The sequence below is a fragment of the Dicentrarchus labrax genome, unplaced genomic scaffold (genome assembly GCF_905237075.1).
Source record: "Dicentrarchus labrax unplaced genomic scaffold, dlabrax2021, whole genome shotgun sequence".
Classification (NCBI taxonomy): domain Eukaryota; kingdom Metazoa; phylum Chordata; class Actinopteri; family Moronidae; genus Dicentrarchus; species Dicentrarchus labrax.
In genome coordinates, this window is record NW_026136701.1 from 11785878 (window position 1) to 11927897 (window position 142020).

At 41.2% G+C, this 142020-nt stretch overlaps 9 protein-coding genes and 1 pseudogene across 26 annotated transcripts in view; 4 read left to right on the forward strand and 6 right to left on the reverse strand.

The window, feature by feature from the left end:
• Positions 1–14807: 14807 nt before the first annotated feature.
• Positions 14808–46712, reverse strand: LOC127365227 (potassium/sodium hyperpolarization-activated cyclic nucleotide-gated channel 2-like; annotated as a pseudogene).
• A 2754-nt stretch (positions 46713–49466) lies between these two features.
• Positions 49467–55509, reverse strand: LOC127368739 (E3 ubiquitin-protein ligase RNF126). The gene is made up of 9 exons (XM_051409865.1): positions 55316–55509; positions 54164–54222; positions 54012–54072; positions 53685–53923; positions 52947–53015; positions 52786–52855; positions 52335–52428; positions 51609–51724; positions 49467–50616 (listed from the first exon to the last, which is right to left on the reverse strand). The coding sequence occupies exons 1-9, from the start codon at positions 55388–55390 to the stop codon at positions 50464–50466; spliced, it is 936 nt and encodes a 311-aa protein (XP_051265825.1). The 5' UTR covers positions 55391–55509; the 3' UTR covers positions 49467–50463.
• Positions 55510–56253: 744 nt separating this feature from the next.
• Positions 56254–64606, forward strand: sugp1 (SURP and G patch domain containing 1). Of its 3 annotated transcripts, none has more exons than XM_051409791.1 (14): positions 56254–56404; positions 56983–57151; positions 57320–57426; positions 57866–58111; positions 58269–58392; positions 58486–58586; positions 59484–59607; positions 59701–60029; positions 60392–60498; positions 60686–60863; positions 60987–61093; positions 62233–62378; positions 63750–63879; positions 64053–64606. In XM_051409791.1, the coding sequence occupies exons 1-14, from the start codon at positions 56386–56388 to the stop codon at positions 64077–64079; spliced, it is 1914 nt and encodes a 637-aa protein (XP_051265751.1). In that variant the 5' UTR covers positions 56254–56385; the 3' UTR covers positions 64080–64606. The 3 variants fall into 3 exon arrangements, with proteins under 3 accessions (XP_051265751.1, XP_051265759.1, XP_051265767.1); XM_051409799.1 differs by having other exon boundaries at positions 57323–57426; XM_051409807.1 differs by lacking the exons at positions 63750–63879; positions 64053–64606 and adding an exon at positions 62589–62821.
• A 924-nt stretch (positions 64607–65530) lies between these two features.
• Positions 65531–81747, forward strand: stk11 (serine/threonine kinase 11). Of its 3 annotated transcripts, none has more exons than XM_051409833.1 (11): positions 65531–65717; positions 66532–67498; positions 73796–73879; positions 74080–74169; positions 74525–74681; positions 75319–75455; positions 75972–76099; positions 77402–77459; positions 77759–77952; positions 79899–80143; positions 81020–81747. In XM_051409833.1, the coding sequence occupies exons 2-10, from the start codon at positions 67215–67217 to the stop codon at positions 80105–80107; spliced, it is 1341 nt and encodes a 446-aa protein (XP_051265793.1). In that variant the 5' UTR covers positions 65531–65717; positions 66532–67214; the 3' UTR covers positions 80108–80143; positions 81020–81747. The 3 variants fall into 3 exon arrangements, with proteins under 3 accessions (XP_051265793.1, XP_051265803.1, XP_051265812.1); XM_051409843.1 differs by having other exon boundaries at positions 65531–65713; XM_051409852.1 differs by having other exon boundaries at positions 65532–65717; positions 74525–74657.
• A 1143-nt stretch (positions 81748–82890) lies between these two features.
• LOC127368676 (voltage-dependent calcium channel beta subunit-associated regulatory protein) lies at positions 82891–96041 on the reverse strand. Of its 4 annotated transcripts, none has more exons than XM_051409780.1 (11): positions 95606–96041; positions 95154–95341; positions 91848–91919; positions 88392–88537; positions 88130–88191; positions 87861–88023; positions 87591–87771; positions 87361–87504; positions 86626–86824; positions 86286–86487; positions 82891–86202 (listed from the first exon to the last, which is right to left on the reverse strand). In XM_051409780.1, the coding sequence occupies exons 3-11, from the start codon at positions 91893–91895 to the stop codon at positions 84309–84311; spliced, it is 3039 nt and encodes a 1012-aa protein (XP_051265740.1). In that variant the 5' UTR covers positions 91896–91919; positions 95154–95341; positions 95606–96041; the 3' UTR covers positions 82891–84308. The 4 variants fall into 4 exon arrangements, with proteins under 4 accessions (XP_051265740.1, XP_051265732.1, XP_051265714.1 ...); XM_051409772.1 differs by having other exon boundaries at positions 95053–95341; XM_051409754.1 differs by having other exon boundaries at positions 95000–95341.
• A 5234-nt stretch (positions 96042–101275) lies between these two features.
• On the forward strand, positions 101276–105769 carry LOC127368718 (midnolin). Its single transcript, XM_051409819.1, has 7 exons — positions 101276–101733; positions 101833–101920; positions 102021–102083; positions 103060–103608; positions 103794–103899; positions 104231–104470; positions 105109–105769. The coding sequence occupies exons 1-7, from the start codon at positions 101474–101476 to the stop codon at positions 105276–105278; spliced, it is 1476 nt and encodes a 491-aa protein (XP_051265779.1). The 5' UTR covers positions 101276–101473; the 3' UTR covers positions 105279–105769.
• Positions 105770–108028: 2259 nt separating this feature from the next.
• On the forward strand, positions 108029–113147 carry cirbpa (cold inducible RNA binding protein a). Of its 5 annotated transcripts, XR_007885871.1 has the most exons (8): positions 108029–108172; positions 108977–109088; positions 109220–109326; positions 109532–109664; positions 109762–109914; positions 110005–110074; positions 112572–112657; positions 112745–113147. XR_007885871.1 is itself a non-coding variant. In XM_051409878.1 (7 exons), exons 2-7 carry the CDS (start codon positions 108989–108991, stop codon positions 110624–110626), a joined length of 567 nt encoding a protein of 188 aa, XP_051265838.1. In that variant the 5' UTR covers positions 108029–108172; positions 108977–108988; the 3' UTR covers positions 110627–111537. The 5 variants fall into 5 exon arrangements, 3 of the variants coding, with proteins under 3 accessions (XP_051265838.1, XP_051265847.1, XP_051265857.1); XR_007885870.1 differs by lacking the exons at positions 112572–112657; positions 112745–113147 and adding an exon at positions 110613–111537; XM_051409878.1 differs by lacking the exons at positions 112572–112657; positions 112745–113147 and adding an exon at positions 110613–111537 and having other exon boundaries at positions 109762–109915; positions 110016–110074.
• A 707-nt stretch (positions 113148–113854) lies between these two features.
• On the reverse strand, positions 113855–117361 carry ndufa13 (NADH:ubiquinone oxidoreductase subunit A13). The gene is made up of 5 exons (XM_051409918.1): positions 117212–117361; positions 115526–115604; positions 115334–115405; positions 115145–115214; positions 113855–114094 (listed from the first exon to the last, which is right to left on the reverse strand). Exons 1-5 carry the CDS (start codon positions 117303–117305, stop codon positions 113975–113977), a joined length of 435 nt encoding a protein of 144 aa, XP_051265878.1. The 5' UTR covers positions 117306–117361; the 3' UTR covers positions 113855–113974.
• Positions 117362–118235: 874 nt separating this feature from the next.
• On the reverse strand, positions 118236–136375 carry LOC127364540 (transcriptional repressor p66 alpha). 6 transcript variants are annotated; one of them, XM_051402205.1, is made up of 11 exons: positions 136207–136375; positions 126171–126703; positions 124444–124576; positions 124041–124169; positions 123842–123919; positions 123625–123744; positions 123098–123301; positions 121190–121442; positions 120338–120747; positions 120119–120242; positions 118236–119477 (listed from the first exon to the last, which is right to left on the reverse strand). In XM_051402205.1, exons 2-11 carry the CDS (start codon positions 126698–126700, stop codon positions 119338–119340), a joined length of 2121 nt encoding a protein of 706 aa, XP_051258165.1. In that variant the 5' UTR covers positions 126701–126703; positions 136207–136375; the 3' UTR covers positions 118236–119337. The 6 variants fall into 6 exon arrangements, with proteins under 6 accessions (XP_051258165.1, XP_051258144.1, XP_051258160.1 ...); XM_051402184.1 differs by having other exon boundaries at positions 119984–120242; positions 124444–124573; positions 136207–136374; XM_051402200.1 differs by having other exon boundaries at positions 119984–120242; positions 123098–123277; positions 136207–136374.
• A 5402-nt stretch (positions 136376–141777) lies between these two features.
• The window catches only part of mau2 (MAU2 sister chromatid cohesion factor), an 8189-nt gene continuing 7946 nt past the window's right edge, over positions 141778–142020 (reverse strand). For both annotated transcript variants that reach the window (XR_007885339.1, XM_051405665.1), the window contains one exon: positions 141778–142020. This exon is cut by the window's right edge. The gene's annotated coding sequence lies outside the window, so the exon portion shown is untranslated.

Here is a 142020-nt window from a genome sequence, read left to right on the forward strand (position 1 = left end):
ACATTTTTAAATCTTTTAAATTGTTTGTGTTAATTTTGTGTTAGTCTGTCAAAATGGTCAGAAGAGTAAAGAAAAGCCCTTATTTATGAAACTTATGTATTTACATTGTTTCCAACTGTATGTGTTTCAGCAATGAGACTAAATATCTTCTTTAATTCCAGTATAAAGTGATTTTTTTATTTTAATGTGTTATTTGAATGTTTATTAACCAAATGAATATAAAATAGTTTACTATGCGCAATCATTTTACATATTTTAAAGCACACCATGAACAGTGCTTTGATAGATACAGGAAAGGTGGACTTGGAGCTGAAATGCAAATTTCCACCACAAGATGTCGTACTAAACACAAAATCTCTGCCACCGGCTCGTCTAACAGACTTCAGACGATGGACTGAGCAATGTGCAGGGTGAATGATGCAGTACCCTTGGGTGCCTGTCTGACAGCTTTTTCAGGGTGAAAGCTTTTGCTTTTATCTTGTGCCAAACCACCTGTATGTGTATGACTCACCTGTAATGTGAAGGTGAATAAAAACAGTGCGTAAATCTTAACCTCCTGTTTCGGGGTCTCCACAAAGCAATCAGCAGCGATCATACATATTATTAATTACTGTGGCCTTATTCCTGGAAAACACACAAAGACCAACTTACCATCCACAATAAGCATTTTATGACCAAACAGAAAAAACATAAGTGTCATAAATACAAATGGTAAGTCAATGAAACCTGTCCAAATGACCTGTGTTGATGGTTGCAATTAATTAATGTCATTTTGAGAGTAATGACCATTGAGGACACCGAGGTCGTGTCATCATATCCATGACAGTTTATACTTTACAATTAAAAACATACACATTGTGGTGTTTTAAAGGCTTATTACAGAACTTTTAATCTTTTAATAGGAAAACGTTTTAATGATTCAGTTCCCCAAATATTTATCCTGGCAGTGTGAAAGCTTTACAACAACATTTAGAACTTCATGAATTTACAGAAACTGAACACTTAACAATAAATCAAAGATGATAAATCCAAATAATTTGAAAACAATTAGAGACCTTATTAGTTTTGGGCCCAAATTGTAATTGTAATGTCTTACAAGTTGGGTGACCTTCTCAGCAGTAACAGGCAGGTAAATGTATTTTTGCTCAGTTTAACCTCACCTACACTTTTTGAACTTATCTTCATCCGGCCACTCTAAATTCCGCTGTGGCATTTTAGAAGCGGTTAGATCTCAACTAGATCTATTAATTAGATCATTTTACCACCACCAGAGAGATATTTGCTGTCAGCCATTAACAGCTATGGCGGTCTGAGTGGCTTCAAACAGGCTGAGTTCACTCTTTCTAATAATCAAATTATGATTCTGGATTTGAACAGTTCGACCACAGATATTTCAGATCCGTCCCCAGCAGACGGATTTGCTGCGAGTTGTGAGTCGGAGCTGTAAAGCTGACAGTCTTCGTGAGGAAGCCAGTGTTGTATCGACACAAAGCTGTCCGGCATCCAAGGTTGCCTCCTCTGTCCTTGTTGTTGTCACAGCAACCGAAAAGGCCTAGATGTTAGAGAAATGGGCTGGCTTCTTCTTCTTCTTCTGTTTTTTTTTGTGGTTTACATTTAGTCCCATGATGCTCTACAGCAGGCGTTTGTAAATCAGTGGCGGTCACTCAGTTTTCAGGGCAAAAGGAAGTATGGAGTGAGACAGCAACTCAGCACATTCCCAGAACCAGTTGTTTTCTGCCACTGATTTACACTGAATGTATTGCAGCTGCAAGGCCCCAAAATATGCATCCTTATGTTTACTCATCTGCGACTGACATCCTCTGCTGCTTGTCTCTTGCAGGTTTCTCCGCCGCTGCCATCTGAGGAGGGGAGCCCACAGCGGCCCTCTCCCCTGGGACTCCATGAGAATACCGTCTCCAAAAATAGAGGTCTCCTCCTCTCCTTCCCAACTCTTCCACTCTTCTAGGTATCTTTTGCTTCAATTTACTGGATGGAGGACACGCTCACAGATCATCCACACACTCCTGCACAAAGCCAGCACCCTGCAGAGGAGTGGTGTTGATGGTTTTTTGTCAAGAATTGCAGGCAGATTGCGTAGCAGACTCGTAAAGTCGACCCAAGGTTAGCGTGTGAGTGTGTGTCTTCATTGATTAGATATCTCTATTATCAGCAACATCTCCTATGCAGGCTGAACTGTGGTAGCTTTAAAGGGATGGCATATCATGGCTGTATCATGCATGTCTGGAGCGTGATGTGTGTGAAGCAGGGTGTTGGTGCTAAAAGGGAACTGTACTGCTGATGACTGTTTCCAGCTTTAATTAGCAGGGTTCTGTTTCTGTCTGGATCACAGCTAACCTTTCCTCTCTGTGGACAAAATGGGAAATATGAAATATGTTCACCAAAACCCTGCGAGACAGATTAAGACCAAACACGAAGGAACAGTATCTTGAGTATTACGAATACTGGATTATAAAGAGTTTCCAGAAACTGTGAGGTCACGGGATACAGAGCAACACATGATGTGTGTAATCAGCTGGCTGCCGGCTATTCCTGTGTTTTCTTTCATGTTTAGATGAAAGCTAATTTCCTTTCAGTGCTGAAACCGTTTCACGTGTTTGATTTTTGAAACAGAATCTTTGGCCACATCTCTCCCAGGAGACCTTACAGAGGGATGGAAATATAGTTTCTAGATTTTTCACAGAGACAGTCAATCATCAAATCCCAAAAGTCCAAATTCACAGTTTCTAGTGAGAGAATGAATCACCGATGGATTGAGTGTGTGTAATTTAATCTCTTGGTATGTGTGATGATGAAGTGCCGTATTGTTCGGCTGCCAGTTTTGGTCTCCCTGAGGTGCTTCTCTCATCTATTCTTCCAGTCATCCAGCGGCTCGACAGCTAACATGTGAACTTGCGAACCTACAGGATTTATTGGGCCTTGTACCTTGTGGACAGTGTGGTGCTTGGTGTTTCCCTCCTGTTCTTCCTTTTGATTACACATACTGGAGATTTATCTGCTCTGATGGGCAGCTGATGGTAAAGTCCTTACCAGCACTTTTGGATTTCCTGCAGGAGTCGATATCTGCAAAGACTGAAGCAAGAGTATATCTGTCTATCCATCTGTATAGTATACAGAGTGTTTCACACAAATTTCATGAGTTTATAATCACTTGAAAAATAAGAATTGTTGTGTTTTCGTTACCTTAGAATTACCTGTTTTATTTCTTGAGGGAGCTGGTCCTCCATCTTGAACCACATCTTTTTTGTGAGTTTCACACCACCGTAGTTTCTCCTACACACTTGGAACTAGAGGGTGAGGTGAGGGTGTTGTGACCTGCAACTTTACCACTAGATGCCACTAAATCCTACACACTGTAAATAACAAGGACTAATGCCGCAAAGTATGAATAAAGTACCACAGAAAAAACTTCATGATGAAGGGCTATAGGAAGTCGTAGCATCTGCCATCCAGCGCTTAACCATAACACTAAATGTTTCAATGTAATTATATCTAGTCGGTGTGATAATAAGTAAATCCTCTCATTAATTGGGTCTTAGGATTGTGTAGCTCTTGCTGTCACAGCTAATTGACCCCAAGAATGAGGTGGAGTACATCTGCCTTCATTTGTGCACAACTCTAATTAACACCACCACCAGAACCAGAAAGGGACGCATTTGTATGTGCATACGTGTGTGTGTGTGTGTGTGTGTGTGTGTGTGTGTGTGTGTGTGTGTGTGTGTGTGTATCATGGGATCTCTTGACCCCAATCAACTGAGCTAGACCATATGGAGAGACAGCCATTGTATACGTTAAGGCTTGGTCTCTTTTTTTATTTTCCACAGTAGGTTCAGTCACTTCTGGCAGAAGCTGGATGTATTGAGCACATTAAAAACACCACTGATCAAACTGCTTTACAAAGAGATCAAATCAAACAGAGGAATATAAAAATCAATAAAAACACAGAAATAATAAGGGGACATAAGTAGTCTAAGCACAAACAGAGTGTGGTCAGTGATGTCTTTATAGTGATTATAATTAAGAGGCTAATGAAAAGAGAGATGGGTGTTTAAAGGTATCAGTGGAGGGGGAAGATCTAATTGTCGGTGGCAAACAATTTAGGGCGAGCAGCCATTACTTTTAGTTAAATTTAGACTTTTTCAGCTCACTAGTTTTCGAGTACTTTCATTTGCATCATTTAGTGGGAAAGTGATGCAGCCGATTCAGGACCCAGTCGGTGCAGTCAGTCGTAAACCTGCACTAGCTATTAAATAAGGTTTTGGCGTCTTGGGGTGTTGCAGTAGAAACAAGCAAACCAAACACTTTATCACCTTTTAAGTTGATATGGCAAACTTGTTAGCAAACTGTTGCTTTTTCTTACTCATCTAGCAGTTACAGAGCAACATTATCATTCGTTTGGAGTCATCTTTCTGGACACCTGACGAATGTAAGTCTAATTTTCACTCTTGTTTAGCTTTTTTGGTCTCTGGCAACTCCTGGGTGAAATATCTAGCCCTTTAGTTTCTAAATGCTCACTCTGTTCACCACCTAGTCTCTAACTTATTGTAATTGTGTTCAGTCTCTGTCTTTGGTGCTGAGCAGGTAGTGGACAGAATTAACACATTCATCAGCAGCTCATTGCTCACAGAAATGGTGCTTTTACAAATTGATTTGAAGGTCAATTTACTTGCCGCTGCTATCCCAAGTGACTGAAGTAAATGGAAGGGGTTTAGCATCTTGCTCAAGGACACTTCGACAGGAGTCTGTGTTATTGATGGACAGAGTAGCTGTGGTGGAGATGTAATCTGACACTGTCTGCTTACGGGACACCCTCATTGACCACGGGTTGAGCCACCTAAGAAGACACAAGACAAATTACAAACTAATAATTATAAGAAATTATTTGAGCTTTATTCTCCTCCTGCTGAGATGATAAATGCTGCTGAATATATTGATCACTTCACCAGCCCAGTGTTGTTATTGTATCTAATGTTGATTACAGTTTGTTCGGATGAGTAACAGTAATGTGTTACTCTCTGTAGTCTCTCCAGCAGGCACCTGGACTTAAATGACTCTCTATCTGTCTGCCCACGCTTTCTCTCCCTTGTTCTTCAATCCTTTAATCTCTGCATAAACCTACTCTGACTTCATAGCCCTGAGTCATACTGTATCACATGAGACTCCTCTCCTGTCCTCTCCTCTTGATTTTCACAGCATATTTTTGTGTTTTCAGTCTTTCACAATGTGTGTGTTCTTCCTGTCACTGTTACACAAACAGCAGGGGGTGCTGTTCTGTCAATTGTTTGCTAATGCTGCTTGCTGGTAAGGTAAGAGCCAGTCTGATGGCCTCCTCTTGGTTTGTCTGCTCAGGGCTGTATATGTGTGTGTGTGTGTGTGTGTGTGTGTGTGTGTGTGTGTGTGTGTGTGTGTGTGTGTGTGTGTGTGTGTGTGTATGTGTGTGTCTGTGTCTGTGTCTGTGTTTTAGAGTGTTATTTTCCCATTGATAAACTAATGTGTGGATAATGACGACAAAGGAATGAATGCTTTTGTAAAATATGCAGTTAATTCGAGCATTCATTCATATCGTTAGCTAATTATTTCTAATTTAATGCGTATTAGTGTATTAAGTGTTTTAAGTCTGACTGAAAACAAATATTAACATCCACAAAGAGCACATTAAAGCTGCAGGAAGGAGGTTCAAAAAGTATTCTGATATTTTACTCTATAAAAAGTAGAAATACTGAAATAAGTTACAAGTAAAAGTCCTGAACAACAAAATGTAAATACATTGATCAAGTACAGTACTGAGGATATAAGTCATAGTTTGTTGGCTGCCATTTGAACTTCATCGCGACTTGTGGTATCTTTTCTTCCAAACATGCTGCTGTGTCACTGTTGGCATGTACTACTATAAATATCATCCATCCTGACCAATCAAATAAATGCTTTCTGCCCACTGAGCAGTGTAATAGATAGGATTATCAAGCTTTGCCAATCACTGATTTGCACACACTAATTTCTGCTCCAGAGGGCTGCGGCTTTCCAGTAAGTGGAGCATGTGAGTATGATTTATATACCCAGTCAGAGGTTTTATAGCACAACATATAGAAAAGATATGTCGATCAGGGCAAATTTCATAGCATCCTGCACACAAGATTGTGGTCAGATCCACAAAATGCCATCTACGACCAGAGGCTGTGACTATTAAAACAGCATTAAATCTCCAACCTTCTTTTCTTTTTTTTTTTTTGGTGAATACTGGAACCCACAACAATGTGAGGCCCATTTGTGATGTGTGATGTCAAACACACGTCATCTGACTGCAAGGCCTCCCATCTGATGCTGTAGTTTTAAATAAATAGATTTCTTCCCCCTGTTTTAGTGCAAGCTGGTTAGTTTTTTATGAGTCCGTATGACGAAAGCACAGTTGATAATGATACCACAGAATAGCTGCGGAGTAACAATATGCCTCATCCTTCTTTCTGCACCCATCGCTCTCTTGGGTTGTGTGAGTGTGTGTTTGGTGGTGACGGTGGCGGTGGGGTGGGGACAAGCTGTGTGTCTTGGTGTGGGGCTTGTGGGTGAGGAAGAGACAGAAGGAGAAAGAGAGCTGGTCTGCAGCTTTACTCTTCCAGTGACTCAGCAATTTTCAGAGACAAATTTTTGTAAATAATCCCCTCTTCTCATTTCTGCTCCCTTCACTCCTTATCCCCTTTGCCCTTTTTCGCACTCCATCACCGCCCCTTCCTTCCTCCCTCCCAATAATCATTTATGTCTCATTACTTAATTGCTTTTGTATGTAAAAATAACATCTCATCATTGTAATGACTCTCAATTAGAGAAAAGAGGGACAGCAAATTTGAAAACTCATCATCACACATCCATTGTCTTATTACCGCTCCTTTTCTAGAAAAGTGATTGAGGTGCGAAACATAATCTGTTGAAATGAAAAAAGGGAAAGGCATTATTTAAATTCAGATCTTCAGTTGAAAACCCATCACTGACAGCCCTCATCTGTTTAGTGCAGAGAGAGACGTCAGTGGCACTTTGCTCAAAGCAGAGAGACGCAGGGACAGAAATAGACTTTACTGGGATATCTGAGGAGAGGAGGAGAAGGGAGAGGCCCTGGGTATTCTGCCATCCTTGATAACACCGAATCTCCAGCATGGTGGGGTGGAGAATTAACGCCAGGAGAGACAATGAGGAGCATGAGCGTGCACTGGGTCATGCACTAAACCCGTGCGTGTCTGCGTTTCTGGTCACAGCGGCGGTGGTCTGATGGAAGACAGAGAGAGGAAGTGGAAAGGAAATGAGCTTCCATGTCAAGCCTATTAGATTAGAAAGAGAGACTGCAAGAGTCATGGGGACACTGGAGAATGTCTGTAACACAAGAGAGCACATGTGTCATTGTAAACTTGGCAGAAGATATTCATCGTTTGCCTTATTTGCATGAATTATCAGCACATTTCAGTTTGAGGACCGACTTGATGTTAGCTCGATTATCTGACTCAAATACTGTTTAGTTTTACATCATTATTCAGTCTGACATCCAGTTTAAGAGTTGTTATTTCTATAATTAGATCATTAATGCCGGATTCAGACTTATTTTTCTCTGTAAAGATGGTCAAAACTTATTGCCATGCTTTGGCCGAGAGACATGACAGACCACAAGTTGGGCCCTGACCGGATTTAGCTTGCTGTCTTTCACGACATGCATGATATCATCAGGAAAGATGTGCAAAGAACCGACCTTCAGGAACAAGAATGTAAATAAACAATGGCGTCCAAAGCAGTCTGTTTGAGAACTGGTGGTCTTGTGTTTCAAAAAAAGCCTTTGGCAAAAAGCTTGTTGGCAGTGTTTCTTCTATTTCACAGTTCCACCTCGCAGCACCAACAACATCATTCTTCTTTTGCTTTGCCATGTTTGCAATTTTGCAAGGAAGAGGGTTCTGTGTCCCTATTGGTCAACATTTGGAATACATTGTGGAATCTGTTGTCTTTTTATTGGGATGTCATGAGGCAACTGCAAACTACCATTTGCCTTCCCAGAGCCGTACGTATGTCGGTTTGCACTATTAGCAGTCTGATATCGTTCAAACTGAATCCTAGTCTGAATGCTAGTAGCTCTGTGACACTGTATTTGTAGGTATAGTGGTGCTAACTAACTACATTCTAACAGCAGCATGCTATCATGCCAACAATACCAAACAAACAGCTAACATGCTGATGTTGAGCAGGGTTTTACAATGTTCATCAGCATATAATTAGCAATAAACACAAAGGACATCTGAGGTTGATGAGAAAGCCAATCCATTTTGCAGGGATTTAGTCAAAACCGCTAGAGGAGTTATTAAGATTCATTCTCTAGGAACCACTGATGTCTCAAGCTTGTGCCATTTTTCTGCCGTTGTTTTCCTTGTTCTGACTCAAGAAGATGAGAAGTCCCCATTCTTAATCCTACTACAAAAGTTTGATTGTCTTAGTTGTTGTAGTTATTTTGGCGCTTTATAAATATGTCCTATTTTTGCAATGCAATTCTATTTATGCCCACACCTACACCCCTAAAAAAAACATGAGCTCCTCTGAAAGCCATGGTATGGTTCGTACACTGTGTGGACAGCAGCTCTGCAGTCTGGAACCAGAGTAACATTACTCAGGAACTGTTCATGACCACAGTTGTGACCTGTTAAAACCAGTAAACCGGGCTTACACCCCCACCTAGCATCCGCAGACAGGAAATTATGTCTCCCACCAATGTAAGTCCAAAGTCAGTGGGATCCTCACATCAGCCACGTCAGATTGAACAAAGGGTCACTATGACTGGTTTGACTTTTCCTCAAAGCTCACTGTGCCCAGACCGCACTCCCACTCACTCCCATTACTCACCACTTATTTATACTGGTTTGAATTATTATATGAAGGCCCGATAGAAGTAGAAGATCATGAATGCCACATTTGGTGTGTGTCCAGATATCATAGGTTTCAGAACACGATGAATCAAGTATAGATCCTGAAGACTAATTTAGTAAAGTAACTCTACCTCACGTTCAACGTTGGTTGCCATTCTCAAAAATATCTGCTTAGCATGAAGGCAAGCGAGCCATCACTGGCTTGTTAACTAGACAAGACTAAATTGTTCTTGTCTCATCAGCACAGTAACGTGCCTTTACTTTCTGTTCTTTTTGAAATAAATTTAGTTTTTCTCTTAGTAACATTGCAGCATCTTGTCATTTGTTTGCAGTGGATTTTTTAATGATGACTGACAGGTTGACAGGCCCTGTCATTGGCCAAGTGATCTAATATTTTCCTACTGAATTTTTAAGCCAATTTTTCAGTGGGGGAATTCAGAAGGTGAAAGGACAAAATCTTTTTAGTATATTTTCTTTTGCTCCTGACACTGTAGATAATTAGTTGGGATCATACCTTTTTTCCGTTGCAAGTGATTCAGCTCACCTTTCTGATGAAAGGTCACAGGTCACAGTTCCTCAGATAAACATGAATATTGTTATTCTCATAATTACACATTTAGTGTGCAGGAGAATATCTGGATCAACAGAAACTCCCGCACATTAATTCAAAGCACGCGATTATTAAACACATGTTCAGTTTTTTCTGTGAACAAGTATATTTTGTCTCATTAACACCTGGTAGAGAGGTGTGCGTAGAATTAGGTTATCCAAAAATTAAGGTAGTGAAACACTGTCAGCAAGTTATCTGAAAATGAAACTGTCATAGACCCTTATCAGGCATTAAAGCCACCATTTGAACATGAACGTCTTTATATTTTAACCTCAGACTGCAACAACCAATCAAAAAAGGATTTCAAATACCTGAGATAATAACCGTAGTCAGCAATTGGTTATATACAATTTTTAAAAAAGTTAGACATCTCCACATTCCCATAATACCTGTAAAAAAACTATATAGTATTTAAAATGATCACTTGAATGAATCACAATATTTGAATGTTGGTTGACATTTTCAAAAAATGTAAAAACATTTAAAAATCTGTAATTTAATTGAAATTAAAGTCCCTATCTGACGGACCTCATATGTAAGTTTGCACATGTGACTCAACTCTAACCCCCCCGTATTTTTAGACATCTAAACTGTGTGTGGCTGGAAGCTGATATCATACACTCATATGGAAAAAAAACAACACCTCCTTGAAACAAATAGAGATAAATATGCCACGTCATGGTGAGAAACAAACAGACGGCAATATGGCATACAGTGCTGGCTCATTAGACACTGAGCTAAGCACAGAGCCTTTCAGTACACGTTTACAGCCGTTTTCTTAGCAGAACTAAACCGAGGTCTGTTTGTTCCCAGGTGAGCGAGAGTGTTAGGGTGCTGTTAGGACCCAGGGGTGCTCTGCATGAAGGTGATGGATACCGTGGGGTTTCTTTATCCTCCTGACAATTAGACCGTCACTGTTGTTCTCCCCCTCACACCTAGAAACAATAACCTGCTTGAGATGCCTCAGCACACAGTCATCAATCTCTTCTATGGCCACTTAAAATCCCTACTAGAGATTATGTTTCTGCACAGAGAGCTGGATTCCACTAGAAAATGCAAGACCCCACAGCACAGTGTATTAGTGATTATGGTCACATAGCCAAACACAATGACAGAGCAGAACAGACTGGCCCCTGGGCTAATGCTCGACAGCAACCAAAAGCCCTACACAGCCGGAATTAAATAGCTCTGTTAAAGGGTCACAGCAACAAACAGTTTATCTCGTTTACAGTTTTTCTCTGTTTTCTGTCACTCCCATCATCTGAGCTGTTAGTTAGTTAATAGTTTTCACACACAATGAATCTGTACACGCTCAGAAACATGAAAAATGACAATTGTGTTGCTGTTATTTTCCTCTGTCAAAATCAAAGAGAAAAAAAGAGTTGCTCTACCCCAAGCATATGAGCATTTTCACCTCAAATATAACCTCCCACAGCCTGCATTTCAGAAATGCAAGCCTCCTAACACTTTCCAAATAAACTTCAATGTTACATAAATCATTCCGGTATCTAGTTTGGTTCGCCAGCAAGTTGGTCAAGATGTTGATCCCGGTGCAGATAGTTACAACAGCTAATCCAGAGGGGTAATTTCTGTTTACTTTCTGAATAAGAGACACGCCTGTATTGTTTACATCCATGTATGCTTGCAACCAGTCTTCCTCTTCGCTGCCTTTGTTGGCGTATTGCTACATTTCTTGGCACGTTGCTGCCACCTGTAGCTCAGTGGACTAATGTCACACATTTGGCAAGAACGTGTCACCGGCGTCCTCCTACAAACAACTCAAAAACATTGCTTTATAGAGCCACACAGGGTCAAAAGCTCCACATGGTGCCGGTGAATTCAATAGAAAGAGTGCAATGATATATTAACACACACACGAAGATGGTGTAGTTACTTTTGCATGTGTTGTTGCACTTTGAATGTCTGATTAGTTAATAGAAGCTTTGCAACGAGGGGCACACTCAGGGAATATTTCTTTCACTGCGTGTGCGTGAATGTGTGAGTGTGTCTGCTCTGATGAATAGCCACAGTGTCACTGAGTACAGACCTTGACAGAACAGAACAGAGTGAAATCACTGAGTGGGGGCCTTTGTTTTCTGTCACTGAACAATCACAGTTGAAAGAGCCTAAAGACCCGCAGAGATTAAATGTTTTGCTAACGAAACAAAGTGCTGTGAGGAGAAAAAAAAGGTCATATTATCTGCCTGGAGATTTTTTTCATGAATCACATTTCTTGCCTCTCCGTATTGCTAGCATTTCACAGCTTTGCTCTCTGCTTTTTTTTTTTCAACTTCATCCTCTCTATTTCTCTCCTGTTCTCTTGGCCAGCGGGTTCATGGACGTTTCTGGGTCGTCTGTAATGGGAAGTGTTTAGCGGAGCAGATGCATGGAGTGCTGCTCGAGCCAGCTGCTCACAGACAGCCCAGCGGCCACCCTTTCAGCTCCTCTCGCCTCTGCCTCGTTTCTCTTTTTTTAATCTTTATTCTTTCAAGAGAAGGAAAATGTAATAATGAAAGCCATTAAAAGCCATTAGATTAGTTGATAAGAAATAGATGCTGAAGTATTATTTTATTTTAAGAACAGTAGGGATTTTCTCAGAAATCCACATTTAAACAGTTCACAGTTTATATAAAAAATTGTACATATGAGCTGCATACTGCATGCAGGCTGTGACCTTGTTACTGCTACTGCCCTCTTCCTCCTCCTCCTCCTCCTCCACTTGTCCCCCAAGAGACCCACTGCTCATTACATAATCTGTGTCTGTAAGCAGATATTAGAGTATAGTAGTAAAGTATTTGATAAGAAATATTGTTACATTCTCAACTTAGCAACCAATTTGACTGTAAAGCTTTGAATCACAAGCCTAAATTCACATCTCACTATTGGTAAACACTACATGATGGATTGTGCAAATCTACATTTTATGAATTTCTGTATGATTGAAATGAAACAATGTAACTGTATAAATGCAATACTGATGAGAAAGTAGCCATAATCATATAAAACAGTTAATAACATTGGAACTTGGCCACATTTTAATAGTTGGCTTTGATTTGTGTTCACGATATGAAAAACAATATTCACAATACAAAATAATTATAATACAGTTGCAAATATATGTAAAGTGGTTTAAAAACTGTTATGTAATCCATTTCTAACAAATCAAATATTACAGCACAGGTAGTATTGTGTAAATTAAATTCTTAAATTCTTGGATTACTAGACAGCTGGAACAAGAAGGAAAAACCTTCGCCTTTTGATGTATGTCTGCAGTAAGTGTGCCATTGAAAGGCGGACTGAATTACAGTTTGGTTAAGGTCACGTGATTTATAGGCCAAGTGTCCTTGGATGAAGATACACTTAGTCAGATTAGTTTAGATTAGTCAGAGGAAAAAATCTCTTTTTGTCAACATGAGCAATGAAACAAAGCAAAACAAACCCCGTCAGGGACCAAAGATAACAGGACCAACAAATTCAGTTTAATTTATTCTTTTAATAAGATGACATAGCTTATAGAAGATCATGTGACCCTTCCATCTTGTCTCTTACTGTGTGTTTTTCTCTTGATCATTTCAGCTTGACGCACTTGTCACTTCCTCCCCAGCCCACTGTCCAGCAACTGTGATGTTACTGGAGGCTGCCTGTGGCTGCAAGATGATTTACTGTATCTTTCTCTGTCTCTCGCTCTCTCTCTGCCTTGCTCACTGACTCATTCATGGAGTCAGAGCTCGGACCAAATGCTAATCCTGGCATTCAGATTTGAGCTGTGTTGCTCCCCAGTGAAGAGAGACATGGCTGAAGCGGCTTCAGAAAAGAGGAAATGTGACGGCAGAAGCGTTTGTGTGCGTGTCTTCTTTCCATACACACACACACACACACACACACACACACACACACACACACACACACACACACACACAGAGTTTTCTTTGCACATTCAGAAGAACACATGCAAATGTTCCAACAGTAACAAACTGCACCTGCACTCATGAATCGCAGCTGCTGAAAATGCAGATTCTGCTGGGAAGACCCCTGAAATGTTTTAGCTTCTACAAGCGGACAACAGGGGACATTTTTCAAAGACCAGTCATGAAGCGGTGCGAGGGAACTGGAAGGAGATGGATGGCACGGGAGGGGAGGAGGATACCAGTAAGGAGCTAAATAAGCAAATTGCCCTCTGGAGGTAAACAGCCAGGGGGGTAGTGCAGGAGATGCTGATATGATTAATTGAAGTAGGACAACCAGGGACACAGTAGAGGACCGGCACTGCAGAGGAAACGAGGTAGAGGACAATCCTCGGCCGTATACAGGATGAAACTATATACTCAGACTACATAGGCCTATAGCTTCACAACTTGGTGTAGTATCTGCCTGCAGCCACTATCAGTACATTGCTTCCTCATTGAATTACAATGAAATGGATAGAGAGAGGAAGAGTGTGTGTCAATAGAGCTAAAGAGAGAGAGGACATTATGTCACGTCAAGGTAAAACTACGTACACGCACTGCGGATGGCCTCACCCACATTTGTACCAGCTGCATGTAGATGTGAGGAGGCAACATGAATGGTGTAAAGCTCTGTGTCGAAAGCTCACCTTGCATGTAATTTTAATCTTTCTATCTCAGTGTGCCATGCATAATCACTGAGGATCCAGACAGTGTGTGTGTGTGTGTGTGTGTGTGTGTGTGTGTGTGTGTGTGTGTGTGTGTGTGTGTGTGCGCGCGCGTAGGGAAAGGAAGGGAAATAGACGGAGAGGGAACGGGTGGGTGCTGCTCCCAGGCTGCCAGAGGAGTGTGTCCTTGGACTGCCCTCATCTCTGACGCACACACCCACCTACCCTTTCACACACATACACTCTTTCCACTGGTTCATTTACTCTCTCTCCATATCAGACAAATACAAAACTAGGGCTTGCATGTGCACGCACGCACTCCTAGGTACAGGAATAAATACACTTGCTGCTGTGTGCGTACACACACACACACACACACACACACACACTCAATGGAAAGCTCTTAGACTGAGCTCAGACATCTCATCAGGGATGCAGCAGAGCCCCTGTCTGCAGAGAGAGAGAGAGAGAGAGAGAGAGAGAGAGATCTCATCTAATGTGGGGGAGAACAAGGGTGGAGGGGTTGCTGACGGATTTACAAGGTTGAGGTGTGTTTGTGTGCATATGTTTGCTGCTACCAGTGTAACTTTAGGAGGTTCACATGTATTGTTCAAAATCATCAAGCGTATCATGCTGACCAACAAAGACACACAAATGAATAAAAGTCCACACACAGAGGTAAGTATGCCAATGCGCTCATCTTTTTATTGCACAACAATGTATCGTCTTTTTACGAACGCTTAAACGACATTGCCACTGACTGACAGACCAGCTTATTGAGAGAGACCAGGGTGTGGCTCTTTGTTCTCGGCCAGCAGAGGTGGTGGACAAGACAGCCTTTTGGACGCAGGCTCAAATCAGCCCCCACACCCTCGCCGCCAGCTGTGCATCTCAGTCTGAAAGGACTGGACGGCGACAAATATCACCAGAATCTCAAGTATCCCCCTGATCCTGTGAGATCGATTTGGAAGTGCTGCGGCTCGGGCTGGGAGCTGATTTGTCCCTGGACTGTAGACATCAACTTAGACAGAGCTGGCATTCTGAAATACTTGAACCTTTTTGTTAAGAGCAGAAGCCGAGCACAGCCTGAGATGGTTGCAGATTGGCCTCCAGAGAGAGAAAGAGAGAGGACACATGCTGTGTCAGATATCTGTGCTGTTGTCTACATGGTGCTGGTAAAGTGTGTCTGGATGCCCACACCGAGCTGCTCGTGCATGCTGTGGAATGCTACTAAGTCTAGGGATGTGCGAGAGTCATTTCTAGGAGCATTACAGTGTTGGGTTTTTTTATTTTTTAGAACAAGTTGTGACTGTATAACACTTTCCAGCTTGTGCTGGCGTCTCTCTCAGCTTTACGTGGGTTTCAAACCCCTAAATGGCATCATATTCTCCAGTGGGACCAACATTATAGAAGGAAAGGCACAGGAACACACACACGCACGCACAAACTCAAGCACACAATACACAGAGTCCTGAAGCAGAGAGAAGGCTTAGGTAAGCTAAGCAGGCTACAGTAGCTACGACACAAAGGTTTAACTGTTAGACTAAATAAAATCATTGTACAGTAGTTGGTACACGACAGTGTCTAGATTTGAAGGTCCCACTAAGAATCGCACATAAAACTCTGTTTAGATAAGAAAAATACAAGCATGCACTCTGTTATAATCTGTCAAGGTAACTCAACTAGGAGTCGAGCTTGTGACTGCTGAGGCTTGTGAGCCAAATTCAGCCTTGGAGAGATCTTTTTTTTTTAATGGTAAACACCAGATCAGTGTGCAGCCAGCATTAGAGTTTAAAGACCTGTGCAACAGTATGGTTTGAGGAAGATTTTCCAGCATGTGCACAGCCTTGGTTTGTTTCTGTATTGAAATTGTGCGGGCATCTCCACCTTGTTACTTATTTATTATTCACTCATTTTTGGCTCTGTGCAGCAAGCAGGTCATCTAAGCTAACGTCTAGACTGCCGATATCCACCAGAAGCCTGTCAGAGCTCACCCTCTCACTGTAGAAAATGTTTCTTATACAGCAGGTTGTGGTAAAACACAACAATGTGCCCCACATCTCTGTGTATACCATATGTACAGAACATGAAAGTACAGAGTACAGCGCGCATGGTGTTGGAAGGCTCAAACCAACAAAAATGTGCAATTTTGTGTTTCCCAAATCAGGGAAAATTATATATACTGACATTGTCATTTTAATTCAGCAATACTAGTCTTCATCTAATGTTTTTTTTTTTTTTTCTTTTTTTTTTTTTTTTTTTTTTTACATATATTGCAAGTTGAAAATAAAAACACATATTTGCATTTTTACAGGCACATACATACCACAAAAATAGACTATGTGGAAACTAGATATACTAGGCACAAGGTATATACAGTCCATGTGCATGGGGCACATTGCAAAAACAATAACCAAACAAAATATACCAATAAATCAAAGACACTTTTACAAACAAAAATAATACCCTGATTTGCTAACATATCAACACCAAGGCATTCAGTACCCTTAATATCTGGTACAGCAAGAATGAGAGGTTTGAAACTTGGATAGTCTCAATAATTGTCAGTCAGTGTCAAACATGTATGAGGGATTTAAATCCCACTTCACAGCAAGGTCCAGAAGAAGAACCATTAAACAATCGCACTTTGAACCCCCCGTCATCAGGCAAATACAGCACTATATCGCACACACATGCCGACAGTGGCTGGAAGCCAACTGACTGAACACACTTGTGACACAGACACAAAACAGATAACTGACAGAAGTATGTGCTTTGCCAGGGCTGTATCAGCCTCATGGCTGAGGGTTGAAACAGAGTGGTACTGATCAAAGTGTCTGGGATGCCATCCTTTGAGTGGGAGTGAATTACACACTACAGTATCTTACTGGATGGATGCAATGAAATAGAGACGGTGCCTGATATTGCCTGAAACATTAGCTCTTTAACTCTCCTTCCATCTTGCTCTCACTGACTGTGGACTCATTCAAATAATATCAGCACAGTCCTGATAGCAGCTTAATAGGGCAAACTCTGGTATTAGCACAAAGGAATAGGGAAGAGGACCAATTGATTGCACTGGAACAGTATTGAAGCACACAACAGCTATTGACTCAAATGGACTTCATTGACAATTGCATTGGTATTTTGGCATGTACCTTTCCCATAGGAAAAAAGCAATACAAAGTTCCTGTGTTGCTGATGAAGCAGGTTGCAGCACTTTGACCCAGGTATGACAAAGAACAAGGTTTAGTGCATGTTACTGATCAAACAGAAAGTGAAAAAAAGAAAGAAACAATGAGCCAGGGTTTACAAGCCATACAATGAAGCCCTTGGATAAAAACAATCACCTACACCTTGTTTCAAGAGTTTTCCAGCACTGAAGAAAACTGATCAACACAAAACGGCAGCGAGCTATGCGAATAACAATCTAAGGGTTAAAACTCCATTACATCCACCTTGTTTTTCTCAGCCAATCAAAATTCAAGGGGAATCTTTTCAGCTTGGTTAAATCAACAAGTTGATTGTGGGAGGATAGACAAGTTTACATAAATCAATGGAAAGCCACGCCGCGGCAATCAATACATCTCTCTGGAAAGGTAGCAAACCTGAGTGAAATGTCCATCGCATCGATTTTACAGTTTGGCTCTGGATCAATACTCAGAGCTGAAAAAGTTGGACGCCGTGTTTGTTTAACACACTGAATCAGCTGCCTATTTTTCCATACTAATTGGATTCACTTTTCGTCCTTACAGTTTAACCAGATAATGGGTCCAGGAGAAGTACTACAACCGCTTTAAGAGAATAGAGCATTGATTTTCATTTTGATTACAAGGTCGAAGTGCAACAGAAGGTGCTTAACTGAATGTCCTCAGTGCTCGCTTTGGACCGAGGAGTTCAAAGTGGTTACGACTTGCATCTCGTTCATGCCCTCTTCAATGAATTAGCTAAAAAAAATGTATCCTCTCATGTTGGATCTGGGGATAGGGTGTATGGGGGGGGTGTAGCATACAGGTTAAATACAGCAACGTTCTATCCAGAGAAGCATCATCGAACCAAAAAAGATTGCACAGACACTCAGCAACACATACAGCAATGCCCACAACCCCCTTGCATCGTAAAAGCCTCTTTAAACCTCTGTCCCTTTATTTACATGGCAGTTTATATCTGATTAGCTGTCTTCCTTCTCGTATGGCATACATTCAGCAAGAGAAGGCTTTTAGGTTCAGCAGGATCAGAATATTTAGAATAAATATAACCAAAGCCTCAACTTAATCCCAAAATTTGAACAATAGGATTGTTGTGGGTCTAAATGTTGAGACATTCATGGGAGTTTTGGGTGATAAGGGGCACATAGAGTTTTTACAAGTGAGGGGCATTCTTGCCCCTTGTTTCTCACCCCATACCTACCATTCGTCTTACAATTTAATATCTTCAAATGGGCTTTAAAGTGACGTTTTTGAGGATCTGATTTGCTGAACTCAAAGCGTGAATTCCTCCTGTGACTCTAAACCAGTTTTAAGCAGTTTGTCCCGTCTGTTTTTATGAAAATGACACTGCACGTCCACTCATTCCCTCAAACATTTTTGGTTAAGGTAACAACATGGTCACTGGATTACAATACCTCAAGTGAAGCCACAATAGCTGCTGGATTCTTTAAGATTTCACATTAAAAATAAAAACAAAAGGAAAAAGAAACAAGTTCACTTTCCTGTACAGCATATGTATAGATATTTATATTCATATATATTTATATATAGGCGGGGTAGAGTATTGCAGAATTATATTGCATGTGTTAATCAATAAACCTAGACAAAAACAAGCAAGTATACAGTATGGGTTGTTCACAAATGTTTCCTTTTGATAAAGCTCAGATTATTTAACCACCTTTGCCTTCAGGGTTACAATCAGTACGCTGGCCAAACAGCTGACCGCCTCCCAGATGTTTCATGAAAACAGGTCAGTGCCACCGTCAGCACATCAAACCAATCTCGCTTGACAAAGCAGTGTAGAGAGTGTGTGAGTCCAATCTCTGAAAATAGAACCAAAACGTACCAACAAACTCACGCACACAAACTTACACCCACATATATACATACACACAAACCAAATATATGGCTTCTAACGTTGAATCAAGGCAGTTAAATAAATGGCATTTTCTTCTATGTTTCTTTTTTAGTTGATACAGACACAACCAGACTTTGTGTTCAAGCTCAACTTTGGTTTGGGTAGATACAATGAATATAATATCCCTCCGTACTTTTTTCATCAACTATTTACACATCGATGTAAGATCGACCAGCGGTCTAAAACACTATTTTCACTACTATTTTAAACAATATGAAGAGCAATGTGTTCTTTTGCTACGACAGCTTATACGGAAAAATTACACTCAAAACACTTTTTGAACACTTAAAATGTCATTGTCATTTGACCTCAAGTCCCTGATTTTCATTTTTAAGTCCAGCTCCTGCTAGATTGCATTGCATGGATTCTACACAGTATGCAATAGTTACATTAATCATACTTTTCTTCATATCTTTACAGTAAAGACAGCGATATACAGTAGGTGTTTGGAAGCAGAGTGTAAGGGGTGATACTAAGACTAAAGGTGCTGGCACAGTAGATTAGACCAGTTCAACCTTACGTTATACTAGTTTAATTGTATAGACTCCTCCTAGCCAAAGTGTCTCAAGACTTTGAGTTGCTCTTTTCCTTCTGCTGACACCAGCACACAGTGCATCCAGGTTGAATGACTGGTGGTGCTGACGGTAGCTGATTGGTCATTTAGCAGGCTGACAGATCAGCTGGACTGACCTAAAACAAACAGATTCTCCTACAAAAAAGGCCTCTTTCCTGAACTCTACCAGGGTCACAAGTTGGAAGACAGCCGGGATCTGGCAGAGTCTAGCTCTGGAAGGCTGACAATTGAATCTTTCTTGGGAACTCCAGAGTCTGGAGGTCCTGATCCAGCAGCTGCTGCCCCCATTCCAGCAGGTCCACCGGGAGGAGGTGTGGAGGCAAAGGCCACCCTCTGTTGGGCTCCTGCCGATCTCCCCACCCCTGAAGGCCCTGGCAGGCTGGGGTGAGGGGGCTGAGGGGGACCGATGGAGTTGTTGGAGGTGCGGGTGGATTGGGGAGGGCTGGGGGCTGCAGAGGCAGCTTGTGGCGTTCCCTCCTGGGGGAGTGAAGGCTGGGAGGCAGACAGGGCCCGGGTATCCTGGCTCAAGCTACCTGTATGAAGGGAGTGGGTGCTCTTGTGTGAGGCAGGCCTCTGTTGGGTCTGTGTGGGGCTAGGTGCATGGTGCTGTACTAGGGACAACTGGGAACCAGAGGGTCCCGCGCTCGCCATGTACTGGAAAGTCCGTCCTGAAGCTGCGAGCGGGCTTTGGACAGGCGGGCTGGAGATTGCAGATCCAAACGCCCCTCCGAATGCCTGAGGGGGTTGAGACTGCAGAGGAGACATGGAGACTGGGCTGGCCAGGTTCTGCAATACCTGGAACCTTCTTACCATACGAGGAGACTGCAGAGTCCCTGGACCCACCAGGGGACTCGCCATTTGAGGACAAAAGCTCATGGCCACAGCCTGCTGAAGAGTGGCAATAGCAGAGCCTGTCTGCGGCTGGCCGGGAGGAGCAAAGATACCGCCAATGGAAGGGGTCATAGACATGGCCCGCGGCCGCTGCAGGTCCACCAGCTTCACCATTTCACGGTCGTACTTGACAATCTCCTGGATCATCTCATTCTCCTGGTTGTTGAAGACACCAGAGTTGAGATCATGCTGAACCTTGTGCATCAGGATGGAGTTCTTTTTACCTGCAGAATGAAATACATTGATCGATTATTAAAGAGCTAGAAACAGAAATGAGAAAGGACAGGACAGAGAGGACGAAAAGCCAACAAAGCATAAATATATGGAAACAAGAGGATTTGGAAAGGAAGAACAATATGAGTTAGATATAGCATGTGATGTCCTTCACACCAGGTACATCCTCTAGCAGAACAAGCCCTGAGGAAAATGGATGTGTCACCCTGTACTCTTATCTACTGTTACAGTGTCCTGTGTCATTCTGAGGGAACAGCACAGCTCATTTTACTGCCTATTTCAACATTAATATTCTGGAAACATCTCCTAAGCTCAATATTATTTTATTTTCTGTACATGGGGTTCATTTTAGAGTGCTTTGTTTATTTTACAATAATGCTGTACAGATTTTTCATGCCTATGCTTATGTACCCATATGTCTGATCAGATCCATATGTCTAATTTAACTCTGTTGTGAATCTATACTTTGTTTTAACTTTGTTTGTTTTTTTACCTATGCGGTCTAGACGGTCAATGGCAACCGTCTCAAAGGCTCGTCTCATCATGGGATATTCTTCCAGCACCTCATTGAAGTGGTCAACAGACAGAGAGTAGAGTCGACAGTAAGTCTCTGCTCGCACGCTGGCTGTTCGCCGGCCCCTTGTTAATAAACAGATCTCTGAAACGAGGAAGGAGAAAGTGTAACAGCAAAAGAAAAACAGGCTGGCCATCACCAGCAAAGAACAACATGTAAACTAAAAACTGTATCCTACCTCCAAAATAAGAGCCATCAGAAAGTTTCATTGCCAGAGTGCCCTTAGTGATGACGCTGCAGACTCCGTGCTGAATGAAGTACATCTTCTTCCCGATAGTGCCCTCTCTTATAATGTAGTCATGTGGCTGGAATACCTCAAAGCGCAGCTTAGTCAACATGGCTGTCACAAAGTTTGGCTCTGCATTGGCAAATAGTGGCATGGATGCCACCAGTTTTCGGCAGTTGAAGTTTACAATTTCCTAAGAAAAGAAACATTGTTTGGTGTGTTCAACAACAAGAAAGATATGTGTCAAATGTAAAACTGAAACACTATACTGCAGTGTCTCTTTCTGCATGCATGAATGGTGTGTTCAGGGATTTAAGTATAATCTTGCAGCATATGTGATGAAAAAACTCCCAAATAAAGGTTTTAAAAAATCAAACATCACTGAAAGATCACAGTGAATGCAATGAAAAATTTTAAGTGCCTCAAACACAAAAATAATCTTAGTAGTACAACTTCAACGTTGCTGATACTTATAGTGTGTCTTACCTCTCTGAGAGGCTCACTGAGTTCTCCCAGAATGCTCTCCTCATCAAACATCTTGCCCTGGTATCTGTGCTCATAATAGTCATGGATTTTCTGTCGGAAGTCAGCAGGCAGCTTGTGGAAGGACATATACTGCTCCACTTGTTTGTACTGAGAGGGAGCAGGACGGAGGGAGAAAATGTTCTGTTAATACAGTGCATACAATCATTTTAAAAGCATCTTGTATTCTTTTTAATTGTATTGTCCCTGTTAAAGAGACCTAAACCAACATTGATCCTACCAACAAGTATTTGTATAGCTTTATAGCTTGTTTATCAAAAATAAAAACACATCAAGGAGATATACAATTGCAGTGCGTAACATGTTCCTCCATTATGATGAAAATGGGCTCTGTAGGTTATTTCATGTTATTCCCACATACACTGTCCTGCTGCTGTTAAATACTCAAATGTGTATTTCTCCGCAGCTGAATGTAGTCCCCACACAATGCACTATTTTCTCTTGTGATGTTTGCTAAAAAACTACAGTGCACAGCTGATTTAGGAAATTATTCAGCTCTATTAAAAATGTATTATATACATTTGTGACCAGTTTTCAAAGACTTACATCTAAGAGGAACACATAGGTAAGAGCTATAGACAGGGTTTTTGTTTTTTTTAAGTATTGAGAAACAGACTAACACATCGTTGGTTTTGGCTTTTTTGTGGAATTTGTTGAGAATACTAAAGATATAAAATATTGGCATGTTTATGCTTTAAATAAACAAAAAGAATAAAAAAAGCCATGAATAAAACACACTTTACACTCCACCAACCTTGTAATTGGTTACACATGTTTTAAAGTATAGGGATCAGCTCACATGTGTCCATATCTTCGAACACTTATGTCTACATATACAGCAGGAAATTATGTAGAGATCTTATGATATTTTTACATTTATCCACATCAAAGCACAGAAAAATATAGGCCATTCTTTGATATGACATTCAGTAACCACTTGCACATTTGTTTCTTTAACTACATTGAAAGCTACTCTCAGTTGCCAGTCAAACACAACAGTCCTGCGGTAAATCTGACCCCCATGAAGGTTATAATGTTCAGTTTACACTGAAACTGTTTTAGAGTGCTGCTGGTTCAAATTTATTGCCATTTTGGAGACTGTAGTTTATGGTGCTGTTGAACTGTATTGCTTTATCCTCAGAGGGTTTTCTAGTATTTTACTTTTGGGTGGGCAAAATATTACACACAAACTACAGTCTACAGCCAAAAGGGCGCTGCTTATCAATGAAGATAAACAAGATATCTTTCTGAGGATGTTTTACCTGTATTTCTTCCAGTTAGTCAACAAAGACAATACAAACAACCACACAAAACCGTGCAAGCACACGTCCTTCAGCTGTCAACTGAAATGAACACACTCGCCGCATGATCAATGCTACCTAGAAGTTAATCAATGCCAGATCGATAAAAAGTGAAGGGTCCGACAAGGCAACAACACAAACAGTCAGCTTCTATTGTTGAGATATGCTAATCACAACCCATCCAAAGTGACCACTGAGAAACCAGAAACTACGTGGCTGGGCTGCAGAGAGGGCGGAGGGTGATAGATGTGGCGATAAACAGACCAGACAGCAAACTGTTGAGAGAAAAAGATTCTCCTTGTACTTTGCTGTCACACTATGTGCACTTCAACCCACCTCAAATGGAAAGCTTTATAAGAAGCACAGCTCAACCCTGCACCACTAAAGCTGTCCAAAACACAATTTTGAGAGACAATTCACTGGGTTGGCACACACTGTGTACTCACAACTTTCAGAGACTGAGGAAGTCATCGTCCATACCGCCTCTATCCCATCGGTCCTAAACCTCCACTGTGTGCAGGATGAACGCAACAAAAACGATGAGCTGGCATCAAGTGACATCAAGATCTTCAGCGGGTTTGCTTCAGAGCAAGACAACCACACAACCACAAGATCCCAGGTTAATTTCTGCTACAGACCATATTGCATCAGGAGCCGTGTGGCCTGTCAGAGGCCCCGAGCAAAACAATGAGGTCCACCTGCTTGCATGCTTGTTGAAAGCTCTGGATCCTCAACAGAATCCAATAAATGTCTAAACTGGAAATTGTTTGTACTCAGAGAGACAGACTGGCTCCCTGTTTCTAAGATAGCAACATATTTGGCAAACAAAGATTTCTAGTTGTACATAACAGACTACTTGTGTACACAGGGAGACTCTGGCAGTACAGGGCAATGAAATCCTCATTTTCCTAAATAGATTTCCTAGATACTCCACATTAATGTAATTTCAGCTGAAATTGTCTTTGTGCCTGAAACACCAAACTAAACACACCTGACCATTTCAGATAACGAGGGTCACATTAGCACCAGAACCTAAATTATCTCAACTACAGAATGTATTTGCAGTGCAGTCAGAACGTGTTGAGTGTGATTACATCCACATCAGATGAACTGTGTGAAGTGTTTTTTGCACACAGATCTGAGACAGAAAGTAACAAGTTAACATAAATTTAAATAAGGTCTCAAAGGATGGCTGGACTCTATGACCCGTAGACATCAGCAGACGCTTGGCATCCTCCCTGGGCTCTACTCTGCCAGGTTTGTACTTCAGCTATCTTCAGTTCTTGCTTATTTTTAAGTCTTGTCTTCAGCCAGTGAAACACATGCTCAGTTGGATTGTATGTGTGGGAATATAAGCCTGGTGCATTATCCTGGGGACAGTAAACGTAATACTATTTTTGAACATTAGACTCTTTCAATAAATTTGGTCTAAACATTTTCAAGGATTTAATATTCTGTGGGATATACAATATTTTATTCTTTATGTTTTTGTTTTGTGGGGTTTTTTGGTGGTGGTGGTCATGGTGGGGTATATAATAACATTGGCTATCCCCAGACTTTTCATTTCAGGTCAGATTTGGACCTTTTAATACTTTTATGACCAATCACCTGCAAAACTAATGATAATCCCATCAGCCTAAGCTGTTCTTATTTTGCACTCAATGCAAACTGTCAGCAAGCTAACATGTTGTTGTTAACAAGATATGGTGACCGTGGTAAATACTACCTGTTAATCATCAGCATGTTAACACTCTCATTGTGAGGGTGGCACTGCTGTACCCAAGTACACAGAGCTGCTAGCATAGCTGTAGCTGTGTGTGACCACTTTGAATGAAATGCAAAGAGTCTAATCCGCAGACATCATCTCACATGAGGAACAGTAGGTGGCAAACGATAAAAACCTCACAGTCCCTGTTCTGTTTCAAATCCAGTTTGCTGGATTACAGAGCCAAAACAGTCAAAACAAATGCTTCCTGAACTGTATGTAGGCTTAATGCTACCCACCCAAGTCATACTACACACTGTTTCTGCAGAGGGGATGTTGGTACACCATGACCTCACAGTGTTAGACAGGAAAAGTATTGTCACTCTGCCCAGAAAAAGCAAAGCGTGTTTATGACTGATACTCTCACCCACACTGCTCCCTTATGCCATATAACATCAACATAAATAAACCAAACATGTAACATTTGAATTATTCAGCAACTACGTAAGCAAACGTGTCCTGGGAGGGGGCAGCAGCTCCTCTGATGGAGTTACACAACACAAAGTCTCACCTGCATGAGTGAGTCTGCTACCTGACATCTGCAGATGGAGAGTGGCCTCAAGAAATGACCCTGTGTCACAACTCTTTACCCGACGTGTCAAAGCTAACACTGCAGCTGGTGTGCCTTTCATACAATAGAAGTGCTGATTGTGAACAAAGTGTAGGTGTGGGGTGGTCTGGCGGTGAGGGAAAACCTCACACTCCCTGCAGAGATGCAGCAACCAAGCAGCTGTGGTTAGACATGAAACTCATTCCAGCGGATTGTGACTCGGCTAACTCTGAATGAATGAAGCAGCAAAAGCTGATTTGATTGAACTTAGATGGTGGCATTTAATGACTTGACTTTGAGAGCCATGTCACAGTGCGCCGTATCGATCATCACCAGGCCAAACTCAAATCTCTCCAGTGTCACAGAGGAGAGGGAGGAAGCGTTTGGCCAGTGCGTCACAGCACCTACAGGGGACTGACAAACACCCAAATGAGAGTGAAAATGACATCCATTTTCTGTGTCACTTTGATGACAGTGTGTGTGCAGCAGCAAAACACTCCACTGACATTTTGTCATCTAAACAGCTGTTTTTGGGAACTCTTTGCATTTTGCGATTTGTTATTCAGACAAAATTTTATGGAGAATTTTGTTTTTGACTTTGATTATATTTTTCCACTTTTAAGCCCATTAACTACTGACTCAACATGGCGTCAACTTTTTATCACCCCCTTTCCTTCTCCTTCTCATTCTTTCCTTTAATTTCACCTTCTTTATGTCTGCTTCTTTTTTTTGTTTCCTTTTCTTTCCCAGCTTTTCCTTTCCTTTGCCACTACTCTCCTTCCCTTTACTATCTTTCTTGTCCCATCCTTATCTTTTTAATCCTTTCCTTTCCTTTGCCTCTCCTCTCCTTTCTATTATTTTCCCATTCTTTCATTGCCCATTCATCCTTCATTCCTTTTCTTTCCTTTCTTTACCATCCTCTCATTTCATCTCCTCTCCTTCCCTTTCCCATCCTTTCCTTCCCCCTCTTCCCTTTTCCTCTGTTCCTGCTCATTCATCCCACAACTTCTCTCCATTGGAAATTCTAATTTGGGTTCATCCCAAACGGCCATGTGGATGTATAATTCATTCACTTAATTCCCTGCAAAATCGCCTCATTATATTATGGAGCACATTCACCAAAGAGAAGAAAATCAGATAGTGGTAAGTCAGAGCTTGTCTTGTCTCTCTTCAATTCAGAGATGTGTACACAGGGAGGAACAACACACTGTGGGGTCTCACACAGTACAAAGTCTCATTAAATGAAATTAGACTTCTAAGGAAACACTGGAAAATCCCGTAATTCAGTCAAAGGGAGTGACAACCAAAGGAGACTGGCTGATAAGGGTTTGTTCATCAGACACACTTTCTACTGGAGTAGTGAATATCATTTGGCACAACTAAAGGGATACTGTTTTTGTTGTAGATGCTGGTGCAGGAATGTCTTTGGCCTCTATCTTTGCAAAGTCAGCCTGGTTCTGGATAATTGGAGCGATCAGTGACAAGCAGTCTGGCTAAGGGAAGACAGATCACTGTTGATGGTGGCAGCGGCACGAAGAAGGAGTAGAGGAGGAGGGGGAGAAGGTAGAAAACAATCTTGTATCCTGTCCTGTGCCACATCACGACAGAAAGCTCAGACTGCTCTCTGTCTTGTCGACTGAGATTAGTCTTTCAACCCCTGTTAAGAGCTGATTATTGATGCAAAAGGTGTGTCTAAGTAGAGCTGTATGACTAGACTTGTCTGCTGCATGTGTCAAAGGCATAGTCTGTGATCTAAAGGGAAGCCAGACTACCACAAACCAAAACACAAAGTTGTAATCTGCTATTTTCCTTGTATTATATATATGGACAAAAACTAAACAATGACAGTCCACAGTAGTTTTGATAATATGAAAGGTTTTCTTAGAAAATCAATTTTGTAATAAAAGGGTTGAATAGACCTATATTTTGAATTATGACTCACAAAATGATGATTTTACATCTATACCTAAAACTCAATTCAATTGACTTCAATTATGTGAGCAAATCTCAAATATATATTGTTAAAAATATATGAATACTTTTTGTTATGTCACAGTAGGAAAAACACAGGTGTAAATAATAAAATGAATGACGGTTGAATTCCAATTAGGTACAAAAACAAATCTTCCAAACTAATTTTGATTCTCACCTTACAGCAAGTGATTTTCTAAAGCAGCTTCTGAGTGATGTCAGATAGGCACACTCTGAACTAGAGCGTAGTTATCGTGTTGATCAGATATCTGTCAAATGATGTCATGCAAAGACGAGCTATCTATTTTCTGAGCTGCAGTCAGACCAAAGGCCCCCTGGTGAGATGTACTCGCAGGGTGTGGCCATAAGCAGGGGGGACAGGAAACAGCATGCATATGGTTGTAAACATGAACTGCGGGAGCAAGCATGGCCAGCCGGCTAACAACCACAGTGTTTTATCTGTAATTTCACTGTGATTAACCTCACCTGTCACTGTCCTTGCACCCTCAGCCTCCTTCTTTGCTGCTTGCATTATTTTGCTGTGCAGTCATAAAACACAGTCCTTGTGCATAAAACCAGTGACAGTGACAATATCTCCCACCTGCTGTCAAGAACTACAGAACTGTCAACAGACTGCCAGCAAAATGGCACCATCCCTGGGTGTTGCACCTAAATAAAATCCAATATTAACACTAATACAATGGATTCAGGGGCTATACACCGTTTGTTTGTATCTGGTGTCACTTTTTAAGAAATCCCTCCAAATGCACAGTACAGTATCTTCATATTCTGCCAGCAATGCATCAATGCCTAATCAGGCAAAATAAGCAAAAACACCTGTGTGGGTGGACCATGGGTGTGAAGGGCCTTTAATGCAGCATTTTCTAGTGACGTTGCACTGCATTACATAAAACAGGGCAGTCACAAAGTCAAAATCACAGAATATTATGCACCAAAAGAAGAACTGTTTCTACTGGCCAATCATGCAGGTTTGCAGGTCAGATAATAACAAGCATGACTTCTGAATTGTGATATTTCCATTGTTTTCGAAGGTGCATTAAAAGTGGCACTAGTGAGACTGCATTTTTCTATGTAGGTCTATCTGCCCCTCTGTGTGTCAGTGTGCACTGTTACTTTGTATAAATAAGTAATTGGTCTCTGCACCAAAGCTACCAAGCCAAATTCTCTTTAAATTTAACCAGCAAGGATTGTGAGTCTGACATTACTGCTGGGCTGAAATGGAAACCTCCACACAATGCTAGCTCAAGTCTCACTGGTGCTGTAACAGACTGCCAGCAGACGTGTTTTGCTAACACTCTCCAAATGATAAGAATGTCACTCACAGTCCTATCTGGAGGCGTGGCGAATTCACCCAGCAGCATCAGCATCAGCCTCACTGGCATGGCTGGCACTTTTCTGCTCTACGTGTTTTTTTTCTTCTTCTTTTTAAATAAACACGTCTTCAGCTCAAGTACTAATCCTCACAGAGCAGCAGGGGGAAAGAAAACTTTGCAGCAAAAAAATCTGACAACTGGTCAGAAAAAGGGTTCAGGGCAAATGCACTTTCCTGCCCTCAGCAGAAAAATATATATACTGGGATGGGGTGAAGACGCATTACAAAATGTCTAAATATAAGTGAATACACACAGTATTGTGAACAAATGTCTCATGTGAAAGCATGCATGTTTCTTATTTGAGGATTATACACACTTATACAACTCTTTACAGCTCTTAAACACAGAAGACTTCAGTTTTGTCAGTGTTCAGACTGCTTGTAGTACAAATTTAATTGGCTATTTAAAACTGAGGGCAAAACTTTCAACCATCAGCAACAGAAAAAGAGGACCGAGCAGTGGTCTAGGACAGGTTGCCCATTATAGAAAAAAGCATTCCTCACAGATGAAAGACAGTGGATTTGTATCTAGCCTTTTAACTCCCATCACACAGGACACACAGTACAGACAGGAGCACCAGTAAGCACTTAACTTGCTGAATCGTTGTCTTCTAAACCATTTATTGGAGATGATTTATACCCAAGCGTCCGGCCACATGGCTGAAAGAACCCTTCGGGGAGCTCCCCACAATGCTAGCCAGACAAAAAGCCGACAAAAACACTCTAAACGATGTGGAATAGACAATGTTTAGATATCTCGCAGTGCACCAGGACTTGTGTCGACAACAAGGCCCTTCCGTCTCCCACAGGTTTCCCCTCCCCCTCTCTTTGCTCCCTGTAGCAGACAGTTAGCAGTAGCACTGCACCTCTCAAGGACACCACCACCAGAGAGGATAGAGAGAGCAAGAGAAGAGGAAAGAGAGAGAAATTCAGATTGAGGGGAGAGGAGAAACCGAGAGAGACAGAGAGGGAGGGATGAAGACAAAAAAAGAAACAGGAGACAAAGCAGAAAATCAGGTGGAGATATTTTAAAGGTGGAGGGCAAGAATAGAAAAAAGAGGGGAAGAGATAATGGAAAGAGGGATAGTTAAAGACCCATCATCATAAAGAGTGCAGGTAGAATGAGAGCCAGTGAGTGAGTGATCAGGAAGAGAGAGAGAGAGAGAGAGAGAGAGAGAGAGAGAGAGAGAGAGAGAGAGAGAGAGAGAGAGAGGCAGCCATGGTTGCTTACGTCACCTTCAGGATGACATTGGCAGGACACACAGGTCTGCTGCCTCATCAATTCTACTGCTGCCCAAGGGGACATCATATCACACACACACACACACACACACACACACACACACACACACACACACACACACACACACACTCTCTCTCTCTCTCTCTCCCTCTCCCCCACACACACACACACACACACACACACACACACACACACACACACACACACACACACACACACACACACACACCCTGCCCCTGGCGATGTGGCTCTACCTGGCCGAACACACCCGCAGCCTCTGATTGGCTGCTGAAAGCCAGCAACACTCCCCCTGCTCCCCAGCCAGCGAGACTCTGCTTGGAAACAGAGAGGCTGCGCTGTTACCAGCACAGGCCACTGCTGCAGCACTGTTCAGCACTGCTCTGATCCCCATCCTTGTGTCAAAAGATGTCTGACAGGCAAAAAGAAAATACTATCTAATGGCAATATACAGTGAAGAGTGTTAAACAGGAGTACATAATGTGTGATTAAGGACATAACCCAATGGAAAAGTGTCTTGGTGTGACCTGATGCTACACTGTACACCTGGTTATACACTTTTCATACATTCATATTCATTGTATTCACACCCTTCATTATGAATGCATGAATAGATGAGCCTACAGTATGATACATTTAATTTCATTTTAATCAGCAGCAAATATTCAGTAATTTATAATCAGCTGCAACCAGTGACAAACAAAGAGAAAGAAAGATGTATGTGTTCTTGAGCTATACCATTGTTTTATTTTTTTAAAAGACCACTGAAGGAGCTTTTTAACCTCACACATAGTTTAAATCGATCTAACGTTTTCTCCCCTGATACAGATTCTGATATCCCAAGTGAGGGTATTAGCAGACACTGAATGAGTCTCGTTACCAGTGATCTTCTGCTATGTGTGAGGTAACGTGAGGCTGAAACTACAGATCAGTTCAGAACTACAAGAGAGTTCATACACAACATCTTTTTAAGCTTGTGCAAGTCAGCGTTAATAAGACGTAATGTCAGTCCTCGTTTTAAGAGGCTTTCTCCTTTTTCACATTAAACCTGTAATAAAAATCCATTTCATCCATGCGACCTTTCAAAAAGGCCTAAATGTAAAACTATATGAAGTTCATCTTTGGTAACATTCACTAACTATGCGTGTCAGTGAGTGAACACCTACCACTGCCAGCATGGAAAACCATAATGTTTAATGTGGATCCCAAAGTTTCCAAAGACACCAAATATATCAGGAACATGAATATTTGTGTAAAATAACGTACAAAACATCTAGAATTTTACATTTGCTGGAATGATGCAGCCATAAAAAACATCTTATAACTACAACCAAGAGCTGGAACAAGCTGATACAGAATATTTGTGATACTATCAGAAAAAGTTCAACACTTATTTGCTTTCTTATTGTTCATATTTACTGTACATACACTAGAGTGGTACCGAGTCTCAGCAAGAAAGCTAATAAGCACGTGTCCCAAAATGTCAAACTTTTCCTTTAAGGGGAAAACTGGATGAGAAGCGGTTAATAGGAAACAGCAAACAGAAAAATGTTGAGAACATAGGACAGAGTTGATTTAATGAAGCTCCTCACCTTTTCCTGATACTGCCGTCTGGAGGAGTCCAGGGACTGGATGAGAGCAGTTGCATGACCAATAAAAACAGCATAGCAAGTAGCTCCCACAATCATACTCAGCATGGTGAGCCAGATATCTGATAGACTCTCCGGGGCCTGCCGGCCATAACCGATGCACAGCATGTGGCTCATTGCCTTGAATACAGCGAAGGAGTACAGCTCTGACCAGGTATCATTCTGTGGAAAGAGAAAACAGGTAAAGACATCAATGTTACATAAAAAGGCACGTTTTGAGGGAGAGTGGTGGCAGAGAGTAGGAAACTAGAAGAAAAGCTTTGGGGACAGCGGGGTCAGAGAATAGCACTTATACAAATGAGAACTCCAGGGACAGAGTTGCATTAGAAAGAAAGAGGGAGGAAGAGGAAACGACATCAGGGGAATCCTTCGAGGCCTAATCAGTAAAGTAGAGACGGTTTAGAAATTATTTCCTCAGAGAGGAATGATAATGAGAGGTCATTAAATATGCACTTTCAGAGCGGTGTGAATAGGATTCTACTACAGGCTGTGACAGCCAGGCAGCGGTCACCAGGCTGCTTGTGTTGAGATTCACGAGGGGCCAAACCTCAGGTCGTAACTTCAAGGAGCATTATACATGTTACTGGATCACTTTGAGAACATCTGAGCAACACTAAGTATACGTTCCTAATTGTAAATAGTGGCTCAGTGATATTCCACTGTAGCTTTATGTCAAAACTGCCTTCCTCACAAAAGAAGGGGGTGACTGAGCAATCTGAACAAGCTCAATTGATCTGATTTTGGGCACCAAGCTTCCTTTGTTTCCTTTTTGCTTTCATGAGCACTGAGTCACTGTGGTGAACAGTGCTGATGCTAATTAATCCAAGGTAAACCAAAAACTGGGATTGGATTTTGGGGCACTGTATTTAAATACTTCTACCAGAGAAACCAGTTATGAAACTGTATTATTAAAGCTTCTGTCCATAGAAAAATGAAGTTAAAAACAGTATCCTAAAAACCTCTGAGAGCCTGGCTTCAGGAGCACAAAAAAACATTTTCTTTCATAGCTCCTGACACACATACACACACACACACACACAAACACACACACACACACACACACACACACACACACACACACACACACACACACACACACACACACACACACACACACACACTCATCTCTAAATTTGTACTGGGTTATACAGAGGTTACAGTCTGCACTCACATAGCTAAGGCAATCAACTGCATCCTCTCTTATGACTTATAGAAGTGCATTAGCTGTACATTAGTGCATATCCCATCACATTATAAAACACACATTCCTTTCTCAGGCTTATTTCAAATAAACAAATCCTTCTTTTAACCATCCTGTTAAATTCACGTATGTCCAAAAGGTCAAGTCAGCCAAGTCAACAAGTTGAGAGATAAATGGTTTTCTTGGTTTTAAAGTCGATTGACAGAAACATCTATGGCAATTGTTTTAATAAAAATCTGCTTTTAGCTTTTCAAATTGTAAATAGTTATTATATCATTGTAGGTGTAAAGTGTTGGTTGGGTGCTGGGCCCCAAGAATTTCACTATTCACTATTTCCTGATGTTATATTTATTAAATGATGAATAAATCAATACAAAAATACAAATCAGTAATAATTAAATTAATCATTGCCACCCTAAAAAATAGGGAAAATACATGCACAAAACAACAGCACATGTCTTCTGTACAGAGGTCTGGTATCAACATTAAAGGGCCACACAGTGATAGAGGGACTTCTCTGTCATGAGCAAAGGAAAATGAAGACTCCAAAAATAAATACAGCTCCACCAAGTGGGCTGAGGCTAAATGGTGTATGTGAAAACAGAAAGAGAAACAGTGGAGTGAAACAGATTGAATAATAGATGAACGATGAGCACTTTGATTCTGAAATAGCACAGGCAAGAGAGAGGGAGAGAGAGACTCCATATCCTCATATAAGTCTCAACAGCCCTCCCCGGAGGTTTCAGTTTGGGAACTATCCGTTGCTTTGTTGGTAATCAACGTCTCCATTAGCTGCAGATAGTCTGTTGGCTGATAACGCAAAATGCTTTAAATCTTCGAGTGTCCTAAAATGCCTCTTCGTGTATAGTGATGTGACCTTGCTGCGCAGCAGGCCTCATATATCTCACATATAACGTAAATTTAACCTGCCAAACAGAAGGACCACATGGATGTGTGTTATGTGAGGTGAGGAGATTTAAGTAATACCTACTTTTCCAGAATGTTTATGCATAACTTATGTTTAAAAGCACAAGTGTTTTCATCAGTTATTCCAATATCACCTAGTTCAGCATGTTAGTATGCTAATTTTTGCTAAGTAACACAAAGCTGAGGCTCATAAGAGTGTCATTAATTTAGAAGGGAACATCTGCTCTAAAGTGCATAGTAATCTATCCTATAGTTGTTGAGACGTTTCACTCTGAACCACAAATGTCAACCTCGTGGTGGCGCTAGGGTAAAAGCCAGGCGAGCACCAAACTCATTGGGATTCATACTCTAGGGAACAGGAATGTCTGTGCAAAATGTCATGACAATCCAACCAATAGTTAAGATATTTCTGAACCAAGGTGGATGACCAAGCCACCAACCAACCAAAATAGCCATTTCTAGAGCCACGCTGCCTGTGTGGCTAAAAATGATGCACTGAAAAATTAACATTTGCCCCGCTATCCTCATCTTTCCTCAGTTCACACCTCCCTGTACCAATTGTTGATGGACGGAGACCCTGTGTAGGACTGATAGGTGCAGGAATGGAAGAAATGACAGAGACAGGGTGAAGCAGAAACTGGAAATTAAGTTATATCACAATGAATTACCAATCACTATGTGTGTCCGACGGCCGATAAGCTGGACAAATATCAAAAGATAACCAACACACATTCAACAAAGCCTTTGGCCTGGCCCCGTCACACACCCACCGGTTTAGTTTACAATGGCTTATCTGACTTTATTGTACAGTCAGCTCTGTCTCCTGCTTCCTCTGTCTGTCTCTTTCTTCCTTTCTTCTCTTCTGCGTCAGTGAGTGTGTGTGGTCTCTTTATAATCTGTTGGGTGGGCAGTGAAATATGTTGTTTCTGAATTTGAAAGTCAAGGCATCATTGTAAGGCCAAAAGAAAAAGTGGTACTACAGCTGCCAATGCTGGTGTAGATGAGTTGAATCATTTAAACCGGAATTCATGTTGTGTATAGCTCAACATTTTAGGAAATACGCTTCTTAGCTTTTCTTACCAGCCTGAAAATATTGATACAACATGTCTGTGTGATAAATATGGAGCTTCATGCTTAGTTTACCAAGACCGTAAGCAGAGGGAAACAGTTACAGCATATAACTCCCCATAAAATCATAACTTGTCATTTTGCATTTCTGTTTGTGTGGTGATTAAATTAACTAGATGTAATTTATTTTTACAGAGGTTAGTAGGTGGGTTACAGAGTTTTTAAGTTCAGCTAACCATCCCCCCCAGATCTAGCTCCACACTTAACAAACATGTATTAGAGAGAGTGGTATTCTCATCTAACTATCAACAAGAAAACAAATGAGCATATTTCCCAAAATGTCTAACTATTCCTATTGTATTATAAAATGAATATGAACATGTAGACACTAGTATTCAGTATTGTGAAATAAAAGTACCATGGTTGAGGAATCTTTCATGCACTCTGACATTTTTGAGTATGAATTAATAATTGTACCTCTGAAGGGGGAGAAAAGTAGAACTGTACTTCCATAAAACTGGGTGAGAGACTGATTAAAAAAAAAAAAAACAGTGGTCAAAATCAATTGCAGCAGAGGCCGGCTTTTAGTCTCTAGTACGGGTCAAGCTCCAAAAACATAATATCCTACATTTCCCACAATGCAACTTAATAGCTTAATGTTTAGTAAATGCCATGCAATTTCCTGACCTCAGTTTGGCTCGTTCCAAGCCCAAGCCGAGATAAGCCCAACATTATTTATCAGGAGTTATTTTTTGGACTTGATAAAGCTCCAGAGCTCCAGAAAACACTATTGTTTTCACAAGCAGACTACTAATGACATAAACTGGCCTTTATGTGTAAAATCTGTTAAGACTGTTTATGAATTCAGCTACAATTTTAAAAAGTAATAATTAATTATTAAGCCTCCAAAGTACCGTTGAGGTTTTTTTTCTCATCAGTCACTTTGAGGAAAATTTATATATCTTCTACTGGAGTATCACTGAACCGGAGAGGGCTGAGTCGGCAGAATTTGTTCATTTTTAAATGATTTCAATCAGAATCCCACATTGGCTCTTTCAGGCTGACAATATGTAACAAAGTAACTGTTACTCAGGAGCAACATTTGCACTTCTGTTTGAGTTATTTATTTATTTTTTTTAACACAAGCAAGCCTGAGTAATGTTTAAGTGCAGTACTTCTTGCTTGAGTAGGATATTGCAGAATTTCTCGTCCTCAGCACAACAAGATCCTTCAGAACAAAAACACAGAGTTCCTCTGGGACTGAGATAATCACATCCCTTCCTCTCCTCTCCCAGGAAACAAACACCACCTAATTTCTAGTCCATTTACAGAGGTTAGACAGCAGCATTCACTTTTCATGTTTATATGCTCCTACAAGCTTAGTGAGTAGTTTAAATCAAATTTGCAACGTCCAGCAGCAGACCTGTAATACTGTTTGGTCTAACTAGGAGCAGTGAGTAAATAAAGTGATTTAACACCAGCTTATCTTCTCCAAGAGACCACTGCACTGTAAAGCCCCCTCCTGCTGATGGCAGTGGAGGATAATAGGAGAGAGACGTCCCTGTGAAGTGGATACAGTAAGGGATGGGTACACACACAGTTGTAATTACTGAGTTGAAACTATACACCCTGTGTCTGTCAGTTAGCGCTGCTGTCACTATTATTACCCAGTCCCCTCTGTCCTCCACTGACACAGCGAGGCTCTGCCACCAAACTGCACTCTTGCATGGAAATTAACTATGTGGCTGACAAGGCTGCGTAAAGCTAATGCTAAATATAAACTAAATTAATTTAATGGATGGAAGTTGAGGTGTACTGTAGAAACAACCTATGTTCCCTGGGGTATTATAAGTTCTACTGAATCCAATTACTGGTTGGTGGATGTCATCCAGAGTTACAGAGTGTTCTCGACGCCCTCCATGGGTCCTGCCTGTGGGCCCCACACCACCAGAGCCACTGTAGGGTGCGAGGCTTGATGGACGGCCTGGCTGCAACACAATGGCTAATGTTACAAGTTGTCAGCCACTCAATAGGGGGGCGGTCTCAGGTGGCTGTAGGCAGCCTGTACCGTGCCAGAGCGGCCCTTTCGTTTGAGAGTGACGGCTCTCTGGAGACTGGCTGTCTTTGATTATACAAAGAGAGAGAGCAATGGAGGAGTCAGTGGCCTGTCAGCCCCAAACTTCATCATCCTGGACTTCAAACTCTGCACTGTACACAGCACAAGGTTGTCCTCTCGTGTGTCATGTGAGCTTATTAAAGCAGAAATATTCAAGTTTCCTTGAAGTTAAGTTTGTTGTGCTTTAAAGCGTATGCTCTATAAGGAAGGTCAGTACGGTTTATGTCATTTTTTCATTATATACACAATATAAAAGAAAGCCCATATTAATATATTAAGTATAGCTGCATATCAGTGCACTGTTATTACATCTAGGGCTTCCATTAACAATTAATCTGCAAATTATATTCAGGCTCAATTTATTAAGTCATGTACAAAATGTCAAAAAAATTGCTTGTTTTGTGATGTAGAACAGAAAAAAGCAGCTAATCATCAAAACTAGGAAACAATTCATCAATTATCCAAACAGTTACTGATTCATTTTCTATAGATCAAATAATCTATTAATGGACTGACAGTTTCAGCTCTAATTACATCAACATATCACACAACACAATGCAGTTTCTAACAGTTTCTAACATCAAAGATGAGGGTCTGCCTCAGGGACAGTGGACACACCTGCTCTGACTAAAGCCTCTCAATGTCTGCAGTTATTGTACAGTACAGAGGTACAGTACATGAAGCTCAAATGTTTTCTTTTCAAATAAAGTTACACTTCAGTGATGTAAATCTACTTTCTGAACATTAATAGCGCCTCTACCTGCTTTGCCACAATAGTACATACATATAATGTCACCATCAACTAATTTGATTAAATGTTACATGAAAGCACCCTTCATCAGACCCAAATTATTCCCACATCATCAATACTGAGATACTGAATTAATAACGTAATATATGGGTTTGTCAATGTTATCCAGCTCCACAAAAAAGTGCCAATAAAACTGCAGAATGTCTGACACATTAAACAAAGAGGAATTCTCACCACCATATTAACTTGTTTTAGCCAGAATTACTTTTGTACAGCAATAAAAATAAGATTAACTGCTGTCATCCAGGAAATACTTCAAATCTGAAATTTACAAGTAGTCATGGTAGGCCCTGACGATGTCTGGGAGCAGGACCCAATCTGTTTAAAACCCCATTTGGACCTGAGCCTCATGTCTAGGTTAGTGTGGTCTCCCCTCACTCAGTAAAAGGCTGGGCTGACAGACAGACCTATAAACAACCAGCTTTTATCTCTCTGAGAGAGACATGGCAACAAAGAGCCCAGCTGCCTGGCCATATCTCCCCCCTTCTCTCTGTTTTTCCCTTTTATCTTTCCTGTCATCACCCCACCATGTTGAAGAGGAGGCACAGAGGGATCTAGAGGTGTGCTTAAATCTTTCTTTTTAACAGCTTCTTCATTGGTATCCTACCGTTGTTTTTCTATGTCTGGCACACCGGCTGAATGCTACTGCAGAGGGCAATGATATGAGTAATTTTTTTGATTTGTTGGAATGAAATACTGACTTTTGCTCCTGAGTTAGTAATAGCATAATTGCAACAGACATCACTTAGAATAATAATGGTTCTCTTCTCTGAATAGTGCAATGCACTATTTTCAAAGTGGACCATATTAATCCAAATGACAGTATATATAACTATCACCACTAACCTGGAGCACCCCTCATTTTTAGCCACGCCAGCAGCATCGCTCTAGGGATGGAAATGTCAGTCCAGACAGAAACATCTCAACAACTGTTGGGTGACAGCCATGAAATTTTGCGCAGACATTCATGGTGGTTAGAGGATGAATCCTAATGACTTTGGTGTTCATCAGGCCAAATTTTACTTTATACAAAAGTACCAGGAAAACTAATGAAGTTCCCATCAGCCTCAGCTTTTCAGTGCTAAAAAGCAGATGTTAGCATGCTAACCCCACCAATCTAAGATAGTGAACATCGTAAATATTATACCTGCTAAATATCAGCACATTAGCATTATTGGTGTGAGTGTGTTAGCATGGTGATGTTAGCATTTAGTTCAAAGCACCAATGTGCCTAAGTATAGCCTCACAGGACTGCTAATATGGCTGTAATATGTTGTTTCAGTGACCAGGACCTATATTATTACTGCCTACCTTTGTAGAGGAAGACGTTTCTCCAATAATACAAGAGACTAAACAACCAACTGATTTAATTTTGTGGCAACAAAGATGAGTTGACAGGAAAATAAACCCATTTTGTAGTCTCTAAAGGACCAGTGTATAGGATTTAGTGGCATTAATTGGTGAAATTTTAAATTGCAACTAACTGAACACTGCTCATGTGTATCTGACGACCTGGGAATGAGAATAAGCTGGGAAGTTTGTAGGAGAAAGTATGGTAGCCGCGAAAGGTTTGGTTTATACATTCTGGGCTATTGTAGATTCCTATAGTCAGGTGATTATACACTAAAGAAAACACACCTATTAATAATATATTAAATTTCTTCTAATAGATCCTCCTATATTTTAAAGACTGAACCTTTAAAATAAAATGAAGCTCTTTGAAATGCAGAAGTTAATTTACACATTTGAGTCTTCCCTCTTTTGATGACAACATCCCTACTAGAGCGTTGTGTTCCTGTTTTAGTAAAGACAAGAAAGAGTTTATCACAGTCGCAAAATATTGATTGACATTCAGCCAATATTTTTTAGATGATGGTCAGAAACTTTAATCAATATTCTGTGACCATCGGTAGCTCCTTTCCAATCAGCTCGGAATTAAGGACGCAAACCAGTTCCGGGTGATATGTGCAACTTGGTATGCGCAGACATGATTCCCTGACACTTACCTCCATCTTGTTGAGGGACACCCAGCAGTCTGAGGGGAATTCCTGCAGCATGGGAACCAGGAACTGTAGGCAGCCGTCCCAGTGACACAGCAGCAGCATCATACCAATCAGGTTAAAGATCCGCATCACCGCACTGGCCAGGTCATAGGTCATGTGGAAGATCTGGAGTGAGACAATAAGAACTTGTAAACTGACTCTTGGAGATATGTTAAAATGTTATATTGGAATATGTTGAATATGGTTTTTATTTAAGTTTGTCAAATACTAAATTCTTTGAATTAATTTCTCAGTGGCAGGCCTGGCTCCCCATTCAGATCCACAGCCTCCTTTGGATTACACTAAGTTTGATTAATGAGTAGGGGGAGACAGGTTCCCATCAGTCCCAAATCAAACACAGCAGGAGCAGGCAAGACATTTGTTACACAGAGATACATGACATCAATCAAAGGCTCAGACACGCACACAAAACACTCACGCATGCCTGCAGGCACACTGATACGCTAACAACACAGACAGACATGCCAACACGCACACACGCACACACACACACACACACACACACACACACACACACACACACACACACACACACACATTCAAACACACAGAGTGATGGACAGGGACCATCATGATCCTTAACAACTGATAGTCTATGTCGTCCCATACATCAATCATTCTGAGTCACTGGACAGTCACTTAGGCCAATCATCTATCACCTGACTGACTTTAAGAAACCACTTCTTGTTGGTGCTTTGGCTGCATTTAACAGCATGATTATCTTTATACAGTCTAAATGTGCAGAAATTACAATACTCTTCATAGTAAGACATGTAGGAAGGTCAGATAAAGTCTACTATGAAGGACTGAGAAATGGGTTATTTGTTACTCAGTGCAGTTGAGGGAGAAGTGATACTCTGCGATGGGAGTGATGAGGAACGAGACTGGACATGAATCACATGTGCTGATCTTTCTAAATGCCGCTTTAACCTTTATAGGGTTTTCACTGTCAGTTTTTATCAATCAGCAACTGACAAAATAGAGTCATTTGTCATATCTTTTTCACTCAGGATGGATGAGAGAAACTGTACCGTATGCAGTCATGTTGTGCCGGCTGATGGAGACGTTCAGCACCATGGACAGCTCCAAGAAAGCCACACGAACTAAACATAGCTCAGGGTTCAGATTTTTTAAATAAACTACGACAGATAATTTGAAACTGGCATTTCCTGTGTTAGTGTCTCTCTCTCCACCACGTCTCCGCTCTCATTCTCCATGCATGCCAAGTATCACTTCCCATCACGCACCACTGTGTGTGTATGTGTGTGCATCGCATCATATCTTCAGAAATCCAATTATCCAAAGGTCAAGTTAGCAGCCAAGCCCCACTGCGCTGCTCACCACTGCAAAATGCCAACACCAGGCTGCCAATACTGGCATGAACGAAAAGTCGAGTGATCTCATGACATTGTTAGACCTCCTGTCTCCCAGGCTGCTCTCCTTCATTTGAGGAAGGAGTCCGAAGAGAGGTTGGAGCAGGGTCCCCCGTCCCCAGACAAAGTGCATCCCTCATAGAGTAAATAAAAGCTGAGTGGCCAAGGAAGGGCAGGACTGGGCCTTTGAGTTCAGTCTGCAAGAAGCTGCGACTCTACCTAGCAACAGCACCCATTTTCACATCCAAAGTCTGCCAGTCAGGCCTCTGAGGAAATACCAGCTTTTCTAACCTCTCCGATCCCTTTAAATGAACAGTTAGTGACATATATAATTTCAGTCAGCAGCCCCCTATAGCTGCATATTATCATCACCCTCTACCCCACCTGCTCTTCCTCTGGCACCTTAATTGATTAACTGTGTTTGCCATGTTAATAGGCTGCTTATTAGACCGCCTGATGCCACCTGTGGGACTGCCAGGTCAGACAGGGAGGCAGAGGGGTGGGGGTGGGAGGTTGTGTGACAATAACAGTAATTAGAATGCAAAGTTTGTTAAAGCTCAAACATCCTGCTGACATTATACATGTCTCACCAGGTGGCAGGTGAGAACATTAATATCGAGCCTCCAGGCGGAGGAGAGCAGGCCGCTCAGAGCAGACACAGAGGCAGATTGTTGGTTTGGTCACGAACCAACATAAACATATTGGAGGCAAATCAGTGACCTTTTATCACCGTCTAGATTGGGTGTTTCTTCCTCTGTGGCTGAGAGTTGTGTGATTAGCGTTAATAAAATATTTACAGAGGCAAAATCATGATGTATGCTCTTACCTCTTCCCATTGGTGAATGTAGCGTATTAATCTGGAGAGCCTCAAAAGCCTCAGAAGACTTAGGATCTTGGTAAAGCGGACGATCCTCAGGGCCCGAGCAGTCTTGTACACCTCCGAGTCGATCCCTTTCTCCACTATGAGGAATATGTAATCCACTGGGATGGAGGAGATAAAGTCCACAATGAACCAAGTTTTTAAGTACTTCTTCTTAATGGTTTGAGGGTCCAAAATTATGTCTGAGTTGTCCTCAATGATGATTCCAGTGCGAAAGTTGAGCACCAGGTCCATGAGGAAGAAGGTGTCAGAGACCACATTGAAGATGATCCAGGGCGTAGTGGTCTCATCCTTGAAGAAGGTGATGCCCACAGGGATGATGATCAGGTTGCCCACCATAAACAGCAGCATTGTGAAATCCCAGTAGAACCTAGCAGGCATGTGTAGTTGTGGTGTGTACATGACAGTGTGTTAACATGGGTACAGGAGGGGGAAAGGGGGGAGGGTGGGAAGGGGGAAGACAAAAATAGAGTCAGATAAGAAAAGGGAGTTGCTGTGGAAAGCCGATAGGCACAAGAGACTTCCTAACTCTAAGATGGAAAAGTGTAAACGAAGTGCAGGAGCTACACTTTGCCTGTCTGAACATGCAGAAAGCCATGAGAGAGATATTCTGCTGAACTTCCAAGATTCATATTTCATTTCATTTTCATAATCTTTTATAATGCAACAAAATATATCTCATGTTTGTCTCTAGTAACAAAGATCATTTTATAAGCATTGCTGAAGAAGATTTCTTTTTGAAAATCTTGTCTAGTATGCATTTTCAAGGTTTAAATGATGAGCTAAAAGATGGAAGCAACTTTCAACTTCGTTTGTCAACCTTTCATTGGCTATACTTACACTTACCCCACAGACTGTATGTGTAAAAACATGTACAGGGAACTATAATTGCAAACTGAGCTTGCACATTTGATGAAGGTGACAAAGTAATGACCATAAAACATTAAAATATTTAATGTTTTGCATAATATATGGGCACAAGGTATATAGTCCATATGTTATCTTCAGTATGACATCTCTAATGTTTGGATGCAAATTAGACTTACTCATGAACAAATTATTGTAAAACTCCAGTAAGATCCAAAACATAGAAATAGACTTATTTGGGATTTGGGAGGGGTAGCGCTGCATAGAAATCACAGATACTGAGCTTATCCATTGCATTTAATCCAGTTTTACAGCTAGGGATCTCTGAGATTCCAAACTAAAGTAATTTTCAGTAGCAGACAAAATTAGGTTCATACTTGATTCTCATGAATTTAGGAAAAGTCATCGCGTTTTAAGCTGATAAAAACCTGTAAAGTATGTTTCTAGAGTTGTTAAAGAGGACCCAAACCAAAACATGAGGGTTTATTTATACGACTGCATTTGGAGATCTTCTCGACCTTCCGGTACACATGGATACCAGGAAGGCGACTATCTTTCTATTTACTGCCAGCGGTGATGTGGCACTTTGGTGAACGGGACAGACAAAGAAAAAGTAGTGAGGTTTGAGCCCGTCAGAGGAGGCTCTGCAGGACAGGTGCAGCGCTGAGTCATTACACTGCGACTTATGCAACAAGCTCTGACTCCTCCACTCCACGGCAACAACAATAACCGCCCCGATTATAATGTTTGGAAGCAACTTTGCTGCTTCAACTTTGCATTAATTTGCATAAGAATGACGGAGGGGCAGCTGCAGCTTCACACCGTGTGGGAGGTCACATGGTAAAGAAAGGTCTCCAAAGTGGCTGTCGTCAAATTACATCTCTTATCTTGCAAACACGTCTCAAGTGTATCCTTTAGTGGTCTACTGACTCGGCGTTATGTGGTGCAAATGGGCCAACACGTGAATGGCGCTGTGAGCGTTTGAAGGTAGCGCTCAAAACGTGCCAGCCGATTCCAAATGAGACGGGAGCTGTCCACTGCTTGTGGTGCTGAAAGCAAGCAGCCCAGCAGAGAGCAAAAAACCTACTGATTTTCTGACCCAAATGCAATTTAGCGAATGGGGCATGTCGGGAAAAAAAGGGGGGTTCACAGGCTAATTCAACAAGCCCGACTTAAAAGCAGCCTTCTTGGCTCGTACATTTCCCTAAATATTTGTATGACAAAATAGCTGCTGGATGTCCAGCTGGGTTTTCGGTGTTTGAGCCGTGATAAACAGAGCGCATCCGTCATTAAAATGCAGGATCCGGGGAGTCGTACAGACGGATAGCCTATGTCTCCAATGAGCATGCTTGAGGTTTTCGCACACTTGGCTCAAGGTGACATTCCATTACTGAGTGCATCGCGCGCACACACACACACACGCGCGCGCGCGTAGCCTACATCCTGTCAGCACAGCTCTTGTCGCAGAGCATAGCTTATACTACAATATTAACCAGATCTGTGTAAATAATGGCATTTTTAAAAGAGCCCGAATTAGCGGCGGAGCGCTGTCCTCTTCGTTAAATGTGAGCGCACCGCAACGGGAAAGTCGAGATGTGTTAGCAGGCCGGGCTTGTTGAGCATCCCAGACATGCTACTGTACATACAGCCTGGAATAGGATTTGTTTACAACCTTGAAAGGACACTCTTTGCTAAAGTCCGTTTGCCTGACAACAGGTTGTTTGGGGGGGGGATTAGTGGCAGCACGTTGCAGTGCATCGATTCAAATCTCCACAGATTCAATCATAAGGGATGAAATGGAAGATCAGCAGCCTGTAGCCTTGAACAATAAAACCATGCATGTGTTCCCATGGAGTCACAGTGGTTACTCACTATATAGTGAGTTGTAGATGACAATGAGGACCCACACGGGCCCCTCATGACTTTCAACGTGCAACCAATGGCAGCCCCAGCTCTTACCTGAAATCGCTGTAAGGGTGTATAATCCAATTTCCAGCTGATTTGACCCTCTCCTGCTCTCTCTCCACTGCTTTTTGACTACCATACATGCGTAAGGAGAATTTGTTAACTCCAGGCTGCAGCATACTACTAAACTGCCGCTGCATGAAGCTGGCTTGGCTGCCCCGAGGCTCCGCATCCTCGGCGGGCACAATTGGCGGTCCATCCTCCGGCTTCTGGAAAGTGACAGAGTTCCTTGGCTGCTGGGTCTGAGTCTGAGTCGGGCCGTGCAGCGAGGACGAGGCTTTCCGGCTTGGTGCGTTAGAGAAGGACACCTTGGAGTCCTTTTTCTCGGGGACACCGCTGGACACGGGGGTAGCACCGGGGTTTGCGCTCTCTCCTCCGTGCCCCCCGGTCAGGGACCCGCCTGGTGTGATCGAGCCGTCCATGCTGGCGGTGGTCGAGTTACAGGCTCCTCGCTTGGTGCTCCCTCCGTCCTCGGCCCTCCCCGACCCTCCGGTCTGCTTCTCCTGCTTGGAGATGATTGAGCGCAGGCTCCCGGTACCCGAGTCCCTCCTGCATTCTCCGTTTTTGTTGCATTTCATGCTGGAAATTGGAGCGACGCTGTTGCGACCATCACCCGCTGTCGCGTTTAAAACCTCTACCGCGACCGCTGAGTCCGACGCCTCCGCCCCAGATGCTCTGCTGCTCTCGCCGCGCTGGGCAGCATCGCCCGGGCAGGTTGTCTGGGTCTCGGTAGCTCTGGAGGCAGCACTGGGCCGTGGAGCGGCGGGAGCGTCCTCTGTGTGCGTGTGGTAGGGCTCCTTGTTAGAGTTTCTCCTGGAACCCGAGGACGCGGCTCCCCCTCCTGGCGTAAAGTTCTTCATCCTGATACTGCCGCCGCCTCCTCCTCCTCCACCTCCACCACTGCCGCTCCCCCGGCTCGGCGCAACCGCGGATGCTGAAACTTGGACTCCTCTTCTCCGTCCTCCGTCTCGTCCATCACGACGTTGCTGGCCGCACCGGGATGCTTACCGCTCGCTGCGCCGGGAGAACCGGAGTCCAGGCAGTTCTGGTTGCTGTTGCTTCTTGTGCATTTGGACGTGGCAGCCTTGGGTGCGTTTATGTGGCTGCATCCGCTGCCGCCCACCGCCTTCTTTTTCATGGTGGCAGCAGACGCCGGTGAAACCTCATTCCTGTCCATGACATTGAGCATATCAAATTTTGCCTCCAATTATCTTTGGAGAACACCAATCAGAGACAGAGGGGAGATGGAGAGAAGAAGAAGAGAGGGGGGGAGAAAGGAGAGAGGGACAGAGGGAGGGGTGAACGTGACTTCTTTGCAAACTACTGCGCTTCTACTTTCACTAGTCATTGTGTCAAAGATGCTCAAGCATCAAACTAATTGAGCCCTTTGACTGCGTCAAATATCATTAAACTATTAGCCTCAGCTGCTCATGATTCAGCTCAGGCTGCTTCTAGCTGAGGCCTCTCAGTCATGACCTGAAGCCTGAATGGCCTCGAGTAGCTCAATCCAGATAATCACACGGAAATAGATGCTTAACATGTTGTCAATCACGGTTTATACCGACATCCAAAGTTTAATTACCACGTGTTAATGAACACTCAAATGATGTCATATGTTTAAGAAGGTGTTTTCAATGACAACCTTCCTGAATTTATGTCACCCACACTTGGTGCTTAGCGCGCCCTAGCGGCCGTACAGGGGTGGCACAGACGGTGGCAAATGACAAATGTTTAATATTAATGTAATTCTGACACAAGAGTCAAACTTTACCAAAGGCACATGGTCAGGAACAGGAACAGGTCTACAGACTATATCCATACAGAAAGGTACAATATTATCGCACGTCACACAAAGGTGTCTGATCCTTTGGGAGCTCTCCGGGTTCGTGTCCCCCTTCCACTCCCCACAAGGTACATTTTTGTTTCAAAGCACATTTTGATTTCTGTCCCTCTGAGTCTGGAGTTAAAAGGCACAGATGACAAGAGTACAAATGTTCATGGGTACAGACGGTACAGTAGGGTTTTTGTGCACTGAAAGTACATAATACAAGCACCAAAAGGTTTTGCTACTGTACATTCCAGGGTCTTATTTTCTAAAAGTGTGAATATGAGAAACCCTAGAAGCACTAAAGAGGAATCACTTAGCTATCCACGTCCTCAACAATTAAAAACACTTTCACATTCAGAGGCAGAGTCAGCTACTGCATAATCTGTGCAGTTACTAACAGTAACAGTGTATTGTATATTAGTGCCACACTGACACAAGGATGCTGTTGCACTCGGTGCAGGTTCAGCATCACTAATGGACTATTTAGTGCTCTGGTTTAAACTGCATGGTATGATCATAAAACACCTGGTTCCAGATGTATAGTGCAGTAAATGCATTTCCATCAGCATCTCTGTTGGAAAGAATAGTATATAAAGACATCCTGAAATCCGAATTTGCCAATGGCCTAAGCCATAGAGCATTACCCCAACTCTCTGAGGACGTGGGCCATGATAATCAGGTGCTTTGTCACTTGAGAAGAGATAAAGTAGCTAGCCTCTTTTCTTTGGTCTAATTTTGGTCATTTGTAAAGGATAGCTTGGTTTTACACACAAATACTCACACAGGGCTGAATTCATCACTGCTACATACTTATATTCCTGCAGAATCAAATAAAACTTCAACCTAATAGCCAATTAAATCTTCTTGCAAATTTCTTACCTTTTGACATCAGTGCTGGGAAGTCAACAGCGTCATCCCTTTCTCTCTCCCTCCCTTCTTCTCTCTCTCTGTCTCCCTCTTTCTGTCATCTTCCCTCCACTTCATTAGTCAAAACTATACAGCTGCACTAATGTTCAGTTTAATTTCCTGGCAGGGTGATACAGCGATGTGGTGTTCACAGATAGTTTTCAGCAAATGACAAGTGACCACTGATGTGGCAACATAATTAAAAGAAACAAGTAAGTAAGTGGTGGTGATATGAAAGGCCCAGAGACATGTTAGAGTGCTACACAGGAGCTAAAAGGGTTTATCCATTCATCAAAATGAAGAGCGCTAACCCATATAGGGAAGATTAAGTGATGACCTTATTGGTGTGGAGCAAAAGACATGCAAATCTCCTGGACTAGTGAAAACAAATGAGAGGAAAAGTAGGAATCAACCTAACCTGTATCTCTTTCCCAAAGTTTTACCACAAATTAAGCCAGAATTTCTCAACCGGAATCTCTCCTCCCTAAAGGTCATGTAAATGAGTCATTAAATAACAAACCTAATAGCTTTTTACATTTGCAGCATTGGCAGTTTAGGGACCATCAGGGATATAAATTAAATTTGTTATTCTTATTTATTTAAATATGAAAATCCTCACAGGTCACCGGTGTGGTGAGTCAGCCACCACCTGCTTGTTGATTATTGCTACAAATTTCACCTTAACGCAATATTGGCATGCTGGTACTTGAAGGTACTCAACATTCGTTTCAGGTTTTGTCAGCACCATAGGATGGACTTATAGTGCCTGTAAGAAGAATTCGACCCCCTTGGAAAGTTTTCACGTTTTTTTTGTTTAGTACTCAAATAGATTGTATATAGTGATATATTTGTTTTAATTTAGATCACTTTATAGACATTTGCTTTCATTTTGGCATTAAATGGTCTTATTTCTGTTTATCCATGTAAAAAAAAAAAACCTAATTAAATCTACTTTGATTTAATGTTCTAAGACAATAAATCATGAAATCAGAACGTGGCAGAAAACAAGTGCCCCTGCTGCAAACAAGAGGCTGAGTTGTGATCAATTATCAAATCACTTTGCTGCATACAAGGCTACTTTTCATTAAACACTCTGAAATATCACAAGAACAATTTATAATTGTAATATAATAATAAATGATTAACATGCATTTATGAAAAGCAGGCGAGTTGTCTTTCTCCTAATTAAAAACAACTGGTTTGATCAATATTGAACTATTATTGAATGTGTAATAGTAAACAGTACCAGACATTATCAGCAGAAAACAAATGTGTTTGTTTTAGCACTTTATTGTGACTGTACGAAAAATCAGTAAATAAAATAATAACACTTGTCTTGTGAAACACATTTGGTCAGTTCCATAGAGGTAAGATAATCCCATGCCTTTTTTATGTGTCTTTTTTCCTTTTACATTGCTCAATTTGTGTCTTGGTCAAGGGTTCAATAAATAATTTTTTTTCACTTGAGGAATAAAAATGTGTCCACTGTTGAGCTGTGTGGATCTTTACCTTGTCAGATACACCAAGTACACTGGATCAAGCTCTAATAAAAAGAGACTCTAATAAAAAGAAAAGAAAAAAAAAAAACAAGTCCTAAAAGACTTATTCAATGCAAAAATGTGAAAAATCTTTTTTGTTCAGTAGTTTACCCAAACTCACATTCTCAACATCAGACAGATTTTTGTGCAAAATGAAAAAGAAGGTGAAAATAAATAAAAATCAGATGCATACACTCAGTTTCCTTTCCTCAAGGTTTTAGTTTGATCCATGAGCTGTACAGTGGCTGACAGTTCAAAATGAATTCTCTATCTACACATCTATGTACTCTGCATCACCACAGGAATTTTTTTTTTTTTTTTTTTAAAAGAGCCTTTTTTTTCTTCTTTTAAATATAAAATGTGTCCCAGCTTCATGGCAAAGACATCTCTCCATCAAAAAGCAGTCCACTCTGGCTCAAACTCTGCTCCCGTTCTGGTTACAATCCCAATCTAACTACTACTCACAGCCTTTCTGCATCCTCCGTCAACACTGCCCAGTCCCACCAGCTTAAACACTCTGCAACGATAGCAGCAGGAGCTGGACCCAGCGTCCGTTCAGCACAGGGGGAAGAATGATGACTAACAGTCTGCAACAGATTCAGAGTTCCCCTCCACTCATATCGTCCCCTTGAATTGAGACAGACAACTGTCCTGGTCTCAGCTGTGGAGAGGAGCTGTAGGGTCTTGTATGTTGTGAGGTTTTCAGATGGGAGGTGGCTGTGACGATGAAAATCTATGAATTGCTGGCAGCATTCTCATTGCTAGGTGAGCTGGGTGAGGAAGAGGAGGAGGAGGAGGGAGAGAAGTTCATTCCTGATAACCCTGGTGGGTCTGTGGCTGTGTTCTGTCCGCTAAGACTCTTCCTGCACACAGGACATGTATCATGCTGTGGGAAACAAGGATAAATGAGAAGTGTTTTCAATACATTAACAAATTCACATGAGCATCCAGTTCTGTTACATGTGTGACATGGATATCAGGGAGGACCTGATTCAACCTTTTTTATCTGAATCGATTAATACCTCAGCCTGATCCAACTGCACACTCACTAAAGACAAACCCGTTTGTGACTGAACGACTAACCACTCTGAATTGTTCAGCAATTCATTTAGTTCTGGTGTGCTCATTGAATGGCTGTTTCCCATTGTCAGAGAAAGAACTGACCAATTGGAGCTTGGTAGTGGGATTAAGAATGTGGATGTCATTATCTTACATAGGTAGGTTGCTAGCTACATTCATTATAAACAACAACTACAAGGGTGGATGGGGTCGCAGCTGTACAAGGTGTTGGAGGTCATTTACAGAAATAATACACCTCAAACTTATTTTTTTGATAAATGTAAAAAACTTCATTAAGACAAAACAACAGAAAACAATGCCCTCGCCAAACAGGAAAACAGCTAACATGAACAAAAGATTCTGTCCAGCTAAAGAGGTATTAATGGTGTAGTACATATTACATATTTATAAAGTTTGGATTGCTGAAGTTTAAATGTATTATCAACCTACAGCAGCACTTAAGATGAGCACCAGAGTGGTATTTGTTCAGGGAAAGAGGGTGGGAGTAAATACAAAATACTGTCTCCTGAACAGTTTGGTTGCAACCTCTATTTTATCTTGTTTATGTTGATGTATGCTGAATTTAATTAGTTTAGTTTATTCTATACCTTATCTGTTATTAGAGGTACATTTTACTTGGTTTGTATTGATTTAAGTTGAAAAGCACAAAGCACAATGGGTTAAAATGAATAAATTATCAGAGACAAATCTGGATTTAGCTATATAGCTTAGTGTAGTTGATACCAATCAAATACTGCAATCAATGTCTGATATGAATCTTGCGGCTCTGTATGGGACATACTTGATAGACATACATACCTGTTCCAGCCACGGTACTATACAGTCATTATGAAACAAATGATTGCATGGCAGTTGTCTAACACTCTCTTCAACACTGTAGTCTTCTTTGCACACTGGACACTCTAAACCAGCACCTGCACAAACAGAAAGCGACATACTGTCTGTGTGCGAGAGAACCGCGGCCACATGCATCAGCTGCATGGAAAATTGTGGTCACATAGATTCTGTTTATTTGAGTTGAGGCGGTGTTGTGAAATGTAAGGTTCAATTCAAGCTCTTCACTTCACCACCACCACCACCACCAACATGATTAAAAGTTCAAACAGAAAGTACATATGCATGTAAAAGACATTTTCAGAGGGTGATTATTGTTAGTTGTCTACTTGTGATAGAGAAAATACTGTCCCTCAATTGACTTATGCAAAGGATTTTTATTGTATGAGGTGAAAACTGTCATAGTATAAAGAACACACCATGCATATACACACTATATGCATACAAGTGAGTTTAAGAAAAGTTTACTTTGTTACATTGGGGTCTGCATATATGTATATATTAAGGTCCCTGTAACATCCAAAGCCCTCAGTTTACAACACTGCTATGTAGTAGTTGGGCGTTTAAACATAAAAACTGATGAGTGTTTTTGAGAATTGATACAATATCACAAAACAAAATATTGTTATAGTCAAGTGTACGTGACTGAGTAACTGTAAGTGAGAGTCCGAGAGAGAGACACAAACTTACCCACATGTTCCTCTGTAATGGAGATTGTGGGTAAACTCTTTATCCTCTCTCTGTCTGCAGGAGGGGGACCCGTGTTTTCAAACTGGTTCAATAACTACATGTGAAAAAGAAGAATCTCAATAAATGGCTGAGAGATAATCTGCATGGGAACAAGGTCGTTCTGTAAAAGTACAACTTCTATACATCATCTTCCAATATCTAGCTAAACTATATGTCTGATTTAAAGGCCGAATCCTTCACTAAGTGTGATTTACTGAGGTGCACTCTGTCAAAAAAGAGCTATTGCTTTAAAGTATTGTTATATTGCTAGAAAAAAAGTCATAACACTATTAAAATATATTATCAATTATAAATATATATAATATGTAAAAGGTTTGTGGCACAATGTAGCCACCTAATTGATATGCAGTTTTATTTCCACTGTCATGTAACAAAAGAACACTTTTTATACCTGTGTAATTATTGCATCAAGACCATTGGCACCCCAGGCGTAGTCCATTGGATTGGAATGTAGCATTCCCCTTCAAGACAAGGAGGTTAGAGAGTTAACACAGTAAACTTGATTGTAGTTAGTGATATGAAACAAGTAAACATACAGTTTCTTACACTTACCATGGTCCCATCCCAATATTTGGCATGGCTGTAGGTGCTATGATTCCATTTACTAGCTGCTGTATAATTCTGTATCCGGAAAAAACATCATAAAAAAAAAAAAACACTTTCATTAAGCATTTGTTGAATCAAACTGAGAAATTCAACTTGTCTTCTTTCCTCATCTGTATATATTAACAATTTCATGGTCAAACAATTGTATTAATACTTAATACACACAGTAATACTAGATATCTGCGTGCTATCTGAATGCTGTTTGGTATTCATAGGAATAGCACAATTAAAATGGTAATACAGGATATTTTGTCTTTATACTTTTTGAAAGGTGTAAGAGGCTTTACAGATCATTTTTTATACTGTATCTGTTACATGTGTGTTTGTGTCTTCAAGTTGGTTCCACCCTGTATACAAAAATGCCTAAAAGGTGAAAATACACACCACTATGTTATATTATGGAAAGCATCAATTTAAAATGGATGTTCATTAAGTATACAGAGTAGCCCTCCCACGAATCTTCTCCCTTCTCCCCGTATCCCTCACTCTCAAAAAGGTCTGAGACCTCTGGTTTAGATGTATCATGTCACCATATTCTATATAAAACTGGAAATTACATTAAGTATTTTCTACCATAACATGTGAAGCAAGTATTACTCACACCAAATAAGCTAATTCCTTACCTGTATCCTCTTGTGCCACAACAAACTCCCACATACACTCAACTGCTTAAAAATGTCTCACCCCTCTAATGTGGGCACCCCTTCATGGCGCGTACCCTGTCTTCGAGGAACATGTCGCCCTCGTGGTTGCCGTGCACTGTATCGTTGCCGTGATGCCATTTCCCGTTCCCTCCTGTTTTCTGTCTCCCGGTTGTCCTCTGTGGGTAGCCGCGTTCGAAGGTCAAAGTTTTCATCAAAAATCCCAAGAGCAAACGGACCGTACCCAGAGGGAAATGTGAATAAATGCTGGTGATCCATGTTCTAGTAGAAAGGACAAAGGCAGTGTCAAATCATGTTGCAGAGTGAAAAATGTTTTCCTGGACCAGATGATTTAACAAATCAGACTGACCTCAAAGGATGGGCGGTTCTGATCACTGGTGGAGGACGTGGATGCGGACCCATTTTCCGTACTGCACAGACACGGAGGTAAAGCTGAGACTCAGAAATCCTTTTTAACATCAAAGTGACCAAATTCATGAGACACACAAAAATCCTCCATACCTTCTTTCCTCAGGAAGTTCCTCAATAAAGCCAGATTCACAGCGTGGACAGGTGTAGTCCTACAATGTAAATATAAATGTAAATATGTAGTTTACATATACACAATAACTAATATGTTCACAGTTGACTGTTTATTAGGTACACTGAGCTAAAAACAAAAGCACTCTGATTCAACAGCCCTACAAAAAATCCTACCCTCATGAGGGCTGTGAGAGAGGTGTTGATTCTACTTTATGGTCGTTTTGGAGGCTGTGTGCTGCTGTTGAATTGTGCTGTGTTACACTGAGAGGTGTTTTTAATCTTTAACCTACCATCACTGGTAAAAATGAGGAGGACAAAGAAGAAATGCCTCTCAGTTAACAAAACACAATTCAACAGCACCACAAACTGCAGCTTCCATATATAAACAACACATTGTGAGCATTTCCAATCAGTACATATCCTCTCCTGACTGTATGTTGTCACACAGGTAACATAGGCTGACTGTCAATAAAGTAACTGTGACTGTAACATTCAAGAAGCTTCCCATGAATGGCCTTGACAACAGACTGCTGTGGCAGGCGAGTGGGCTGTTTCCACAAACAGCAATGTTAACTGACTGGCTTTAGATGGAAGTGATATTGTGAAAGTTTTACTTCTCTTTGAGGTATAACCAAAATAGTCTAACACCAGGCCTGTGGGTGGGAAAACAACTCAATGTAGAGTTGTTTTAATATACAATGACTCAAAACCAGAAGCTGTTAATCTCCCCCTCACAGAATCAAAATCTGATTTCTTTAACTAGCTGACATTAAACGCCACCACTATGACACCTGTACGGCTGTTATAATGGGTTATATGAAGCTGTGGGTCATTATACCGCCGTGTAGCTGACATTAAATGTCTAACACACAATATCGTAACACGACTGGACCCACCAACTTAATTACCACCACCTGACTGTCACTCTGGACCGCTGTTTGCCTATTGGGCTATGGGGCTAGCTAACTAGCGTAGCTACAAAGCAGCAGTGAATCGACGTGACTGGGTGTGCGCCACACACACACACACACACACACACACACACACACACACACACACACACACACACACACACACACACATAAAACGTGTCACTCTTCAAGTAGGCACATATGTCTCTTAGGTCCTTACCGGTAAACGCGGACTAATCTCTGCTGAACACCGGTGACAAAAAAACCGGCAGGGCCGTGGGGGAGCTTCAGCCATTTCTAAGCAGGAGACCAGTTCGTACGGTACGGACGGGTAGCAACAAGGGACAACAAATCCTGACTTTTTGCGATGGGAAAGACCAGTGGAAACGGAAACGTAACGTTACCATGGTAGCTAGAACAAAAATACCAAGACGAAGACTTCCGGTTTCATATTTTCCCTTCAAATAAGAGCGAGGAAATCCAACATGAAAATATGTTTTAATTCTATTCAATTATCACAAATTGTGTGACATTTAAAATAGCTTACTGACATAAAACACATTTTAATGATAGTTTGAATTGTAGAGGCTGAGCAGAAGTAATTCAGAATACAATTGGACAGTCTTTCTGTCAGTGCTCTTCCATAGGATGTCAGGTCTTTAGAAAACACTAGAGCATATATGTATACATTTAATATACAATAACATTTTCAGCCATTCCTGAGACATTTTGAGAATACAGTGAACACATAGGACAGTTTCTTTGTGCTTCAAATGCTAGTTTTGTGTGATGTGCTGTGTGTGGTTACATACATGATGGGGACAACGTATTAGAAACATCTCTACATAATGCAATTCAAAACAACATCACTACACTAATGGTGTCAGTATGGATGTGTCCTCAAAATGTTGGGCCTGTCATAATGGAAAATACTCTGATAATGCTATGGAGTCAAAGTATTGAGTCTGTCTCAAGAACAATTTCCGGGACTGATTTTACAATGTGCATTTGAGAGAGTTACATTATTTTATGATTTTTTTTAAAAGCAGAATTGTTTAGGGACGAGGTGATAATTGTTTGGCTTTTGTGTAAAATGCAGTGTTTTTGTCCGTGTCCGGGGTCCTGTAGAGGCTGTGCTTTTATTTTGAAAAAACTACCACCGGAAGTCTTGTTCTTGTTTTCGGTAGCTAACTCAGCTGCTTCAAAGTCAGCTACTACGGTAGCAGTAAAAGGCCTTATTGCAGTCCGTTAGCGTTGTTTTCGAAATATATATTTAATCCTGTTACGACCATGGAGTCTAGCGATGCGGGTAAATCTTTATTGTGAATTTGAACGAGATGCTAACTCTAAATATGTATAATATGCCCTTAGCAAACACTTACGTTAGCAAGGATAGCCGTTAGCCTTACTTAGCTAGCTGATGTAGTCGTAGAAAGCTAGTCTGCTGGCATATAACCAGTGCACAACGTTAGCTAGCTGTTAGCTGTGAGGTAAGCTAAACAAGGTAGTTATCAAACACGACAATGTGCATAAACGCATTATATATACTTAAGAGAACGAAAACCCAACCTTCCTACAGTCTGCAACCTGTAATATACACATAGTATATATACCCAGTTAAAAGTCTTAACAGCTGTTAGAAGTTGTTTCTGCTGTTCGATTTAGCTAAGCTTTGTTGTTTGCTGACGTTAGTTTGCAATGCATGGTTGGAATATTATATATAAAGATAACATATTTATCTGCCTTTCTTAAGTTAAACCCCAGAAACTTCCAATCATTGGGACACAAATGTCATAGGATGAATACCAGACAACTGCACGCTCCACTGCTACCTAACATGCTCATTGTTGTCATAAATTGCCTTTTTTCCCCTTTAATCTGTTTTAGGGCGAGGAGGATGGAGGTCTAAGCCTGTCCAGCCACAGAAGAACAAGATGAACATGAATATTCTCCGTCAAGAGAAGCTGATAGCTCAGAAGAAGAAAGAGATTGAGGCCAGAATGGCAGAGCAAGCCAAAATGAATGTGCAAACCCCAAGCAAACCCCTGCCTCCAATGTAACTATATACTTAAGGATCTGCTAATAAATCTCAGCAAAAAGATAGAAATCATTTTATTTTTTAAAGTACAGTAAAGCCTGGTGCTGTCAGCTTTGTTATTTATGAATGTTTTCTTTGACCCCAACTTTGACCTAAAATAATAACAAATATTTTGTTTGATCCCAGAAGTTCTCCAAGTCTTCAAGGAGCTTCTTCAAATAAGTTTGCAAATGATGGAAGCTTCTTACAGCAGTTCATGAGGATGCAGAAAGACAAGTCCAACAATGTGTCTGGTTAGTACCTTGATCTGCACAGTTTTTACTAAAAGGTTTTGTCATGGCTTTATAGCATGTAATATATAGCATTGTAATTTTGTATATTGAAATTTAACACACCAACAGAAACACTTGAATACAGAATAATAGCTGTGACCTTGCAGTTTTGGCTTATGTAAAACACAGATAAAGAGGCTTCAGGCTGTCAACAAAAAGTCCTTGACAGCAGGACAGTTTGTGGGAGGTAGAGGTTTTTTAAAGAGGACATCCTGACCCAAGGAATCTAGTTTAGAATAGGGATCATGAATATTGCCTAACTTTATTTGCTTGTGTTGTTTACCTGCCAAATGTTCTGGTTGAGCAAGAGCCCTTACCATCTTTTGCAGAATGTATAATAGTATTTACCTGAAGGCTGTTTCTAGATCGTTTAAATGTTTGTGTTTCATACTCTTTCTAGGTTCCACGAGTGAAACCAAAACTCCCTCAACCTCAACTTCATCAGGAGGAAACGCACTTCAAAAAAAGAGTATTCTTGTTGGCAAGCGGCCTGGCCTTGGAGTCAGTAGCATGCTCAGTCAGTTCAAGAACTACTCACAGTCCAAGAAGAATCCCGTTCTCAGCCAGAGGCCGAGTGTGTTTTGTTCTCCAGAAGATGAAGATGAGGAAGAAGAGGCTGATTACTCCAAATTCTTAGAGATGAAAGGTAATTCAAGGCCTGTGTTTTTCAGTGTATCTCTGGACAACTCCATGGCTTGGACATTTCAGTGCATCTTCTGCCTACTCCAGTGGCACAGTTGCCTTGTGACTGGCATTTTGTCATAGGTGCCCTTAGAGTAAATGTACTCATAGCCTGCTTAAAGTCTCTCCCCCAGAGGATTCAGACACCAGACTCATTATCGACAAGATGGCCTCTTTTGTGGCGGAGGGAGGACCTGAGCTGGAGAGAAAGGCCAAGGAGGACTACAAGGACAATCCGGTTTTCTCGTAAGTTTCAAGGAGAGTGTTGCTCTAGTACTTGTATATATTTACTTGTACTGTATTTTTAAACTCATCTGATTTAAACTGTTTGCCTTTCAGATTTTTATATGATAAGAGCAGCCTGGAGTATCTCTACTACAAAAAAAGAGTTGCACATTTGAGAAAGGATTTGCTAAGACCTGAGAATACATCAGATAATGGTAAGATTACCTAATCTCAAACTCTGTCTTTTGTCTCTGTTTTATTTATCTCGCCTTTCCTGTCAGACATACTAAAATTTAATTGAAATTGACGAGGCTATATTGACACACTGTCCACCCCTTTTGCAAACATAATTAGCAGCTAACACAACGTGTGAAACCCTGTTTCTTAATAGCACGGTGTAGTCCCACTAACTAGAGTAAATGTGCCGTTATTACTGTTTCCCCAAACTACAACATTAAGCACAAAGGACCAATTTAACCTTGCTTGTTAACTAACTTAATTTTATGGGCAGAAGAATCGCTTACTGTCTTATTCATTAAAATGTAATAACATACCCATGTGACTTTAGGGTCTTCTTTGATTCGGTATTTAGTTGCATTTAAAAGACACTGGCTTCAAGACCACACAAAAATAATTTCTAGTTAAGGATTCTTATTTCAGACTACGTATATAAAGGTCATGGCTTAAGAGTTAATAATCCGTTTTTTGATTGGACTTTAAATAGTGCACTACACTTCAGTCAATACAACACAATTGAACACAATTTTGTCCATATTGCTCCTAATTAAATCATATTACAATTTTAGAGATGGACTAAAGATTTTAGCCTTTTTTCTTTCGTTTACGCTCAGAAGTATACATGCAGATCCAAGTTTCAGAGTGCAGGAATACTATATGTATTGGAGCATGTCTGGGCTTTATATGGTCTTTATTTGTAAAAGCCTCACATCTATATAGTTCCCCATTCACCACCCTTTTCCCCCCTTGCTCCTCCTCCCTCCTTCCTCTTCTTATCCCCTATTAGCTCTAGACTGGTGGTGTGTGAGGGCCAGTTGAGTACGGTACAGTAGTATAGTGTGAATTGAGTCCCAGTACTGATAGGCTGCTTAAAGTCTCCCCCCCAGTGGACGTGGAGACCCAGCAGATGGCTGAGAAGCTGGCCAGGTTTGTGGCGGAGGGTGGTCCCGAGCTGGAAGCTATCGCTGCTGAGCGCAACCGAGACAACCCTGCCCTCAGGTCAGCCACTGTATATGTGACTGTGTTTTCTAATCTTGACACTTTTTAATGTCTCATTTGTCTCACACAAAATATCTACTGTCTGTGCTTCAGTTTTTTATATGACCACCAAAATCCAGCCTATCACTTCTACAAAGAGAAATTACATGAGTATCGTGCCGCAGCCTCCCAGTGCTCTTCGCCTCCGGCAGCAGAGTCGGGGATAGACTTTCAGCGACAAGCTGCACCGCCATTGCCTGGAATCCCTCCACCACTGAACCCTGCGTCTCTACAGCACATTCAGGAGACAGAAACTCCTCCTGTTAAACGGAAGAGGAAGAGTCGATGGGGGTCTGAGGATGACAAAGTCGACTTACCCATTCCTCCCATCATTGTTCCCCCAGAGATTAATGTTCCAGACCTTAACACACCTGCTCTCTCTGGTACATGAACTTTTGTTTTACATTCTGTAAACATGTGCACATACGCATTCTGTTTGTTTTTACTTGTGTGGCATGAAAGTAATTAAACTAAAAACTAAACTTGGTGCAACCCCTTTAGTACGCAGTGCCAATACAAGCTATTACAAATGTCAATTTTTAGAAGAACCATAGAAGATACTTTGATCATTGCCAAGAAATTAGTGCAGCTATCATCATACATATTGATGCAAGGACACAAAGTGTCGCTTTTTATGTGAAAATAGTTTTTGAAATCACATTTTAATTTGCCATTTTGGCCACACTATCAGCTGTTCCAATAATTGATTTATGAATATATAAGTTTGTGGTGATGTCTGTTTCAGCCCAGGAGCTGAGAGGTCTTGGTTATAAGAAGGGGAAGCCTCTTGGTCTGGTAGGAGTGACAGAACTATCTGAGGACCAGAAGAAACAAATAAAAGAACAACAAGAGGTATGAAAACATCAACTAAATGTATTTATTTAATGAAAATTACACCACTGATCTTTTAACTATAACTAAACACACCCACCACCTTTCGTCACACCATCAAATAAGGATTATTGCGCCCTGTGATCTGATATGAGCATGTGTGTTGCTCACTGTGTGCATGTGTGATGTTTTCTCACATGCTCTCTAGATGCAAGAGATGTATGACATGATCATGAAGCACAAGCGTGCAATGGCAGAGATGCAGGTGATGTGGGATAAGGCCATAAGAGACCACCAACAGGAATACGACAGTGATGAAGAGGTGGACCAGGATGCAGGCACCTGGGAGCATCGTTTCAGACAGATGGAAATGGAGAAGACTCGCGGTAAGGCTGATTATCAGTATAGAACAATTGTCTAGCTTCTGTAACTAACTCTGTTGGTGATTGATAATCAGTTCTTGTCAAGGTAAAGTAATCAACTCTTAAAAAACGTCTGTATTTTTCCAGAATGGGCAGAATCTCTGACAGAAATGGGTAAAGGGAAACACTTTATTGGTGACTTCCTGCCTCCTGAGGAGCTGGACAAGTTCATGGAGACCTTCAAGGCACTCAAGGTCAGTTTTCTGAATTCTCTTGTCCCACCTAATAAGGAAGGATTTTGCTGTTGTTTAACTATTAGGAATCCGAGTCTTAAAGGAGGCACCAAAGTAATGTAAATAATTGTTTTTCAGACATCCCACAGGTTGTTAAATGTTTTTAAATTGTAATTTTAAGAGGTGTGTTGTGTCCAAAAAAAATGTAGCCATTTCACCAGTTCTCTGCCACCTCTTCAGGGTCTTGTAAAACTTGCTTCATACATCTTTAGTGTAAGTTGTGGTGGCTATTAGCCATATAATGTATTTTTCCACAGGAAGGCCATACACAATTTAGTGGAACCAGGTTATGTTGGAAATGCATGTAAACAGTATTGCAATCCTCCATCCATGCCTCTGTTTTCAAGCTGCTTATCAGGTCAGGGGCACTGTGGCAACAGCCAGAGGAGCAGCCCAGACGTGCCTTTCCCCTACATATTCCTCATATTCCTCCTGAGGGATCCCCAGGACTTGTTTATATGAAAGTCTGTTTAACTCGATTTGGCATTGTTGTACAAACCACACAATTTTTATGCAACAGTATGTCAATAGAGATTGTTTTATGCAAAGCAAATTATCATGGGGGAAGTTTTTGGAAAGTCAGTTGTCATGTAAGGATGTATCTGTTAGTTGCCACACAGCATAGTATTAGAGTGTCAGAGTAAATGAAAATAAAGGGAAAAACATAATTAGTACTCAGGTTTTCCAAGACACGCCAACCCTGCTGTACTGAAACGAGGCAGTGTTCATTCTTTTCCAGTTAGATCAACTAAATAATAGAAGAAAATCCTGCCTCATCTATGCTAAATTAATAATCTTCCTCCTCTCTCTATTGTTGTCTGTGGATATGTGATAGACTCACTGAGGAGTACAAACTTAGTCACCTTTTAAGTTCCATTTAGAGTTATTTTGTTGTTTGTGTGACATCTTGCAAGGACATTTTATTTGTGTTTCTATTAATAATTTGTTTCTGAAGCTGTCCAAGTAGACACAAGAAAAAAGACAAAGTTGTAATATACAAAGATTTTAGAAAGGAAGAAATGGTATTGGAGACAATAAAATTGTGCAAGACTTCAGAGTGTATGGCATGAATGTATAATTTTAGACTTCTTGACTTACAGGAGGGCCGCGACCCAGACCTCTCAGAATACAAAGAGTTTAAGTTGACGGTGGAGAATTTAGGTTTCCGAATGCTCATGAAGATGGGCTGGAAAGAGGGTGAAGGCCTCGGCAGTGACGGACAGGGAATCAAGGCTCCTGTCCACAAGTGAGTACATCTTCAATACATTTAGCAGTAAATGTAAAAACAAAAACTTTTTTCTTCTATGTATGTATCAATGACATTAGATTAGTTTGTGATAAGGGGTTACCTGCCTGTATACCTCTATAGATAAGTACAAATTTGAGCCATAAAAACTAGATGTTTGTACAATTCCACTTATATTCCCCTCACACCAAATTAAATTGTATTTAATAGGCCATGCATCAATTCAAGGCAGCGAGTGGATCTTTAGGTTTTAATACTGTTTCCTGAATGTAAGTATACATGACCGGCATAACAACTGTCTATTACAGTAAAAAGAATAATGTAACTGGCTGCAGAGAAGCTTTACTCAACATTTCAGCATTTGTATTTTCTTAATTGACATCATACTTTTGGTAAACAACAACAAATATTTTATTTCAATGTTAAGGCCAGTAACACAGATAGAGAGTAACACTAATACTTGGTTGGCTGTCAAATTACCAGACATAAATGAAAAGCAAAACTAATGTTTTCCACTAATTGTTTTTATTAAGAATATTTCATAAATCATTCCAGTTCTACAGCATGAACCTTTCTTATCATTGTATTTGTAGATACACATGCATTAACAGTAGAGAGTTGTTCAGGACAGACTGGAATAAACACATCTTGTTTACAGCACAAAAACCCATCACAGTCATTGATCTCCTGACAGCTCGTTCACACTGACAACCTGAACGGCATGTGCTGGAACGTCATGCTTTTTATTTTTGCACTTTTTTTTCTGCAATTTGCGACATACAAGCGTCTCAGCTGCAGCTGAAACGACGCTTCTCTAAAGAGTCGAAGTCTCACCTTTTTTTTTCCACAAACCACGTGCGGTTCCTAGCAAACATGGACAGTGAAGAGTGTGTTCATACTCATATTGACAATATACCAGAAACATATACACCTTTCACTACAGTTTAAATGTCTGTATATGTACAATATGGCACAGACATACACCTCCTGTATCTGTTTTAAATTAAAAGCACTCTGGCATTTTGGTGGACAGAATCCATTCATATGTTAACAAGGCTTTTATTGTATGTATTTAGACAAACTCAGTATAGAAAGATAGGGCTGGCAGCAGCCACGCAGCTGACACGCTGGCGGTGTATACGTAGCGCATGTGGCAGATGCAGATGTTTGGTACCATAGCCGCCACGCACTGCTCAGGTAGGTAAGTGTGACGACAATGGTAAGGAGGTTATTTCTATTATTTGCCCTTTAAAATCATTTATAAAATAAATATTCGGGTTAAATGGCACCAAAGTATTGTATCCATTTAGCCCAATGTGAAATATATATGAAAATGGAAACTAATTTTGAGTGTTCTCTGTCCCGCTCTAGGGGAACCACCGCTATGAACGGAGCAGGGTTTGGGGTTGACCGTCCAGCCATGCTCACAAAAAATGACGATGAATATGATGCTTTTAGAAAGAGGATGATGCTTGCTTACCGTTTCAGGCCCAACCCACTGGTAACCTCTGCTTTCTATTGTTTACTGTTCATTGTCACAATATTCTGTGAATATGCACCAATTCATTGTAACCTGTTTATGTTAGCTGATGTGTAACAGCATGTAGAAATCCATACTCATTGTTTTCCTTTGCCATAATATTTTAATCTAGTGTTTGTTTTTTGTTTCCACAGAATAATCCACGGAGACCGTATTACTGATCTAGAAGACTGTTTTTGTTTATACTTGCTTCTTGTTTATCATAACTTAAAAGCTGTTTTTTGCAGCTGCCACAGCTCTGCTCGGTCGTGAAATGGACACTGTTGCACAATAGAAATTTTAAAATTTGAGCTGTGTGTGGAACTGGTAGAAAAATTGTTAGATTCTCCATTATTTTTTAGGTTTAATTTGGATTTAAAAACTTTTTTTTTTCTTTAAAGAATTGTTCACCTGTTTTGTTACGTTTCAATTTAATACTGTAAGAGCTTAAAATATATAGACCTACATCACCTGACTTCCATAGTGATTTCAGTCTTCAGTTTGTGTTGCCATTTTGTTCCCAGTCAAAGCTCCACTTGAATTTGCATTGCCCACTAAATAACACAGTTCTGTATTGGTACACAATCCTCTGTATAATAATTGTATTTAGTGAATTCCTCACTGTTCTACATCTCATTATTTCTTCCATTCATTACATGTGTCAGTATTCACAATAAAAAAATGGCTACTTACTGAAATGTTTGTCTTATACCTGCTGTACTTGCGTGTTTATTCACTGTTTATTAGCAAATAAGTAGGGGCTTAGATAAACTCCTCTTGTTTATGATACACTGTGCAGGTATTCCTAGATCATAATCGTGTTGATAACAGCCGTCAGTATTAATTTCGTTATGGCTCTGAACAGCAATGAGTCACTGAGTAGAGTTGACCAGGCTCAAGCAGTCAGTGGTGAGGAGGGTGACAGATCAGTGAAATCAGACCTTCAGTTTGCCATTCCCACGGGGGTTTACACAGGATAAATATAACTTCGAAATCCCAGCTAAGCAAGAGCCACTCTGGTGTTGGCCACAGCATCAGTCAGAGGCAACTTAAGCCATAGCAGAAGCTGTACCGAGTCCATGATAGGCTAATGGATTTGGGGCAGCTTTTAGTTGGATGGTGGGGTGCAGCTAATGATTATTTTAATTATCCATTAATCGTCTGGTCTATAAAAACTCAGAAAATTGTTACAAGTTCCTAAAGCTTAAGGTGAAGGATAAAACTTGATGTTTTGTCAATCCACAATCTAAAAAATAATCAAGAGATGCAGCAAATCTTCACATTTGAGAGGCTGGAACAAGACCCAGTGTAGTTCAAAGAGGTGTGGGGGGTTAATAGGTAAGGGAGGGTATGTGATCAGCTCAAATAAATATACTTTTAACACAATTAAGTGCTAATTGTGATCAGTGTTATAATAACTGTAAACATAAACACATTTTGGAGGAAGTCCTTCAATAGTTAGTAGTCTCCTCCTCAGAATATTAATTTTAAATTCCCATAAATATCAATGGGATCAGATCACTTAATGACATTTTAAAGGATGAATAAGTTACTGTTGAGTAAGTTTTAATGTTGTATTGGCAGCACTGGTTGACCCTCCCTCCTCAGAAACTTTGATTTGACGCATTAACGTGTGGACTGTCAGCGCGAGTTGGGGGGGGAGGTAAACAAGATGGCGACAACCTGAGTGGAAAGAGTAACACGAAGAGTCAGAAAATTTAATTGGTGTCTTGCTAGACCCAAATAAAACATCTGCTTCACCGAGGACGGACACACAAAGAGCAAATACAACCCACGACGGAAGATCCATATGGATGTAGGTGAGAACCGGTAACAACAGTTTACTGGTAGTTAGCTAACGTTAGCTTGTTAACGGCTGGTTAGCCCGCATTAGCTGTCTGCATCTGGGTTGTTTCTCCGGTGTCGGGGACCAGTCTGGCTGTAAGAGCTGATGTTGGTCTTGCTATTGGGTGAGCACAATGCATTGCTGTCAGAGAAAGCAGTGCCCGCCACCTGTATTGCCGCTGCTCCGCCGGTAAATGAGCTGAAGCGGGTTTAGGCTAATATTAACGTCGGGCAAACTTGGCTAGCTAGCGCTGCACAACCGCCGTTAGCTACAGTTGTATGACGACGTTTCGGTTGTCCTCCCGTTGTCCTCCGGTAGTCTTCATCTGCAGTCAGTTAGTGGCCGCTGTTTTAATGCGGGCTCCTCGGTTAAAACCTGCAGCGGTGGCCGTGTGTGTGCACATCATGGAGCCACAACGTGAGAGTTAATGTTGGTAAGCTAGCAGGGCTAGTTCATTCAAGCAGACATGCTATGTTAGCTTACAAGCTAGCTAATAGTTGACACTTCAAAAACAAAAAAATATAAATATATTTCACCTGAGCAAGTGTTACTCGTAACTCGCACACTACTCTGTGTAATTAAAGGAGGGCGGTAAATATGTGTTATATAAACTATAATGTCTTCGTGTCTGCGGTGAAGCTCAGAAATGGAAACCCAGTAAGGTTAACCGGTCAAGTGTTGATGTCTGGACAGATTGTTTACCAAAGAGGGCTAACTTGGTTCATAAGCGAGTGAAGCCCATGAGTGTATTTAAAATATACATATTTCTTAATGACCCTTGTTTTCAGGCACCAGGCAGTAGGAGTCGTGGTGGCATGGAGGACACCTGAGGACGGTTTGACACATTGGATGGCTCAGCCGACCTCCAGGAGCTGGACTCATACTTCTGCATGCGTTTGGCAGTAGGTCTGTGCTTGGATCCAGTCCAGCTGTACACACACATGCGTCCAGAGGAAAACTATGCCATGAAGCATGGACCTTTGAAAGAAATGCTATGCTGCATGGCCTTGAAGCAGGACTGGTTACCTCTACCCAAGGTTGTATGGTATTGAATTCCCAGAGAGGTGATCTAGGGTAAAGCGAAGAAAAATAACATCTTAGAATCACAATTTTTCTAATTTGTGTTCAGCTGCACTTGTCACAGATATAGTGCGAAATGTACAGTATAAAGCACTAACTTGGCACTGGACCCAACAGGTTATTCACCTCTGTTCACACCTCTTGTCTAAAAAGAGCCCTAATGTTTACAAATTGGGATTGATCCCTCACCTCATCCCTCAACTCTCAGGCCTGATTACTCCCTCTCCCATGTTCAGTATTTTGTAATCCATCTGTATTCCATCTTGTGGAATTAAAATACTCGGCTCAGAGCTGAAAGGTTACCAGTGGATTACCCTCCAGCAGCAGAAATAGCTATTCGGCGAACAATTTTGCACAGGAAGCTTAAGTTGTGGCTGCCGAACTATCAGTCATGAGTACCGGCGAGCTGCATCATCTTGACTATCTAAATGAAAATGAACTGATGGAGATGGATACTTTCATTCACCGCATTGACTCTACAGAGGTGATCTACCAGCCACGGAGGAAGAGGGCAAAGCTGATAGGGAAGTACTTGATGGGAGATCTGCTAGGGGAGGGATCTTATGGCAAGGTGAAAGAGATGCTGGACTCAGAGACACTTTGTCGCAGGGCTGTCAAAATACTGAAGAAGAAGAAGCTGAGGAGGATTCCCAATGGAGAAGCCAATGTGAAAAAGTGAGTGTTTTTTGGAGTTGTCTACCTGTTTTCTTTGCATTCTGACCGTTTAAGTTATATCACCAGTGTTACTGACTTCTCACTTGTACACTGTGATTTATACATACTAAGATGCATGGTCTTTTTAGTAAGGCATAGCCAGTTATCCCAAGATACAAAAGCATGGGCTTGACTGTAATCCTTGATCCTAATATGAGTTATTTAATTTGAATCACCCCACTGAAAATGTAATGAGTCTTATAAGCATCAACTGGGTTTCTTATGACCGTGCAACAGAGAAAATGGCCCTCCATGACTGCACAATACTCTTAATAACCATCACTCCCTGTGCAAAACTTAACTTGCATTTTGACGTGCAGTTAAAATGTTTCACTTGAAATATGTGTGTCGGTGGTGTCATGAAGTTTTCTGTGTTCAGGAAAATACAGCCCCAATATTTTATTTTCAGTACAAATACCAAAATAATAATTTTTGTTGTTGATTTACTGTCTGCAAAACTCCCTTTTCTTATTTAACAAAATAAGCCAATTGTTAGACACTCACTTGTCAAATGCATCGACATTTCACACAATTTAAAAAAAATAACTTTACACAGCATTTCTTCTCTGATCTCGTCTGGTTGAAGGTTTCATGTCTCTACCCAGCTTCACTGTCGAGTTTGGTCAGTAGTGTGCTGTGTATCAACTGTATGCACACCCAACAGCGGGCTTAACTCTGCTCTTTTAACTTTGCCTCAAACGAAAACTATTTTAAGTTATAAAAAATTATCAATCAGCAATAACTTATTAAACAATAAGTGAAGAAAAACAAGCATTCATTACCAACATTTAGAACTCGACAGCTTTCAGCTCTCATCGCAGCAGGTGCTATTTAGTCAACTCAGTACCAAAAGTGTTGAGGCTCAGTACCTATTCTTATAAATGAGAGTTATTTGTATGGCTAAGCACTGAATGGCTAGGAATTAAATTATGTGACAACATGCACATAGTCTCAGCGTTTACACGCACATAGAGCTGTGTCACCATTTTAAATGTAAAGCAGTCATAATCTGACAAAGAGCAAGGCTGCAAAAATCTGAACAAAATGTCCACAGTAAAGAAGGGATGGACCTCTGCCTCATACAGTGTTTACATGCACTTAAGTAAATGGGTCATTGTCAACTTTTTGCAATAATCCAGTTTTCAAACTATCACATAGACAAGAAATTAAATGATTGCTGTCATTGAGGTGAAGGAAAAAAAAAAAGAAACTTGGTCAACAAAGCAAGGTCATTTCTAGAGAGACAACAACAGTCTGTAGTGACAGAGCATGTTGCCATGACCAGAATTTTCTCAATAAGCTGGGTTATTGTTTGCACATAAATGTAGATAGTAAAAAAACTAAAAATCTTCCTTTTAAATCTATGCAACTCAAGAAACTGTTACCATTACCACTACCACCAATTACCATGTAAATCCTGTAAGTTATACATTTAATAACAGGAATGCCAGTGTATCTTTACACATAACAAGGACATGTATCATAATATATCACTTCATTGAGTATTTGCTCTATCTTAGAAATTACATTGTGTTGAGTGCATCACAGAAACACATTTCTGTCTTTGTTGACTAGTAATGCATATCACAATCAAGCTGTTGTTTAATTAAACATCTAGAATAGGTTTAAATCTTCTTTAATTATTGAAAAGAATTCATAGAAAACAGTGTTTAACTTGACTATTTGTCACTCTTCAAATCAACTATTTGTCACTCTTCTCTGCGATTTGCCTGTCATGTCTGTATTGAAACTTTTTCTTTTCCTGGTGACTATCAGAAGTTTTAATCACACAGTAGTTTATTAAATATTGCTGCAGCTTTTCGCTGTGGGCCTGTGCTAATTATAGAGGAAGATTTAGAAAACTGTCAAAGTGAGTTAACACAGAGAGAAGGAAGAGCTGCAAGATGGCGTGTTTTTAGGCTGGAGTCAAAACGGCAGCAGAACAAAGAAAAGCCTAGTAGCCGATAGTAGCTTGTATTATCAGATGTCCAACTAGACTGAAGTCTATCTCAGAATATAGTCTACAGTTAGTTGGGACTGACAACAGCCTGTCAGCTGCAGTTCTCCATCAGTGCCTATGCTGGATCCTTTCAGCCACAGTACTGCCATGCCCTCAGATGTGTTTTTGAAAGCGTTAGCAGCCCAATCCACCATTTATTAAACTGCTGAACTTAGGAGAAAAATAGACTTAGTAGGGGTGGTTCATGATTTTCATTTTTTGAGAAGTCATTAAATTATAAAAAGTCAAATAGTTTATGCAACTGTCATGTGTAGCACCAACAACAGCCCTCATGTCAGAGATTATAGCAAAAGACACGCTTCCCATCAGCTTTTCTGTCACCCCCTTTATTATCATTAATAGTGCAGTCCACTGTTATACTGTAAATAGTTGACCAGAGTGTCACCAATGGTCCAACCACTGGTGTCGATAAAAGAATATACCAAGCACCAATGAGGGGAACACTCCTCGTATTTGCCAGACGTGAAGGTTAGGGTCAAATGAAAATAGCAAAACGGAGAGAAATCCTTGAGGAAACCCTAGTGCAACTGGGGAGTTTATTGTCAGGGTGGCCACCCACTCAAAAGATTACCTTTGGTTTTTTGGGCTGGTGAGCAAATCAGACTTACCAGCAACTTCTATATTTTACCAGCATTTGACTGTTGCTAATTTTATCCATACATCAAGCCAAAGGCATCACTTTACAAGAAACTATGTTAATGTCCTGGAGTGCTCAAGCCTAAAAGCAGGCCTCAGTCATATCCAGATTTTGTGACCGAGTTTAGTCATAGTCTCCATGTTGCTTGACAGGTTCAGGAGTTTTGTATAGAAGAATGGGGAAAAACTGCCCTGTTCAGATGCACAAAGCTGATACAGACCTATCAACAAAAGGATGTAATTGATGCCAAAGGTGCCTCTACTCATTTTTGACTTAATGGGATGAATACTTATGTAGTTCATTATTTTGTTTTCTATTTGTAACTGTGTACCAATGATTTAAAATATAAAAAAAATATGAATTCAAAATAAACAATTGTAGGAGGGTGAATGCTGGGCTTTGTACTGCTGGTAGAAAGCTGCTCAAATTTGAGAAAGAGGTCCTACTCCCACCTTTTCTTCGCTACTGTTGCCATATAATAGTAACGAAGGCTTTGTTATGTCATCCTGAATATGTCCCAAATACTTCTTGTACAATCAATGGTATTTATCTTCCCCTGGGTGACAGGGTGGTTAGTCTGGAGCTCTGTTCATCGTCTTTTCATAGTCTTCTTTTATCCTAGCTATATTTATATTTTGCACAGAGGTGCAGTGGTAGACTACATGGTTGTCACTCTGTTAATAAGACCACAGCAGTGTTCCTTGATGTGTAAAATTGATTTGTCTGTTTTTCCTATGCTTTTTCTTTTTCTACATCTGTCTCACGGGGTCCCAGGTTTCCCAGCCTGAGGTAGCTGCATCCTCGAGCATGTTAAGGCCTGTCTGTGTGTGGATGCCATAGTAGCCCCTAGCCTCTCCATTCAGGCTCTGTTTAACATTCCTGTCTGCCGAACTCTTCCTGCTTTTACAGGGTTGCCATGGGGATGGGCATGCTCATACTGGCATTGATTAAGCTGTGCCACTCCTGTTTCTACGGCAACACCCCAAGAATGTGCCCTTGTTTGGAATGATAGGAGTGCACATGTACACACACACACACACACACACACACACACACACACACACACACACACACACACAGAGAGAGTGAGTCTGGACGAGTACAGTGTAGTTGCAGATTTCAATCAGTTGTTTATGTTGCCACTGTGCACCAGAGTAGCTGCCATATCGCTGAGTGCTGAAATCCTTTCAGCTATGCAGACCTTGAACGCACAAGGTCCGTCGGCACACATTTGAACTCAGAGACTGCAGATGGACTGCAGCAGTCACTGTGCCTTAGTGGCAGCACCGCCTCTGTTTTATGATTTGCTTTATGGAAACAAGCCGTGATGCAGATGCAGCTTGGTTCGCTACATTTCAGTCATGTCATCTTCACTTGCTGTTCAGGTCAATAGTAGAGATGATGTACAGCTTAAAATGAGGCTATTCATTATGCCTCACGATATTTTAATCACAGTTCTGTTTTTATGTGTGCAGTGATGCAGCAGTAACCGCGTGTGTGCGTGTACGTGTGTGCGTGCGTGCGTGCGTGCGAGCGAGTGGCTGACTCTGGCCAAAATATCCATTTGTCAGTAGTAAGACTGTTTGTAAGGCAGAGGACTGACACAACTTGTGAACTGCAGGGTGATAAGGGACGGAAATGTTCCTTGAGATTGTGTCAAAGTTAAAAAGCAGACACATGCGCATCCTTTATAGCTTTGACCTGTTATTGCTTGATGCATTAAATAACATGTTTTTCCAGTAGGGGGTGGGGAGAAATCTATTTAAGGAGGAATCAAGATCTTTCTCACTGGTAACATTTTAGTTTCTCCGCACTAAATATGTTGATGAAATGGTAGAGACAGAACTCTGCTGTGAGCACATAGGGCCGCCATGATGTCAGACACAGCTGGGGTGGTGCTACTAACAATGATGCTATGGAGGAGAGAAATGAATTCAACCAGCACCACCGTTTTTAGGGTCTTCTGTGGGTTGTGCATTGATCTAAAGGATTTAGTCGTGTTTTTCATCCACTGCAATATGAAATATATCTGACTGTTAAAGTCATTGTTTAACTTAGAAAAACAAAACATAGCATGTATTTTTTTTATTTAAGTAAATGTAACTGCTGCTAATTAAAAGACATTACTGGCAGTCTGCAGTAATGTAAACAATGTAGCACTGAGACAAACCGTAAGATATAATATAATAAAGATTCCCATCTCTAATTTGTAGGTAAAATCGTTTCCTCTGTTTGTGGATGTGGATCGTATGTTTAGAGAAGCCTGTGGCTTTTACTGTGTGCTCTTCCCATCCAGATCCAAATTCATTAGTGTGCCCACTCACAGCTCTCTGATGAATGTTGAGTCTCCTGGGGGATTTTGCCATGCTGGTGATTTAAACCCCCTTTCTCCTTGGGAAGGGAAGTGAACTGTCAGGGTTTCTGTCTTTATGAGACCACTGTTATTGACTGCTGCTGCACTCAGACAATATCAAGTCTTACAGTATCATTTCTGCCATTCTGTTTTCCATGAATCATCTTTTAGAAGAGTCTCATATTTGTTTTTCCTCTTATTATAATGGATATACAGATTTGATTAGTGGTTACTAAATGAATATATATAATGAATTTCATTTTTATATTAAGAGAAATACATATGGGGAAATGTTGACTCATGAAATGATTGAGTTGCAGCCAATTATAGCCCTCAACATATTATTAAAAATGCTAGTAATAAATCAGTAAGAAAAATGTATCAAAAATAAATTGCACAATTATCAGTCATGCTCCATCCTAAGACTCTGACTTGTTTTCATTCCTGAACAACTGCCGCTTGCACTTGTTTATACAGGGCAGACTGATTTTAAATGCACACATTAAGGCACGTTGTAGCAGCGCTCAAGTACTGTATGCTTAAATCCGGTATTTTCTACAACCAAGTATGGTTGCTAATCCGCAGTGATAGACACTCTATAGCAGTGAGAGGCCATCGGTCTGTTTCTGTCTCATTCTGCTGATGGTCACATTCGAGTGACGCCGTTGTAAATGACATGTTTGATGTGTTTCCACAAACATACCCAACTAAAGTTGAACAATGTTTGCATACAGGTTGACACTAATCGCTGCTCATTGAGCTTGACTAACCAGGCTAAGCCGACTAGCATGCTACAGCTGATAGACTGCTAAACCTTTGTGGTAAAATTTGCACTCTGGAATTTTTGTTACCCAAGTGTAAGTAGTAGATAAACAGGCTATTTTGACAGTAATTGATTGGGTCACAGGGCGTACTGAACCGAGGCAGTCTCAGTATGCGACTGCCTCGGTTCAGTACGCCCTGAACGTCCTGTACCAAACAGCTTGGGACAAACACACATACTGTTACACCCCTGTTTTGTGCCACATTAGTGGTGTTGTGCAGATATATGGCACCTGGCCTTTAGCCTACATTCACAGCAAACAAGGGCCAGTATTAAATGAAATATCTCTCTCTCTCTCTCTCTCTCTCTCTCTCTCTCTCTCTCTCTCTCTCTCTCTCTCTCTCTCTCTCTCTCTCTCTCTCTCTCTCGTGTATATTTTCTAAATGTATCTTTAGCATGTTTTTTGTTCTTGTGTCCATTTATAGGGAGATTCAGCTGCTAAGAAGACTCCAACACAAGAATGTGATTCAGTTGGTGGATGTGCTCTACAATGAAGAGAAGCAGAAAATATATCCTTTCGTTGCTAAATGAGGGTGTGCATCAGTTGACTTTGATAGTTGATGGTTTTAGACCGTAAATGTTGCTGTTTGTAAGGGTTATTTCTATGCCTAAATGTCTTGGTTTGATAGTTATCAGCTATATAATTGGCTCACTTTATTAAAGGATCTGTTTGTTTGGTTTGGCAAATCCCCCTTGACTCCTGACTTACGTATATGGTGATGGAGTATTGCGTTTGTGGGATGCAAGAAATGCTGGACAGCGTCCCAGAAAAAAGGTTTCCAGTATTTCAAGCTCACGGGTAAGTCTCTGTGTTTCTGTCCCTCTCCCCTCTCTGCTCCCTCTTTTTTTCAGTCTCTCTGCTATATTTAGTTTGAGCCTCTCTGCAGCTTTTGCTTCAAGCCTAAGTTTAGATCCAAATCTACAGGGCCTCTACTGTTACAATAACTGACCATAGATTGTGTGAATGTCTGGTCACTTCTGGAAAGCCACTAAAGCTAAAGGACTAAGTGATGAAGGTTTATCTGACCACAGTGATAAGTTGTTTGATATGCCAATTGTTTTTTGTTTGTTTGTTTTTTTTACATCAAATTGTATGAAATGCTTCCACTCCTATTTTAACTATATCCATCAACCTCCCTGTTTATCTTTTTCAGGTACTTTTGCCAACTCTTAGATGGCCTTGAATATTTGCACAGCCAGGGAATAGTTCACAAAGACATTAAGCCAGGGAATCTGCTGCTGACCACAGACGGGGCACTCAAAATCTCTGACCTGGGAGTAGCAGAGGTGAGCTCGGGCTGCAGCATAATGGTGTTTACCCTCCTCCTCCTCCTATGAATTTTATTTATTTTTATAAACATAACTTAGGGCTGCATGATTATGGCCAAAATGATAATCACGATTATTTTGATCAACATCAAGATCACGATTTTTTTCACGGTTTTGAAGCACAACCTCCCTAGAAGTTGGAGGTGTGCAGCGTGTCGTCTGCAACTCTTTAACAGTTCACTGTGGCTGCTCCTTCTTGTTCATAACTGCCTGACATATTTCAAACTGATCCACTGTTGAAAAAAAAAAAAAAGATAGTTAGTCTGTTTTGTAGATGTTTTTTTTTTTTTTTTTTTTTTTTTAAACAATAGCAGCCTGACACTTTGCTCCTCCTGTGATTTACATATTTCAAAATTAAAGTTAACTTGTGTTTCGCCAGTTATATTTGTTTTTTTGTAAAGCCGCAGCCGTAGGAAATGTTTGTTTTTGTTAGTAACTTTAACAGTAAATTTTGCCTTCATGTATTCTGTGTTATCACAGTTGTGGTTCTGGTGTAGATAGGGTTTCTTAATATGTAAATGATCCAGTTATTTCATGATAAATATTTGTGCATATAGATACAGAGAAAAACTCATATTTATACTAATCTTATCACTGTATTATGCGCTATATTTTTCAGGCCCTTCACCCATTTGCAGAGGATGACACATGTCGCACCAGTCAAGGCTCTCCGGCCTTCCAGCCTCCAGAGATTGCCAATGGACTGGACACCTTTTCAGGGTTTAAAGTGGACATTTGGTCTGCTGGAGTAACACTGTGAGTAGTCAAAGCCTTGTGTTGCCCACCTTCTTACAAGTCAAAGAAGATTGCTTTAAATTTCATGACATTTTAAGGGCCCGTTATTGACAGGAGATCTGCTAAGTTGTTAATATATTTTAATATGACAAAATTAGATATTGCTTGTTTTTGACATAGAAAAATATTTTTTCTTAGGGAGCTCAAAGGGCATAGAATCAACCATGAAGTGAATAGGCATTCACTGGCATGCTGAAAGACACTTGGTGATTTTCAGCTATATTTATGTACATAAAATAGAGTCTTCCTTGCTGGTGGTCATTCTGTGTACAAGATACAGAGACGACTGACAAGTAGTGGTGTGTGTAAGCTTGTTATACTGTTAGAAATAGCCAGAGCTGTAGTTAAAGAGGGCCACTGTATGGTCAAAGATAACACCAGAAAGGTCTATCGGAACTCCAAAACATTAGCTATGTGCAACTATTAACAGTGTCTCAGTTTATGATACACTTACGACTCCTACTTCCATCCATTCAGATACAACATTACAACAAGTCTGTATCCATTTGAGGGGGACAACATCTATAAGCTATTTGAGAACATTGGAAAAGGAGACTACACTATTCCCGAGGACTGTGGACCCCTCCTGTCGGACCTGCTGCAAGGTGAGTGTGGTATAAAATAAATCTTTTCACCTCAAGGCCAAATTATACTTCACTAAGTGTTGCATACCTGTGCTAAATTGGCTGATTCAGTCAGCATAGGATTAATTCATTGGTATCATCAATCAGTGTCTGAAAAGGTTTGTTCTTAGTTTGTTTTTATGCTAATTTGTGTAGCATTACAGAAAATGAGTTGATTTGAAGTAAAAAGGTGGAATTTGTCAGGTATGAAATGACATCAGTAATCAATCACTAAAAAGTCCTTGCCAGTTGCACTGTGATATTTTCTGTTTGTCCAGTAGATGGTGCTGTGACACTGACAGTCAGTGTGATTTCTCAGCATGCCAGGCTTCCTCCAAACTGTAGAAATCCCTCCAGCTGTTGACGTAGTTTCCATTGATCTGGAGCCAGCAGCGGAATACTAAACACTTCATAGTCAGGCATTGCTTTTCCCAAGTGGAATGCTGCAATGCTTCTGCCAATTGTAAAAACAAAGAGAGTCACGAGTCTTTTATAGTGAAACGTGTAATCATGTGAATGACTTCAGAATCCAAAACGATTATGTTTGCACCATCTAATGAAACCCTTAAATTAAACTGAATGCTTAGTATTCTTGTTATTTTCCTTCTATATTTGAGGACAGATATTTTGAGCAATGTCTCCGTCACGGTGAATTGAATGTTTAAACATGAATAGGGGCGAAAATGCTACATTCTGGTGCTGTTAGAACTCATCGAGCCTCCATCCCCCATTTTGTGTGAGTGTGTGACGTCTGTGTGATGACGCAGCACCTAAGAGATAGTCAGTCCATAATTACATGGACTAAAATAAGCCCAGTGCCACAAAAGGTGTCCTTCAGCAGGCGCAGCACTACTATCAGCACTCTGCATGCTGCCCCTCTCTGCCTGCTGGGAGACAATTACATTATTAGGTGTGGATAGGCACTGCATCACTGCTGCCTTATCACACTGACATTCTGCTTTTCCCACAGATTCAGCTCACATTATGATAATTGAGGGACAAAATCTTCATTACATTGGTACAGCTGTTTTGCTTCTCATATTGATGTTTCCTTACTGTACCTCTTTGACTCCTTAAGCTTTGCAGGATGTCTTGACACACAGTGATGAATGAGATTATGACTTGGGTTAATTAATGTTCCTTGAATTAATTTGTCTTCCGTCTGCTCACCCCTCGCTGCAGTGGCTCCAGTTAATGTTAAACACTTAACAGAAAGAGATGTAAGTGGGGAAATTGTTCAGGATTGTTGTGATTCAATTGACCTTTATAATGTTTGTTTTTCAGGAATGCTTGAGTACGACCCTGCAAAGAGGTTCTCCATACAGAACATAAGGCAACACAAGTGAGTGGTTTAGTATATAGCATGTATCATGTATTTAGTGATGGGTGGCAGTCCCTTTGCATCCTATTGAACATGTGTAATGTGCAGATAAATTTGTGTGTGTGTATATGTGTGTGTGTGTGTGTGTGTGTGTGTGTGTGTGTGTGTATATATATATATATATATATACACACACATACACATACACACACACACACACACATTTGGTCATTTGGTACTCCTGACCTACAGTAAGTTGCAAACATTGTTAAAGGCTGATCTGTCGTTAACATGTCCATTTTCCCCCCAATCCCTTCCAGTTGGGTGCGTAAGAAACACCCTCCGTCTGAGCCTCCTGTGCCCATCCCTGCCAGCGCAGAGAGCAGGGATCCTTGGCGAAGTATGACGGTGGTGCCGTACCTGGAGGATCTGCACGGCTACACAGAGGAGGATGATGACGAGCTCTACGATGGAGAGGATGAGATCATATACACTCAGGACTTCACAGTGCCAGGTAAGCGTGAGCTCAGACAATTCATTGAGTTGAACTCAAGCTGGATTTAGTTATGTTTATTTTGTTGTTGTTTTTCCAACATTGTGTGGTGTGTAAGAGCAATCAGGGATCAGTAAATGTTTTTTGTGTTGTTTTGATCAGTCCTCTATTATTTCTTTTCGACTTTGAGAAGATGAGTAACTGTTTGTCTGCATTGTTAGCTGTTTCCTTGTATGACAACACTGGACCCTGGTTGTATAGTTTAATGTTGCATGTTTCTAAAGTGCAACTGAAATGTTACACTAAACCACTTCCTTCTGTCAAAAATATGCTTAAAAATGTAAACATGCACGAATTTCTAACTAACCCACACTAAGTTGTGGCCTCTGACTAAAATCTGTAAAAAGAACAATCTGTGTTCTACACTGGAAAGTGAAAAGCAACAACAGGAATTGTTCTGCTTATGTCAACATGGTGCTTACACTGCTTGTAGTCTTTCACAGTAATGTTCCTGCTTTTGGTTGTTTTTCTTAGTTGAACACGATTTTGTGTCCTCAGAGTTTCAAGGACAGACAATGAACTGTCTTGTTTTGTGTCAAAATGTCCAGCATGATTCAACACCATCAGACACAGTTTTTTTAAATAGGGAGTGCCTGTTACATTAATTCAGTCCCACATGACACAATAAATGAAACTGTCATTTCCACAATTAACTAAAACTGCAACACAATGAGGTAAATCAAAGTGTACCATTAATTTCTCTCTTTATGTAGCCTGACAACCAGATTGAAATCCCATTTTAATTTTACTTCATTGATTCAGTCGTCTGTTGGAAAGATGGAGATAACTCTGTTAACATTTTTCACATTGATCAAAGAATGATGAAGAGTTATTTCTGTATATGGACTTGTGTAACTTCTACAGCTGCGTCAATCTCATCCATGCTTGTTTCTATTTTTCTGTTTGTATTTTTCTTTAAATGCATTTAGATAACTTCATAGGAAAATGACGCCCCCTTTCATAAACCTGCCTACTAAACTCTGATAGGTTGACTGTTTCCAAGGCTGAGATGTTGGCATAGATTCAGAGGGCTAATTTAGTTTTAGAAAATGCTGAGATGTTCTCAGTAGTGAACTGTGTGTATGTTGAATGTTGACTGACTTTGGGGTGAATAGATAATGACACCGTCTTTATATTTGATTTAATTTGTTTCCCAACTCTTCTTTTATCTTTTTCCCCTCCGAAATTCAGATCCTTTATCCGTTGCTAGGCAACAGTCTGTAATAATAAACGCTGTAGTCGTTGTCAGGTATCTAGAAGTGGTGCCCCACATAAAAAAACAAATGGAGCTGCAGAACGTGAATGAAGTGATCTAAAAATAGTGCGGATGAAATGGTTTTGGTGTGGGAGTATGAATGGTTTCCCAGGGTTCACTCCCACACATGCTGAGCAGTGCTGCTTCATATGAATGAAATAATAGGGTATATGAAACAACAATTTTAGCTGATGTTTCTTTTTGGCAGTAAACACATCTCACCTCTTTTAATATTCTCCTCGACGTTACAGTTTTTGCAGTGTGTGTGAACTCATTAAAGGTTTCTCATGGCCCCAGCCCCAGCTACACATGCAGACGAACGCACACGCTTGAAACGAACAAGTCACATTATGGTTGGACAATTTTTTTATTCAGCAGATTTCCTGTTGTTGTAGGTTTCTCTTTCTCTTGGTTTTCTTAGGGTTATTTGACCTGACATTTTACTGGTGCTGCTGACACATCAGCTTTTTAAAGGTCCTCTCTTTAAAAAAAAACAAAAACGTTTACAGTTTTTACAGCAGCAGTTCTGCAGTAATTTCCATCCATGTCATCACTGACCATGTGAACAGGCTATTACCTCACACTGGTCAAGTCAGCAAGAAAGTGTGATGCATTTGTCTTGAGCCTAATGTGTGTGTCTGTGTGTCTTTAGGACAAGTGGCCGAAGAAGATCTGGATCAGGGGCACGCAGATCACAGTCCAGCTCTAGCCAAGCCAGTTTGTGTGAACGGGACAGAGGGGGGGTCTCTGAACAGCAAGGCCAAAGCCGAGCGCCGATCCTCCTCTTCATCTAACCCCTCACGTAAAGGAGTCTCCACAGCCAGCAAGATCCGCAAGCTCTCCACCTGCAAACAGCAATGACCCCATTCCCTTTCCCTCCCGGCAACAACCCACCTGGTGAGTGTGTAGTCTGTTAACAAAAGCTCTGACTGAGTTGTGCTTCAGAAGTGCTTAGAAGACACCTTTTTTAATACAGTAGAAAGAGGAAAAAGCTTAAGATAAACAGCTAAGGAGAACAGGTGCAGCGAATCCAGATGAAAAGATTGGAGGGATGAGATGAGAATGCATTAGAACAGACAGAGACATAGAGATGCATATCAGGCAGGAGGAGGAAGAGGAAACAAGGGAGGAGAAAGAGAATCTGTGTTGATATTCAGCATGCAGTGCTCTGACTCACCACCACCACTCCCCAGGCAAACGCATGGGCGGTTTCCCATACAGTCACATAAACTAGATCTGGACTGGTCCGGAGCATCACTTTTCTCTTCTCTGACAGGATTTATCTAGATTGTAACCTTCTAGGGGTTCGTCAGTGGTCCTCATTCAGTCAAAGTAGTGGAGCATATTTATGCTGCAAACACGCACACACACACACACACACACACACACCAATTTAACAGGTTGTCCTCCTCTCTTTCCAGTTACCACCCACAGTTTGCTCTTTCAATCTCTCACACATACAAACCACTCACGGCGTGAGGCTGTTTGTCATGGGTGCACTGCAGAGGAGATGCTGTGTATTAATTTGTTCAGGCGATGACTCACCCTGGATGAGATGAAGTGGGCTGTGGGATGTTTGTGTCTCTCTCTTTGTCATCCAGTAGATGAGCCTTTCCGTGTTAGCAGCACCAATTAGTACTTTCTTGTTCTACTTCTGTGATGCCATTGACTTTTCACTCGGGAATTTGTGGTCATTAAATGTGATAAGAAGAACTAAAAATAAAACTGAGGAGTCCATCATGTCCATTATACTATGTTCTCTGTCCCTCTCAGGTTGATCTGTCCCCGTCCTTCTGTGTCCGGAGTCCTCACAGATGTGAGAGAAACCTGCTGACGTTAATGCCCTCATACCTCCTTGGACCACTGGCCTGCAGAGTCTTTTGAAAATGCGGTATGAGTGACGGGGAGGAGGACAGCATGAAATGTTCTTTTTGCTCTGAGATTGAGGCACTGGCTGTGAAGATGGTGTTTTTTTTTTTTTCTCCTATGTTTTGGCTCCTTTCAACTCCTGTCATCCAGTTCTGTCATCTAGTAATTTCCCCTCTCCATCCCGTTATCCTCTTAGGAGGGCCAAGGGTTGCACCGGACGTTACAAACACCATCACCCCTGTACCCCACACATCCACCCCCCTCTACCCCACCTTTCTTTGACTACCTTTGTTTTTACAGAACCCTAATGGCAGTTTTTAAGACACATTGTGATGTGTAAAAAATTTAAGAGGAAAAAAAATGACAAAAGTTATGAATAATTCTATATTTAGACCTATGATGAGAATAATTATGATAGTACTCTACTACCACCAACATAAAAAAAACTGCATGCTGTACAGAGCTGGAAGAAAGGGAAAGTGCTTGGTTTGTGGACAGACTGACAGACTGAAGCCTTGAGATCCACCGCTGACCTGTTGGGGATTTTTGATTTCCATTTAGGTTTTTTTCCTTTTTCTTTTTTCCAATGAATATTTTTTAATTATTATTTATATAAAAGATGTCCCAAACAGGCTGTTTTGTTGGATGATCCTTTCTGTTTAACTTTGAGTTGAGTATATTTTTATTATGCAATACACCTCAGTGGTTTATGTACTGTTTTTTGTTTATTATTGTTATTATTATTATTATTATTATTTTACGTGTCCTTTTACAAGGTTATACTTTGATAGGAATACTACACTCATCTTTATTTTGATGTCTGCTGCTAGTTTGTAGTCAGACCCTAGAATATCAAGAGCCACTGCCGCTCAGCTGCAGGCGGTGTGCTGTCACAATCGTCCGGTCGTCTGTTTTTCCAGCGATGCTCTTTGTTGTGCCGATCACATCAGTGGGAGCCCTGCCCCCCTCTTACGCAGCCAGGACCATCATCAGCCCCTCGCTGGGAATAGATCAGAGAGCAGGTGAGTCACAACTCTGAGGGAGGGAGAGAGCAGCGCTTATCACGTCAGCAAGGTCGACGGAGAGGCTCTCCGTTCAACAAGACACACGAGGAGAAACGTTGAGGATGAAGAGATGTCTCATGTTAGCAAGAATATTTCAGTGGTATGACTAGTGTGAGGACACCTTTTTTTGCTTTCTGTTCTCATAGAAATGATTCTGCTTTGTGACAGTTTCACAGAGTACATCAGCTCACATGAATCACATTACAACAGCATAAAATCATGGGTAAAGGAGTCGCTCTTTTTTTTTTTTTTTTTTTTATTCCGAAAAATGTTAAGTCCAAAATGAATATGTGCCTCGGTTGGTCCCACAAGGTCTAGCCTTTGCAAAGGCTGCAAGACATTTGAATTTTCTGCACTACTCATTTTACAATAAAGCAGATGGTTCACCATGAATGAGGACAAAGATATGAGTTTCATAAGATACACACGCACACACGTACTCTAGCTCAAACCCAAGTCTGTGTGAAAGAAAAAAAGGAACAAGCTGTACCTACCACTGCAGTTTCCCAGGTGACAGTCTTCATCACACATAACATGCAGCAATGCCATCATGTTGAAGAGAATGCGGAACGAATAATTATACTTTACATCCATACTGCAACAGAGTGGAAAGAAAGCTGTTGAGCCTGTGAAACATTCCTTAAAGGTAAGGCTGGCAATTTGTGTCTTCTTAATGTCAACAACGCTCATGAAAGCAAAACCAACAAGGTGTTTGTTTAACTATTAAACTTTATTTAATTATTTAGAAACGGTCACAAATATATGCTCTTTGTTTTATGTTGAGTTTCCTAAAAGAGCTGGGTACTGTTGTTTTTAGCAAACATAACAAACTTGAATAAATTGTGCATTTTTGAGCACTATGTTCTGCTACGGATTAACACTTTGTGCTCTAGTGCATATTTGGACATCAATTGAGCTCCATGGTGCAGAGGAATAAGCTATATCAGCCTTTGGCTACACATGTAATTCTTCATAGGATGGATTAATAGTTTTGGTCTTTTCATGGAATTTGTTGACAAAAGTATAGACTAGAACCAGATCTTTTATTTAGTAATACAGAGTGAGTATATCCCGTTCTGCTGGGATTTGGGAGCAGACAGCACCACTGCTATTCAGTTTCAACCTCCGCTTTCACAGCCTAAACTCTCTGTCACTGGACCATCTGTCTAAAAGCCTGAGAGGCTCCTGTGTCAGTCACTTTAAAGTATCATCTGTCAGTCTCCTCCTCAACAGAGTCCCAGCAGTGATACAACACTCACTCGAGCCCACGGAAGCTCCTTGATACCACCTCCTTAATTATGATGAATAACAGACAAATGACTAACAAAAATCCTATAAAAATAGATGAGTATAAAAATTCTTGGTAAACGTATTTTCAATCGCTGTGGTGTCTGGGTATCCCATCTGTTTTTACATTTATGATATAGTGTGCGTAATTCTCCAGATCTGCTGACATGGTGTTAATGAGAGGGCTGCAAGCACTGAAGAATTATAATGGGGTTATTTACATGGTCAGTGATTCTTCCTATTGCCAAATACAGAAATCACAAGCTTTCATGGAGACGTTTACCCTCATGGTGATCAAGACAAGAAGGACACTTGAGGACGATATGGTTTTAAAATGAGAGAAACGGGTGACAGAAACTCCATCGTTATCTTTCTTCCCATCAAAGTGCTTTTTGTTTTAAAGTTAAAACTGTACAGTATTCACATACACATTATTTGGACATATAGTAGCATGCTGAAAATTCACAGTTAAGTCTGAAAATGTTTTTTTTCTAGAAGATATATTCAAAGCAACGCAATGAATCCATTTGATTTTAACGGTTACCAATAAAAAGGGCCATCACATGTCACATGGTGTCACAGTGGAAATTAAGGTCTGAACGGAAATGCTGGAAGAGACTGGCCATTGAGAAGGTAATTCTGTCTTTTGAGAATATTGTGTTTTGATGCATAAGTTACCAGACCATGTTTATAATGAAGATTTGTCCAAATCTAAAGGACACTGAGATTTACCACGGCGAACACATTATGATTTGTGCTATAGACCATTATGTTCCAAGTCTGTCGTCTATAGACAATGGATTTGAAATAAAGGTGTTGAAGAACATGGTATTGTTAATAGGTTATATGGGACTGAAGCCAGGTGCAGCTGTGTGAGACACGGTAAGCATGCGCTCCGTTCCTCCCTGACTGAGTTTCTCTGCACTGCGCAGGCCGCCGTAGAGCCTCTCTTCCACTGACACAACCAGCTTGTCTGTCAGGCTGCTCTCTGTCTGCAGGGAAACCTCTGATAGAATAGCTTGACTGCTGTTGTTGTTTCTGTTGTCGACTCTTGGATCCATGTAGCTCTTCTGTGTAGTCACAGTGGTCAAAGACTGGCTAGTTGTGCTTTCTTTGTCCTTTTTTGTAGAGACTTGGCAGCCATCACCATCACCAGTCGACTCTCCGCAACTCTTTGTTGCTTCAGTGTCTTCAGACTTTTCGTTGGCTTTACTTTCTGTGGCGTTCCCCGAAGCTCCTTCACTTGATGGATCTTTGTTCTCTGTGCTCTCTTTGGCTGCTTCCTCACAAGCTGCAACCTCACTGGCCTCTTCATCGGCAGCACTCGCAATGCGTGAGAGTGTGCTGTGATACCTGGTGTCCAGAGGGTAACCGGCGCTGTCACCTCTACGCAGCGGAGTGAACCTCTGCCTCTCCAAAGATGGGGAGTACCTACCTCCAGCCCCTGACCCTGGATCACTGTACTGCTTGTGCCTCTGCCACTGTTTGCGGAGGTGAACTCTGGATCGGTGCCTGGAGCGCAGCGGAGAATCCTGCTGGTCAAACCGTGGATCATGGCGGAGAAACTCATTGAAAAGAGCGTCTGTCTTCTCATCAATGCTGTAGTCACGGCGACGGAGACGTGGTTGGTGAGGACTAGAGGGTGGAGGGACTGGCTTCAACAGTGGCGACATCAGCTGTGGTTGTGATTCTGGAGGTTTCTGAGGATGAAGGGATTTCAGAAGTTGATATGGTTCTTGAAGGGTAAGAGCCTGGCTGCCAGTTTGAGATCTCTCCTTTAGTTTCTCCTCTGTCTCTGTGCTGTCGGCCATCTCATCCTCCAGCTCTTCCTGAAACAGCTTGGCCTCAATGCTCTCGCACACTGAACCTTTTCTCCCAGAGCTAGTGAAGAACAACCTTCTTTCGGTCGCCGTCTTCCCTCGAGGAGCTCCAGGAGTCCCAAAAAGGCGCATCTCCTCAGGGGCCCTGGGTGGTGCTTCAATGGAGGCGTAGCCACTGTCCATTTGGAGGAGCTTACGGTTCCCTGCTTCACTTTCTCCTAGAGCTCCACTTCCCATCTCACTGTCCCCACCTGATGCCCCTTTGATTCCTCCCTCCAGCACCTCTCCGTCCCCTTCTCCTTCAGGCTCATCGTCCAAGTCTTGAGACAGGCAGCTGTCTAGGCCAGAGCGAGCTCCTGCACCACCGAGGGATGATACGCTGTCGGCATCACTGCGGATGGACTCCCGATCTGTGCTGCTCTGGTCTGAGGAAGCATATTGCTCCAGGGAGGCTCGTAAGCTCCAAATGTCTCTGTACAGGGAGGGAGGAGCTTCTGAGCTCTCCTGGCGAATCAAGAAGGAAAGAGACGAACCTGAGTCGGCCCTTCCTCTGGCCTCAGCTCCCAACACCACCTCATCTCCATCATCTACTTCTGTCTCGCTCTTTTTCCTCACATCTGATGTCATGTGGTCTGTCTTTGTGTCTTTAGTTTTCCTTGACATTTCTTCAAACCTTTCCTGTACGCCAGATTCTTGTTGTGCCCCAAACAAGTCGTCATCGTCTACCAGTTCTAGCTCGACTCCCGCTGCTTCTTTCCTCATAACTGCGCCAAACTTTTTTCCTTTTTCTGCTCCTGTTCCATTGGGTGTGGCCTGCTCTTTCCTCTGGGCGTGACTATCATTTGTCGGCGAACAGAGATCTGCTCTTCTGGTGCTGTTGCCACCACCTACCTCCACCATGGCCTCCAGTTTTAGCCTACATAGATAAAGAACAGTCAGTTAATCAGCAATTCAGGGAATTTCATGGTGCAAGTCATGTGATTATGGGAAGAGATGTACCTGCTGAGGAAGACTGAGGATGTGGGTGTGGTGGCAGGGTGAGACAGAGACTCTGCAGAGAGTGACTGGAGGCCACTGGTCTGGATGGGAGTGTGTGGGAAAGATTCAATGACCTCATCTTGGACAGAGGAGTTGTCTTCGGTGTGATCAGTGGTTTCACTTGCTGCTCTCTGCCTCTGGAAGGGCCTTCTTTTTGGGGATCCTGGTGGAAATTCACATAAGAAGATAGTTGTCAACTTGATGTTTTTCACTTTTTTACTTGCAGTTTTTTAAATTATAATGTTATTCCTTTGCAAAGCTAGATGCGATATCTTACTCTATTTGTGACATTTATCCAAACCTTTGGCATCCAGGCTGGCAGCCCGGTGACTGCTGTCAAACTTCCACCTCTGGAAGTAAGGCCCTGCGCCCTCCAGACTGGCATGGCGTCGCAGTTTAGAAAAGAAATGTAGAACTGAGGTCTGGCCCGGAGCTTGAGTCAACTCTCCTCTCATCCCCTTTTCACTCTCAGCCTCTCCCCTGTCACCGACAGCCTCCATCTGACATAAGAGATGAAAGGAGAGGAGGATGGAGGGAGGTGATGAGACATTAAGGAGAGGTTGAGGCAGACGAGCTGAGATGAATCGTGACGGGCAGAGGCAAAGCCCTCAGGGGACAGCAGTTTGTCATATTGTCACTCAGTTCCAGTGATAACTGATGTTACAGCGCATCAGTGGGGTTGAGCCTGTGGCAGCTGCTTTTCACAGCTCTGTCTGTGTGTGATACATAGGGATCAATCTGCACTGAACAATCTATCTGTGCAAATGTATTTCTGCTCAAACTGCGTGAATACTGCCTTACTTACAATTTTACAACAGAAAATAATTAATGGTTTGCAGAATTTGAAAAAAGTTCATCTCAATAAAAAAAAAAAATGTTTCAAGCAGGTACGTAAAACATGATAACAATTTCAGCTGATTTAAAACTGACATTCCTGAGAGTCTGACCCTGAAATGTTGCTGTTTCATTAGCAGCAAAAAAAATATGTAATGACGATTTTCTAACTTTCAGAAAAGTGGAAGTATGTGGGACTCACTGTCTGGGACCGCGTGTGCTGTTTTTTCATGGCTGACAAGGCTTGTCTGGGGCCCTGGTCCAGGATGGTGGAGTGGTGCGGGTCTCCTGGCAGACCGCCGCTGAGGCTCTGTCCCATCCAGTCAGGGACTCTTCTCTCAGTGGGCTAGGGAAAGAAATAAATGCAGGTCAGAGAAAACAAACCTGATTTAGTGAGATGTGTGAGATAAATCACTCCCAGTGTCAAGTTACCTGGTAGATGGTGAGGGGCAGTTTGGGAGCTGCCGACTCACTGATGTTGACGGTGCTGCTCTCTGTGGAGTCGCACTCCATGATGGTGAGGATCTTCAGATCACACGGGGCCGGAGGCATGTGAAGGTGGGTCAACCGAGCCTTTTTCAGGTGGTGGAAGTCTCCCTCAGTCAGAGTGTACCTGAGAAAGAGGACGAAGCATCTAATCTAATTCCTTCATCAGCAGATAATAATGTAAAAACTCACTCACTCAGCTCAGTTGAACAGTACCTGCGTGCTTTGTCCTGAGTCGTCTTCTCCTTTTCGTAAAGGGCAGATTCATTGAAGGAGACTCTGCGGCCAGTAGATCCAGTGGAGACAAATCGTTCTGACTCTCCATCGTGACAGCTCGAAGCTGAGAGAGCGTCTGATTCATCCAGATGAATGGTGATCTCTGAGTGACAAAGCCAACAAGGACAAACCGAGAGAGAGAAATAATGGAGTTAGTGACAGCCGCGGACCAGAATACATATGAACTTAAAAATACACACAGCTCTGACCTTGGGTGGGCTGAGAATCCTCAGCATAGGTGGTGTTTGTCTTCTCAAGATCATCGCTGGCTCTGAAAGGGGGAAATTAGTTTTACTCTTTGTGCTCTTTCACAAAAAACAAAAACATTTGAAACAGCTTCCAAATTCATATTCAATCCAGCTTTAATCCACTGCTGTCACTATAACGTAGGCTCCTGTAATCCCAGTGTGTTTGCAGACAAACCAGGCCTGCCAGTCCCACACTGTGTGTCACTCAACAGGGCGCACCCACCTGGAGTAACGTCGTCCACCCATGCAGCAGCGGTGACAGAAGAGGAGCAGCAGGGAGAGCAGGACCAGCGTCCCCCCGGCAAATACACTCAGCAGCACCAACAGCAGCACATAGTTCTCCACCTGGCCCGCAGATACAGGCACATCCTGATGAAGAAGAGTAGAGATTAGGACCCCACCACTGGTACATTCAGTCAAGTACTGTGCTTTAGTAGAATTTCGAGGTACTTCAGTATTTCCATTTATGCTGCTTTGTACTTCTAAATCCTGCATTATTCTTTCAACTCCACTACATTTGACAGCAATAGTTAGTTACTACTTGTTACAGGTAGGTTTTTTATGTACAAAACATCAAATCACCTTATAAAAATATATAGGATATATAGCAGTTTAAATGAATAATAATAATAATAATAATAATCAGATATAAAAACTTACAATCAGTACTTTTACCTTTGGACCTCAAAGGTGCATTGCATCTTATGTGGTTGTTATAGCTAATGTGTTAGCATAATGTTGCTTACACATCCAGCAGATATGAAGCAACATTAGCATTGGAGTCCAATATTCCTGCTCCTTTTAGGTTGCTGTTGTTTTATCTGCTAAAGGTTACATTTTGTCTGCTTGGTGCTCATGACTATGTCCTTTTAAAACTGCTCACAATCATTTAATCCATCATAAATATATAAATGTCAATTAGTATAGCTTCAAGTAAAAGTTTCGAATGCAGGACTTGTGACATTTACTGAGTGCTTCTTTCACCACTGGATGCCAGAGTTCATATACTGATCAATGTGATAGAGTAGATGACAATTATTTTTCAGGAGGTTTTAAGAAATTTGGCCTGTTACCAGCTGTGAATTGGATGGGGCTGCCTCCTGCTTTCTGTCTTCTTCTAACTGCTTTCTCTCTCTAAATATTTTAGAGACAAGTGACAATGACAAGAGTGGCATTTAACTATTCAAACCCCAAACCAAAAATGCTCTGTGCAGTGGATCCTAAGCCCCCTTTTTCCCACCTCACTAAGCCATGAAACTACAACATTTGCACACATACATGGTGATCGAGGCAACATGAAAACATATACACAGAAATGTGAGTTAAAAAAATTATCTAAAAGCCTTTATTTGCTAACTGAATATCAACTGTGTCACCTCAAATATCAGCCCTCAAAACCAAAATCCGATTAACCCTGCTGCTCATGGTGCTCCGTTTTTGTTTGGGTTGCACAACATCAATTTAATTTCCATTGCTTGTATTCAAATGACATTGCTAGAGCCCATAACTCATTCCCTTAACAGCGCAATAAGGCAGAAGCTTACATAGATGCGTTGTTTGGTTGTTGAGAGCTCGGTGGCTTCATTAGGCCTGCTGGGACAATAATTGATTCTTCTCCCTTTTGAGCTCGCAGTAACACAGAATCTCTTTGTCGCATTACGCTGTCAGATAAGCTGCGTAATATTTAATAAGGAGTGGAATTAACACTGAGACTTTTTTAAGTCCCTGCCTCCTCACAGTGATTATTACACACACACTTCTATACATCCTGCCTGCCTACACACACACGTACATACAGTAGACAGTACAACTGCCCTCTTCTCTACTCTCTCTGATTAATACCCTCAGTCTTGGCTGAGTGAGCCTGTGGATGCTAATCGAAACGTCAGCGAGACCCTTAATTCAATTTCCCATCTCTTCTCAATGAGGGGGAAATGAGGCCTCCGCAGGCTAAAAATGGAAATCTGAGGAGGAGGATGCAGACGCACATGAGCAATCCCCACACCAGACTTTCCTGACTCTTCTTCCGATGTCAGTTTTCAAAAGAGAATGAAAATAATTTAAATTTTTGGGAAATCCAATCCCAAATGGAATATTCACCTATTGCAGCATTGAGTGTTATATAATGTATGGAAATGTTAGAGATTGTCATCGTGCATGGCTTTGATGGAAGTAGAGTGGAGAAGCACAGACCGAGCTTTAGATGATGATGACTTTAATGGGACCTTGACCCCAAAGCCTGCTACTGACTGGACATTCGTTATTGATTAATCTGCCTGTTACTTTCTCAATCAATCATTTTTGTCTATAAAATGTCAGATAATTGTGAAAAATGACATTTATATGTTTTTCATGCTTCCAAATTCCTTGTATTGTCTGACAATTACTCCACAACCCAAAAATATTGAATCTGCAGTGATATAAGACAAAGAAAGAAAAGCGGAACATCCTCACAACTGGAGGAACAACAACCAGAGAATGTTTGACATTTTCACTGCGATTAATCCAATATCAATAATAGTTGTAGGTTTATCTTCTGTCAATCAAGTAATTGAGGCGCTTAAGAAAACAGAGGATGTGTGTGTGTGATAAAAAGCAAAACAGCTGATTTTATGATGACTCTGCTTTCACCGTAAATGGTTAAGGTACGACGGTGAGCATCAATCAATCTGTGTCCACTTCAATCACGAGCTCAATCCAGCAGCATGAAGTTGAGGACAGAGAGAGCTGCTGAATAGAAGAAGCTTTTTTTTCCTACTTATAAAACCAGAGAGGGCTGACAATCGTGTGAGTTGTTGAAAAACACCCTTTTTCCCTTCATTCAGCCTCAAACCTGCTTCAGGCCAGAACATGTTAAACTAAGTCCCATGTCACACATACATAGTATATTTTTACATTCATTGGATGCTGTAGTGGCCTACATTCAGCTGAAGCCTATGGGGAGATGCTGTATAATGTTTGAAGCCGTATGTATGTATGTCTGTGTGTGTGTTTGTGTGTAAGAGTAACAGCTCCACACAGCTAATAGCAACATGCACACCTTGATTACACCCACGGTTACATATGTGTCTGTGCAGCACACACACACACACACACACACACACACACACACACACACACACACACACACACACACACAGTTTGTCAGAGCGTCTGCAGCTTAATGAAATCTGCTGTTTTTACAAGCTCAGCCAAACAGGAGGAACAACACAATCAATCAGCTGGAGCAGCAAAAGTCTCTCGCCAGTCTTCAGGCCATGTTTCTAACACACACTGTAGAGGCAAACAATTGTCAGTTCTCCCTCCATGCAGACAGCTTTAACTGTCCGATAATCACCGCCACTGGCTCTGAAATCCCCCCAGTCCTCCAGGGGCTACATGGCACACAAAGCCTGCAGCACACTCAGTCCTGTTTTTGACTCAAATCCTCTTTGGATACAGATCAGGCTGTCCTCCGCTGCTGCTCCACCTGGGATATAATACCTGGAACACTGTGGTGTTAACTCAGTCCTTTTTTTTTTTTTTTTTTTGCTTTCGGCTGAGGTCCAGCCTGATCCGTAAAAGGAAGAGTTGTCGTTCATCAGACTACGGACGCTAGCTAATGTGACGGTGTGGAGAGTATGTGTTGGTGGTGTTGGACAGAGTGTGAGGAGGAGGAGTGGACACAGCTAGTACTCACAGTGGAGTTCTCATTCAGACTTGTCAGAACAGGCAAATCATTGCTCATGGTCCAGGTCAGTGTGAGTGAACCCTGCAGAGGATGGGAGAAAGCGAGGTCAGTCAATAGACAATCATGCAGATGATCATTTATGTATAGTTATTTTATACAGAAAAAATCAAAATGTAGAAGTTTAGGTGAGCAAATCCTGTGAAAAGACCAAAACCAACAGTTTATTCATCCTGTCAAACAAGTGTTGTTTGTGTAGCCAAAGCTTAATATAGCTTATTCCTCTGAGTCATAGACCTCCATTGTATAAAAACTATTAAAAACACATCAAGGAGCCACACAGTTGCACCTGGTGACATGTTTCTTCATTATGATGAAGGTGGGCACTGTAGTCTACTTGGAGTCAGTCCAACATAAACGGTCCAGCTGCCGTAAATACCCACAACACCAAATGTGTATTAATCCACCGCTGTAAATACTCCCCAACAAAAACACTATCTCCTCCTGTTGGAGTAAAGTTTGCTGGGAACTACAGTGCCCAGGAAATAATTTAGCCTGTTTCGAAAATGTATACTGCTGACCCATTTTAAAAGATGTAAGTCTTCAGTAACAAATGGGCTTAAAGCTGCAGACAGGCTGGGAAAGTCAAAAAGTACTGACAGACAGATTAAGGCATTGTTGGTTTTGGTCTTTTTATGGGATTTGTTGACGACAACAAAAATACGGAATTCAACCAGACTGAACTTTTAAATGTTTTGTGTAAATGCTCATTTATTGTATGCCGTTCCTTAAGTGTATTGGTTATGGGCATTGTGTGATCACTCCTAATAAATAATAATAATAATAAATTGGCCATAACATATCTTCATTGTCTTGTCATTAATATTATCAGTTCAGTACAGCAGAGACTAAGATATCCTGACTTTTTGTCTCACAATTCTCTCAAGAGAGCTTGCATGCCTGGTAATTACCCACATCTTTCAAACCCCACAATCCCAGATTGTAATGAAGGCTTTCTGTTACAAGTTTGACGTCATCGATGCAAAGCAAAGATAACCCTGACAACTAGAAATGTAAAGATACGTCACGAGAGACAGTTAAATGGCGATACAAATATGTGAAGATTCAAATCAGTGTGATGAAAAATGAATCAATCGTGGCACAGCTTCAGTTTCATTTTTACAGTGAAAAGGAAATATGCATTATTTTGCTCTACCTAGGATTCTATTTGATAAAGAAAATATAAAATATATGAATATAATAAGAAATAAAGGGATCTTTTTCTGTCATAATTTGTGAGTTGAGTGTCTCGTTGCATCCCCACTGACGACATCATTAGGGTTATTCTCTCAACCACTAAAAGCTCAGAGCAACAAAGAACACACAACTGAAGGCTGAATGGTACTCCCCATGACGAGTAAACTGGGTGTAAAATTGGTGTAATGCCCCTTTGACTTATCAAACTGACATTACTGTGTGGATTGAGTGCTGTGCATTAAACCCTAATGTGTTTAAAAGATTTACTGACGTCTCCTGAAGAAGAACATTAATCAAGAATCCCTAACAATAAGCTCTCATCTCAGTCTCTCGATTTCAGACCAACGTCTGTAAAATTAGACTCAGTGAGACAGAAAGACAAGTTTGCTTAGAGAAAGAGAAAGGCAGAAGAGCTGACAGTACATCATTATTTACACAGAGTGCAGCTTGTGTAACATCAATCCATTATTGCATTCCTTACACATACTGCTAACACCGCCGCACACTGCCTCCCTCACCATGTGAGAGTCATATTTTATGTAATATCTCATACATACCAACAGCTCAAGGTAACTATGATGAGGACAAAGCTCTGAATAGCAAGAACACACCAACAATAGAGAACCACACACACACACACACACACACACACATATAGAGATTTATAGAAGTATTTCAGCATATAAACATGTAATGAATGGTTTAACACACTATAATGGAGAAATAAGAACATGTTTAAGTATCTTTTAATGTGCATTTGTCAACAATTCTCCTATGAAGACATATTGTATAATCACATTTATATCTGCTTACCATGCGTTACAGAATGTTATTAACTATTTATTACATGTTTATATACTGATTATAGATGACTAAAAGATGGACTTAAATCTGAGTTTTAATAAAAGAATAGAAAACACTGTTATTTCAAACTGTTGTAGCCTTTTTTTTATCTCCCCCAGGACAGATGTGGTGAAAACATCTGTCTTCTCTTTGCTGATTGAATCACAAACAGTTAAAATGGTTTAAAGCTACCTTGCAGAAGAGGTTTTAACAATGTCGTTGCCGGCTGTCTTACATTTTTATTTTTTATTACAGCTGATAAAACGTCTAAGCTCACACTCAGCTACAAGAAGCAGCTTTAAAATAATTCAAAGCAGGAGCTTATTTATACTAATGTCACTATATGAACTAACCTGTCTGTCAGAATCACATCCAACAACATCCATTCAGTCGTCACTTCCTCTATTTATTGACTTACTGACTTGCATTTCGTCCATCACCATATCCGGACAGACAGTGAAGATCAGTCATTCTTTCAGTCAAACAAACCCACTCGACCTTAAGAGGAAATAAAGTGTATTTTAAGGGGTTTTTATCTGAGAATAATGGCTCCAAACTCCCTTTAAGGATTGTATTTTTTGTTTCTTACATTATTCTGATTTCTTATTATTATTATTCAATCAAAATTATTTATATTGTACTTAATTTATTCATAGTAACTTTTTCCTTATTTTAAGCATACTTAGAACTGTAGGCTACATTCTTCCTCTCATTATTATATCGGCCCTACGTTTTCCAATATGCAGAAAATTCTATCCTAGTAACTATAATTAATATTATTAAACTAATGACGTTGACCTGCTTGACTATTGGTTTCACCATAATTGGATTTGTCAGTTATGACTATAAAACTGAAAACTCTGACACCGACTGGTGGAGAAAAAATACATCTAAAGTGTGTGTGTGTGTGTGTGTGTGTGTGTGTGTGTGTGTCTAATGACATGTCACATCCTCACATCATCTCTCGCCTTAACCATATACATCAGGCGGACAGACAGATGGACGAGGCGGCTCAGACAGACAGACAGCCAGACAGACAGGAAGACAGACAGACATCCACATACTTTCTCGCTCATTCCATCAGTGGACTGTGATGATGTTTGTGGTGTTTAAGCACCATAGTAGCCAACACGGAGGGAAGAGGAGGAGGGGGGTATCTGCATATCACCCTTGACGTGTGACTGGATGCTGATGTGCTCCAGATGTGCTGTGTCTTACGGTCTATACGGGCGGGTGTTGAGGCAGCTTCCCTCCGCGCTGTGCAGGCTGACTACAGCGACCCGGTACAGCCGGCGGCGCTCAGCAGCAGCAGCCTCAGCAGCATCAGCAGCAGCAGCATCTTCCTCTCTCCTCCGAAAACCCGCCGATCGGGGCTGTCCCACATCTCTGCGTCGTCTGCTCTCAGCCTGCGGGGGAATAAATAACCATTAGTCACACGGGGAACATTCATGTGGCCGGACACGGGGTTAGGTTACGGGGGGCGGGGGGGTCGTGGCCGTGGTCCCCCGCGCATCTCTCTCTAAAAATCAGATGCTGAGATTATCTAGAGCCGAGCCGTGTCTCCTATCCCTCATCTTACATAATGAAATAGTAGCACATTACACCGCGAGCACGCCTTGGAGGTCCGCTACCTGGTCCTGGTGTGTGAGCGGGACGCGGGTCGGACTCACCCGGCTGTAGACTCTGTGTGAAGCGGCGGTCCAGCAGCAGCCTTCCCCGTCTGCATACTTTAATTTGGGCTTCAAATAAAGACTGTAGTTATGAATGAAACCACACGCGTTTAGACACACCCACCGCCCGCTCCCGACGCACCACGTGACCAGCGCTGCTGATGATGGTGATGGTGGTGATGATGTGAGATGGAGGAGAGGACCCGTCCTCATTCATCTCTCGTTCTGCTCATGAATGGCAGCTGCTGGCAGGGCGGTTGATGCGGTGCCTGTTTGACTTGTTTGTATTGATTCAGACATTTTAATGGATATGTTTGTTGTCGTCACGTTTGCTGTGTTTGAGTCTGCCGCTGTTTCCTTGTTGCGAGACAAAATGCAGGGAGACAGATGGCTGTTGTGGACGTTTTTGTAGTCTCAGGTTTGACCGCGTGGTGGTGGCGTTGCACTGTTGTTTTCAGGTTGAATGTACTTAAGATGGAAATTCTTCATGCAGATCCAAATCCAGACCCTCAGCCGTCAATGTCGAGGGTCACAGAGGAGCTAGAGGAAGAATAGTTTAATTTCACTCTTATTCAATATTCAAAATAGAGAATTTTCACCATAAGAATGGATTTTTAAGGAAGGGTTTGATTATTATCTTCTTGTAGGATATATATAATAAGACCTGCACTCTGTGGCATAATTTATTTATTTTGTTTTTACTTAAAATAATAATTCTTTAGTCCTAATACAAGAAAATGTAAATACTGCCTGCACCCTACACACATCTTTCAGCTGGTTTGTAAATGTCTGTCAAAACCTAGATTCCATGAGTCAGTGAAGTGAGTCTGTGTATGGCACAATGTTATTAAGATGTCTTGATGTATATAATAAGTTAACAGATTGATTGATCCACCTGCAGTTGATCTGAGCTTTGTTATGTAGCTCACAGCAAATGCTGCAAAAAAATAAATGCTTGTAACTGTAATTTGGTTCCATGTTTAAGTTATTTCTACCATATGTTTTGATTATTTTGGCCATCCACTGTGTTTGGGCCACCGACATTTTCTACACTATTTGCACTCTGATCCAAAAACGCTTTGTGCAGTCATACCCTCTGCAGTTTACGTTCTTGTGTGATGTGGAAATGAAGGCGCAGCACAAATGGAAAATGTGTCAGCAGCAAACTGACAGGAGGTCCAATCTGTGCCTGTATGATAACAGAAAGCAGGAGAAGACGGTTGGTCTGAGTTAGACTTCTGAAGAACCCATTTTATGTTTCTGCACAAAAACTTTTACCCAAAACTTCAGCAGGCTGGACCAAAACTGTACCAGCTGGTTGGGTAATACCAGTACACATGACCAGGGATTACTTTTATTCGACTGGGTGAGTCAGTTCAGAGCAACCAAAACGACCTACATGTATTTAACTGTTAGAAGAATGAGGTGTGACATTTTTTTGGATAGATGGAGGAGAGGAATGTAACTTATGCCATGTCTGTGTAAACTTTTATAGCCTCTCATATCTTCTCAGGCTATGTATCTTAAGTTCCAGTATATTTGTGGGACATTTAAATCTCCCCTGTCTCTCTTCCACAAAGGCCCGAGAGACCTCTTGAAACATCTGAAACATAAACACAGCATATAGTTTTCAAGGGCTTGCGACAAAAAAAGTTTCCACTGCCGTCTCTGAGAACAGCTGTAGCTTTTACATGCACATGTTTAACACTCAACACACAAAGAAGAAGTGTAGTTCTCTCAACTGAATGCAAAAGGTATCCTGATATTTAACAAGATAATGTCATATAGTTAAGTGTTAGTGGATCACCGAACCCCAACCTCGCGTTGCAGCAGGAGTTCCAGCGTTCTGTCCTCGGCCCTCTTCAGTTTATACATAAATAATAGATGAGTTAGTGAATCCAATATAATTATTTCTAACCAGCTGCTGCAGCACTTTAAAACATTGTTTGAAAACTTGTGTATAATGTTCTATCTGACAAAACTTTATTTTTCTACAGGACTCAGATAAATTTAAAGGCTAATAGACAATGTATTGAACCAGTTTCAGAAGTAGCCTAAAATATCTTCTAATATCTAAAGGGGAACTGATTTTACACATCAAAGACTGTTTATAGGTCTTGGGGACTAGGAAAATGATGTACTAAGTATTTAATGGCTCCAAAGGGGACTGGTGGGTCTGAAGACTACAAGTTTGAAAATTAAAATAATCTGGTGGCGTGGTGTCAGAAAGATGTGAGTTCACCTCTGTAGCCCACTCCTCTTCTCTGCTGGAGGCATTGAGGCTACATTAGTCACTAAACACCCTAAATGTATCTATCCTTTATTGTTATTCTAGTACTGGTGGTAGCATTCATTCACTTTATTACTCTCTTGTTTATATACTGATGCTGCTGTAATTTTTGAGCAATCTTTTGGTACATTAATTTCTTTCGGGATTAATAGTTTTTATCTTGTCTATCTTTGAACAAACTGTTGGCGGTCAAGTTGCATTGTGGGTAATGTAGGCTCCAGGTTTTGATAAGGAAGAAGAATGTGTGTAATAAAAAAGACAATATCTGACAGTATTATAAAGGTGCAGAGCTAAATCTGCTCTTTAAATCAGATGCCAACCAACCTAATCTGAGGATCATATTAAAATGGTGAGTAAGATTACACATTTACAGTTAATCTCATTAGAGACTGTTTACCATTTTATACTGAAAATACTTGTATGTGTTCCAGCAACATCTACCCACTGTTTGCCAACATACATTCATACCAGACCAACAAGCAGCAAAAACCCTGAGCATATTGACTCGAACAAGGGTGAGTTTTATAACCAATGAGTTCAACTGTGTTATGAAGAATGTGTTATTCTTTAAAACTTACTGTATAATGAGCAGTTTCTACAACAATCAAGCCTCTTATAAGTGTGTATATATATATATCATTGTGCAATTAAAACTTTGGATAGTAAGCTGTTAGTTTATTAAGAATATAAGAAACTAAATATGTTGAACTAATGATTAAACTAATCTGTAAATTCCTTAATAATCTGACTCCTGAGGTGCTACTGGTGGTACCTGTTCTGTGAGACGCTGTATCATAAACCTTTGTTTGAACAGACATCTTTCTCTATTCAGGGGATCAATATGTGGACCACCTTATCCACAGAATTCAAACATACCATGAATTTCAAATTGAAACAGGGTTTAAAGAGGGGTCAGTCATGTCACAAGGGATCCAAGGCTTGTTGTTGAGTTTTATGGTAATTCTATTGCATCATTGTTTTTCTTTTGTGCTGTTTTTTGTGTATTTTCCTCTTAAGCTTTAGTGCTTTAGCAGAGGCCCAACTAGGGACAGGCTTTAGACTATAAATACTGCGCTATGTGGCATTAGTCCATGCTATACACTTGTCCTGATAAAAATAAACACTAGATAAATAAATAAATAGTATTTTGGGGTCTGCTTTGCTTTACCGTGTATGTGTGAACAGATGGCTGAGCTTAAGACAATGATAAGAAATACATTTTATGCAATTGAATCAGAATTTAATCTCAGTTCAGGAAATAAAGTAATGCACTTAAAATCAGTGAAGAGCTATACTATAAACGCTCTCCTCCATCCATCTTTGATTCTGTATTTTCAGGTGACCTGACAGCCATTTGATAATTTTCTTAGTCTATCAATAAACTTCTTGTTGAAATATTCACGGCTGATTTACTCGAATACAAATGTTTTTATCTCCGAAATTCCATGAACTCCGAGGTGCAACATACCAGAGGATTAAAACATCTGGGAATTGATGCCAGGAGAGGCCATGTAAGGGTAGGAGGAATGTGGAGGAGAGGATGAACGCAGTGTGAGTGTGTGTGTTTGTGTGTGTGTGTGTTCCTGAACAGTTGACGTCAGAGCTGCGTCTGTGCATGCTCTGGAGAGCAGGACATCCTGTGGAATTGTTCTCGGCGAGGCCTGAAGAATGTAAAGCAGCTACCTCTCCCCTCTCTCTCGTCTGGGTGAAACGTTGGGAGTGACAGGCTGCCATAGAAATCTTGGGGAGGAGACAGGGAGGGCAGGATCTCCATCAAAATCTCACTGGGACATCGAGTTCATCAAGTCACTTAAAAGGAGAAAAGACCAAGAAGAGATCAGTGTAGGATTCCTTTTGAATTCCAGTGAAGATTAAAATAAAGTCTAAAAATGGATTGACTGTGTGTGCGTGTGTGTGACAGTAATCTCAAGGAAATTTTTCACATTTCTGGAGTTTAGATCTATGAAGCATGTTAGCACTGATTGAAAGAAACACGTAGAGATGACTACACTGCCACAGCAATGTAAAGACAAACAGAAGAGAAAGGGAGAAGATGCATGGTTGCTGTTTTTCTCACCTACTACACAGGTTGGCTCTTTTTAGACACAATGAGACAAACATGTCTGCTTTCAGGAGAGTGTGTGGAAAGGAGTGAGTGTGGGGGTGGGGAGTGGTAGGGAGGTAGGCGATAGGGGAGTGAAGTGACGCAGGCTGGATAAAGTGGGGTGGGGAGGGTGTTGTGGGTGAAGCTATTTTTAGCCACCGTTACAGGAGACACATATTAGCTGCACTCCTCTGCCCTCCCCGGCTTCCTACGTCACTTTACTCCAAGCTGCTCCTCTCCACCCTGCATCATGTGACAGGTGCAGCCCGAGACCCTGCTGTGGACCAGAGGTGGGACACGAATACTAAACAGCCGAGGAAGAAAAGGACTGCAGAAAACAAAGGGTAGTCTGCCAGTGAACGTCTCCTCCCACTGGCTGAACAGTGGGATTATGCAGCATCCACAGATGTTTAGGCCATGTGATGGACTGGTCAGGGTGTTTCCCTTGCCTTCAGCCTAGTGCATGCTGGGATAGCTTTCAGCACCCATGTAGGCTCGAAAAAGCAAAAAGGGAGGAATGACTAAAAATTCTTTAAATCATCTTTACTGAATTTTAGCTTTAAAGTAGACATTTAAAAACATATTTAGTCATTCAAATGTGTGATTTTGCTTGACATTTCATTTCACATTCACATTTGTGTAATTTGAAATCATTATTTCAAACTACAAGCTTTCTTTCTTGTAAAAGCTATTAAAATGTCCCCAAAATTTGCAGGAATCTAAGATACAGTGTATCTTGGTATTGTAGTTATAGTGATTTGTAGCTATACAAATATACAGGTATGTAACTAAAAGTAAATTCCATGTTATTTATGCAGCACAAAACCACAGATTTGTTACTGCACATGACCTCGATCTGTTTTTAGACAACAAATAAGCCCAAAAAGTATGAAATAGAAACTAAAGGAAATTAACTTTTAGCTCTGGGTGTGCTTTCATACTTAAAGTAGGTGACACTGTTTGTAGGCCACACAAACATAGATGGGTTAGTGGTATTTGTTGTAACGCCCCACGTTTTACACAGAAATATTGGGATTTATCTCAGGGGAGCTTTTAAAAATGTGTATAAATATTTAAAATGTCACAAATTACTGTCTCAGGAGATTTTGATATGATGACATTTTGTACAAAATGTTGTAGCGCTGAGCAGATTGCATCATTTATGAATGGTGAGCGAGGCACAAAACAGGGTGGAGCCATGTAAGGAAACAGGCGTTTTGGTTGGACAGTGGTTGTGTCCGGGTGGGCGGGGCTTACACCGGTAGGGTTGGGGTGTTTTACGCTCGGTGGAGTAGTGCTGCGTCTGTCACAGCCAGAAAGAGGAACTGTTACACCCTGTTGTGGGTAAACCGCTTTGTATCAGTGTTTAAGGCTGCTTCGCACTGACCACTGAGGAATGAGGAGCAAGACTAAACAGTTTAATTCAATCTAGCGACCAGAATCTGATTTGGACCTTCCACAGTAAGTCAGCTGAATGGAGCAGCAGCAGCAGCAGCAGCAGCAGCAGCAGCAGCAGCAGCGGGGCCTCTGTAGCTTCACCCCGGTCCGGGCTGCATGCTGTGGGACTGGGGTCTCCACCGGTCAGCCCACCATGCGATTGTCCATCACCTCGACCACCGGCAGCCCGGTGGAGCTCACTGTCCCCCGAGGAGAGACTGTGGAGGGACTGAGGACACACATCTCCCAAAAACTCAGACTGCAAACAGACAGGATCGTCCTGCTGTTTAAAGACAGGTGAGTCACTCTTTATACACTGATACTGAGCTCCATGTAGAATCAAACACGTTATGTGGTGTTATATCATATGCTGACTGTGCAATGGGTGTGTGGCAGGCAGCTGACTGCAGGGAAACTGTTGGACTTGGGTGTAGCAGATGGTAGCAAACTGACCCTGGTCCCTGTCATTGAAGCTGGTTTAGTAGTAAGTAAGCCAATGTACACCTTACACTTGGGGGGAATAAATGTTTAATGACACTTCACTTCATGTCAAGAACTGTTTTGTTCTGTGTTTGCTGTCACAGTGCTCGTCTGCCAGAGCTGACAGAACTATGATGGACGTTTTGGAAAGTTTAACAGAAGTCCAGGTAAGACTTTAATGAGTTTAATGTCTAATTCTAACTGTAGGCTGTAAGTAAACCAGTTGAATGCATGTGTGAGGTGTGTAAAAACCTGAAGAATTCCAACTATGCACTGGTGTGTGTAGGGTGTAACGTCTCTACCTCAGTCCTATGAAAACCACATATTTTGTTTCAGATAATCCTCTGGGGTTTTAAAGGGTCAATCTGCTCTAGAAGTAATATTGTTTTCTAAACCTTATAAAAGGATAATTTCAGTTAAACTTTAAGCGTTAGTAGAATAGGTAGAATTAAGAATTACCTCATTTTGAGATATGTGTTCTTCCCTGGACAGTGACCTGTGTATGATTCAGCTGTTCCAGCTGCTGGAAAATAAACCCCCACACGTTCTTGTTTTGATGTATTAAGCATGCATACACCTGCAAACATTATTGCATCATGTCCTTCAAAAGGCAATGCACACTATATCTTACAGTCATAAAGCTATACATGCACACTAACACACTCATATAGTTACAGGCTTCACTTAAAAAGGGAGGTAATACAGAGTGCTGTGACTTGTTTATTTTAAGATATAATCTCAAGATTTTCATGAAATAAAACCTTATTTTTAAAACTGCTTATGATTGGCACTTGATTCTGCAAAAGCATTGACTGTATTTACATTCATTAATTACTATATCCCTCTTTATAGTAGTTTTCATGGTTACTGGCGGGGTATGCCATTCCAGCCACTCAAATTGCATACAGATGAGTAATTCACTGGCAACCCTACATGAACGTAATACAAAACATCCATGATGACTTGAGTTTATTTGGAAGATATACCTGTTGTATTTCTGATAAAGTAGCTGCTTTATGTATTTTCTATTGTAATAAACCACACTCTCTGTCACCACGGTAACTGAATCAACCAAACCAACCAAAATAATCCGAAAGGATTGTAACTTTAACTTTTATTCTTTTTTTCTTGACTCTCTTTCAGATCAGTGACTTCCTGTCTGGACGCTCATCTCTGACCATTAACCTGGGAATTGGTGCCCATGTGATGTATGTGCAGCTCCAACTGTCTGCGCAGAACGTGGCGGAGCTGCAGCAGCACCGGGACTTGAGAGCCGGCACCAGCAGCCAGCTTCGAACTGGCCTGCCCACTGCTGTCAGGATGAACCACCCTGACTCTGCCTCAGCCTCCACCAACACCACAGGATCCACTACCTCACTTGCTTCCCAAACCTCCACTCAAGCCCCGAACTCTCCTGACTCTATATCCTCAATCCAGTTCAGTGCTCAAAGACCCAGGACTGCCTTTAATTCAACACCTCCTGCTTCCCACTCATCCACCACTGCCCCTGCTGTGGGCTCATCTCCCCACTCTACCCATGCATCTCTTCCTGTTCTTTCAACCCCTTCTTTGCCTTCTGGTTGTCCACATCCCAGCGGTCCACTACAAGCAGCCACACCAGTCTGCTCACCTGTTCCCACCAGCTCCATTCCTGAACCCCAGAGCCCAGTGCCAGCCTCAACCTTTAAAGAGGTTAGCCTGACATATTCTGCTGCCTACATTCATAATACACAAAAGGCTATGTATTATCATCATATACTAGTGACAGTGATATATTAGTGACATAATAACCCAGTTTAGAGTTCAAAATGTCCAGTTTTTAATAGTTCTACTGGTTTGTATGCGGGAGATCATCTTTTATCGTTCTTGTTTTACAGAGTAATGTTCGTGCCTCAGCCTCTGCAGAGCTGTGTAAGCAACCAGGAGCAGTCATAGAAAGTTTTGTGAGCCACTCTCCAGGCATCTTCTCTGGGACTTTTTCTGGTAAGTGTGTGTGAGCAGCAGAGGCCTAAAGCTGACATCGCAACACAATGAGAACATAGATAGATATAGAATAGTGAAACTGCCCATTTTAATTGTGTATATATATATATATATATAGATTATATATTATATTGCATTCAGATGCTTTCTTTATTTGACCAAGATATTCAGTTTATTACTATTACTACTACTATTAACTTAAGTTGAATCTAATCTAATCTAATCTATATGGCAAAGAAAAGCAGCAAATCAGTTTGTACTAGTTCTTCCTTTTCATCCACTATCCATCGCTCCTCTCTCATTTCCCCTTACTCTCTTCTAATCCCATCAGGCACTCTGGCCCCATGCAGTCAGAGCAGCACCAGCCATCCTAGAGGTGGCATCGCCATCATTCTTCAGATCCTTAATGACCTCATCAGAGCTGCATACCACCACCAGGGGGCTCCACCTGCCCTCCCTCATCTTCACTGTCCTGCTTCAGTCAGCCAGCTGCTTACAGCCGAGGAGCAAGACAAAGCAAAAAACAAAACACTGAAGGCCCAGAGGGCAGAGAGCCTCAGTAAGACTCCAGGTGAACTTTTTTTTGTAAACAGTGGAATATTATACACATGAACACTGGTGGAGTTACTAAATATTGCAGACATGCATGCATACATTCCTTATGCAATTAAAGTTGGCCTAAATGGTACCAACCAAACTTTTGCTGCTGTAATAAAAGGCTGTATTCAGTCATGCATGAAGTGTTTAGTGTGTGTGGGAGATTATGACGTGACCTGCTCTTCTTGTAGTCTTTTAATTCCTTCCCTGTATTACCTCGGACACCATTTTGACTTATTGAGTTCTTTCTCTTTTGATTCCTTCTCAGTACTTCTGGTCGTTTGTGTGTACTTTACACATTTTCTGTGTGTACTTGTATAACAAAGCATAGTGTGGGCTCTCTTTAACACCATGATACTCCCATTTGTCAAATATTTGCCCTGATGAAGGACTAGTAATTGAAACCCTGGCTTTATCCTTAAATTATTCCATTAGATCTGTGTTTAGAGCCTTCATCTTTCCACCTTTTACTCTTACCACTCCTATCAAAACATTTATTCATAAATATATTTCTTATGATAAATTTGATTATTCATAACAGAACACACCAAACAGTAACTTTATTTCTGTGTAGCGTGCCTAACATGTTGTTATTTCTTCCTTCTCTTGTAGGTGAGAGTCACACCTCCCACTCATCCACACAGGAAAATCAAGCACTGCACTGTAAGCTAGAGCGCCTGCAGTTTTTGATGCATCAGAGGAGTCTTCGCAGGCGGACTCGCAGGAACTCGCACCTCTCGCAAACGTCTCACCCATACCAACATCGTCACCATTGTCCCTAGTCTACTGGACAGAAAAAGGATCCACCCATTGTGATAGCAGTGGTAGCTTTTTACTGAGTGGGGGCCAGAGCTGACCTCTGACCATGTGGAATAGGTGAAAGAGCAGCAGAGCATATGCTTTGTTGCTATTTTTACGCCATGAGCATTTCTGAAGAATGTAAACCCAAAAGATCCGAAGACTCTGTCTCATGTTGCTGTCACTGTACTGAGCATGTTACTTCATGCATACCAATGGCTTTCATTGTTATGTAGCATATGTCACAAATGTACATTTTAATGTTAATCATCTTGGTGTTTTGTACAAAGACTGTATGTGTGTTTATGTATTCCAATGCCTTAACTGTACATGTCTTGAATGTAATCTGTATGTTTTGTTCTGTGCAGAGGATGTTCCTCTAAAATGTTTTACTTATGCAAAATTAAGATGTAAACATAAAAAAGAAAAAAATATGCAAAGAATAAAGGAAAAAAATAGAAAAAACCTGGACAAATTTGCGTGTCAAGCCCTTTTCAGACACAGGACATTGCTGCCTCTATTTGTTAAAGTGATGTCTTTTTGTCATTCATAAATTTTCTTTATAGCTGCATTCAGGCCTGACATTTACAGCCACATTGCTCACATGATATTTTGCTCCTGATGTCTGAGAGTGAGTTGCTGAAAAGTAATGATACCAAAAAGGAAGGCCCTCAGTTGTCTCACAGGCTGCATTGCTCCATCTGGTAACAAAGAACTGATCGAGTAAATAAGCCCTGACATGAAAGAAACAAGTACCCCTTGACAACAGTGAGTGTTGTACTTCTTGCTTAAGGCACTGAACAACAGTTGACAGTTACACAATGAAACCAAGTGCAAACTACAAAACTTTCTACACATGGCTCACACCACAGCACCTATTTTGTCATAGTGATGTGATGGTGCACAAAACAAAGAAAGTTTACTGACTGCAAAATGAATCCACGACTAAAGCAGCTTGGTCGTGATGTGCAACAGAAACCTGCAACAAGTCACAAAAGAGAACAAGACACAACAGCAAAGTTTATCTCAAACAAACTTGAGCATAAATGTGTTTACATCCCACCTCAGGCCTGTGTTAGTGAGGCCTTACTACACCTGGCTGACCAGATAACAAACCCCGCTCATTGTTCTCTGGGACTTTAACAAAGAAAACCTCAAACACAAACTTCCAAAGTACAGATCACATATTAAGTGTCCACCAAGGATACTAACGCACTAGACCACTGCTTCATCATCTCTATTCACTGTCTGGTTCATATTATCGCAACCTACAGACAGAAACTTAAATCTGCTTAGCATATGATCAAGACTGTGAGAAGGTGAACCAACGAGTCAAAGCTGGAATTACAGGCCTGCTTTGGCTGCACTGATTGTGAGTGGTTTTGAGGCTGCATTCACTAAATGAACTCACTGAAACTGGGACATGTTGCATAAGTTTTTGTAAGTATGTGTGTGTGCCGACTAAGACCTTCTGCACATACAAACCACAAACACAAACCCTGGTTTACAGCAAAACTCAGGCAGCTCCGTCAGACCAAGGAGGAGGCCAACCGAAGTGGGGACAGAATCCTCTACAACCAGGCCCGAAACACGTGGACAAAGGAGGTCAAAGCAGCAAAGAGGTGCTACTCTGCATCAGTGTGGAGAGGCCTGCAGGACATCACCCGCTAAGGACAAAAGACACGACAACCATCCCCCCACACTACTGTGGGGAACCATCAACCGGCTGACGATTTGAATGTGTTTTACTGTAGATTTGATAAGCCCACATTCACACCCCTCCCCCCGGCTCCAACATCATAGAGCTACCTATACCCCCTGCCACCCTCTCACCTCTCTCCACTGACCCCCCACCCGCACTCAGGATCTGTGAATAGAATGTGCACATAAATATTTAAATGTTACTTTGCAAGATTAACTTTAGTTTTATAATTCTTCTGACTACACTGTAACAACTTTTATCAACTGATAAAAGTGCAGTCAGGAAGCATAGGACTTGAGCTGAGTGTTGTTCTCACTAAATTGCGTTCTTATCAAACTGTGAAATTCTTTTCATCATTGTTTTGTCTTCCTGGAAAGAGCGTCTGAAAGGCATGTTCGAACTAAAATACCACATTAGAGCGAGATACCTTGAACTGGAAGGGGAACAAGTCATGTGGGGGCAGTTTGGTTGGATGTTTATAAAGAAAATACATTCTTGTGGGGCTAAAATTGTGTCATCCACCACATCCTTTACAGACCATGCTTCAATCTAAACATGCATGCTCACAATCCCTACTTTGTGACTATTTTGTATCAGAATCAGAACCCCTACAAGGAATTTGCCTTGGTGCGTTGGTGCATAAAAATAACACAAAAACCAAGTACTTTTTGAAATATAAATAAATAAAGATAAAGATAGAAAGATCTTTATCTTTGTTGTCAAATATGCAATTTATACAAGTGTTACATGGGAACTATGAAGCCTCCAGCCCACATACACCCAGAGTGAACATTTAAGTAAGACACATGTTGTTTCTAGTTTTGTAGCTTGTGAAAAGAAAACTATTTGGATATTCAGATTCATAAACATGTCTCAATGGGTAATATCAGGCATTTCTACTCTGGTCAGAATCCATAGAGATACTGATGCTTTTGTAGCCCATAAAACATATACTTTTAAACAAAATAAAAACCATGACTGGAGGACACTTTAAAGCCACGCTGTTGTACCGGCCCCTTGCAGTAGGAGGGCGGTACGTTTCTGGGTGAACCGCCAATAAACCAAAAGAAGAATACGTCATCACGCCGAGCGCTGAAAAGCGGAGAGCGCTTTCTCTCCTCTCTCATTCGACCTGCAGCCCCGCTCCTCATCTGTTCCATACCTGCCAGGGAAAAGGTAATGGCTACTTCTAGGGTTTTTTATTATTTTTTTTTACCGTTTGTTAGACTTGTTAACTCTCGTCTGTATTTGTAAGGTCGTGCTAATTTGTTCGCAGTTGGTCTGGTGTTGCATTTTTGATGTTTTGTTTGAAATAAATGAGCATTAACGCTAGAAAGGATGTGTGGACGTTAAAGCAGTCGGATAATGTTAGGCCGCGCCAAAATACATAACCTTGTTTTTCTGTTAATGTGGCGGAAAATGGCGTTTAAAACTGGATGAAATCAGACTACCAGTCTTAATTTTAGCGGCTTTTTAAAAAAATACAATTATGTAACCACGAAATCGGGCATCTTGGTTGATGGGAAGCTAGTTGCTAAATCAGTCAGCGAAACAAAAGTGAGCACCATGAGCTCGGTGCTACAAAATGGCGCTGGAAGGAAAATTGTTGCTAACCTAGCTAATCCGCTAACCAAACGGCACCACGTTTACGGGCCTGGGGCCTAGCTCGACGTGTGCTCGACAATGGCGGCAATTCTTTTAGCTTGACATTTATTACAGTTTAACTTTATTTTAGCTCAAGTATGAATCGACGCATCGTTATTAGGGACTATATGAAGTAGTTTAAAGTAAAAATACGCATGTCGGCCAATAACGGCCGTCTCATGTAACGGGGACTGATGACCTACTTTCGCACTGCGTGAGCTGACCGTATTTACCGTCTTTACCGTATTTACTGTTTCTCAACGCGGCAACTGGGTTGGGTTAGCTGAACGTTTCTTTTGGCTTTAAGTAAGTCGGCGATTTGTTTTTTCCTTCTAGCTACTCTTAAAGATGTCGGACGAGGGTAAATTGTTCATCGGAGGACTGAGCTTCGAGACCAACGAGGAGTCTCTGGCTGCGGCCTTCGGCAAATACGGAACCATCGAAAAAGGTAAATCCCTCGAAGCCTTTTATTTACATTTAATCGGTTGTAAATTATTTCTATGCACACGTGAAGCGATTTTTAAATCGCTTTTTGATAATGCAATTTTTTAAAACGTGTTCGTTTCTTCCCTCCATTAGTGGATGTGATCAGAGACAAAGAGACGGGAAGATCTCGCGGTTTCGGCTTTGTGAAATACGACAATGCAGAGGATGCAAAAGACGCAATGACGGCGATGAACGGCAAGGTAAATCAACAAAACATAAATACCCTTTTATTATATAAACATTTTTATTCATTAAAAAAAATTATACAAAGTTTTATCCACTTAGGCTTTTGCAGAACTGTCTACTCACATATCCATGTGGATTATATTGTAGAAATATGTAAAGCCACATGGTTGATTGTTTCAAATATGGGGTTTTAATTTTTTTTTTTTTTTTTTGCTGCAGTCTCTAGATGGTCGGGCTATTCGCGTGGATGAAGCAGGAAAGGGCGGACGCACCAGAGGAGGATTTGGATCAGGCCAGAGAGGAGGCAGGTTCAGTGGATCCCGGGGGAGAGGTGGGAGAGGTTACTCAAGAGGTGAAAACCTGTTGTCGAAATTGTGGCCATGACTTTGTCTAACTTACTTTTAACTCCTCCACATTTCTTATTTGCTACTATCGAATTATCTTTGGAGGTGGGGGATACAATGGCGAAAGGAGCTATGGAGAGAGGAGTTATGGGGACAGGAGCTTCGGAGGTGGAGACAGGAGCTTTAGCAGTGGTGGAGGTGGCGGCGGCGGATACAGGAGTGGAGGATACTCTTCAGGTGGTGGCTACAGAGAAAATAGGTAAGGCACTTGAAACCACAGTGCATAATTATACATGGTTTTTCCACCCAAGCATTCATGTAATGTAATAAATGTTCTGTTTAATTGTTGTAATTTCTAGGGGTCAGGGTGGATATGGTGACCGCTCTGGAACCTACCGCGATGGATATGATGGCTATGGTAAGCATGAATGATATGCATTTGTACTGTGTGTAGACTTATGTTGGGGCTGTTTTCACATTTAAAAGCAAAATTTAACTTCACCTTCACACTTAACATCGACTTGAGAGCAGTTCAATGGAAACACCCAAGATTGCACTCGTTCATAGGTCATATTAGAGTTTTTCACAAAGATTTTTAAACGAAATCACACAAAGCGTCGTCACATTAATTTTAATCACTTCACAGCCCCAACATATGAGAACTTGTCTCATGAATGCCCCTCCGTTTTGTACCTGAGCCCAAGTTGATGCCACCCTGTATACCGTTGCCAAATTTTGCTAGCCTCCCCCAGCCCCACTCTGAGAGGCTGGCAAACAATGAAAGACTTAAGCAAATGCTGAATGTTATTCTGATACTCGTATCTAAGCTGATGGATCCCCTTATGCAAAAACGGAGGGAGGGTTTTTGGACTGTCTTGTGGGTTGAGGGGATGTTGTGAAACTCCAGTGTTGGAACTTTCAGTGTCTTTACCTGTGTGCCCACTTCTTATCCTCAGCTGCACACGAGTAAACATCTCCCTGATTCAAGATCATCACTTGGCTGGCTGTATTTCAAAGATGCGCTCCTCAAGAAAAATGTCCACGTGTTATTGCTGACCTTAGTTTTGTAGTTCTGTTGTAGTAGCTCAAGCATCTTAAAAAATGTAGCCATGAGTTATGGTCATTCCTTAACAAACCATGTTACAAATTACAGTTCAAGACTCTTACCATGCTTGATTGGGCACCTTTATTCCTCAAAGGTCGTTTGTTAACTAAAAGGCATCTGTGTAATCTGATTAATACTTTTAAGTCCCAACTTGGGGATCAAACAACGGCTCTCCACATGGCTTTTCGTTGAACGGCCACTACATCGCTGTAGACTTTTTGTCCAGCACGTTAAAGTGTCTCCTGATTTTGATTCCTTATTTAGTTTTTGTTTTTTTATATTGAAATATCCGATGGGGCTTGTTTGTTTTTTTTCCCTTATTTTCCCCTGTCAGCCTCTGACTGACCTACCTCTTGCCAGGTTTTAAACTGAGTGAGGAAAGAGATCTAATTGCTCGTAAACAGGCTTTTGGGGGATTGTGCTAAATTCCTTTTACTATTAAAAAGAAAAAAAACTTAGTTTAGCTGAGGCTCCTGTGTGTTCAATTTCCCAAAAGCGTGAATTCCTTTCAGACTGGTGAACTACACCTCCGAAGTGGCCGGCTGTTCATGAAGTCTGTCCAAGGTATCTTCTGTGCTCTGCTCAACATCTGCATTTTAAATGTGCTGTAAAATGGACTAATCTTGTTTAAGTGATCGAAAAATGTAACTTCGTTTCCCCAAAGTAAAATCTCAACCGGGAACAGTTTTGTACTTTATGTTCTTTGTATGATCAACTTTTTTTTTTCTTTGTCAGTTTGGCTTCATGGAGCCTATTAAACAGACTGTGGAAAATAATCTCGATTCTTTTGCCTTTCAAAACCATCGCATGGGGGAGTTTAATGCTGCGTGAGAACCAATTTACCTGCTCGAAGCACTGAAATTAAAACGTGGATTTCTGAAGGCAGTTAAATTGGCAGTTTAGTTGGTTTCACTTGATAAGATGGAGGGATAAGCTGTAAATGGGGTTAAAAGAGTTCATTTGACATGCTGCCTGTCTGGGGTTTCTAAGATTCAAAACTAAAGATGGCTTTTGGCCCAGTGACTTCCTTACAGGTCTCAAACCATCTATTGTCCAAATGGGTTTTGACAGGCAACTTAAATGTATTGAGATCAAAAAATTGAATAAGCGCCTAAAAGTGGCACATGGAAATGCTGGGGAAAACATCAGCTGGTGTCTGGTCATGTTAATGCTTCATTACGTTCAAGAGGTCAGCCACTTCAAAAACCTACAAGTCCTTGGAGAGTGAAGTGTTGCGCCTACCAACAAGTGCTCATCAGAGATGAAAGCTGCTCTTGCCTAGGTCATATGTGGAGAAAGTAGGCCAATGCACGTGAGGTAAAAATCTCCTTTTGCTTTGCTCACATCCTTCAAACTCAGTTCTCATTGTTTCCATGAATACCTTCAAGTTAGTCGTTTTTAGTCCTCTGCTTCAGATGTCGCCTACAACATGCCATGGCCCCTTCCCCGATTCTGATTCATAAAGAAAAGTCCATTGAGAAAAATGTTTCTATGAAGCTCCTCTGGATTGTAGTGTTCCACCTCCTGAGTCCACCAAACAGAGCGTTGGCCTCTAAGTCGTGGGTAGTATTGTGCTCAGTCCACTTCTGTTCACTGCACTAGTCCTCAAATTTGCTCCAGTAATGCCCCTCAGCAGTCCTAATTGACGTGCAAGGTGTCTAGACTGTATTCAGATTTTCTTTGTACTCTTACATATGAATAAGTGGTGAGTTTCAGACTCATGAATAGGGTTGCATGCATTTTATTGTGACTTGTCTTGTGTCAAATGGTAGTTGCCAGGCTTAATCCATCTCTTAATCCTTTTCTTTAGATTAAACTGACTGTCAGAGGCTTCAATGGATCTCCTCACAGTTGAAGTGTGCAGCTTTGGATGGGAGTGACTGATGCTCTTATCAGGTAAAGTATTGTAAATCAGACATTTTGTTTTGTTGTAGGTGCAACATTTTGTCTGACTGATTGCAATCTCTTACTACCCTGTTACAGGTCCAGCATGCTGCAGCAGTACAGCTGCAAGCAGTGGCTACATGGAGGAACCTGCCAGGATCCTGCCAAGTAGAAGTTAAAGGCCTTTTGTGAAAATCAAATGTTGGCTTGCCTGAGGCACACTTTTCAAATGTAATGGCTGCTGCTCAGTCATTGAGAAGCCGTTTTAAGTGCGGCAGGAGGTCAGGTGTTCAGTCATAGTGCCTGAACAGTTTCCTTTGAATTCAGTGTCTTCTCTGTAGTAAGGAGTTCCTTTCTAGCAACAGGCCTACATTTAAGATGTTTTACTGTAAGGACCATTGTGATGCTAATTAACAAGACACTTTACTTTTCTACTGTTTCATCTTTTTGTATTGTAATTTCAAAATTTTACAAATAAAATGATTGGGGGGTGAACTACAAACTGCTCATTGTATTCTTTAAACACTCTTATAATTGCCTGAAAATGTTCAACTGGTGATTCATTCATGAGTCATTGAGTTTGCATACATTTTAGTGTTCACATTAGATTTTTAGTGGACTTAAGTGAGTTGTGTAGTTGACGTATTAATACAAGGTGTTATGACACAGGGATACTTCAGTTAGGCTTGAAATGTGAGCTTCAGCAACACAATGTAACACAGATCACAAAGCCCCATGTTTGATAGTATGTGGTGGACTGGCTCACCTTTCAACACTAGTTGTACTAAGTAATGATCAGGGTGCCCCCCTGATCAGTTGGAATCAAAGCTGTAGATGTGAATACTGAAAATCAGTCTTGAATGTAACAAGTTCTTTTGTTCACGTTAGTGGATGTAAAGGATTTAATTTAAGATTGTCACAAGTCAAACTAGTTCTTTCAGAGTATATGTGCGTAATAAGTATTTTGATGTTCCTGGAGTTTATTTAAAGTACTTAATGTATGTGTGGTATACCTTGTCAGCTCAATATGCTTCCTGTAATGTACCTTAAAGGAACTAGTGAACATAACTGTCAGTTAAATGTAGGTAAATACAACATTTGCCTCTCAAATGAAGTGGTGTCAAAGTAAAAAAGTGTCAGGTCAAATAACAAGAGGTACATGATGCGTGTAATGCAACCAAAACAGAAAAAAATAACGGGTAAACCAGATTGAGGTACAGAAAAAAAGGTTACTTTAATATCGAACATTTACAAGCTGAATTGAGCAAGGGCTCCATGTGGTTCTGCCTGTGGAAGGTGGTGAATCTCAGGACATTGTCTTGGTGGAGCTTACACGTACCACAAGAAGCCATATTGCTTGTGCAAAAGCTCCTCACGGGGCCGGAGGTTGTACAGCTCCACTGATGTAGGGGCGATCCAGCGATCTGTGTGGAAGACGCTCTCACCAACCTGCACAGGTGTTAGAGACACAGTTGGCATAAATACAGAAACACAGGCATTAACCAGCAACTGGGTCCGATGAATTTGCCACCTTAGATTGGTACTCTTCTCTTTTGTTCTCACAAAAAATAAAAATAGGATGTTTACTGATACCATAAAGATAAAGACTGAATGTATTATGTACAATGGCTGCAATGTGCAATTATTCTATACCAACAAAGCTTTGTATTATTAACTTGATAGGTCATTTGAAACTTCACTCTTCTTCTTCAATCACACATTCAATATGTTATCTTTACAATTTTGTTTATAATAATTCTTTCAGTCTAGTAGGAAAACATTCATAGAAAAGGGTTTTGTGTGTGCAACTACCTTACCTACTACTTTGTCATGCCAACAATTCACCATTTGATCATAAAGAGCAGACTAACTAATCGGTGAATGTTAAAGTAAAATTGTTGATTTAGTGATCAGTGACATTTATTGTGGTAACAAATATAGATAATTAAATGTATCAAGTGTGAATCAAAATCCAGAGTTTTTAAAAGCCTAAATATCTTTCTAAATATACCTAAAATATAAAATATGGCAAAAATAATATTGTACCTCCCACCCCCGCTGACTAAGACTGGTTTAACTTCAACCTACGACGCACAAACTATTATCTTTAAGTTGCACATGTACAGTTTAGTTTTTTAGTCAAAAGCTGCTTAAAATATTTTGCACACCATTGTACTGCATATTGCATATAGTGTATATATTTTTCATTTATAGTTTTATATTTTGCAATATTCTTATGAATATGTGTGATCCTTGTACTTGTACACTTCTGTACTCTTTGCACTACATTCCCTAATGCTGCTGTGTCTAATTGGAATGTATCCTAGAGGGGATCAATAAAAGGTACATCTTATCTTAAAAATGTTGTTTAAAAAGAAGTTTTTCGGGCATATATTTAAGCAATAAGCAGGCTGGTACCAGTATTTAATCACAGCAAGTACATGATGTTAATCTGTTAACAATGTAGTCACAACGAAGACAAATCACATTTTTATTTACCTTCCAACCTGGAACATCCTTCATGAGAACAGCTTCTTCCTCTAAATTTTCTCTCATCATCCGTAGCACCCTGGTCAGAGGGGAAATATAACCGTTAAAAAAAGTGCTACCCTGAGTGCGTATCAGATTTAAAAACTACACATTTTTGTATATATGTAATGTAATATATGCAATATATTTTTTTGTCACCTTCGGTCTTCCTCCGCCTGCAGCAGGGGCATCAGGGCTATCCTGGCCTCCATGTCTTCAATCTGCAAACGTCTGCAATGCACCAACACACCTGCTATCAACACTACTATCATCGACCAGCCTGGTTGTGAAATATTATACAGACTGTCACAAATATTTACACCCAAAGCATAATTACAAGAATTATCCTACCTCCTCTCTCTGTTCCACTTAAATAGCCTCCAGTAACCGAACATCATGATGCCGATGCCAATGCCGAACATACTATACCCTGTTGATTAAAGAATTAACAAGTGACTCTCCACAGATGATTTAATGTTATATCCCAACCACAATATTACCTCACTTTCAAAATGAATCTATTTAGACATCACTGACCCAGAAAAGCACACGTTATCAAACATGATGTTGCAAAGATGGAAGAATTAACCTCTAGTAACCTGTGTGTTTAAGAACAGATCATCACAAGGAACTGAGATAGTGACAACTGATCAAATTGGTTTATGTGCAGAATGTTAAAACAGCAGCATCAAACGTAAAAACCTTTGTCTCACAGTTAACCTCAGATACACACCCATCAGAAAATGAGTATTTCTATTGCCAGAACCTGCTGGACCAGAGGAAGTGCTTTATTTAAAAAAAAAAAAAAAAAATAAAAAAACATTGTGACACCCCTAGTTTCCTACTGTGTTGCTTTCTTGGATGTAATTGCATATTTTGATGTCTTTATCCATTTTGTTTTTGTCAAATTGGTTACAGGCCAAAATAAATTTTAGTTTCATATGTGAATATAACTGTCGTTGTGTGTAGGTGATATAATTAACTTACAGTAGCACCAGCTCACAACCTTTGTTTGGTAGCAGTAACTGTTACAGCTGCCAGATTCCTACAGCTGTTTTTATCCACTCATAAGGTCTTGAGATCGCAAAAGGTTGCTTGCAAACCATTTTTGACTAGCAAGCTGCAAGAGGTCACATCTGGACATTATTATTACAGTGATTTTTATATATTTATTTATTTTTCAAATTTAAAAGTTCACCAAAGGACAACAGGTCAGCCTTTGATCATGTTCCCCCTCTGCCATGACACTGCTTACATTGAGTCTGCGTACAGGGGGTGTAGGCTGCCAAAAGTGAGCATGAGCAGCTTTGATTTTTAAGAGTGAGAAGCCATATTGCTGCCTCAAATGTAGTTACAATACCTCTTACATGCTCAAATAATCCAATACTTTCACAAGTCTGTCCTCCCTCATGCACAAATCTAAGGCTGTGGCCCAAATCTGATTTATTTTTTATTTTTTTTTGCACAAATGTGACTCAGAACTGTTGACAGAATGTGTACCTGTGTGCTCTCAATGTCCATACTGTAGGCGAATGTAAAGTATCAGTGTAAAATCTTCATTTGTTCACCAGGTGTTAGTCTAGCACACAATCAGATGGGTCACTAAGGGCAACAACAGTTCCAGGTGAGAGTTTAAAGCACTGGTCTTATGATTTCCACTCAGAAACTAAGCTGTCTATGCTTAGTTAAGGAAGTTGTAATGACCTGCAATAAATAAAAAAATTCTAAAGCTCATTTCATTTAAAATTGTGTGTTAGCTAGTTAGCAAGAAGCTATCGCCACTACAAACACCAATAACTGGCACACAATGTGGTTTAGTCACTTAATTTTCTCAAAAAAGACACACATGTCGTTCCTCTATCTGTCAGTCATCTATGTGCAAGCCTCAAACTACCTAAAATGAAATGTCAGTCGATCAGCCTGTGTCTACTGACGCCGCTCCGTTAGCATTAGCCGCTGTGTATTGATTCAACCTGCGCCCGTCTAACGGCTGAGTGACCCGTACAGATCGATAACTGAGTGTGTGATGTAAAGTACCCGAGAGTCCTCGTTTCGGAAGGTTTCTCTTAAAATCAAACGAATCGTAGCCTCCCGGAGGAGGCATGTCCTGCTTCACCTTGGACCCCGCCATCTTCCTCCTGCTTCTCCACAACACGCAGGTGACGTCACTGCGCGCACGCTTCCTCTCTCTCGTGCGAAAACTGATCGCTCCCGGTGACGCTCTACCGCCCCCACCTGGCTGGATGACCACCTCTTTGTTTTTATGCGTTTTATGGTACAGGTTATTTTAAAGGACCCCACCAGCTGTTGTGGAATAAAAGCTGATGTTTTAGTTTTATCTTCTCGACAGGGCACTGTATTATATAAATATACTATCTTTTTGTCAAATTAACATTGTTGTGTTATGTCATTGCAGTGTATGCTCTCAAAATCAAAACTGCATTAACACGCAGAAATGTAGCCTTTTGTTAAATATGACCTCAAGAGATCGCATATAAGCATTGAAAGATCCTTAAATAAATGAAGCCCATGTACACCATTACAAGTTAAAGTCCTGCATCCCAAATCCTTCTCAAGTAATTTACAACTGGGTTGTTCTATATTGATTGTCATACTTGAATGTACAGAGGGCAGGGCTCACAGATGCCAGTTTGCCTTCTGGCTGTTATATGTACTTTTGTATGTTAGTCTTTAGTATTCTTTCTTCACAAAATGTCATCACACCTACCTGTCTTTCCTGTTTTTGTCTCACATAGCAACTGCTAGTTTCCAGATCAGCCTTTATGCTACATTTCTGCTCTTTGAAATGTCCATTATCCTTATTGCCCCTCCAGTTTCTACTTAACCTCGGATGTGTGGAGGAGCTTTGAAAGGACACTGATCCGAAAACCGCTCTGATCAGTTCACTGGTTAAATTTGTCAAGATACAACAGTGAATGCCAGAGAATTGATTGAACAACCCATTCCCTGATCATGTGAGAGTCAGAGCACATTAAGTTCTGTTTATAGATGAAATGTCATAGTAGTTTTATATGATCCAGTTAATAAATAAAAACAAGTGTTTAAAATGTATATTTTTTTTATTATTTCTTTAGGAGCTAGGAAAAAAGTAAACCAAATAAATTTGATGATAAGTTTGTACAATGCAGTTAAGATCAGGAAGCAGAGAAAATATGTAATATGGTGAGGGGTAAGATGATGGTCTTATGTATTCCAGGGTCTTGGTAGTTGGGAGATATTCCCTTCAAGAATTGTATAAGTATATGCCGCATATTGCAGAGATTATTGTTGAATAAATCAGAGAGGAACTCTGGCTCCAGTGTGGCAAATTCAGCTCCTTCAGAGTTTGCATTTTCTTAACGATGACATAACACTCAAAAAAAATCTTACAATGTTGACATTAATATAAAATAAGCAAATTACAGATGGTAATTACAGATGAATTAAGCAACGACACCATGCTTCTTCAGCTAAGGTGCAAAATGAACAGAAGGGTTAAGGGTAGGCATGCCATTAAACGGGGGAAAAAACAAAGCTAGAATAAACTCTTCATTTGTGGAAACCACAATATACTGAGTGATTTTTAACAACAGTCAAAAAAAAACGAAATAACTTACTGTAAATAAAAAATAAATTCAAACCTTAAACAACAGGGGTGACAGACTGAAAATTTGTACAACTTAATTATTTTGCTTTTTCTTAAGATAAATGTGTATTTTGTTGAATGTGAACTCTTGGGTATGACTACAACCATTCAAGTGTCAAAAAGGTTGGATCAGTCTGACCCACATTATGGCAGAAAGAGCATATAAGCCCAGAACTGAGTACTCATTTTTTTTTTATCAGAGCACTCAATGCAGACACATTATCACACCATCATTTAACCACCCAGTCTGGAGGACAGAGGTACCCAGGGGGAAGCCCTTCAAGTATTCAAATCAAAATTGTTTCTGCACAATTACCAAAGAACAGCGAATCTCAAAATAAACAACAGAAAATAAAAAAACTAAAACAACAATCATACAAAGGTAAGGAAGGATCATTTCTTCACTTTAGGAGATTGCATTTGCTTAAAAATCCTCCGGGGGTTGCTGTTGACCATATTATTGGAGCTGAGGAAACTTGGACAAAAACTAACAATGGATAGTAGAGTACAGTTTAAATTATTTCCATGGGTTTGCCGTCTGCGAGATCGATGAGCGAGAGGGGATCATGTCCAGCAGGTACTCCCTCTGACGAGCGTCGACGGTGGCTGACGTCTTGTGACCCGTCAGGCTGGGGTTCACGTAGGCCATGGTGACTCCTGTGGAACACATGCAACAGAGCAGCAGGTCAAGGCGTGGAGCAAGTGGCGTGTGAACGGAATAATGCTTTTGGAGTTGAATAAGAAAAAAAAAAGAAGTTAGCACCTGAATATGTAACCACCAGTGTCCCCAAAACACACAGAAAGACACAAAGGAAAAATGGCTACTCTAAGGTAAAGCAGTGACACCGAGGGAAAAAATAATGAACCACCAAACGGAGGGTCTAAAGTAGGAAGGTTGAGATCACTGGCAGGGAGAGAACTGGAGAGTGGGATTGCCTTGTCCGAAAACATTTCCTCCTGTATGTTTCTTAACTGTTATTTATTTTTCCTCTAGTGCGTGGGATGACACTAGATTGCAACTTTTGTATAGGATTCCTTAACACCAGAAAAAAGGATGGCACTAGGATGCTCAAGGATTGCTTTTGGACCAGACAGGAATTTGAAAAAGAGGAGATGTCAGGCGCCAGAGTTGGGCCGGTATCATATATTATATGTGAGTCTACCTGTATTGCTGTTGCTCTGCTTCTTCCATGCAGTGGATGAGGCACTACCTCCGCTGATATTCCTGCCGCCGACGATTCCACTGCTGCTCACCTTTGAACTCTGGACAGAGCGGTGGGAAACATGGGCGTGCTTACCTGGCCGGCTGACCAAAGCTGCCGCCGCCACCGCACTCTGCAGCTGCGAGGAGGAGGAGAAGGAATGGGGGACGCCCCTTAACCCCACTGATGAGACACCATGGGACAGCTGACCCTGGGAGCTCTGAGGAGAGTTACGAGAGGCAGAGAGAGGGGTTTTGAGTTACAGTTGCATCGACTGCACAAATGTTTCCCTTGAAAAGAAAAGCGGCTTCCAACCTGCTTGATGGAGTGATGGTGAAGAACGTTGGCTCCTCGGCTGGCCTGGTGGTGGTGCTGGAGGGAGGACGCTCTGGCCTGGGCCTGCTTCAGCTGCTGAGACACCAGCTGCTCTGCTTTCAACGACGAGGATGAGGAGCTACTGTGGGAGACCCGTGAGGACGTCTGCTGAAAAATACCCTGCTCTATTTCCTGCTCTTGTTGCAGTGCTTTGACAAACGCACCTTTGAGCCTATTGGTATGCTCAGCTTTCAAAGCCTTTTTCTGATTGGATGACATGCAGTGTTCACAGAGGACTGCCCCTCCCTTTGTCTTGTCGTGCCTCCAGCGGCAGGTGAAGTCAGTGTTGCATTGGGTGCACGTGAAGGGTTCGTTGACAGTGGTCTTGGACAGTGCTACACCTGTCTTTCCTGGATGGAGAGGATGGAGGCATTGATTGAAACAGACAGAGGTGCTTTTATGGGGTCAAAGAAGCAATTACAAAGAAATATATGCAGGTAGACAAATATTTAAGTCCTGGGTAAAAGTGTCCTATTGTTTTCTCAATTGTAGACTAGTTGTGTGGTCTAAAATGCCCATTACCATTTACTAAAGCTAGCAAGGAAATTACACAAACTGGCTTGTTTTGTCCAACCAGCAGTCCAAACCTAATGCTATTCAGATTATCATCATTTATAACAAAACAAAGCAGCAAACCCTCATAATGTAGAAGCTGGAACTAGAGAATGTTTGGTATTTTAACTTGAAAAATTACTTTAATGATTAATGCCAATTATTTTGCCAATTATTTTTCTTTTAATCAATTAATGGACTTATCCTATTATCTCTACAAAATATAAACAGAAGCCTAACCTCTGTGGATGGTATCCAGCAGATTCTGTACCACTTCTTCCAGTCCCACCAGGTAGATGAATTCATTATTAGCTGCAGAGGGCAGGAAGTTAAACTCCGGAGCTGGGGGCTTGGGTGGAGGAATCTCCAGGAGTGTCTTCTCCAGTTGTTTCCGCAGGGCGAGTTTAGCTGCAGCTTGGCGGCTGGCCGGAGAGTCGTTCATGCTAACCACAGACAAGCCTGAGGAAGAGCCCTTCAAACTGGATGGCGAGGCCTTTAAAAACAACCAGAGACAGGAAGAAACAAGACAGGTGTAAACATCCAGTCAAGATCAGAATATCTTTGACTTGCTTGAGCAATACAGAAGGTAGGTTGATTAATTGCAAGGTGTTTAATGATCAAAGAACACTGAGCAGACAGTTGGTGCCCGATTCTAAGCTTCTGTGACAATTAAAAATCTGCATATATCAGAGAAAAACACTTTTTTCACAAGACAAGAATTATGCTGCCACACACACACACACACACACACACACACACACACACACACACACACACACACACACACACACACACACACACACACACAAAGAAGACATGTGATGGTTACTATATGATTATTAACTATAGCTTGTAATACATTTATATCTATGGACCAGTTTTGTTTTGTTTTCATAGAGGGGTTTGTTATTAGCCTCCAGGAATTTTCAGCAAAAAGCATGCATTCAATTGGACTGGGATTTTTAATGCACAGACATACAATGCCAAGATACAGTCTGCAGCTGAACCACCTGCTCTAGTGACCTGCTAGCAACGTTGGACGTAGCTACTTATATTTTTATGGACTGGAGTCAAGTGAGCTGTCGTTCATGAAAACCACACCGAAATCTATGGCTGCAGAGGCCGCTGTTGCCCATTGTCTGCATGCGAGTCAACAACCGCCATGAAGATGAGCATGTACACAAAGTCGTTTTGTTTGTGTGTTTTATGTTTTTATTATTTCTTCATTTTATAAAATTACCTATAATCTAAAAATTGTCAATTTGTGCCAGCATGAATGGCATTTGCATTACGTAATCTTAAAACTCTTAAAATAGGCCTTCATTAGGTAGTACATACTCTTAGATAACTGTTTTACAGATTTTACTGTACAGGAAAATTAAATTAAACACTAATTGAGGAACCAGCATATTGTGTATCTGTAGTAAAATGTTTTCTGGTGCCATGTCATCTTCTCACAGTTTTTCATTTTTATGTTCCTTACAGTAAACTCTTATAAACTGTGCCTTAAAATATCTCCAAATGTCACATGGCCATAGTCAGGGTCTTCCTGAACAAGATTGATGGAAACTTCCAGCAAACCTCTCAATGTTTATGAAAGTTTAGTTTTTAGTATGTAAATTATATGAAATTAGGACTTATTGGATGACATTAGATTCAACAGGACTTCACTGAACCGAAACTATCGCTGTAATTTGAGTCTCCAAGCACTGGTACCGTAATAACACAATTTGTAACGACACTAAGATTATGGGTAACATTATACCCTATTTCTGAATAGCTGGCATGTGCCTGTAGGTCAACATTTTAATCCTTTCGTCAACAGCTTAACCCACACTGTAACGTTATAAACTAATTAGACAAGTAATTATTAACAAAGCTATAACTAGCTAGTACAACAATATTGTCATGACCTGAAACGATGCACCCGTAAATGTATATAATTGAACGGAGGTATGAACCATGGAGCTTCCCCGCTGTCTTTGCTGTCTTCTGTGCCAAAGTACAAGTGCCACATGTTTCCTTTTTCTTTTTAAGTTTAAGGTCAGATGTGGAAACTAAAAAATACTACTTGAGTAATATATTTAACTATTTCTTCCATCCTGTGTAATAAAACACATTTATGCATATTCTCTGTGAGATACTGACCAGCGTGGTAGCACTACTGCCAATTCTGATGAGGCCTGGCTGGACCATGCCTCTCTGGCCCTGGCCTGCAGGGGCTGAGGTCCTGGTGCCCAACAGCAGAGGTGGGGGTCCTGAGCCTCCAGAGGCAGCCAACTGCTGCTGCTGCTGCTGCTGTTGCTGCTGCTGGCGGAGAGCCTGGATCTGCTGTGGAGATACAGAGATGGGCTAACCAGGACAATGAGAGGGATGACACGGAGGGACATCACAGACGAAAAGGTAGTGGAGGACAAGGGAGGGACATCAAAAGCACCAAAGCAAAGGGCACACACAAAGAGAGAAAGGTGCAAAGAGATCATAAGATCATAAGTTCTAAGTTTAAGTCTAATTATTTCCCTGCAGTTTGTCTCAGAGTGAAAAACAGCAATAAGATGGAACAACTCAAGCTATTATTGCCCTGACAAACACAAAATTTATTTTTAAAAGAAATATGATAAAAAAATGAATTTTAATATCTTAGCGTGCTAATAGCATTGTTAACATTTCCTCACCTGTGCCCCTCTGACCAGAGGAGGCATTATGATCTGGGAGCCATGCTTGGACGACACCTGCTGCCCTCCTCTCACCAGCGGCGGAGGGATGACCGTGCCTGTACTCCTTCCCGCCAAAATCTGGTCAGAGAAAAACAGAAACAGTATGAACTACAGTATGAAGATGCTGTCACACTGATATGCTGCCTGAGTGTTTGAGTGATAGAAGAGCATTAACCTGCTGAGAGCCTTTATTGCTTGTAATTGTTCCTCGGATTAGAGGAGGAGGAGCAGAGGAGCAGGACAGACTTGAGGGCTGAAAAAGAAATGGAGGACGATATTCATCAACAAACAGAATGATGGAAACTGGAACCTGTGCTGTGGAGATGAGTGACTCTTTTAGCGACCCTGTGCTGATGTGTTTAATAACTGTTTACCTTCTGGAGAGTGTCCCTCTGGATCTGGCTCTGTCGAAGTTTCTTCAGCAGCACCAGCTTGGCCTCCTCCAGTCTCAGCTCCTCCTTCAGCTGCTTAATGATACGCTCCCTCTCCACTGGGCTCCTCTTCTATACTCAACAATCACAACATCATTTGCGTCACTCACATTAAGAAAGACACAAACCCTTTGAACTAACTTAAACGTTATGCTTTTAATGCTGCAGCCTCAGCTGGTCCATGTGTGTCCCAACTGAACCAACCTGCCGCGGTCACATTTAAGATGCCTAAAAAAAGCTTACAGCCTAAGGACCCAGGTTATGATTTAAACTTGTCCTAGGATCTGTCTCAGTAGGATAGTAGTATGAAATGCATGAATTCTAGCTTCGTGTACGTGTGTCTCACCATGAGCAAGTCTGTGTCCAGATCCTTAAAGTGGCTCAAGCCATTCATCGGTGGACTGGGGGAGTCATTGTCGGACAAGATGATGACATCGTCATCTTCAGGGGACGGAGGGCGCTTCTCCTTTTTAATACTGCTGGATATAAGGGACATACAAATTTCTATTTCAGTATTTTATAAATCGAGCACCAGCCTTATATCAGTTATATCAAAATAATGAAATAATAAAATGTTATAAGCATGTAAAAGAAAAGAAATTGACTTCTTTCCTCTATAGGATAAAAAAAGTGGTTTAAACCCATTTTAACCCCTTCACTTCCAGTTTAACCCTTTTATTTCCTCTTAAGTAGATTTAAGTTTGTTGAAATCAGCTTATTCCACACTATTTACTGAAGCTTTATGGCATGAAATAAACAAATCCAGGACTTTGTGTATGGCTGCACCACTCCATAAAATTAAGATATTCTAAATGCCTTGCACAAAGATTCACACATATTTGGAATTTTTGAATACATTGGGATCTCCACTAGAATTAAAAATAGTGTTATTTGGGTTTAAATTACGTTTAACATGATTTAAAACAATACAAAATGAAGACATACACCTCAACTGTCTCAAAAATTAGCATCCATTAGTAGATCTACTCCTCAACCACAATTATAATTTATGACTGTGGGTTGATCCGTTCCACTAAAATCTTGCAAGTCTGGACACACAGCTTCTCCTCGCAGCGCCTCTTCATGTTGATGCTATTCCAACAACAGAACAGTAGGAAACGCCAAGGAGGGGCAAACTGGGACTTAAAGCTCTAGTAAAGGTCTTTAAGTCACAATGCAACAGCTGTTTGAGAGCACATATTTCCTGTTGAAACAGGATATTGTGGCAGGTCACAATAGGCGTATGAGGGGGGGAGACGTGTATTAAATGTCATGTCAAAAACAAAAACATGCTAAGGAAAGTAAAGCATGTGGGAATCTTTGGGACAGTTTGGATAATCCCTCACTTCCGTCTACGAAAATCACGCACGCATATAGCTTCTCCTGCAACGCATCTATTCAACTGCAGGCTATATGTGAGAGCAGATGACCTAAATTATTTGACTAGTGGCACTCAAACTAAACATCATGAGTAACGTTCCTCTAAAAAAACAAGGACGGCCTTGTGATTACACAGATTATGTATTTCTATAAAGCACAAGAAGTCGTTAAAGTCAACACATGACATCATGAGGCCTGTCTCTCCCAGCCGTCCTCCCTGTGTGTATATGTGTGTGTGTGTGTGTGTTGGTCTCTCCTCAGGGCTTAGCACCATCATCACTTCCTGTGGATTAATCACTACTCTTCCAAAGAAATCACATGACCTCAAAGTCATCATCACGTGACAGACTCACTCCCCCCCCTCACTGTTCCTTCCACTGTGGAAACCATGGCAACAACCGGCTGGAACCGGTTTGTGACACACGGCTTCATTTTGTGTGAAGGGAGTTTTTAGGGTTCAGGTGGTGAGTGGGGGGAAAATGGAGGTAGACTAAAAGATAAAGTTCACCTCTGAGGACAATAACGCCCCACCCCTCCCCACCCCCCATCTACCCTACACAATTAGTTTAAAGAACAAGATCATAAAAGTAACTTTAAACAGATAACTTCTGTGTAGAACTATCCTGCCTTTTGGACAGGTACTTTAGGATTTTCACAGCTGAGAGAGTTAAACTGTAATAAACTGTTTCTCACCCTCTGGAGGTGCTCATGTCCACAGGCTGCTCCCCCGTCTGAACTTCCACTTTAATGGTGGCCTTCACCTCACCCGCAGCCAGCATACCACTGGACACCTTTGGCTCCGTCAGTCGGACCCGGCTCCTTGTATCTATAGCTGGCTCTGTCCTCTCCTTGCTGGCTCTGTCATTGCAGTCAGTCCGATTGTCTGAGCCAGGTTCCACCGTCTGTTGTTTCTGGGTCAGCTCCTGATCTTCTTTCACTGGGTGAGAGGCCAAAGGTAGCGCTAAAGATGACGGGAACCGGCTCTGCTCTTCCTCCTCACCCTTTTCGTGCTCTGATCCATCCTTAGTCCGGCTCTCACCGTCCTCTGCCAGTACAGGGTCGGGTGTAGGTTTAGTTTGTGCCTGTGTTATGGGTTCAGACAGGTCCAATTTAGGCTTTTTGCTTTCATTGTCAGCATTTGAGGGTTCTATAGACTGTGGAGCAGCATCCCTCTCCAGCGCTCTCTTTTGGCTGCGCGTCTGGCGGACAGCCTCCTCAGACATCCCCTGCAGATAACGGAAGAAATAACTGCATTAACTGTGTTGTTATGCATTCAAACAGGATCTGTGTTACAGGTCATATCCTACAGAAATTCATTATTTAAGCCATCTACACAGAGTCATATCACATTCAAGCATCTAACACAACCTGTAGCTGTCAAAAATGAAATCAAAACACATGGCACTGACTAAATAAATACAAAGAAAAGTTTTTGGGTCTCATAAACTAAAGTATTTTTTTAAGACAATGTTAAGTGTGCCTGCTTATGGTCAAAATAGCTTCAGCTCTGCTTTCAACACCATCATCCCAGCTCTGCTACAGGACAAGCTTTCCCAGCTCAATGTGCCTGACTCCACCTGCAGGTGGATCACAGACCTCCTGTCTGACAGGAGACAGCACGTCAGGCTGGGGAAACATGTCTTAAGACTCCCAAACCATCAGCACTGGATCTCCCCCCCCCCCCATGCAGTGTTCTTTCTCCTCTGCTCTTCTCCCTGTATACAAACAGCTGCACCTCCAGTCATCAGCGCCAAGCTCCTGAAGTTTGTGGACGACACCACCCACAGATGCAGCCGAGCTCTAAAGACAGTGGAGATGGTGGTGGACTATAGAAAGAACCAAGCCCCACCTGCCTTGATCACTCTGTGTGTTGACCTTTTGCTTCCTGGGTACCATCATAACCCAGGAACTCAAGTGGGAGCTGAACATCAGTTCCCTCACCAAAAAAGCACAACAGCCACCTGGTCAGACTCCATGACCCCTTGGCGTGCAGGTAAGATTGTAGCTGACCCCTCCCCAACAACTCACAAATCTTTCACATTCAAATATCATTATATATGTCACACTGTTAACTTCCCTGAACAATAATTTGCACATCATGTGAACTGTACAGCTCTTCTGATTCTGTGGAGTGAGCTGTAGTAGCACTATGGAGCCATTATTAGCTAAAGTGGGTTGCTGCTTTGTCTTGACTTGCACATGCGCGCGGGTGATACGCAGGTAACAAACCAAAATATGCTGGAATGTACCGGCTAAAGCAGGGAAGAATAAGACTGCACCCTAGTAAACGTGGATATAAACAATGCTGGACTTAAAATACTTTGCAAAAGTTTCATGTGGAAGAAACAGTGACTGTAAAAATAACTTAAGTTAGTTTACAAGAAAACTCCACAGGGGGTGAGGTGTTGAAGTTGAGGAGCTAAAAGCAGCTAAAAACAGTAGAAGTGTGATCACTAAAGCATTTGATTTAAGTTTCAAGTTCCACCCTAATAGGCAGGTCAATTTTCATGTTCTGTCCTGAGAGTAATTAGAAAACGTGAAGAGATGAAAGCAGGTCAAATATCAATCGAGTTATTAGTCATGTACAAACAAGCGTGCAGTAGATGGGAAAGGACGAGTCCAAAAACGTTTTTTTTTAAATGGATTTTCACCCTAACCCATATTGATGTTCAATCTGGCCAGAGCTAGATAGGTATAATATGAGCAAGGTGGTTAACACATCACAAAAGGTCTATTCATTCAGCCCTAAGCAACCAAGAAGGTTCTGGCAATGTGTAGACAATTAATGACTGTCAGCAGATAAATGTAGCTCAAATTCAAAATGAAGTGGATTACAGCCGTTTAGGAACTTCACAGCGGTACTACACAATGTCTAGACTATTTGTAAGTTGAGTCAATGTAACAGCTTATCTTATTATGTTGACATGATCTGAAAAACGTACACTACAGAGCTATTACCCAATAATAAATTAAGTTATTCATTTTACTGATAATGTGGTTGTGACTGTGGGCCTATCATTCAGAATTTGAGTAGACAAAACCGACCTTGAAACAGCTGTAGGGGACACATGGCCAAAATGGCCCCCAGACAAAACATGTTGGATTAGTGAGGTCACATGACCGTGACGTTGAATCAAGTATAATTCCAAAACATCCAATTATCCAAATTTCTGTCTAAACCAAAAACCAAAAGAAGGGAAAACTGAAAAAAAAAAGTGAGCACTCATTGTTCAGTGCAAAAAAACAAAACCTAAGGTTTAAACCTATAGCTTTACTGCTATATCTTTTGAAAGAGGGGTTAAAAGAGAAAACATTGCAGTGAGACATCAAACAGCTGCAAGAACATGACAAACTCATCATCAAATTAGAGTTAAAATAGATTTAAAGAATATCCAAAATGAACTGGAGCATGATTACTGATACAATATTCATAACAACCCATGCATCCAAGGACTTAAGTAATTTATTTGTGTGAAAGTGAAATCATTTTTTATTCATTTTAAAGACTCAAGCTTGTGTATAACCTCTCTTTCCTTGAGTCAGGCACAGAGGAGCACTACTATCCACTACCGTCCGCTATCACCGGTACAACAAATTCAATCCCACCAGATGTTGACATGCCAGCAGTGGTGGAGACGGAGAGATACAGCAGCTCGTTCTGTCAGACAGTCGAGCGGTTACGTGCACTGCTTGCGCACATTCACAGATGTGCACCAGTACATGGTACAAAGACACACATTTACCCCTCCAGTGCTGCTCTGAATGCCTCAGTGTCAGGTCAGAAATGAAAGAGGAGAGACGCGGACTACACGCACTACATGGATCAATACGTTTACCTTTATGGTTCCGATAATGGCCCATCACACTGTTCTGTGTACACCTCTGATGAACTTTCCATATCAGTGCATAAAGAAGCCTTTATGTCTAACAGACACCATACCTTTATCATCCTGTACAACAACAACAGAAATGTGTTCTATGAGAGATTCAGTCTTACTATTGATGAATCTTAAGGTATGGTTCTTACGCATGTATAGTTATTAATGGTGAGTAATGACAGGATAAGGACCGTTAGAATGAAGGGACCAGTATGGGTCAACAGAAGTGTTTGTCCAACCATCGAATAGCTTCAGAAACGCCCTCGCCCCCATGAACCTTTTGACGTCAAACTTAGGGTACGTAACTTTCTGAAATCGACGATCTGAGTAGCACGCACGCTTTATGCAGCATTTGGACATGGGAGCAGGGGTGAAAGAGTAAACAGGATTTGAGTGTGAATACTAAAAGTGTCACCCTGCCTTCGAGTGTGGCCATGGATTGGATATACACATTTTTTGCCCTACAACAAATGTTGTCTTTTCTAGCATACAACCAACCACCTTCTCCAGGTTTTCTGATCAAGCTCTGCCTTGTGTGCGGGTGAGTCATCAGCTCATGTTACCTAGTAGTTAGTCAGAAAAACAAAAAAACATAATGGTAAATGATGAAATGTTGATCAACACCCTAAAATAGAGGGAAAGTACGACTTAGGTAATGCAGTAATCTTCCATTACATTAGACAGAGCTGCTAAATCAAGCAAAGTGTAAAATGCAGCAGAAACCAAACCTGGTTTATCCTCAACTGTTGAGGTTACTTGGTCAGGACAGAAATGACACAGAGGCATTCAAATGTTAAAGGTTCAGACACATCCAGGGACGTGGATACTGCTCTGATCATATATACAGGGATGTGAATAACCAGGTTTTTCATGTTCAATGTAAACTTTATATCCATAATAAGATCAAAACCAGGCCGAGACTCAATACAGGGATACTAGTGTGCATAAAGAGGCACTCATTGAAATGACATTGTTCGTTATCATATGTGTAAAAGGTAAACATGCGGCATACGACAGGAGACGACCTGCGCTCAAAGCTTACAGAATCTCAAACAGAAAGTGAAATTCAGAGACGTACACTCAGACCGTCGCTTTTAAATGGACGGCCATGATGAAAAACCACAGCACCGTTATGTCATGAGTCATAGTCATACACATACGTTACAGAACTGAGACCCCGTCCAGCCAACAAGGACCTCAGTCTGCCCAGCAATGCACAACAGGAAGCTGTTTTTTCCCCCCCTTCTTTTTAGAGGGGGGGACTACAATTAACCCTTACAGCCTACTACTTGATGTGACACACACTGTACATGCTCCTACCCCCTCCCTTTCCTGTTCTCAGAACGATTATGGCGGTCAGCATAAAGCCCACTCAGTGTATCAATGATGTACCTATACAATTTACGTACACAGTCACAATGCAGCATGCAGAACAATCGTCAGATAACAGAGAGCTGACCAAGTTTTTGTTTTAGTTTTTAATACTCTGACATCACTGAGACACACATGACATGACCCTTCCCAGGATTCAGTGGGACACACAAAGCACTTTTCCTGAGAACCGGTTTAAACCGGTTGGCTAGTATGTGTGTGTGTGTGTGTGACTGTGTGTGTGTATGACTGTGTGTGTGTGTATGACTGAGAGAGAAGCTGAAGCTAGTTTTAACCCTTCAGGTGCAGAAGCAGATGCCAGGCCTCCACTGTGACGGCCATTATACAGTGTGTGAGGGTGTTAGTATGTGTGTCTCTGTCTGTGTGTGGGGGGTATTTTCAATTATAATGCATATAGCTGTGAAATGATGCTGGGGGAAGAAGTTAGGCATGGGGAAAGCCACCCCCCCCCCCCCCAACCTTACATGGACACTGACCCTATCTTTGTAACAGGGGATCTGAATGGCAGACAGGTTTCATATTTCATCTCCATGGCAGTTTACACACAGACACACACACACACACACACACACATATGGTGATGTAAACCCCCGCCCACCCAGGAACTCCACATCACATGCAACCAGTGTAAAAGCTCTGAAGGCCACTTAAACTGAAAGGAAAACTCAACACCGGACAAACAAATTCATGCTATGTACACAAAGTAAACTGACTGTTCACTATCACACATATCAGGGTGCAGAGCTACTCTGTCCATTTCAATATTATACGATTTATAACAGTCGGTATGTGTGGTTATGAGAGTTTCATGGTATAATTATCCTGATAAACATTCAAAAGAGATGGAAATCCTTTAAACAGCATTTAAAGACATCATTGTAACATATATGGTGGTGGTCATGGTGATGTGTCCTTGGCTGTCACTCTTTTAATACATTTTTATCAGACCAATAGCCTTCCATCAGCAACTTTCTAAACCACCCAACACCACCTACCAACATACATGGGACCAAATCCTTTTTAACAGGGGAAAAAGTTCCATTGTCTTTGGTCACAAAACACATTGTTTCTCTGCCTTTCTACAATTGATGTGTATTTCCCAGCATGCTGTTGGGTCCTCCATTATAGGAGTGGGTGATATTTCTGTACACCGGGTATAAATGGCCCACTAGTGGAGATATGTGCCACAATATGTTTTTGTTTTCCTGTTTGTACAGTTATAAAATGGCTTTTAATTGGCATATCTCTTTGGAGTACAGGACGGATTCATTGCCTATTAATCAACACAGCTGTTGACATAGGGAGTGTGTCAAATACATATTTTGTTATAAATATCCAAGACACACCATCCAGCCCTAGTCCATAGTGTGTGAGAAGTGTCCCCCTTTAAAAATGGTTGTAATAAAAACTAAAGCCAAACTATAATGCCAGAGTGTAATTGCATTGTCTCTTTAATTAAAACCTAACAAGTAAAGCTAAATAAATCTTGGAGACATAAGAGGACAAACTTCATATAGCCTAAATGTAATTTCAAGTGTTTTGAGTCTGAATGTCTCATTGTTTGAAGATGCTTTATAAAATTTTGATTCTTGTGGGTACACCCCAGACCAATATACAGACACAGTATTTTTCATATGCAAGTATCTTTAAATGTAATAAAACAATGTAAGAGCTCAGCTTTGGAAAGTACGTGCAGAGAAATAAGGTTCAAGTCACAGTTCAAAAGTGCATAGACAATTAATACAAAATTAAATAATAATCATAGTCGTTTATTTACATCTGATTTATAATAATCTTAATCAACATTAACTACATGACCACAAGGCTGGTCATATAACAAACACTGCTTTGTCATTTTATCATCAAGCTATAACAATGAATTACATGTAATCATTTTTTAATGCATGTGAGATTTCTTAACCAACAGCAATCCCAACGCTACCATCACCACTGATAGTTTCAAGTGTTACTGCTTAGTTTTTGATGCTCAAAAAAAGTCCTGATCTTAGTTTTTACTTATATCTCATTAGTGCTTTATTTGGTTGACTATTTCACAGGAGGGATGAACATTGCACAGTCTGTGTTTCTTCCAAGCGTTTATCTAATCAAACTCCATCCTCCCATTAACATCTGCTGTGTAATTAAATCACAATGATCACTACCATGTTATCAAATTGCCCTGTGCAGGTACTTGACTTTTAGGGGGGGCTTTCAACAATGCTTACTTTAATCTGGTATCAGGTTGCTAGCACTATCATGGCACCACTCACCAGAATCTTCCGTTTATCTACACCTGTCTTGTTTTCTGCTGAGTGTCTTTTCTTCATGTCGCGAGGTGGTTATTTATCAAGTCACTTGTCAACCATCAGTCACTCAATCTCCCTTCATTCAGGCTGGCAGAATCACTCTCAACCATCATCGATGTCTGCCTGCGCATACAGTGTTCGGCGATTTATTTACCCACTGACCAACCTTTAACCTCTGAAAACATATTTCTACACCGCACAGGGAGTTTCAGAATAGTGTGCAACCATGCAGCTACACTACCTTGTAAAACTGCTGCACCAGCAACAATTTCTTATCAATTATCTGGTTGCATCTATCTATGCTTCTCCAAGCACCAGCTAGAAACAAAACCTTCATGGCATGATCACAATAAAAGAACTGAATTGCAGTTGGTACAATTGAACGATTTAGCTTTGGAGCTAGCGATAGCCAAAGCCAACTTGTGTGGGTCGCTGGCTTGCTCCATTTAAAAGCTTCAACACTTAACAAGCCAGTGCTTTATGCAGTGAGTAACACCACCGTCTACACAAAACAGGCAGAAAAAAGGCCATTAGTGAGCAAATTGCTGCCTATATATTTGATGAAGTCATGGAGGCTTGACCAAACAGCTGCCCTGTGACCCCTATAGTCATGTGCAGCAGCTTAAAATGTGGCCAGCAGACGAACCTTTCCAGAAGAGTGGCTGATTACACAACTACTCTGGATCAGTCTTGTGTGTGATCACTGGAACAATGTTTTCTGGAAAATAACAAATTTCTGCACGCTTTCTGACTCACTCAGTCCTGTACTTATAATGGTGTGAATACAGTCCCTCTGGGTTGGATAGAACTACCAGTACATCATACTGTGGATGCACAACTTCAGCATTGTCTGTCTGTGTATAACAGGTGGCTCACTAGTGTCAAAGCAAAGCATTCTCCTCTCCTCTGACTAGTGTCAGACAACCCCTTCACTAAAGGCAACCTGTATTTTGTTCAGAGTGATAGTTCATAAACAATGCAACAGATTGTTACCAAGCAAATAACTCTTTACAAAACCTTTGTTTGCATGAACAACTGAGTGTTCATTCCAGATCTCCACAAAGTGAGAATAAAGTCTCCAAAAAGCAAATAATTTTACCACCATACCATCCCCACTCTACATGGATGGCACACTAGTTGATTTTAAGTGTCATGGTTGTGCACAGGTCCAAATTAAACAATTATTACTGATGATTATGGACAAAAAGTAGAGCTGTAGAACAGTTAGTTGACTGACAGAAAATTAATCAGCAACAATTGTGATAATCAATCGTTTACGTAATATTTTCATTGAAAATGGCACAAATTCACTGGTTCCAGCTTGAAAGTATGTTTTACTCTTGTATGATAGTGAACTTAATGTTATTGGATTTTAACTGTTTCAGTCAGACAAAACATGACATTTGAAGCCGTCACTGTAGAATCACACTTTGCTATCACTTAAGAAATATCAACAATTAAGCGAGAAAATAATCAGCAGATTTAGCAATAATGACAATAATAAGTTTCACTTGCAGCCCTAACAAAAACAATGTCTGAAACATGCATTCTGTAACATAAACCAATACAATAACTCATTCATATAACAACTAATTTATTCCTCTATTTACTGATTATAAGCATACTTGAATTTAAATCTGTGGACTAAATGTTCTTATCATTATTGTTACTGAGAAAGCAGCTGATTTAAGTCTCTCATAACAGAACAGACAACGTGTAATAAGACCTTAGTAAATCTCAATCAAAACCAGTATGAGTATAGAAGACAAAAGTGCAATTAAGCTTTAAAAAAAAAGTCTTAAACTATCAGAAATAAAGTTAACAGCAGCACCCAGTGCTTTCATAACAGATGCTGCATGTGTTTGTTTTGTTCTCAACACACCAGAAGCAACACCGGGCTCCTTCATATTTAATCATTAAATATATTTTTTTAAAAAGGGTTTAAAACTCTGAGTGCATCCAGATAAACAGACAATAGAACAATTAGTTTGTACTGGTTTGATGGCAGAAATCCTGAGCCACAGCTTTGTCCCGAAGCGCTGCAAACTGTGGTGGCTGGAAATGTGTGTGTGTGTATGTGTATGTGTGTGTGTGTGTGTGTGTGCCTGTCTGAGTGAGAGGAAGAGACAGAGAGGGAGTGTGTGCGGTGTGTGTCAGAGTGTGTGTGTGTTCAGCTTTAAGAGGAGGAAGACTACGGTTGTCACAGAGAGAAGTAGGAAGATTAGCTACCAGATAGCAGAACCAACACTGGTGCCAGGGGGGCTTAAAGCGGGCAGCGGCGTCCACCATTAACGTAACACCACCCAGTACACCATCCAAACCAAACTCAGCCCTTTAAAAACTAAACCCAGCCCACACTACATGTGCAACTAGCCGGCTTTTTTTTTTTTATTATTGACACCGCCTCAGAGAGAAGGAGGTGAGCGTGTTATTAGTTAGCGAGCTAACATTAGCTAACATCGCACAAACAAAAACACGAAGCCACTTTTAGCTCGGATAACAGCCGTTAACGTCTGACCACCAACGGCCGCCGCGGACTTAAAGTAGTAAAAGTCCTCCGGTCGCTCTCCAACCCGTTGACCCACCAGAACCGAGCCCGAATCGTTGACCTGGCTGCACCCCCGATGCGGGACTACCAGCAGCTCAAAAAAACAAAAAAGGGGGGGGCACAAACTTTCATCCCACTGCCGTGAAAGTGTGTCTGTGTGCGGCTCACCGGGACTGTTTACCTTGGTGTCCCCTCCCGAGGTAAAAAAAAAACCCGAGTCGGAACTCATAAATCTCATCGACCGGCCCACAGACTCGGCTCTCCGCCGAAGAGCCGTTGGCGATGAAACGTCCTAACGTTTATAATCCTTACCTCATTTAACGACTTCTACCGCACACAATCAAGTCCAGGGATCATAGTTTCGAGCTGGCACGCGTAAGAAAACGTAAAATAAAATATTTTTCGGCTGAGCAAAGCCCCCCCTCTCTCCTCCCCGGTGCTCAACCTTTGGCTCTGCGGAGAAGTGTTACTTTTCAACAGCCCATCAGCTTCTTTATCGTCACAGATAGGTGGAGGAAAAACCTGGCTCCTCTCGACGACTCCGAATAAAAAGGCTCCCCTCGATCCACTTACTAAAAACTTCGGCTTCACCTCAGTCAACTTACTCGGTCGCTTTGTTGCCCGTTCTTCGCCGATGGTCGACCAAGGAATCTTTAATCTGCAGTTAACCTCGATAAATCGTTGCTTTTTAGAAATCCAGGGGATATCCTCTTTTTTTCGGCCCTCCCCGCTGCCGCGTCTGTTGCCAAATAATGCGCCTCAACACACATGGAGCCGCTGCGTCCTCTTAGTGGGCATGCGCACCTCGGCATACCAGGGCGACCGGATAACATCATATAAACCACTGACCACCAAGGGCCAACGCAGGACGACCGTGCCAGGCCCCCAACCCCCCCGGGCTCCTCGGGTTGACCCATGACTGTACCAGCAAGTACAAGAGAGATCCCCTCTAACACACACTCACTGACACACTCACTGACACACACACACACACACAAACACAAACACACCAGGTTACAGTGAGAATCTGTAATAATTGAAGACATCACCACCCCCCCCCCCAAACACTCACCGGCATCTTAATTGCCTCCTAACAGACAATATAGAATGAAACCAGCAACCCCTAGTGAGAACTGAAACCACATTATTGCCTATAATGCCCACACTGGGGCAGGTTATACCAAACATATAAAACACACAACAATAGAGAAACATCCAAACGTATAGAAAAAGAACAACTTACATAGTAAACAGTGGGAAAGCGGCAGCTGCAAGAGCATGCAGCACTAACAGTGCATTACTACTGTGCAACACTGGTTTGTCAACCCGGGCACTGTGGCAATCCATTCAATTGCCCCGAGGAGGCCCTCAGAAGTCCCCAGTTTACTGCATGTTAATTGGTTTTTGGCCATTTAATTAACTGAAAATTTGTTAGGGAATTTGCACCACCAATATCAGCTAACATGGGTCCTTCATTATACCATAATGTTGTAACCCTATCTTGTAGAGGGGCCTCGTGTCTAAATCTAGTTTTAAAAGCTTAATTATTATACGTTATATTCTCCTTAAATTGCACATATTCCTAAATAAAGTTGTGTTTAATGAAATTACCACCAATAACTGACACACAGTAAACCCTGAGGCCATGTATAGTCTGTACTGTGTGCATTATACCTGAATGGAAACTGTGAGGGGACAGAGTGTGTACACTGAGGGTGGGATGTGTAGAGTTAAGCCCACCAGCTAAATTCTTACCCTGCAGCCCCCTAATGGGTCAATCAGGCTAAGCCAGGAAGTCTAGTCTAACTACACAACATGTATTCACATGGCTACTGTATGCAAGTCATATTACGACCAAACCTTGGTCTTACACCAGTAACCTCAGCTTCATGTTTACCTTTCGACTCTCAACAGGGACCTGCATCAGCATCACGTCTGGATCCTTATCCCAACCTCAGCATCATATAATTGCCTCACATCTCTTAAGGACCTACGTTACAATCACAACCGACTCCCTAACCCCACATACAGATCTAAACCATCAGGCCCAACACTTTAAATCTCACACACTCCCCAAAATAAGTCACATTCCAGCATCCACTCATAGAATTACTGTAAGTCTGCAACATTAACCTCAGCAGAGTCCTAACAACATACAGTATTTACCAGTCCAGAGCACACACGGCAGGGTTACTAGATCAGAAGTCGCAATATCGCTTCCATAAAGGATCCAGCTGGCTGCCTCTTTCATGACAAGACCTTCAAAGCATCCCTGTGAACTGAACTAATCCCCTGTCATCCGCAAACACCAATATAAATGCACATATGCACACACACACACACACACACACACACACACACACATGTGTTTGAAATACTGTGATCTAATTGAGTAGTCCATAAAGACTGAAGTGGGTAGGGGCAGCTATTCTCTACAGGTGGGGGGGGAGGGGTTTGGGGGTTTAAGTGCTTTGTCAGCATTATTCTCCTGTTCTTTAAATGACAAAAAAAGAGCTCTCTCTAGATGATGCTGTGTCATCAGGTTCGATTGTTTGTGTCCTCTCATCCTAGCACTCCATCTCCTGAGGCAACAGATTGTCTCATATAAATGCACTCAAATCTGCGCCGAGGGGCCATCTTCACATAATCACCCTGCCGAAAGCAAAAATTAAACAAAGACTTAAAAAACACTCTGGAGTTTATAGGTAATGATGGATCTTTCTGTAAATATCATCACTGTTCATGTGCACCTAGGGACAAGCAGATATTACAGTAATAACTATACTAACAAACAGTCAGGGGCAGCTATACTCGAGGGCCCCGACGTCATTTCCTTATTTTTCTGGGATTTTGGTCATTTGCAACAACCTGGGGGTCTTTACATCATAGTAGAGTGGAGGGTTTCTGGAACAAACTGCAAAGGGTTGAATGATGATAAAGGCCACAAACAATGGGATCACTTGTCAAGACATTTCACCCTGAAACAAAGATGTTAAGTTATTATTATTCATCATCCGGGGAACATGAATGTGGGCCAATCTGTGTTGTAAATGTAGACACATTTTACTGAATAAGTGAAAAGTTAAACTGCTGGTGGTGTGTGATAGAAAGTCAGAGGAAGTCACTAGGAGCTATCCTCTGGGGAGCATGAATATTTATAGCAGGTTTTATGGAGATCCATCCAGTGGCTGTTAAGACATTTCACTCAGACACAAAAATGTCAATCTTGTGGTGGCACTAGAGGAAAGGTCAGGGGGTCACCAAATTCATTAGGATTCATTCTCTGGGGAACATGAATGTCTGAACACAATTTCAGGATGATCCAACAGTTGTTGAGATATTTCATGTTGGACCAAAGTGGTGGATTAACCGACTCACACTGTCATCCCTGGAGGTTCGCTGGAAAAAAATGCACACGGTTGGTATTTAATTGGCTCATTCCAGTAAAGAGTTATTCAATTTGACTTGTCTGACTAATTGTGAGCAAAACAAATAAATCACCAAAAATGATTTCCCCACCAGAAGGCTCTCAAACTGAATTTAAATGTTCATGTTGACAAAAAATAATAATACACTTACAAAGTTCCTTTTAGGTGTCTGGTCAGACTTTTTCTGGGGAGGTGGGGGGCTACATGGGGACTACAGCCCTGCAAACACCAGTAGATAAAAGGTTAATATGTCTTTTAATAAACACCTGGCAATGATAAGCCTACTACCAACAGTATCTACTTATAATAAAGATCAGATCATAGTTTTCATTTAAATGTTTTTTCTGAACTTTGTGATGTGTTGGATTACAGCATATTGTCAGGTGCTGCTGTTTTTTTTGTCCAACTCATTTTCATTTCATTATTTGTTTATAACTACTAGTCTACATAATGATGATGGGATTATTATTTCTTTTACTCTACAAATGTGACAGGACAGAGTCAGTCAGTAGGTCTTGTCCAGAGTGAAGGGATCAGCTCAGAGATCAAACAGGGGTAAGGTCAGCCTCTCTCCTCTCTCCCTCTCTCTGTGTGGAGTAGGCCTAATGGCCGCCCGTTACAACATGACAGCTTCAACTTAATCCTCATTAAGTACTGTAACAATGCAGGAAGTAGCTGCTGCAGTCACGATTAGACGGGCTCACTATTTGGCAGGAAATGGCTCCTTTCAGCGGCGACCAAGACACCTAGAGCGTCCCAAAACTTTTCACTTCTCACTAACCTTCTTCCTTTGGTGATCATAGATTCCCGGCAGCGGCAAACACGATGAAAAAGACAGGAGAGAGAGAATATTATATCATTTGATGAAATCTAGTCTTTTTTAAAATATGTATTTATTTCTATAGGGAAAAAAAGAGGAGCTCTCCGATGGTGTCTCCATTGAATACCGATGTGGGCTTCATAACCTCATGTTCCTACTTACAAATGGCACTATAATACGATGCTTTTGCAATGTGGATCAAGACAACTAACAATTAAAGTTTATATCCAGCCGTACAGTTTGTGAAAATCGGGTCTCATATTGTGGGTATTTATATTTCAAGCGTCTTTATATCTCAGCAGGTTGCGCGTATATTTATTTTTGTAAATTCAAGCCGTTTTTAATACGTTTTTAAGTAATTTATGTTTGACCGTCCACCAACTGAGTGCTGAAAGATTAAAGAAAATACATCTCAATGCTACATTTTTTATTATAGGTCAAATAACTGTAATTTAAAGCAGATCAATACCAGTTTTAAGCAACGTAAAAGCATAGACTGCTCAGAATCAGTAAACCAGCATAGGTTAGGCTGATTGTAATTGCTTTAACCTTTTACCTCCACACAGTCCAATAATATAGCCTACAAAACAATTTTTTCAGTGTTTTTCATTTTTACATTGACTTTCCAGACGTGTTCTCGAGTGTATGTGTGTGTATTGGATTATAATTACCAATATATAATGAGATTACACTGGTACAGTTACATGTAATAAATGTAGTGCAAATAGTATAAGAGTCACTGTCATTTCTGTCCCTGTCTCTCTTTGTGGCAGGACTCTGCAGGCTGGCTGCTCACTGAAGAGGTAAAGCCTGTAGGATTATCAGTCCCTGGTGTACTTTATCTACTTCTCTATCTGGAGCAAGCAAGTAGCAGATTTAATAACTGCTGCAAAATATGGTGTTATAGACAAATGTATCACCCTGATCTGTAACATTGCACTTCGGCCTGATGGATTATCTAGTGTTCAAACAGCAAACGTCTTGTTTTCACATCAGGATATCATCACATTACCCGACATGTGCGGCTCTCTGATTTGTTCCTCTGTATCTCTTTCACTCAGATGACAGTCATTTTGACTACCTGCACAGTTTACTCAGTTGTCAGCTCCTATCTGTAGTGCAGTCTGAGAGCATTTGCAATGACACGTTTTAGTTATGTAGCTCTGTCCTCCAGTTTATTGCACTGATATGAAACAATGATAATCTATAAGACTCATCCCTCTGCTAGTCTTATTTGATAGTATTCTGTATCTTCTAATATCATAATAATACAGTGTTGTGTCTTTTCTTAAGAAAACCATCTTTGGTCAAGCATAGAGAGCACAAACACTGCCATGTGGAGTGCATATCAGCCTGAAAACGTCCAGTTTTAGCCAACTTGTGGATGATAATTAGCAGCAGATGATTACATTTTCTAATTATCTTCAACCTGTTATTGACAACTCTTGCCTATATTATTTTAAATGTAAGCTCTTGTGATTAAAAATTTAACCAACTTTAAAATTTGGATTTCAAAATAAAACTCATAAGGTTTGACCTTAAAGAACCATTCCACTATGTTGTTGCTCTTCAACTATATAGCATTTACACATTACATTGTTACAAACAAATTTTGTTGAAAATAGTTGGCTGTGATGTAAAATGTGCTGTGTGAATTTTGTACTAAATGGGCTAAAACATACATGAGCTCTGGTCACCGTCACAGTTTAACTCAGCCAACAGACCAGTCCAACTATTTTACGTCTTTCACTCTGTCATTTGTGATAAACATGATATCACTTATGGGATGACTTATTTAATATGTTGTGTACTCTGCAGCACACAGATCTGCACTTCTCTCTGTATTTAGTATCTAACTCTTTTCATGTTTCATGTAGCTACAGTTGATCAAATTTTAAAGGGCCTGTGCTACAAGAATAATCAAGTCATTCTACTTTTGATTTTTTATTTATAAAAAGTCAGATGTGTTGAAGTTACGAACAGTTAAAATAACAATGGAGAAAACACAAATCAAACATAGTGTAAAATACAACAAATGGCATCCACAGTGTAGTTTTTCATTTGGTAATTACTTTGCAAATGACTAAACACAGTAGTTTATTTTGAAATAACACTATAAATACAGAAATCTGCATCACTACATGAAAGTTCCTTTCCTACATTAGTGTTAC

Excerpts from the sequence above, each read along its gene's own strand:
- LOC127368739 (XM_051409865.1), bottom strand. The coding sequence starts at position 55,390 with ATGGCTGAAGCTCCCCCACGGCCCTGCCGGTTTTTTTGTCACCGGTGT. Across the intron at positions 54,073-54,163 it reads GAACTTCCTGAGGAAAGAAG|TACGGAAAATGGGTCCGCAT; the intron begins GTATGGAGGATT and ends GTGTCTGTGCAG. Across the intron at positions 51,725-52,334 it reads CATTACAGAGGAACATGTGG|GTGCTGGTTTAGAGTGTCCA; the intron begins GTAAGTTTGTGT and ends CTGTTTGTGCAG.
- sugp1 (XM_051409791.1), top strand. Across the intron at positions 57,427-57,865 it reads CAAGTCCAACAATGTGTCTG|GTTCCACGAGTGAAACCAAA; the intron begins GTTAGTACCTTG and ends TACTCTTTCTAG. Across the intron at positions 58,587-59,483 it reads TGAGAATACATCAGATAATG|TCTCCCCCCCAGTGGACGTG; the intron begins GTAAGATTACCT and ends GGCTGCTTAAAG.
- stk11 (XM_051409833.1), top strand. The coding sequence starts at position 67,215 with ATGAGTACCGGCGAGCTGCATCATCTTGACTATCTAAATGAAAATGAA. Across the intron at positions 74,170-74,524 it reads CCAGTATTTCAAGCTCACGG|GTACTTTTGCCAACTCTTAG; the intron begins GTAAGTCTCTGT and ends TATCTTTTTCAG. Across the intron at positions 77,460-77,758 it reads CAGAACATAAGGCAACACAA|TTGGGTGCGTAAGAAACACC; the intron begins GTGAGTGGTTTA and ends AATCCCTTCCAG.
- LOC127368676 (XM_051409754.1), bottom strand. Across the intron at positions 88,024-88,129 it reads GGATTCTCAGCCCACCCAAG|AGATCACCATTCATCTGGAT; the intron begins GTCAGAGCTGTG and ends TTTGTCACTCAG. Across the intron at positions 86,825-87,360 it reads AGCACACGCGGTCCCAGACA|ATGGAGGCTGTCGGTGACAG; the intron begins GTGAGTCCCACA and ends CTCTTATGTCAG.
- LOC127368718 (XM_051409819.1), top strand. The coding sequence starts at position 101,474 with ATGGAGCAGCAGCAGCAGCAGCAGCAGCAGCAGCAGCAGCAGCAGCGG. Across the intron at positions 101,734-101,832 it reads GTCCTGCTGTTTAAAGACAG|GCAGCTGACTGCAGGGAAAC; the intron begins GTGAGTCACTCT and ends GGTGTGTGGCAG. Across the intron at positions 102,084-103,059 it reads AAAGTTTAACAGAAGTCCAG|ATCAGTGACTTCCTGTCTGG; the intron begins GTAAGACTTTAA and ends ACTCTCTTTCAG.
- cirbpa (XM_051409878.1), top strand. The coding sequence starts at position 108,989 with ATGTCGGACGAGGGTAAATTGTTCATCGGAGGACTGAGCTTCGAGACC. Across the intron at positions 109,089-109,219 it reads ATACGGAACCATCGAAAAAG|TGGATGTGATCAGAGACAAA; the intron begins GTAAATCCCTCG and ends TCCCTCCATTAG. Across the intron at positions 109,327-109,531 it reads TGACGGCGATGAACGGCAAG|TCTCTAGATGGTCGGGCTAT; the intron begins GTAAATCAACAA and ends TTTTTGCTGCAG.
- ndufa13 (XM_051409918.1), bottom strand. The coding sequence starts at position 117,305 with ATGGCGGGGTCCAAGGTGAAGCAGGACATGCCTCCTCCGGGAGGCTAC. Across the intron at positions 115,605-117,211 it reads TCCGAAACGAGGACTCTCGG|GGTATAGTATGTTCGGCATT; the intron begins GTACTTTACATC and ends TTTAATCAACAG. Across the intron at positions 115,215-115,333 it reads CAGGCGGAGGAAGACCGAAG|GGTGCTACGGATGATGAGAG; the intron begins GTGACAAAAAAA and ends CCCTCTGACCAG.
- LOC127364540 (XM_051402170.1), bottom strand. The coding sequence starts at position 126,700 with ATGTCTGAGGAGGCTGTCCGCCAGACGCGCAGCCAAAAGAGAGCGCTG. Across the intron at positions 124,577-126,170 it reads GACATGAGCACCTCCAGAGG|CAGTATTAAAAAGGAGAAGC; the intron begins GTGAGAAACAGT and ends CCTTATATCCAG. Across the intron at positions 123,302-123,624 it reads CTCTGGTCAGAGGGGCACAG|CCCATCTCTGTATCTCCACA; the intron begins GTGAGGAAATGT and ends TGTCCTGGTTAG.